The sequence below is a fragment of the Lissotriton vulgaris genome, unplaced genomic scaffold (genome assembly GCF_964263255.1).
Source record: "Lissotriton vulgaris unplaced genomic scaffold, aLisVul1.2 SCAFFOLD_950, whole genome shotgun sequence".
In the NCBI taxonomy this organism is placed as follows: domain Eukaryota; kingdom Metazoa; phylum Chordata; class Amphibia; order Caudata; family Salamandridae; genus Lissotriton; species Lissotriton vulgaris.
The window spans coordinates 1-144,179 of record NW_028253017.1 but is presented as its reverse complement, the minus strand read 5'-3'; the positions used below and the strand labels follow the sequence as shown (position 1 = coordinate 144,179).

At 45.0% G+C, this 144,179-nt stretch overlaps 1 protein-coding gene across 4 annotated transcripts; it reads left to right on the top strand.

Moving 5' to 3' along the window:
* The first annotated feature begins 40,075 nt into the window (after window positions 1-40,075).
* Window positions 40,076-141,679, top strand: LOC147661188 (uncharacterized). Of its 4 annotated transcripts, XR_015306011.1 has the most exons (6): window positions 40,076-40,486; window positions 129,316-129,384; window positions 130,249-130,332; window positions 131,575-131,646; window positions 138,539-138,589; window positions 141,155-141,679. XR_015306011.1 is itself a non-coding variant. In XM_086951253.1 (3 exons), exons 1-3 carry the CDS (start codon window positions 132,529-132,531, stop codon window positions 141,374-141,376), a joined length of 381 nt encoding a protein of 126 aa, XP_086807379.1. In that variant the 5' UTR covers window positions 132,454-132,528; the 3' UTR covers window positions 141,377-141,679. The 4 variants fall into 4 exon arrangements, 1 of the variants encoding a protein (XP_086807379.1); XR_015306013.1 differs by lacking the exon at window positions 138,539-138,589 and having other exon boundaries at window positions 40,160-40,486; XR_015306012.1 differs by lacking the exon at window positions 130,249-130,332 and having other exon boundaries at window positions 40,177-40,486.
* The last annotated feature ends 2,500 nt before the right edge of the window (window positions 141,680-144,179 follow it).

Here is a 144,179-nt window from a genome sequence, read left to right as displayed (position 1 = left end):
GTTCGGGCTGGACTGTTCCCATGAGGCACACGGTCAGACTGATTTGCATATTGCCATGTCTGAACTGGGGTGGCAGAGTGGGCTAAAGAACGGTGATGGATTTAACCCAGATCTTTTGACTGGGTGTGAGTGTTTGATTGATTCAGATGCTCCGTCCATCACACCCCCTTTTGTACTGCTTTTGGCCGCCATAAGTGTGGCAGGGTATGCTCAGACGTGAGTCACTTGCTCACTTTGCCACTGGATTCAAGCAAGCCGGGCTGAAGACGGCTGGAATGCCAGAACCGGTCCTCGGAAGCTTGTTTCCGGTCCAGGGAAGACATGGCTTGGCAGTTCGGGCTGGACTGTTCCCATGAGGCACAGGGTCAGACTGATTTGCATATAGCCATGTCTGAACTGGGGTGGCAGAGTGGGCTGAAGAACGGTGATGGATTTAACCCTGATCTTTTGACTGGGTGTGAGTGTTTGATTGATTCAGATGCCCCGTCCATCACCACCCCCTTTTGTACTGCTTTTGGCCGCCATAAGTGTGGTAGGGTATGCTCAGACGTGAGTCCCTTGCTCACTTTGCCACTGGATTCAAGCAAGCCGGGCTGAAGACGGCTGGAATGCCAGAAACTGGTCCTCGGAAGCTTGTTTCCGGTCCAGGGAAGACATGGCTTGGCAGTTCGGGCTGGACTGTTCCAATGAGGCACAGGGTCAGACTGATTTGCATATAGCCATGTCTGAACTGGGGTGGCAGAGTGGGCTTAAGAACGGTGATGGATTTAACCCAGATCTTTTGACTGGGTGTGATTGTTTGATTGATTCAGATGCTCCGTCCATCACCACCCCCTTTTGTACCGCTTTTAGCCGCCATAAGAGTGGCAGGGTATGCTCAGGCGTGAGTCCCTTGCTCACTTTGCCACTGGATTCAAGCAAGCCGGGCTGAAGACGGCTGGAATGCCAGAAACCGGTACTCGGAAGCTTGTTTCCGGTCCAGGGAAGTGATAGAATTCACTTTTCAAGGCTCTAATTACCCCATGATGACGTGTGAGTTAGCATCATATGACTAACTAAGGCATTTACGTAAACGCACTTATGCTTATATCCAAATGTATGCGTGACCATATTAGTTTCTTAGCTTAGCATGTGTGCCACCATTTTGTGTAACTCTCTCTGTGCCTGCGGGTTCTGCTCGCTCATGCCCCTCCCGCAGGAATACAGAAATATACTAAGACAGCAGTTTTCGTTTCTTGGCTTACTGTGGCCGAAAGTAACAAGTTCCGCTATCTGCAATGTTCTCATGCCCAGAGGCGCTGAAGCCTAGCTCCATGGCCTTGAGCAGAGATAATAATGTATCCCTCGCAGGTGCAGATGCCTGCTGTATGAGAGCATTGTCCACTGGTCTGGGGCTCAGTAGTTTTCCACAAGGGGCGTACCCTATTTACTGTGTTGCATTATAATGTATTGCTGTGATGCAGAGAGTCAGTCCTCTCGTTCGCACTCTTAGGAGTGAGGTCGGACAGGGCCCTCTCATATGAGTGTTATTTGGCCTAATAAAAGACTTTTGTTATACTTCTCCACTGTCCGGCTGACTTCCTATAAGGTAATTATAGGTGAGTGCTGTAAGTCACTCGGGTGGATTTGAGCCACGCTTATCAGATGGCGCCCGAATAGGGACCCCGCGATAAGGATCTTTCTCACCCGTAAGTGGGTAGCAGAAGACCGGGGACCCGCTGGTCGGCACGGTGGGTCCGGGATCCCATTTGATGCCGAGCTTGGTTCTCGCAGCGCTGCCCCACCCTGCTGATCGGGAGAGGTCCCGGTTCGGATCCTACGCCGGGGTCCAGAAGGCGGAACTTGAAGCTGACCGTGTTGGTCCTGGCAGCCGGAGGTGGAGAACGGTAGAGGTCGGTGCCGCCAACGGAAGGTGAGTGGTCCACCTGTGATTGCTGCAGGAACAGGGGTGTTCCGGGAGACTAGAGTGTCTCCGATGGTTTGAGGAGCTGGTGTGCTCCTGGGGCTAGTGTGCTCCGGGGAACTCAGAGTACGAGTTGGTGCTCTGACAGACTTGACGGGGTTGGGGGACGTATTTCGAGGTAATTGGTTGTAGCGATCCGACCGGATGGTACTGTGGTGACGGCGTGGCTCATTGTGGGCAGACTCTGGTGCGCTTACCCTGAACTCCTAGTGTGGTGATTCAGTGGAGGTGTGATCTGGGTTTCCCGCGGTAAAGTGCGCAGTGATCCGCAGTGCCGCACGGGTGGCGGATTCGTTCCCCTTCCTCAGAACAGTTAGTGTACTGTTCGGTCTGCGGTGGAGTCCAGGTTCCCCAGGACTTGGTCGACGGGCCTTGTCCCATTTGGTAACACGTGTTTGGAGATATTGTATATGTGTACGTGGTTCTTTGGTGTACGTCTATATGTTTGTGTGTGAATGAACTCGAGTTGAGATTCAAGATAAAGTAAAGATGCCGTGTTTTAGCAAGTTGCGATGTTTTGGATGTTGTTGTCGACCCTCAGATACTAGACTGGCCGAGAGCCAACCTGCACCCCCTGAAGGGACACCGAGTTTTGATATGTATGTTAAACATGGACTGGTCCCGATTATGTTCGGCACTTTGTGGCATCGATACACAGCTGATAATGTGGATTTACAATGGCCTTTGACGGGTTCTTTTGATGAAGCTAAGTTGGATTATTTGCAAGATAAACTGTTTGCTAGGCGTAGCCGTCAGAGTATGTTTGACTCTTTGCGAATATGGCAGAAAGAGGTCAGGAAACGTAAGATGCGAGAGGAGAAAGAGGAGTATAAAAAGTCCACCCAGACGATGGCGCAGAAAGCGAGGGAACAGGTGGGGAATGAGAATGCATTACGTATGGAGCGCGCTGATAGACTTTGTAGGTTGAAAGAAAATAAAAGCTACGTAGTACGAGAGGACGACCCAGATGAGATGGAGGACATTTTGAATGCCCGACCCCCTCCCCCTTATGCCCCGCAGCCATTGTACCCCTCCTTGCCACTTTCGGCCCCTAGTAGCGCCATTCCAGGTCCTTCAGCGAGTGCCCCCCAACAATCCCTGCCCTCGACACCCCTCGTTTCTCTACTTCAGCCCACTTCACCCGCACCCTCACCATTTTCCTTAGCACTCCCTACCGTCTCAGCTAGTACCACCCCCAGTCAGGAGATGTTAACACCGAGTCGCGGCGCAGGTAGCGGATTGCTTTCACAGGTACGGAAGTTGCTTACACGTTCTACAGTTGGTTTAGATGAAAAAAGTGTGGTGGCTAATCAGGCATGTCAATGGGCCAGGAATAATATTTATTCGTTCGAAGACATTTGGTCCACCATGAAAGATTTTGAGCCCTTGATGCAGCAGCACGCTTTGTGGCACATGGCTGGTGTATTGATACCGCTATGGGAACAGGGATATGGAGGTGTGGCTCCGGCGGTTTTGCGGGATATACAGGCTGGAGCGTACAGAACGAACACAGGGGTGAAGGAAGTGATGAGTAGTCTGCGCGCGCTATTGCAATACCGGAATGAATTGCCCTCTGCCGGTACACCCCATTTTCCAGGTCTCCACCCGATGCGAGAGGTGCACCCTATTTTTCATCCTGAGGTCCCTGAGTTGTTAGACCCACTGACGAGGGCTGTTACAAGGAACAGAATTGATGCGCATTTTCAGGAGCAATGGGTGTATACGCCATGGAAGAGAAGTGAGGTGTTGTCATTGAAAGCTCAGCTGCCGGATTCTAGGAAGAATCCGACCGCCTATTACAAAGAGCTTACGGAAGCGGCGTCTTCTACTGTGATGACGTTGGCTGATGTTGAATTGTTTTTCGGGCTTTTGGTCCCGGTTGATGTGTGGCGACAAGTGAAAGGTACGGATCATACGGAGGAGCTGGGAGGTACATGGCAGGAGTTGCAAGATTGGGACAAGGAGCGTAAGCCAGGGGAGAAGCCGAAGGCTGAGATATTGGCTTTGCCAGGGCGTATTATAAAATATATGCATTCCCTCATCCCCCCGAAAAAGGTAGATTGGGACAAATTGACGGCTTGCAAGCAGAAGAAGGATGAGGCGGTCTCTGATTTCTTTACGAGGTTTGAGGAAACGTATATGGATTTTAGTGGGCAGGATGTGTCACAGGATGGAGGGTTACGGCTCTTCGTCAACAGGTTTGTCACAAACTTATTGCCTGAGATATCGGCCAGACTGCAAGCGTCGGAGAGCACGTGGACAACGTCCTCTCCTTCGGGAATACTAAGTATGGCGCAATATTACGAGCACAGGGAAAATGAAAATAAGGACAAACAGGAAAAGAAGGCTAAAGATTTGAAGACGAGGGTTTTGTTGCAGCAGGTGGCAAGAGGCAGAGGAAGGGGTGCAGGGCCAAGCCGCGGAGGTGGATTTGGAAGAGGTGAGAGCAGGGACAGGCTGGGACCGAATCAGTGCGCGAAGTGCAAGCAGGAGGGGCACTGGTGGAGGGATTGCCCGCTGCTGCAGGCAAGCGCTGGTGTAGGACGCGGACGGGGAAGAGGTGGCGGTGATTTTGGGAGACAGGCTGCGCAATCAGAAGGAGGCGGGAGACCGGGAGGCAATTACTTTGACAACAGGACAGATAGACAACAGTCACAGAGGAGCGGGGGCCAGTATTACAACGATGATTATTCAGTGGACGATTTGACAGGGTTTTCCCACAACTAGGACAGCGTAGGACAGAGCATGGGACCAGTACTTATGGAAGTTGATCAGAGGGGACCTTATGTCGAAGCCGACTTACTAGGGTCTCAACAGAAATTTCTAGTGGATACGGGTGCAATGAAAAGTTCAGTGGCTCGTTCTCGGGTCCCAGGGGCGGCTCTGTCTGGCAAGAATAACATATCCGTGGGTTTCGCAGGAACTCCGGTGATTAGCCCCATTTCTAAACCTCTCACGTTGACGATTGGTCCTTTTACTGTTGATTCACCGTTTTTATTGACATCAAATTGTGGTGAAAATTTGTTGGGTTTAGACTTATTGAAGAGATTGCATGCTACCATCTATTGTTCCCCGGATGGCGTGTACCTTACTCTAGGCCCCAATGTTGCCCGCCCACTACAGTGCTTTTCAAAAGACGACCCGCTGCCACCTGAGTTTCGAGGCATACCAGACAGCTTGTGGGCCGTCAGCGATAATGATGTGGGAAGAATGGACATTGCCCCGGTGTCAATTAGAGTGAAGGTTGGAGCCAAATTGCCTAGAATTCCACAATACAGAATACCTAGAGAGGGTGAGAAGGCCTTGTTACAGATAATTCAAGAATTGATACAGTCTGGAGTTGTAGAAGAGACTGATTCGAATATATGTAACAGTCCTATTTTGCCTGTACTTAAAAGACGATCACCTGATGCAACAGATAATACTCCTGATGTCTATAGATTTGTGATCGATTTGCGGCAGGTGAATAGAGTAGTGGAGCCACAGTATCCGGTGGTCTCGGACATCACTACGATATTAACAATGATTCCAACATCGGCAAAATATTTCTCTGTCCTTGATTTGAAAAACGCTTTCTTCAGTATTCCAGTACATGAAGATAGCAGGTATCTCTTCGGATTCTCATTGGCTGGCCGAAGTTTCCGCTTCAAGAGAATTCCTCAGGGGTACACTGAGAGTCCTAGCATATATAGTCAGGCTCTAAAGGCACAATTGGATGATTTGGAACTTCCACCTGGCAACGTGATGTTGCAGTACGTGGATGATATCCTGATAGCATCGGATGACGAACAGGGTTGTCGGGATGCTACTGTGAAATTGTTACACCATTTGGCTAAAAGGGGGCATAAAGTGTCCCTTCCGAAATTTCAATACTGTCGAACGGAGGTCACCTACCTCGGTCACCTCCTTTCGAAAGCGGGGAGGAGATTGACGCCGGAGCGCATAAAAGCGATCACTAACATGCAAGTACCTAACACGCAGCGAGAGGTGCGCGCGTTCTTAGGCATAACATCGTATTGTCGTCAGTGGATACCTAACTATGCGTTACTAACAAAACCCCTATTGTATCTGACTACCAAAGAAGTGCGCGAACCCCTACCCTGGACCCCCGCATGTCAGGAAGCGTTTGAGTTACTAAAAGAGTCTCTGTGTTCTGCGCCAGTTCTTGGAACACCTGATTACCAGAAGTCTTTTGTCCTTTACGTGCACGAGGCGGAAGGTTGCGCGTTGTCTGTCCTAACCCAGTGTTTTGGGGGAAAGCAGAGACCGTGTGCGTATTTCTCTGCAATGCTCGATAATGTGGCAAGAGCGCTGCCGAGTTGTCTGAGAGCCACGGCGGCTGCTGCAGTCTCTATAAGACAATCGGCAGGGCTCGTGCTGGGAACAGATCTCACAGTAATGGTACCGCATGCTGTGGATATCTTACTAAACAGGACACAGACGCAGCATTTAACAAGCGCTCGTCTGACGGGTTACGAGATGACTCTTTTTGCACCCCATGTGACAATAAAAAGGTGTGCCACATTGAACCCCGCCACCTTGTTACCTATCCCCACAGACACTGACACGAATGGTGACATACATGACTGTTTGTATAGGACTGAGGAGGAGACAAAGGGGAGGGTGGATCTGACAGACAGGCCCATGGAAGAACCAGACGGGGAACTGTATGTTGATGGATCCTGTTTTAAATTACCAGACGGGACATCGACAGCAGCATATGCAATAACAACATTACAGACGGTGGTAGAGACTTCTAGAATACCTTACAATTCTGCTCAGGCTGCTGAGATTATTGCCTTACTGAGGGCATGTGAGTTGAGTGAGGGGTTGGATGTGAACGTTTACACTGATAGCCAATACGCCTTTGGCGTGGTTCATAATTATGGGCGACTTTGGGCAGAACGGGGATTCTTGACCTCCCATGGACAGCGCATCCAACATGGTCCACTGATATTACGACTGTTAACGGCATTGACATTACCCAAACGATTGGCTGTGATAAAATGTAGCGCACACAAGACAATAGTGGACGATGTCGGGCGAGGCAATGCTTTTGCCGACGAGACAGCAAAAGAGACTGCCAGAGAAAAATTACCACGAATGTTTGTGGCAGGGCCAGCACGATGGGTCCCAGATATTCATATGTTCGCAGACACGGTACAGAGTGTCAAGAACATACAAAGTAAGGTGACGGATGAGGAATTGAGAGCATGGAAGGATGGGCAGGGACGACTGGATGCGGATGAATGTTGGACAGATGTAACAGATAAGAGAAGATGGATGTTACCGAATGCGTATGTCCTTCCAGTAGTGACGATGGCACACGGGCCTGCCCATGTGAGTGCGAAGGGTATCTGCAAAATATTAGACCCGGTGTGGAGCAATAAAAATATCTCTAAGATGGCCACCAATCTGGTTCGTCAGTGTATGGTGTGTTTGAGACACAATCCTGGAAAGGGTACCCCTGTCCCAACTGGAAATTTTGCACCCCCCTCTTTCCCTTTTGAGGTGATTCAGATGGATTACATCGAAATGGAAAGAGTCAACAACTTGAAATACGTCCTTGTAGTCGTATGTGCCTTTAGTAGGTGGGTGGAGGCGTTCCCAACGAAAGACTGCACGGCTATGTCTACTGCTAAAATGTTGATAAAGGAGTATTTCTCCCGCTTTGGATTACCTAGGGTGATCTGGAGTGATAATGGCACGTCCTTTAATGCTGAATTAGTGAAAAATATATGCAAAGGTTTACACATCACCCAGAAGTTCCACTCGGCCTTGCATCCTCAGGCAGCAGGACTGGTGGAACGCTTTAACGGGACGCTCAAGTTAAAAATGGCCAAAATATGTGAGAGTACAGGTCTCCGTTGGCCAGACGCACTTCCCTTAGCCTTGCTATCCACAAGAGTCACTGTAAATGCAAAAATGGGCGTCTCCCCGCACGAGGTGGTATTTGGCCGCCCGGCCAACATCTGGGGAGTGCCCCGACCAAAATGTTTTTCCGAAGTTCCTTATCCTCTGTTGACAGACTATTTGTATGCTTTGACTAAAGATCTTCGTTCTATTCATCAGCAGGTAGCAGACACTCTGAAGCCGTTGCCGGAGGGGCCCGGACACACCATCCACCCAGGGGACTGGGTCGTGGTGCGACGATACCAGCGGAAGTCCTGTTTGGAGCCTAGGTGGTCAGAGCCTCGCCAGGTGCTCCTGACAACGCGCACTGCACTACGAATTGACGGCAGAAAGGCGTGGACCCATGCCTCTCATGTGAAGAGGGTCCCGCTCCCGTTGCCCTATGATCGATGGGTTCAAGATGGCATCGCTGACCAGGAGTTTGAACACATTCCGAGGTATGTTCCTTTCTCGGATGCTTCACTGATTGGAGAAGAGCGAAGCGGCATTGAAAATTCTGTGAGCTCGACAACTCCCTTTGTTGCTAGCAAAGAGATACCGGAAAGTTCAGCATCTGCCACGGAGACACCTGCTTTGTTCTCCGACCCCGAAGTGCCAGGGAGCACTCGCTACAATTTGAGGCCCCGAAAGAAATAAGTGCAGTGCTGGAATATGATGGACTAAATACTGGAAGAAGGGCTTAGTGGACATTCTGAAAAAGAAGATTTAGTGGTAGGGATGGACTTGTAAGAGCCCTGGTGTTTAGCCGAAGATTGTGTTCTTTGAGACTATAGAGTGGTGCGGGGCCCAAATAAAGTGCTTCCCTTATTTCTAAGTATTGACCAAGCGACGTGGGAATAGGTATGGACGGTAAAAGCCTGCCTGTGAGGCTTTGAAGGACACAGGGAGAAGATCCCTTTTTTAAGGGTTGAAGAACCCCTCTGGCCGGTGGAGGATTGTCTGGGACTATTTTTTTTTAGTAACAGTGTGATTTTTATTTTTTCCTTTGATTTTTGATATTTTTGAACGATTATTAAAAATGTATCCCTTTGGGCGGCCAATTCCTGATGAGGAGCAGCCTTTTGCAGCTCCCCCGAGACGTGAGCCCGATTCCCCCTGGTTGGCCCTTCCCCGAAAGGGAAAGATTGTCGTAATAATAATTGTTTTAATTGCCTTTCTGGTGACTCTTGGAATACTGTTTTTCGTAGATAAACATTATCCCGTTCATACATTTGCACCCACACCTACTGCTGTTCCAGAACATAAAATGTTAACTGTTGAATATGGTGAGAGAATGATACGTAAGAATTATAGGGATAATGTTTTTATTAAAACTTTGCATCATGCACATGCCACTACCAACATGACAGATTGCTGGGTATGTGGGCTTTTGCCTTCTGCTGCCTATAAAAAAGATAGGTTCCTCGCTCTCCCTTTAACGCCAGTGAATAGCTGTGTGGGGTGGTATACTCTTATAGGTCTTGTTAAATATTTCCAGCAGCCAGATTCCTTGACTCCACTCCTGCAGAATAGGGGGTGGACAATGACAATGCGAGTACGGCCCTTGCCTTCAGCTTCCCTTGGACGAATATACACTGACGGACGTTTTGACCAGACTTTTATACAGACATGTGAGAAAAAGTTGGGTCGCTTCTTGACACCTAATGATACTGATCGACTAAGGGATAGTTTCATGAAATTGAACGCCACTTTGTCTTATAGGCATCCCCCTAGGAGTAATGACAGCTCCAAAAGTTTGATACCCTTGGCTGTGGTGGGTCCTCCTCCATTTTTCTGTATAGAGGGAAGGGGTCCCATCAAGGTTGGAAATAGCTCTTGTAACGTGACTGCTTCAATACGCCTGCCCGTTAGCCCTTCCTTGATTGCCCCACCCAGTGTCTATTTTGTTTGCGGTGAAAATGGGTACTTATGGTTGCCCGAGGGTTGGGGTGGGGTGTGCTACCTGGCCTATCTGATTCCTCCCGTGTATGTGGCTCCCTCTGATTACCACAGAACTCATCGACGATTCCCCAATACTCCAGAGCAGCCGCAGGGGCAGCGTAAAAGGAGGGACCTTCAGGTAGAGGACGTTGATCAGACAGATACCTCGTATCAGCAGTGGACTGATTTTTCTAAGGGTCTGCTTCCTTTCTGGGGTCCTATATTCAACAGTAGAGCTATCAGACGACTCTCTAGGGTAATGGAGAAGGTGGTTCTGGTTGAGGCTGACATTACGACTAACATCTCTGTTGAGGTTCAGGCTATGAGATTATTTACGATCCAGAATAGGATGGTCCTTGACGTCATACTAGCTGATAGGGGCGGGGCCTGCCGCGTCATCGGGACCTCTTGCTGTGTGTATATCCCTGACTCCGCCCCGACTGTTAACTTGGCAGTACAAAAATTGCATAGATTAGCGACTGAACTACACCAAGATAATGGAACATGGTCTCTCCAAGGGTGGCTCTGGGGTGCCTTTTCTTCCTGGGGCTGGAAAATACTGATGGGATTGGTTGGAGTGGTGAGTGTAATTCTGTCATGTTGCCTTTGCATATATTGCCTTCCTCCATGTTGTTCAATGTGTGCTGCAAATATACGTCCGAAAAAAAGGTTACATGGTCAATATGCCACTTCTATGATTACTGAGATTCCTACTGATGCAAGTTTTTTAATGTTTATTGCAGAAGATGTTCTCGACTGAGGTGGTACAGTTCTGCCCCTAGAATGGATGTCGGCACTACCTTTGGCAAATAAATGAGGCTATAGTTAGCCAATGATGCTAAAAGGAGGGTCTGATAGAATTCACTTTTCAAGGCTCTAATTACCCCATGATGACGTGTGAGTTAGCATCATATGACTAACTAAGGCATTTACGTAAACGCACTTATGCTTATATCCAAATGTATGCGTGACCATATTAGTTTCTTAGAAGACGGCTGGAATGCCAGAACCGGTCCTCGGAAGCTTGTTTCCGGTCCAGGGAAGACATGGCTTGGCAGTTCGGGCTGGACTGTTCCCATGAGGCACAGGGTCAGACTGATTTGCATATAGCCATGTCTGAACTGGGGTGGCAGAGTGGGCTGAAGAACGGTGATGGATTTAACCCTGATCTTTTGACTGGGTGTGAGTGTTTGATTGATTCAGATGCCCCGTCCATCACCACCCCCTTTTGTACTGCTTTTGGCCGCCATAAGTGTGGTAGGGTATGCTCAGACGTGAGTCCCTTGCTCACTTTGCCACTGGATTCAAGCAAGCCGGGCTGAAGACGGCTGGAATGCCAGAAACTGGTCCTCGGAAGCTTGTTTCCGGTCCAGGGAAGACATGGCTTGGCAGTTCGGGCTGGACTGTTCCAATGAGGCACAGGGTCAGACTGATTTGCATATAGCCATGTCTGAACTGGGGTGGCAGAGTGGGCTTAAGAACGGTGATGGATTTAACCCAGATCTTTTGACTGGGTGTGATTGTTTGATTGATTCAGATGCTCCGTCCATCACCACCCCCTTTTGTACCGCTTTTAGCCGCCATAAGAGTGGCAGGGTATGCTCAGGCGTGAGTCCCTTGCTCACTTTGCCACTGGATTCAAGCAAGCCGGGCTGAAGACGGCTGGAATGCCAGAAACCGGTACTCGGAAGCTTGTTTCCGGTCCAGGGAAGTGATAGAATTCACTTTTCAAGGCTCTAATTACCCCATGATGACGTGTGAGTTAGCATCATATGACTAACTAAGGCATTTACGTAAACGCACTTATGCTTATATCCAAATGTATGCGTGACCATATTAGTTTCTTAGCTTAGCATGTGTGCCACCATTTTGTGTAACTCTCTCTGTGCCTGCGGGTTCTGCTCGCTCATGCCCCTCCCGCAGGAATACAGAAATATACTAAGACAGCAGTTTTCGTTTCTCGGCTTACTGTGGCCGAAAGTAACAAGTTCCGCTATCTGCAATGTTCTCATGCCTAGAGGCGCTGAAGCCTAGCTCCATGGCCTTGAGCAGAGATAATAATGTATCCCTCGCAGGTGCAGATGCCTGCTGTATGAGAGCATTGTCCACTGGTCTGGGGCTCAGTAGTTTTCCACAAGGGGCGTACCCTATTTACTGTGTTGCATTATAATGTATTGCTGTGATGCAGAGAGTCAGTCCTCTCGTTCGCACTCTTAGGAGTGAGGTCGGACAGGGCCCTCTCATATGAGTGTTATTTGGCCTAATAAAAGACTTTTGTTATACTTCTCCACTGTCCGGCTGACTTCCTATAAGGTAATTATAGGTGAGTGCTGTAAGTCACTCGGGTGGATTTGAGCCACGCTTATCAGAAGACATGGCTTGGCAGTTCGGGCTGGACTGTTCCCATGAGGCACAGGGTCAGACTGATTTGCATATAGCCATGTCTGAACTGGGGTGGCAGAGTGGGCTGAAGAACAGTGATGGATTTAACCCAGATCTTTTGACTGGGTGTGAGTGTTTGATTGATTCAGATGCTCCGTCCATCACCACCCTCTTTTATACCGCTTTTGGCCGCCATAAGTGTGGCAGGGTATGCTCAGACGTGAGTCCCTTGCTCACTTTGCCACTGGATTCAAGCAAGCCGGGCTGAAGACGGCTGGAATGCCAGAAACTGGTCCTCGGAAGCTTGTTTCCAGTACAGGGAAGACATGGCTTGGCAGTTCGGGCTGGACTGTTCCCATGAGGCACAGGGTCAGACTGATTTGCATATAGCAATGTCTGAACTGGGGTGGCAGAGTGGGCTAAAGAACGGTGATGGATTTAACCCAGATCTTTTGACTGGGTGTGAGTGTTTGATTGATTCAGATGCTCCGTCCATCACCACCCCCTTTTGTAAAGCTTTTTGCCGCCATAAGTGTGGCAGGGTATGCTCAGACGTGAGTCCCTTGCTCACTTTGCCACTTGATTCAAGCAAGCCGGGCTGAAGATGGCTGGAATGCCAGAAACCGGTCCTCGGAAGCTTGTTTCCGGTCCAGGGAAGACATGGCTTGGCAGTTCGGGCTGGACTGTTCTCATGAGGCACAGGGTCAGACTGATTTGCATATAGCCATGTCTGAACTGGGGTGGCAGAGTGGGCTAAAGAACGGTGATGGATTTAACCCAGATCTTTTGACTGGGTGTGAGTGTTTGATTGATTCAGATGCTCTGTCCATCACCACCCCCTTTTGTACCATTTCTTTATAAAGAGAACAGGGGATGTTGCAAGCACTTACAGTAGATCCCGGTACTCCTTGTTTATTTAACACTGCAATAACAGGTCGAATTCCAGCTTGGGCAGCTGGAACTAGGGGATACTGTGCGAGGCACATTGTTCATAGAATTAACCTTAACGGGGTCAAAAGAAAATACATTTGTATGTGTAGGCCACAATGAACAAGGCACTTGTTGGGGTAATTCATCTAATAATTTTGTATCACGGTTATGGCAGTTCCTGCCAATGCACTGTAAGTTTAACAGATGACTCCATCAACATGACAGAGCCGTACTCCAAACCTACAATGCTTTTTTTTCAATTGAAAAAGAAGCTCCAAAAGCTGGATTTTATTTTTAAAAATAAAATAAACAAAGCCCTCCTATGGGAACCTCCCATGGCGAGGGAGACATTGAGCACTTTTCAATGCCCATTACCTGCAAGTTTTCCTTGGTTGTGACGAGCATTGAAAATCGGATGTATGGCCACCTTTTTAACTTAGGTGGGTGGATATATAGCCAAACCACCGACCCCTTACTCCATCAGGGTTTAACCACGACAGAGCTGAAGTAGTCTACGTTGTCTTCAAACCTATGCCCGTCTGATTCAAAGTGGGTGGGTGAGCCATAATGTTAAAAAGAAATAAAGTCCCTAAACAGAAGAGGATACTTTCTAAGTTGTGATACCGTCTGCCACAGTAATACTATAGGAGGCAGTAGTCGACTTACAAGTAACCTCAAAACCAATTTGTACTACCCTTACTGTAAATATATAAGGGGTACAAGTAATGTCAGTTTGAAGCTCTGTGTAAATAACAATAAACTAAAAAAACGGTTATAAACAATATACTATATGAAACAGTTAAAACCATCAGTTTATTTTTAAAAATAAGTTTTTAACAAACCAAGACTTTGCCTTGGAGTCAATACATAATCCAATCATTTCATACAAATATATATACAAAATACACATTAAAAACCAAAAGTCGACGCGGCGTTTCGGTGCTTTGTAAAGATGAAAACACCTTCTTCAGGACGGTTTTTATCTCTATAAAGAAATACAACAATTAAAATCTACATTACACAGAATCCTAATATTTCCTGACATTATTGGTTACCTTCTTACTCGTAATACATGATCCTATGTGGACGCATGGGACAGAATGCCTTAGTTTGTATTATTTAAACTAAAAAGACATTGTCTTTGACCAATTATCAACCTCTTTCTAGTGTCTTTGCACATGAATGAGAAAAAGGGGGTAACCATTATAAACATACTTGTACACATGGAACTCCTATGTGTTTTTGGATACCCCACAGCATACCTTACACAACAATTTTACCGTACATTATGTATGCAACCCTTACAATTCCCCCATTGAGAGCATACCTCTAGTTTTGAGAGACAAAGGGGTAGCTATTATGAACATACTTGCACATATGTAACTCTTATGTGTTTTTCGGTACCACACAATATACCTTAAACAACAAATTTACCGTACATTATGTATGTAGTTGTTACAATTCCCCCATAGAGAAACATACCTCTAGTTTTGAGAGATTAGTATGAGTATTACACACGGTGAGGAAACGATACGGCTACTTGATCATTTAGCGTCGTATTTTGCAGTTGGTGAGAGTTTTTTTAACATCCACCTAAGGCATAAAATATGTTGAGTAAGCATGGGCGAATTTTGCGAATCTCGCGTTCGCGAATTTTGCGGATTTGCGAACTCGCAATCCGCAAAATCAGCGAATTCTCGCGAATTTGCGGATTTTTTTTTTTTGTGTTCGCGCGGTTTTCTGCCAGGTTGCGAGGGTTTTTGTACAATTTCGCAAACGCGAACTTACCTGTCGGGTCGCAAGTTTTGCGAACTTGTTGTTTCTACGTGTCCAGCCTGTTTGGGACACTCTTCTTCATCACTGCCACCCTCTGTCACCACATGCCACCCTCTGGCTCACCCATGCCACCCTCTGTTTCATCACAGCACCCTCTGGTTGTCCAGTGTACATTATTGTGGCAAAGCAAAGCACACCTTCCCTGCCTCAAGTGACCTGAATTAATTTGGGGCTGATTAATGTGTCACAGAATATTTTTTTAGCTGGCACCTGCTTCCTTAGTGCTTCCTGATTAGTGATCTTTTGCACTTGCTAAGTGCTTTCATTGTTGCAAAATTAGTTACAACACCTGCCCTGCCCCAACTGACAATAATGAATTAGGGGCCGATTAATGTGTCACTGGATTTGAACTTCCAGCCTGGCTCCTGCTTGTCTGCCTTAGCTGTAATTCAGGACCTTTGTGTAACTATTCTGAGGGTCAGAGCAGGGTCACATAATAGTTGCAAGTAGGCAACTGAACTCTGGAGGGGCCCCTCAGGAAGCACTACAGGAAATGGCTACTAATGATGAGCTTGAACTTTTGAACCTGGTAAGTAGTTTCAGTTTTGCTAAGATCGTATTTCTGCAATTTAGCGCTTATTCGCGGGGCGCGAAGTTGAACTGGGAAGCCGCGAGCAAGCCATAAAATACGCTGCTCGCGGATTTGCGGATTTTGCGGGAAATTTGCGAATCTCGCGGATTGCGAATTTACCGAAAATCCGCAAAATCCGCGAGCGGAACGGATTTTCCGCCCATACTTAATGTTGAGGCACTTATTTGGATACATGTTCATGCCTGTCATAATCACATTATTAACTCCTATATTGAGGGGCCAAGTTAAACTGTACCTGTGGTTAAGAGTTTCATTGGTGTAGATAAATGCTGTACCAAGGGTGACCACCGTATAAATGAATGGAAGTCGGATCAACACGATTGTACTAAATAGACAGAAATACACATTGTTTGTTTTTAGTAAAAAAGTTTTTCAGGCATGTCCTGGAGTCTTTGGATAAAGTTAAAGGACAAATCGTAAATCAATACCTCTTATTGGATTAACAAATACGATCCCATCATGGAGTCACGCAGTTGAGAAATCGTCAAACTGCTAGGAGGTTTAATGGAGGGAACGCCTTGATGCTTGTTACCTCTGATGCTATATGTATCTTCGCGTTAAGGCATTAGTCTAAGAGGAAAAAGTTACCTCATATTAATATTAGTACTGATGTCTCATATACGTACCTAAAGACCCTCTAAGCTCGGATCCTACGATCATATCACTAGGCACTATGTCTCTGTAATTTAGATAAAATAATATTGCAGGGCTAAGTTAATACCCCGCGCTTGTATCCACTTTTTTTGTGTGGAAGTGTCTCTGTTACACCAGGCAATAAAGTGAGCTTAATGCGCACAAAGTCGCGAAACCCGTTATGGCATACCTCGCGGCTCAATGGCGTACAATTTTTATCAAAAAGGCACTCTGATGGAGCCGTTTAAACAGACTCGATAGAGTTTGACCATAATGGCTTACGAGCAAGAAATTAACCGAAAGCCTGCATAGCATACGTTCCACATACCTTATTAACAAGCACTGGCATTGCCAATAGGTCTCGCAGTAGGAAAGTTGGAGCTATTACAATTGCAAATAACAATGCCTTTTGTTTTTGTTTTAAAAACCAAAACATAAATAAAGGCATTGTCATTTACAATGACCATAGCTCAAACTCACTTAAATGCGAGACATATTGCATTGCAAATGATTGTCTTCTATTTCATATGGGAAACAGTTCCACTGGTATTACTGAAGATACTCGACCCTTTCTTCTGCAGGCCCATGTTTCACCTCTTTTATGGCCGTCCTATTTTGTCTATATTATTATACTTAATGCATGCCACTTCTGTTAGTGTGATTTGCTCAGGGAGTGTCTTAGGGGCACTACATATGAATCCTCTTAGCTATTGCAGCTCATGGACGGGGTCCTGACCTTTGTAACTCTGTAGACCCCCTCAACAGTTATGCAAGCTCTTATTTACTTGTCGCCATTACCGGCCTCTCCTATCAGCTTGTACTGTTCAGTCCGACTATATTTCCGGTGACTGCATTCGAAGTTTATACCATTTTTGTGCCCCTTCCAGAGCACCAATTTAATTCTTCAGTATGCGCAATACCAGCAAAATAAACATAAAAAATGTAATGAATTGAACAGTGCATATTTAAATATTCATATTATTACATCTAGTAAACTATAACCTCCTCTTTCAGTGCTATAATATATTTTCGAGCTGCGGGCCCCGTACTGTAATAGAACTGTCATGAGTCTGCAGGAATTTGTGACCGAGATTGCACTGCCAATGCCGGCGCAGAGCGGATGACCGCCGTCCCTCGGAGTGTGTGCGGTGCCCCCTCCCCGGCACTGTCACGCCGTCAGCCAGTTTGTCACTCAGCTGGTGGCTCGCTGAGGCGCTGCGCGAGCGCCTGCACATCACCTCGCGCTCAAGGAAGGCCGGGGACTGTCCTGTCTGCTGCCTCACCACGCGCCGACGCCCGCGCATGACTGCCGCTTTTATGCCAGATAATGTACACCGCGGAATCCTGCCTACTCGCTCGTCTTCGCTGTATAAACTCCTTTCCTGCTAGAATAGGCAGAAACAGCAGTTTTCTTTGCAAGCTCTTATTGGGCTGTGTCATTGCATATTTCACAGTGTTTTCTATTTCCGAACACTTGCGCTGTATTGGCAGGAAGTTATAATTAAAACAAATATTTGGAAGGAGGGAAGGCTGTCAAAGATTAAGAGTTAGGAATGGGGTGGCCACAAACCATCAATAATTCAGGCCCTGTGGTCTTAGGTTCTGTTTCCATGAAATGAGCCGTAACTACAAGCACGTGAAGCGCCGCGCTTGCCAAGTGCTATGTGGAACATGAGGGCTACACTACATCATGCAGCAGTTAACATTGGCCCTCATATTTTTACATTCCTACTGTGGCAACCGATCCGGCTGATGAGAAATGTTTCATTGGTTCGTTCGATGATTCGCTTCTTGGCAATTGGTATATTTAATAAAAACTGTATTGTTGGGCTAATGCAGTTCTCATGACTTAATGTTATTTGGTAATGGTCGCTTTATTTTTCGTTTCCCATATGAATTAAGCTGCAATGTGAACAAGACGGAGGGAAGGCAGAGAAGGGGAGGGGGGAGGAGAAATGCGACGCGGCGGGCATGGGAGGGGGCCGAGCTGCAATGAGGGTGTGAAGCAGCAGGGGCCTGGGGGAAGCTGCTGGGGAGGGAGAGAGATTGAGCGAGGAGATTGAAGAACAGCAGTGGTCTGTGCTGATAATTCACTTGAGATGGTAGTCAGGAGCCAAATACGTTTTCACTCGATAGTTACTGCATTGGGCTGAAGTGTGTTGTTTATGCTGTCATAACAGATGTACTTCTAATGGGAATTCTCGCTAGAAGCTTTAATTTTGTATCAATAATTCAGGCCCTGTGGTCTTAGGTTCTGTTTCCATGAAATGAGCCGTAACTACAAGCACGTGAAGCGCCGCGCTTGCCAAGTGCTATGTGGAACATGAGGGCTACACTACATCATGCAGCAGTTAACATTGGCCCTCATATTTTTACATTCCTACTGTGACAACCGATCCGGCTGATGAGAAATGTTTCACTGGTTCGTTCGATGATTCGCTTCTTGGCAATTGGTGTATTTAATAAAAACTGTATTGTTGGGCTAATGCAGTTCTCATGACTTAATGTTATTTGGTAATGGTCGCTTTATTTTTCGTTTCCCATATGAATTAAGCTGCAATGTGAACAAGACGGAGGGAAGGCAGAGAAGGGGAGGGGGAGGAGAAATGCAACACGGCGGGCATGGGAGGGGGCCGAGCTGCAATGAGGGTGTGAAGCAGCAGGGGCCTGGGGGAAGCTGGCTGGGGAGGGAGAGAGATTGAGCGAGGAGATTGAAGAACAGCAGTGGTCTGTGCTGATAATTCACTTGAGATGGTCGTCAGGAGCCAAATACGTTTTCACTCGATAGTTACTGCATTGGGCTGAAGTGTGTGGTTTATGCTGTCATAACAGATGTACTTCTAATGGGAATTCTCGCTAGAAGCTTTAAGATGTAGAGATCAAGATGTAGAAGATAAATTGTGCGTATATTTGAAGACTAAGAGTTCGGAGTGTGGAAACAGCACTTATGTTGGCTCGGAAACACATTCCGTTTGAATGACTGAGCAGACTAGTTAGGTAACACGGGGGAAACTGAATGTATAAAAAAAAGAAGAACTGAGGAGACATCGCAGACAATGAAAGCCATCATAGTAAAAATGACTGAGCAGACTAGTTAGGTAACACGGGGAAACTGAATGTAAGGCATAGTAAAAATGACTGAGCAGACTAGTTAGGTAACACGGGGAAACTGAATGTAAGGCCGGCCTGCGGCCGGCCATGAATAATCAGGGGAGGAGAGGCCGGAAAAATGAAATTATGGCCGGCCTGCGGCCGGCCATGAATAATTAGGGGAGGAGAAGCTGCAGAGCGCACGCTGGGCGAAGCCCTTTGATGTGCTGTGCGGCCGTGAATGCGCGTGCTTGTTTAATCATGTGATTCACATGAACTTCAAGAAAACCGCGGCTGAAAGCCCTTGGTTTGACTTGTATTTTGCCGACATGAATTTTTGCTCCGCTCAATGCGCTTGCGCGCATTGATAGGTCGCGAGACCTAAAAACCAGCTGCCTCCCTGTCACCGGGTCTTGGTACAGCTTCCTGGTGTGCAAAGGCCTTCTGTTGTCACTGGTTATAAACACCTCGGGGTCAGGGGTCACTAAGTTTAGCCCGATCACGTGATACTCATGTTGTCGGCCATCTTGGAACGGGAAAACTGTAGGTTTTAGCGGTAGGAGTCATACCTACATGTTTTCATCACTATTTGTGTTACGATATTGCTGAACTCATTTATTATTCTTATAAAATTACTGAATCTGCAGTCTAAACGAGAAAATTTGGCAAAATCGTTATATTCACATAATTCTTAATTAGAGTTACTCAAACTATTCGTGTTTAGATAATGTTACTCAAATGAGGGAATGTGGAAACAAAATATTAGTAACTCACAAAATTAGAATTAAATGAGGAGCCGAGTTGCTGCCATGATAACTCTACTCTAAATTCTACAATCTATACCAATACTGTAGGGATGCAGGGTCTCACAGAGGAAAGAAAACATCACAGTGTTCAGAGTGTTTGTAGGAACAAACTAAGTCTACTCATACTATTCTTTCCCAATCTTCTTTATTATTCAGTCCTTTTCGGACTGAATTGAATTTAGACATATAAAATTGTTCTCTTTTCTTTCGTTTTGAGGTGATATCGCCTCTCTCATATTCATTTTCACTGATTCCAAAACGCACCAACTGAGATCTTGTTTGGTGTGTTTTGCTGTTATCCAATGATCCACTAGGGGTGCTGTGCTCTTTAGGGTTCTAATTGCGGACCTATGCTCATTAAGTCTTATTCTTACTTCCCTGGCTGTTTCCCCTACATATATTAAATCACAGGGGCATTTGATCAAAATATATTAAGTTCTTTGACCTGCAATTATGAAAGTCTACAAATCTATGTACCTTGTTATTTACTGTGATTTCTGGGCCTTTGATGATATCTTTACAATTGACGCACCCACTGCAAGGAAAAGTGCCCTTAGGGAGCGGAGCCTTGTCTATAGGGGATTGTGTAATGGAATAATTTTCTCTGTACGTTTTTACCAGACTGTTTCTAATTGTTTTATTACGTCTGTATGAAAACATGGGTTTAGGAAGACTGGTGCCATTTTGATTTGCCACCAAATGCCAATTTCGGTTTATTACATTTTTGATTTTGTTGTTTATACTGCTATGGTTAGTGACGAAAATCAATGGTGTGGTTTTTTCTTTCATCATAGTCTTTTTATCAAAAAAATTGTCCCTATTAAAATATATGGCCCTTTTGTAGGATTGCCTAATCAGTCTTTTAGGAAATCCTCTTTCTAAGAATTTTTCTGTGAGGATTTGCGCTTGTTTATCATAGTCTATATTTCTGGTGCAGTTTCTCCTCAGTCTGAGGAATTGTCCATAGGGTATGTTATTCTTCTGACAGGCAGGATGGTAGCTGTCAAAATGTAACATGGTGTTCCTGTCAGTTGGTTTTGCGAACAATTCCACCATCAAAGTCCCTTCCATATATTTAATTACTATATCTAAAAATTCACATCTGTGGTTGCTTATGCAATGAGTGAATTTTAAGTTTGGGTCACCTAGGTTTAACCAATTGATAAAGTCACTCAGACTCTCCTCTGGGAATGTCCAGATGAAGAAGACATCATCTATATAGCGTGTCCATTGGGAGATATTTTCAAAGAAAGGTGCTATAGGATTAAAAATATGTTGCTCTTCAAATCTGGACACATAAAGGCATGCCAGACTTAGGGCACAAGTGGCCCCCATACTGGTACCCTTGATTTGTTTAAATAAAGTTTTTTCAAATAAAAAAATATTGTTTTTTAGGATAAGGGTCACACATTCCACAATAAAGGTTGCGTGTGGTGACAAGTCTAAATCATCAACTTGTAGTATGTCTTCTATCATACTGATAGTGTTATCCTGGGGAATGTTAGTGTACAAGGCTTCTATGTCTAAAGTCACTAAAAATTGATTGTCAGGGTTAAAATTCAGATTTTCCACTTTTTCAATCATTGACATTGTATCTTTAACATAAGCTTTTAGTTTCGTGACTAGAGGCTGAAGAAACACGTCCGTGTATTTACTCTAAGGTTCAGTTAGGGAGTTTATGCTGGATACAATGGGTCTCATAGGGGGGTCTAGAGTATTTTTGTGGACCTTGGGAAGTCCGTAAAGTGCCGGTATGGTAGGATTTTCATTGTGTAAAAAATAGTATTCATCTTGGCAGATGATACCATCTTCCTTGGCTAATAGCAATAATCTTTTCATTTTTTCAGATAAAGAACTAAGTACATCCTTGTTGGAGAGACAGTAATGGTCAGCATTATTTAGAAGGGAGTACATACGGGCATTATAATCAATGGTGTCCATAATCACGATACTGCCTCCCTTATCTGCTGGCTTTATCGTTATAGCAGTGTCCTCCTCTAGGGATTTCAATGCTTTTTTTTCCACTATGGTAAAGTTGTGATCTATCCAGTTTTTTTATCAAAAATATCTTCTATACCCTTCTCTACACAGCGCTCAAAGATCTCTATGTCCTTTTTAATCATATTGGAATGTGTAGTCCATTTCGGTTTCACTTTAAGGCCAGATTTATTTTCAATAGGGGCTCTAGGTTTGCCTTCAAAGTAGGACTTTAGCCTTACTTTGAAGTAAGGCTAAAGGCCTACCAGAGTTCCGCTGGTTTTTAATAAGGTATGTGGAATGTATGCTACGCGGGCTTTTGGTTAATTTCTTGCTCGGAAGCCATTATGGTCAAACTCTATCGAGTCTGTTTAAACGGCTCCATCAGAGTGTCTTTTTGATAAAAATTGTACGCCATTGAGCCACGGGGTATGCCATAACGGGTTTCGCGACTTTGTGCGCATTAAGCTCACTTTATTGTCCGGTGTAACAGAGACACTTCCACACAAAAAAGTGGATACAAGCGCGGGGTATTACCTTAGCGCTGCAATATTATTTTATCTAAATTACAGAGACATAGTGCCTAGTGATAATGATCGTAGGATCAGAGTTTAGAGGATCTTTAGGTACGTATACGAGACATCAGTACTAATATTAATATGAGGTAACTTTTTCCTCTTAGACTAATGCCTTAACGCGAAGATACATATAGCATCAGAGGTAACAAGCATCAAGGCGTTCCCTCCATTAAACCTTCCAGCAGTTTGACGATTTCTCAACTGCGTGACTCCATGATGGGATCGTATTTGTTAATCCAATAAGAGGTATTGATTTACGATTTGTCCTTTAACTTTATCCAAAGACTCCAGGACATGCCTAAAAACTTTTTTACTAAAAACAAACAACGTGTATTTCTGTCTATTTAGTACAATCGTGTTGATCCGACTTCCATTCATTTATACGGTTGTCACCCTTGGTACAGCATTTATCTACACCAATGAAACTCTTAACCACAGGTATGGTTTAACTTGGCCCCTGTGGTGGAGTGAGTGTAGCGGGCCAGAAAAGCAGGCGAGGAGGCCGTATGTAGTGGGCAATAGTTGGCTTTTATTACGGTTACACAGTACAGATAGTTCCAACAGGCGGAAGGTGTGGCTCCAGGCGATGGACTCTGGGTTGGTGCTTCTCTGCTTCCCGGCGTCCACCGATGGTCCGGGGAAGGTTCCGATGACGGGGAGGCTCCCAGGAGGACCGGAAGAGAGGAAAAACAACGGACCGTTAGTCCTATCCAGCAAGTACAGAGACTCAACTGTTTACCGTCACCCGGGTAGTGCAGGAAGGGGCGGAAAGCGACAGTGCGGGAAGGAAGGTACCGGGAGGACGGAATATAGGTCGGGAAAATAGAGAGGGTGCTGGGGTGGGGCGTGAGAGTAACGGAAGGGGTCTTCGAGTGAAGTGCTATATACGTATAATACAGTGCAGGGGCGGTGAGACTATGGAGAGAGGGAATATGTACAGGGACTTTAACACGGACTCCTAATGAGTAGGGATAAAGGAGGCAAAAGGCACTCACGCGGTCCGCCGTAACTCTCCAGTGAGTTACGGCCGCTCTCCAGCCACCTCCAAGGGACTCCACCACTCCTCTGTCCACACTTCGTCCTCGCACGTCTGTTCTCCTTCTCCGTCTCCAGCCAGAGGGTCCTGCCATGAAACTCCGACGACGTGTTGTGTGGAATCCCTGTTTTTATCCTGTGCTGGCTCTGCCTTTGGGGCGGGACTTCCGGGGTCATCGGGATAAGGTTCCTCTGGCCCTGTTGTTCTGGTTGGCTCCTGGGGGAGAGAGAAGGGCGGGGTTTCGTTGGTGATGGCTGGTGTTCGGCTTCCTGCCTCGGTTGCGGCGTTTTCGCGACATGAAGTCAGTCCCGGGGGTGCCGGACAAGGTACGCGAGGGGGAGGGCGGCCTCCTGGTAGGGGTCTGCGGGTCGTCGCCTCACAGCCCCTCAATATAGGAGTTAATAATGTGATTATGACAGGCATGAACATGTATCCAAATAAGTGCCTCAACATATTTTATGCCTTAGGTGGATGTTAAAAAAACTCTCACCAACTGCAAGATACGACGCTAAATGATCAAGTGGCCGTATCGTTTCCTCACCGTGTGTAATTCTCATACTAATCTCTCAAAACTAGAGGTATGTTTCTCTATGGGGGAATTGTAACAATTACATACATAATGTACGGTAAATTTGTTGTTTAAGGTATATTGTGTGGTACCGAAAAACACATAAGAGTTACATATGTGCAAGTATGTTCATAATAGCTACCCCTTTGTCTCTCAAAACTAGAGGTATGCTCTCAATTGGGGAATTGTAAGGGATGCATACATAATGAACGGTAAAATTGTTGTGTAAGGCATGCTGTGGGGTATCGAAAAAACACATAGGAGTTCCATGTGTACAAGTATGTTTATAATGGTTTTCTCATTCATGTGCAAAGACACTAGAAAGAGGTTGATAATTGGTCAAAGACAATGTCTTTTTAGTTTAAAAATTACAAACTAAGGGATTCTGTCCCATGCGTCCACATAGGATCATGTATTACGAGTAAGAAGGTAATCAATAATGTCAGGAAATATTAGGACTCTGTGTAATGTAGATTTTAATTGTTGTATTTCTTTATAGAGATAAAAACCGTCCTGAAGAAGGTGTTCTCATCTTTACAAAGCACTGAAACGCCGCGTCGACTTTTGGTTTTTAATGTGTATTTTGTATATATATTTGTATGAAATGATTGGATTATGTATTGACTCCAAGGCAAAGCCGTGGTTTGTTAAAAACTTTTTTTTTTAAATAAACTGATGGTTTCAACTGTTTCTAATAGTATATTGTTTTTAACTGTTTTTTTAGTTTATTGTTATTTACACAGAGCTTCAATCTGACGTTACTTGTACCCCTTATATATTTGCAGTAAGGGTAGTACAAATTGGTTTTGAGGTTACTTGTAAGTCGACTACTGCCTCCTATAGTATTACTGTGGCAGACGGTATCACGACTTAGAAAGTATCCTCTTCTGTTTAGGGACTTTATTTCTTTTTAATCTTGTTTACCCTGTCCCTTATTGGTTCAGAGGGTACCTCCTTTCTTGTTTTGAATGGGCCATAATGTTGGCAGGGAGAGAGTTGTGACGGAGTTCCCCCTATACCTACATTTAAATCAGGCCCTAAATCTGCAGGGAATCACAGGACATGAATGGTCATACTTCCCCCTGGACCTGGGTATTCTGTAACAGGAAGGAGGGCTTCTGAAGAGTCAGCTCGGGGTTCATCTATGTCAACATGACTAGAGGATGGTGTGAGTGGTGCCTCACAGGTATTCATCAATTAATGGTTTGGTGCTGTGAATCTGTGATGAAAGGTGAGGAGAAAATCTAGCATGGGGACACTCCGATAGGAGTAACCAGGCATTTTATACATTATTAACCACACTAAACTACCAAGTTCGCTCGGAGTGGGTCTCAGGCCATGCCAGGTTATAGTAAAAAACTGTGAGCCCATCCTATTCGGGTTCAAACAGGGAGCAACTTTGGTCTCGAGTTCTTGATCGGGTGTGTGGGCTTGCCCAATCAGCCTCTCTCTTCCTGTGCGTTGCATGCTGTCCTCTAACATTCAGATGCCAGTCACTGTGCCATTCACTAGTCTTGCCAGGCACACTATCATTTTATTATTCCTGGTACTGGCAGATGAACCGGCGCTGCTCCATTTCCCATCTCTCTGGCAGGAGCTCCCCCAGCTGACCTGGGGAAACTTGAAACATTTAATATACCCCCCACCTTCTTCATGTTCAGAGTTTTTAGTGGTGATCTGGGAAGAAAAAAGTAAGTAAGAGGCAGGGCAGTAGAGGCATTGAAGTTTCTCATACATCTGCATTTGTGACTTATATGTTCACCTATTTGCTTCTTTATGCCAATTCATTAAAACCAGCCATTGTTTGTTAACATTCTTGTTTCTAGGATCCTTCTCTTTAAGTTGTTTAAACAATCTAACTCAAGGGTACATTCTTCCAGAAATGGCTTCTTTCCATCTTCTCTAGTGAGTTTCACCCACTGTTTCAAAAACATGCGTGTGATTTTCCCATACTGATGTTACATAGCATGGGGGGCAGTTCTTTTGGCCAGGGGGTCCTCAGCTTGAGATATTGTAGCCCCCCATCTTTCCTTCCTTTTTACACTCCCACTCTCACGAGTATAGAAAGGTCACCCTGTGCAGAATTATTCGAGATCTTCCGGTCAACTATAGCTTCAAAATAAGTTACTGGGCACTTTCTAAATTTCGTAAAAGATCTATCTACGGAGAATGACTGTTTGCCTTTATACATAGTATATGAACTAGTTCAACTCTGTATACGAAACCTTTATACATAATATATGAACTAGTTCAACTCTGTATACGAGATAGACAGATTGAGGCTTTCGATCACACTTTTGATATCACAGTGTTAGAGACATATTAAATAAATACAAGTAACATAAACATTCCTGTATAGGACTCAAATAACACTACATTTAAAAATGTTAATATTTTTTACATATGCCAAGAATTACTTTGTTATGCTGAGGGTGAAGAATGTAAGTCTAAGCATGTCTCCTTTTTGACAACAGCAATTGTTCCTGTCGCCCTTCACTCTCTCCAAGTCCTTAGAATGAACTCCTCCGAAATGTACGTATCTTGCCTTATAGTGCAGCTCCTACTGTGGTGGGGGATAAGATAGAATGAAAAAAGTTATTGGTAAAACAAAAAACACTCTTCATATGGAAACTAGGTTCTAACTATAACTACCTACTGACGACCGCTAGTAGGTTTTATATATATATATAAATACTATATGACACTGAGCAAGGCATTGTGCTGAAACATGTCTGTCAGTGCTTTGTGGCTTAAAATATATCTTACAAACTTCCTGTGAGTGAGCTTTGTTTATTGGCAATCAGGAGTGGGTTGTCTGGAGAATCATTGATGTGGTGTTTCACCCCTGCGTGCTGCGGCACCCAAGATGTGTGGTGCGGCGGCTGGTGAATCGAGATGAGTAATATATGTATTGCAAAACAATTATGATGGACAGAATGCTGAACAATGTCAAACATTCACCCCCAGTCCAGTCTGGGACTAAATCTATTGTTTTTATACTTGCCTTCCCATTCCAGTTGGAACTAGCCATATGCAAATCAGTCTTGACCCTGCTCCTCATGGGAACAGTCCAGCCTGAACTACAAGGCCAGGTCCTCCATGGACCGGTAAACAAGATTATCAGAAGTTAAGTCAAGGCGCTTCTTATGGTGGTAGATGTTTAGGAGAAGGAAGTAGTGAAATCATTTACTGACAAAGATGTGTCGCTTATGAGTTCAGGTGTGACCAGCCTGAAGAAGCTGCCGGGGGAGCCGCGTGCATTGCTGCTGGGGGACTTCAATTCCCCACCATCATTTGTCTGACAAGTGATGAACTGCGCTTTAAAAAGCACAACACAGCCCCGCTGCTTGGAGGTATTCTACGCTGGTATGATGGCTTGGAGAAGATGCTAGGGGAGCCGCATGCATTGCTGCTGCTGCTGGGTGGACTTCAACAACCCATCATCCCTTGTCTGACAAGCGAAGAATTGCGTTTCAAAAAGCGCGCCTTAGCCCTGTTGCACGGAAGGCGCCCGCAGGCCGTGCCAGGGCAAAGTCTGGGCCAAGGGCAGGTTAGTCTGTGCCCGTCCAAGACCAGATGAGGCTGGGCCCTCACTCAGTTATTGATCTTCCTGGATAACATTTCATTATTATAACCCTCGCACTAAAGGGGGCAGGAGCAATACAATCAACAAAGGGGCTTCTTGAGTTATCCCACTTATTTGTTGCCCACTTTTGAAAACCAAGGAGAATTTTGGGATTCTTACAATTTGCTGAACCCTGCTGGAATATGGTAAATAGAAAGCTGCTGGGAGGGAATCCTGCCTCGAGCCCTCCTGCAAAGCATGCGTCCATTGTCCATATGCTGGAAAGAGCTATAGAGGTGGTAAATGCTGAAATCAACCCCTTAGGAGGAGATTATTATTGAGCCTCGGTACAGCCCCATGGGATTACTCTTAGTACAGGACAGCCCACAAATGACTATCTCCTGCCCACCCCGGGACAAGAATCTATGCCTACTCTTACCCTGAGTGCCTCTGTAAGCGATTCCAATAATATGAATCATGATCCAAAGGGTGGAGTCTCCAGACAAACTGCGCCCAAGCTCTAGCCTTATGTCAAACAAAAAAGCGAAGGCATCAACCAGAGGTAAAACTATAGATAGGACCCAGAGAGAATCAATAAATCAATCAAAACAGTTGTAAAACGCACTACTTACCCATGAGGGTCTCAAGGTGCTGGGGGGGGGGGGCTGCTACTGCTCGAACAGCCAGGTCTTGAAGAGTCTTCTGAAGGTCAGCAGGTCCTGGGTCTGCTGTAGGTGGATGGGGAGGGAATTCCAGGTTTTGGCGGTGAGGTGGGAGAATGATCTGCCACCGGCAGTTGTTCTACAGATGCGTGGGATGGTAGCAAGGATGTGGTCAGCTGAGCGGAGCTGGCAGTTCGAGGGTGTAGAATGTGAGTCGTTTGTGGAGGTATACTGGTCTGGTGTTTGTGGAGTGCCTTGTGAGCTTGGGTGAGGCGCTTGAAGGTGGTCCTCTTGTTGACGGGGAGTCAGTGCAGGTCTCTCAGGTGATCTGTGATGTGGCTGTCGCAAGGGATATCGAGGATGAGGCATGCAGAGGCATTCTGTATGCATTGGAGTCATTTCTGGAGTTTGGCCGTGGTTCCCGCATAGAGGGTGTTGCCGTAGTCCAGTCTGCTGCTGACGAGGGCCTGGGTGACCGTCCTTCTGGTTCCGGTGGGGATCTATCTGTAGATCTTGCGGAGCAATGCGAGGGTGTTTAAGCAGGAGGATGAGATGGCATTGACTTGCTGGGTCATTGATAGCGATGAGTCTAGGATGAATCCCAGGTTGCGTTCGTGGCCGGTGGGTGTCGGAGTGGCTCCCAGGGTGGCGGGCCACCAGGAGTCCTCCCAGGCAGAGGGGGTGGGGACGAGTATGAGGACCTCCATCTTGTCTGAGTTCAGTTTCAGATGGTTTTTCTTCATCCATTCGGGGACGGCCTTCATTCCTTCGTTGAGGGTGGTTTTGGAGGTGGTGGGGTCCTTGGCGATGGAGAGGATCAGCTGGTTGTCATCGGCTTATGAGATGATGTTACGGTTGTGTGATCGGACGATGTTGGCGAGCGGTGCCATTTAGACGTTGAAGAGTGTTGGGCTTAGGGATGATCCTTGGGGTATGCCGCAGATGATCTTGGTGTCTTCCATGCGGAAGGGGGGGAGGTGGACACTCTGTGTACTACCGGTGAGGAAGGAGGTGGTCCAGTCCAGGGCTTTGTCGCTGATCCCTGCGTTGTGGAGGCGTGTGCGTGGGGTGTGGTGGCAGACGGTGTCGAAGGTGGCCAACAGGTCCAGGAGGATGAGGATTGCGGTTTCGCCGTTGTCCAACAGGGTCCTGATGTCGGCAGTGGCGGTGATGAGGGCAGTTTCAGTGCTGTGGTTGCTGCAGAATCCCGATTGGAATTAGTTCAGAGCGTTGTTCTCTTTGAGGAAGCGAGTCATTTACCTGTTGACAATCTTCTCGATGACTTTCGCCGGGAACTGAAGCATGGAGATGGGCCTGAAGTTCTTTAGGTCCTTAGGGTCTGCCTTGGGTTTCTTGAGTAAGGCGTTGATCTCGGCGTGCTTCCAGCTCTCCAGGAAGGTGGCGGTCTCGGAGGAGGTCTTGACGATCTTCCGGAGGTGGGGTGCGATGATGGAGCTTGCTTTGTGTAGTAAATAATAAGGTAATCGGGAAGTAGATAATTAATAGTTTAAATATGCTATTTATTTAAGATATAAATATCCTGAGTAGAAATGCGTGGCTCCTCTCTGGCCAGTCAACCCGGAACGGCCAGAGTCCAGAACCATGAGCAACTTCTTGGAATGTGGAACGCACTGGGCACAGTGCTCCACACTCCATAATGAACATAAACAACATCAGAAGATTATAACACTTTGTTAAAGATGTGGTGCGTGCAGGGGTCGGACGGTGAGCCAGAGTGGATGGTGTTCTTGATTTTGATGGTGTCATCATCGTTGACGTGGGTCCAGGAGAGCAGGAGGTCGGTGTAGCTGGGGGACAGTGAGTCTGAGGTGTTGTGGCTGTCGGGGGAGTCTGGTTGTTGAAGCTGTCGTGGATGTGTGCGATCTTGCTTTGGAAGAAGGTGGCTAGGGAGCTGCAGAGGTCTTGCGACGGCGGATGTCGTCGGAGTTGGAGAGTTCCTTCATGATGTTGAAAAGCTCTTTGCTGTTGGGTACATTGTTGTCGATGCGTTCCTTGAAGGAGGTCCTTTTGGCGGTTCGGATGAGTTGGTGGTGCCTATGGATGGCATTCTTGTGGGCTGTGTTGTTATCTGGTGTCTGTTCGTGGTGCCACTTCTTCTCGAGTCTTCGGCAGGTCTATTTGGATGCCTGGAGGTCGGCAATGAACCAGATGGTTTTTCTGTCAGTTCGTCTGTTTGAGGGTTTCTTGATCGGGGTGAGAGTTTTGGCGCATTTGTTGATCCATTGCCTGAGGTTGCGGGCGGCAGTGTCAGTTTTGGCGGTGTTGGTTAGTGGGTTTCAGGCAAGGGTGGCAATTAGCTGGTCTTTGGTGACCTTGTTCCAGCTGCGGTGGGGGGGGTCCGTTGTGGGTGGTGATGCATGGTGGGTTTCGCGAAGGTGAAGTGGACACAGAGGTGGCAGTGCAGCGGCCCCCATAAGAAGGGGAGGTGGGAGGGAGGAGCAGCTGGTAGGCCAGGAGCGTGAACGAATGGGCCAGCGGGGGCGGGCCGCAGGGGACGCAGCAGCGGAGAAGGAAGGCTGGAACGCTGCAAGGGTTTACAACACAAAAAACGGGCGGAAACCAGAATACAAAAAACAGAATAAAAGAAAAGAATACAAATCACTGTATATAAAAGCAAAATACAAAAAAGAAATGACAATCAACAGTGAAACAGAATACAGCAGCAAGTGTACAACAGGGTGAGATACACTCTCAGACAAGTTAATGTGCAAACTGGGGCAGAGCGAACAACATATACCAATGGAGGGCCTCGAACTCGCGGCAGCAGCAAGGTCCGGAACACGGGCACAGGCAGGTGGAGCTGGGCGGCGTGGGGAGCGACCTGCCTGGAACAGGGTCAAGGGTCACTCTTCACCCTGCAGCGGCCACCATAAGAAGGGGAGGTGGGAGGGAGGAGCAGCTGGGAGGCAGGGAGCGTGAACGAATGGGCGGGCGGGTCGCAGGGGACGCAGCGGCGGGGAAGGAAGGCTGGAATGCTGGAAGGGGTTACAGCGTGAAAACCAGGCAGAAACCAGAATACAAAAAACAGAATAAAAGAACAGAATATAAAAGCAGAATACAAAAAAAAATGACATTCAGCGTTGGAACATAATACAGCAGCAAGATTACAACGGGGTGAGATACACCCTCAGACAAGTTAATGTGCAAAACCTGGCAGAGTGAACAGATACCTACAGAGGGCCTCGAACTTGCGGCAGCAGCGAGGTCCGGGACACCAGCACAGGCAGGTGGAGCTGTGCGGCATGGGGAGCGACCTGCCTGGTCAAATCATCACGGAAGAGAACTCTCCTACGAACAATGGGCCAAAAAAAGATATCACTACCTCATCACAAATGATGGGCGCGGGTGCTCTATCAATCAGTACATTATGGACCCTTTTTTTGAGAAATGCATAGAGCGACTTAGAGCTACAATAAAACAGGAACTCATTCCTTTCTATGCCTGTATACATGCAATGGAATCTCATCTTATGGCCTTAGGGGCAAGAATTCTGACTGTCGCAGGTACTCCTTTGATAAATATGAATCCAGATCACCCGGTGCAGCATATGGAGGAGCTGCCTACAAAGAGTGCCCAAAAGTATGGCAGGGAAAACTAATGCTTCACACGCACCACCGGTAAGTAATGTATCACTAGCCTAAACTAGTAGAAAAGTAAATGATATCCAAAAACCGCAAAGAAAAGACTATGGGAATGTACAAACCCCGAAAGCTGCTACAATGAGCAAGCCACTGAATGTTACCGAATACCCCTTATAAGATTATCCACAATTACCCCCAGAATGTACCCTTATACTATTATGCTAAAAGATGTTTCTGTGCTATCAACCAAAAACCTATGGCACTGAAAAACAAGGATCTAAGGGCCAGATGTACGACCATAGCATTTTGCGACTCGCAAATTGCATCAAATTGCGAGTCGCAAAATGCTATGTACAACAGTGGAATCGGCTGGAGCATCATTGCCGGCTAGTGGTGTTTCACCGGAGCTCCTGCCCCAGGCTCCCTAGGCGACCTAATCCCTTCTGAATCCTGGAATTTCGGATGTCAACTCGTCGGAAAAACAGCGATGGAATCCCCCCCCAGTAAGTAGAGCAATTATCGGGGCAACTGACCCCGAATCACTGAGGAGTTCAGCGATGCCCACCTACAAGATGGCGGCGCCTGACCCTCGTTTCCAGTAATTCCGACGGAGTTTCAGCGGTGTGGGATCTGCAACCGGGGGCCCTGTGACGAGTGGAGCCCTCTTGAGTAAGAAGTTACTCGCTGTGCAGAGGCGGAGTGGCGAATTGCGGAGAAAAATCCGATTGAAGGAGTGCAGTGAGGCGGCCTGCTGACTACAAAATGGCGGTGCCCGACCCTCGTTTCCAGTAATTCTTAGCCCGACGGAACTTCAACAGTGTAGGAATCTGTGACCGGGGGCCCCGTGGCAAGTGGACTTAAACTATAGAAATTCATGCTCCTGCAGTAGGAAAATTTATATCAGGGCCAGAAGAAGAGCGTCCCCGCGACGACAGCAGCCGCCATAGTGGGGGACGGGATGAGTGCGTTTATTATTCACCAACAGGGGTGCAGCCCCCATAAATTCCCAAAGTCAGAGGGGAGCTGCAAAGATAGGGGGGCTACACCATGTGTGACGAGAGGTTTCCCCCCAGTATGACGCCTGACCCTAAGATGGTGGCCTGAGTGCGCCCCTGGTGAATCGCTCCTTCCTAATAGCGAGTCGCTAACCCTATTTTGCGAGTCGCTAATTGATATGCGGCTCGCAAAATAGGGTTTGTACATTGGCCACATGTTTTTTGCAGTCTCAAACAGGCCTAAAAAACTGTTGTACATCGGGCCCTATATTGGTTAAAAATAAACTCTGGTTGGAGGGGAGATTTGACATAGGAAGTGGTGCATGTGAGAAGGACTGCATGGTTGGGAACTCACCCAAAGGAGACACCATGGGATTGTATAATTATAAATTATAGGAGTCTATGAATTGTAGAACTATTGTTGCAGACAATACCATGTATTAATAAAATAAAAGCTCTCCCATTAGGGTATTTCATTAGACCTAATAGGAGCCTTAGCTCAGTGACCCCAGTACCATGTTGTGTGAAGAGTTTATCAGCCATGGGAAAAGCAACATGACATGTTTCAGACACAGAGTCGTAACTATCACTACCCCACTACCACATCAAACAGACTTGCCCAGTTGACCCTTCTTAATTAACAGTATTGACAGGAGGAGACTAAATGGATGGGTATACATGATAAGGATTCAGAGCCACAGGATTCCATGTGCCATTTACGGGGCAGGCTGGGGGATACAAATAATTCAGATGATTTTATTGTAAATAAATATTGAGATGTTGCGAGTGTGAAATTTAAACTGGGGAATCCAGACTGATTAAACCCTATAAATTCTGTCAATCTGATTTGCGTACAGGTAACTTGGCTTAAGGAAGATTTGCATATATGGGTATACTTCGATACTTACCACAGCTATGCCCTCAAGTATTGGGCGAGCCAAAGGAAGCCTGGCGATTCTTATTTCTACTCTGTCCCCATCGTTATTAAGAAAGCCTTGGTTAAATCTCTCTACAATCAACTGGTACACCTGTTAATTGATCAGAAGTAGGAGTTTATTTTAATCAATTTCTATAACAACGTATTTAACAGCACATGTAACATGAATGTCATGGAGCCGGAAAAGGAAATTGAGCTGGTTACAAAGACAACAGGTTCTGACTATATGTGTCTTAGGTTCCACACCTAAACATTAGTAAATGTCCCACTAGTGCAGTATGTGGCTATTCAGATTACTATGGAAAAGAACAATCTATTTTTCCCCATGACTCAAATAGCGACTCTATAAACAATGTCCTATATAAATTAAACTTTGAATTGTTAGAACAGGATGTTGAGGAAAACGGACCTGTGTTGCCCACCTTCCATTGAAATGGCCATCCTTCCATTATTGGTCATATAATGGTCTCAGTAAAAGATCTGAAGTTGATTCAATCTTTTTATATAGAATAGACCAATCGATACTCAAACTCACGCTCAGTGTCACTTGCGATAAAATGAAGATGTTGGCCCGAGTACCTCCCATCGAAACAGTGGGAAGAAAAGGTGTTAGCCTGAAATGGCCAGGTATAAAGGAGTCGAGATTATTAGAAACCATAGTGAAGGAGAACTGGGATGCCTTTTCTATATGCACCGAATGGGGAGTAAATTGTGAAAGGTTGTTGAATGCTTTTCATTCCATAGTATCATCAATTGTTGATAACCTGAAAAGCCCAGCAAATGAATCAGGTAAACGAAGAAAGCATCATGTGTGGTTTAACGCTCACTGTACTAAGGCAAATCAAAATTTAAGAACAGTGTTACAGGCAATCTCAAAAGATAGGGAAATGGTTAAACAGTTAAGAAGTGATTATAAGTTAGCATTCTCCTCTAGGAAATATAAACTCCAGGACCAGGTGTGGGTAAAGCTGGAATGCGCAGCAGATACCGGCGACTGTATCTTGTTCTCGAAAATTGTAATTTCCCCCTTCCTCAAAGATAACCTCATGCCAACCACGGAGGTTTCAGTTGCACTGGGGGCTTGAATTACACATTTTGGGGGGATTTTTAATCCTAAAAACTTAGATATTGGTATAACAAAGGATGCACTTAACAAAGGATGCACTTGAGGTAACTGGCTGTGAAACTCTGAAGCAAAAAAGTATACAAGAAGTCAGTATAGCTTTAGAAAATAGTCCATTTGAAAGGCCCCAGGAACTGATGGGATCCCAGTCGGTCACTCAAAACTCATACATCACTATGGGTACCGATATTAACCCAAATTTTAATGCAGTGGCAAAAGGTCACTACCCCATAACATGGGGTGATAGTATTATTATACCCATTCCAAAAAAGGGGCAAGGGGAGATGCTCAATGTTATCGCCAAATATCCTTATTAAATTCTTCTCTGAAAATGAAGGGAAGGGTGATACTAGGTAAGCTAGAATTCTGGGCTAAAAAAAAACATATACTGACTGACTCACAATATGGGTTCAAAAAAAGAAATGGGCACAGTGGAGCAGGGCCTCAACTTTCACCGAATGAGAAGTAATATAGTAAATATACACTTGCCTGTGAGGGGCATATTCATCTCTGCTTTGCAGACTTGAGTAGGACATTTGGCATAGTGAACCACACCAAACTGTGGCAGACATTAGCCAGTAGATATTATATGCCACCTTTCACAGCTTCACGCATCTTGAAAAGCCTTGGTATGCTGTGGAAAAGATTGCGGAGTGTAAGGACAAATTTCAGGTAACCTGTGGATTCAGGCAGGGATGTGTCCTTGCACCTATTTTATTTTAACTATAAATTAATGGGGTGGATGGCCTCAGGAAGAGAGTAAAAGCAGACATGCCTTTAGTGGGTACCCGTGTTTACCCTATTTTAATATACGCAGATGATGCGGTGCTGTTATCTAGGATGGCTAATAGCCTCCAGCTATTGATAAATATTTTTTTTTATTTTTATGAAAGGTAGAGACCTAAACCTCAATGTAACTGAAACATACACCATGCTCTGTGCCAGAGGAAGAAAAAGGGAAAAAGCCTTTATTTTTGTGGGCCACCATCTAGAACGAGTGATGACCTTCAGTTATCTGAGCCTATTGTTCTCTCAGAGAGGACACTGGGCACTACACCTCAAAAGTACTAATTTAAAATGTATAAGGGCTATAAAGGCAGTTTTTAGATTTGCCAAAAAACTAGGCAGTAAATCCATAATATACTAATCAAATTTATAAAACTATAAAACTAAATGTCTCCTGGTTGCACTATACAGGGCTCTGGTTTGGGGCAAGACAAAAGTAATTTGATCCAGATGCAGGAGACTATCTTCCCACACAGGATTTTGGAAGTCCCTCATTCACCCTCTGCCTACATCATCCATAAAGAACTTGATATCATGTACATAGAAGATTCTATCAAAACTCAGTACCTTGAATTACCTTAAATGGCATAGTATTTGGAGCCAACCAGGCGCCAAGTTTACTAGAGAAACCATAAGGGATTGTCTGGAGCTTTGACCACCATGAATAAATACCATGGCTCCAGTTCATGAATGGCTTACAACAGGAAATAGAGGAAAGTTTCAGTATCGTGGATCCAACCTGTATCTTACAATTCAGCAAAAGAGAATTGAGAACTGTTTTTATGGGGAAAAGGGTGTCACATAGAGAGTCTTGGGAAAGACCTAAGCCATCATTGGAGAGATATTGCTTGAGCCCAATACAAGAGGGGATACAAGGCTATCTGATATATGTGAATGACACCCATGATAGATTCTTGCTAACTAGATTACGCCTAGAGTTGCTCCATCCTCTAGTGAGAGGTGTTAGGGCAACGGAATCTGGGGATCACGGTTCGATCCCCGGCAGATTAGCCCGGCACCATGTGACTCTGGGCAATAGCTTGCTTAATCTTCCCAACAGCGCCTAGAGACCCTTATGGGTGACTGTGCGCTTTACAAATGTGGATTATTATTCTCTAAATCTGAGCTATGGCCAGCAAATCTACGGGGTACACATACGACAGAACGGCTAGACGAAGAAACAATCCATTTCATGTTGTTTTGCAAATTCTATAAAGATATTAGATCATGTACAATGTGTCCCCAATTTTTAACTCCGGGCCTCTTTTACCATCAAGAGGCCTTCACTTTTTTACGTAACTTGTCAGATCCTTATACATGTCACACCCTTTTGATATATATAAAGAAGGCTTACCGAAGGCGTAAAACATTGACCCATTTAGAAATGTTGTGTTATGAAGAAAGCTGAAATAGGGACTGGATGGTTTTAATCAAACTGTCTGAATTGTATTATTTATGGCATCTTTTAGCGTAAATCATGTATCATATGTTCCAATCCTTGAAAAGTATATATATTTATGGCCCTATAACACTGTGCTTTTTTATGCACATTAGAGTTTTTGAACATCTGCAGTTCAATTTTAGCTTGATGTGTCATTTTAATAGAAATGTTTTTCAACAATGTAATAAGGAACATTTTTAACTTATGTATCATTAGTTGTGTGTATACCACAACATCTGCACTATAATAATTAAACAGTAACCCCGTACTAATATTCTGTTTTTAAATTTTCCGGTGTTGGCAAAACATGAGGGGCCTCATTTATGAGAAATAACGCATCGCTGCGTGAAAGCAGAGATGCGTCACTTCTCAGTGCGCACTCCTTGCGACATTTCTGATGCGTTATATTTAATGTGTGACGCATCATGTTGCAAGGAGTTACAGATACGTCAGTATTTCTGATGTATCTGTAAGCGCAAAAGTGACGCATTGCTGGAGTGTGTCACAAAAGTGACGCACCTCCAGCAATGCGTCCTTTCACATGGGGCAAGCCCCATGTGAAAGGGCCTGCGTCAGTCTTACGCCTGCTGTGAGGCAGGCGCAAGATTTTGACGCAACGGCATCCTAAAAGTGATGCAGTGAAATCTCATAGATTTCACTGCGTCACTTCTACGACCCTTCCTTGCGTCAATACGCCCACCTTGCATACATTATACCTGGCACAGGTATAATGTGGCGCAGGGGTTTACAAAGTGACGCATCTACCTAGATGCGTCACTTTGTAAATATGGCGCAACAAGGCGCATTTTTTACGCTGCTGGTGCGTCACAAAAAGTGACGCTCCGGCGGCGTAAAAGTGACGCACTGCCTCATAAATGAGCCTCGAGATTTCTCTTTGTCCTCTCTTGCTGTTATTGATTTCTGTATATATCCTAATAAAGATTTGAAATGTGAAGTTGTAGTGGGGGAGAGTGTTTGCTATTCAATGTGCATGTAAGAACGTTGTAGGTGAGGCTTAAGTGAGGTGATAACGTTTTAATAGTATTACATTTAGAATTGCCAGATCATAGGATAGGATGCTCAATGCATCTTTGTATTCCTCTAGGTTAGAGGTCGTCTTGTTTCTTTGACAATTACTTGATATATATAATACAATGTAATATATATAGATAAAACAAAAAGAACATATTTTTATCATTGGAATGTATAAATTACATTTAAAAATAGTTATAATTAAATAGATTAGAAATAAAACAGTGGTAATGATACTCCTGATGTAGGGACCGCGATATATTGAAATCCCTGATGTTGAGGTTGGCGATGCAGCGATATTCAAGAGCAGGAATACTAGAAGAAAGACATGGATGCTTCCTTTTAAGAAAGAGATTTTCGTTGGGAGCGGGGGCGGTGGTGGAATTTTGACTAAGATGCCTAAAGTCCTTAGGAGATGGAGGTTGAATAATAGAAGGTTTAGAATGGACTATTGTCTTTGATACATGTGAGCATGTTTGAGGTTTCTTTGGCATTGTGTTGGTGAGCGTTAAGTAATGGTCAGTGGCTGCTGGGTCTAGTAGCTTAGTGGACTAACGAACCCACTTCAAGGCCCAGTGTTTGAACTCATTGTCAAAGGTTCAAATCCCGGCAAGTCCACTCCACCTTCCATCCATCTGAAGTTGATAAAATGAGCACCATTGAGATGGGTAAAAATAAACGTCTGTTATTCTGCACAAAATACCCTTGGGTGAGTCTGCACTTTACAAATACATGTTATTTTAGTAAGTAGCTGAAAACCTGTTGAGAAAAAAAAGCTGCATATTGCAGTTGATGGATGTTCACGTCTACAAAAACAATGAAGAAAAATCCAAAATCTAACTCTAAAAAAGAAATGTAATGGGATGTGTAGAAATAGACAACAATAAAGAAGAGGTGGGGAAGGGGGGGAAGAAAAACTTGCTAGGAAATGGTAGAAAGAAAAGTCAAGGGGAAGCGCGATTTAAATTGAGCATGCATTTTGTGTGTGAGGGAAGAATAGAGGAGAGTGGGGAGAAACAAAGAAAGGAGCTAGCAGGATAGAGGAGAAAATGTAGAGATACGGAGGGGACGTTGTAGTTGGTGATATAATTTAAGAGTTGAGTGAACTGGAGGGGGGAAGAGGGATTGGGAGGAGAGGGAAGAAATGAGAAGGTGACGGTGAGAAAGAAACGGTGAGTGAAAAGAGAAAATTTAGGACAAAAGGAAAGGTGGAGAAAATGAGAGGAAGAAAGAAGGACGGGGGAGGTTGGAAATGAGAAGGCAGGTCAGATTACATATAGGAAATTGGACTGGGAGAAAAATGAGATGTGAAGAGAGAATGAAAATGTAAGGGAAATGAGCGAGCATGGGATAATAAAAGGGATACAATGAGAGTGAGATAGAGAGCAAGAAAAAGAAGGGAAGGGAGGGCAGCACAACGAAGAGAGGCGTTATAGAGGGGCACTTACAAGCTACATGACGGTGCAGATGTACGGAGGGTGGACCCAGTAAGCAGGTATGAGACCTAGAGACAAGCAAGGGCAGATTCGGGACAATAATACTGGCTCAGGGGCACGGAGAGCACCTGGACAGGCCAAGGACCTGCCAGGACAAGCAACGCGGGCTCAGGGGGAGCACTGACCGGCTCTGGACCCGGTGCACCGTGCTGACGCACCGACTGACTCCTGCAAGTGGTGAATGGCCTGACGCCCTGTCCCAAAGGAGAGTCACGGCGGGGTGGAGCCGAACCGACGAGGTGCTGGCCCCACCCTGAGTCACTGGGGCTCGCCCCTCACAGGTTGTCTCTAGGCCCGGGGCGGGTCGTAGCTGGGATTAGAGGGCCTTCCCCTCTGCTCTGGCCGTCCCCGGCCCGCCTCACGCCACTCTGAGAATGCCTCGAATAAATCCTCGCCTTTATCCCTAATCCCTGTAAACGGATCATTAAAGTGTGCCGAGAGGGTGGCGAGGACACCGCGCCGCAGCCTGCTCCAGACAGAAGCCGCCTTCCCCGGGGCCCGCAGCGATGAGCCGGCCGCAGCCCGGCGCCTGGTGATGAGGGCTCGGCCATGTGTACCACCATGCTGGTCCTCGGCACCCTGGCCCTCCTGGTGCGGCGGCACTTCTTCAACAAGGTGCAACCGTACGTATCGCGCGCATGGCTGCCCGGCGCCCGCCCCTCCCAGTGCGCCCCACTCTCAAATGAGACTGCAGGGCTTGAAGCGCAATTACAAAACTAGGGGGTCTCTCAAAGGGACGTGGGCGGTGTATTTACGGGCGTGGCTTAAAAACACGCAAGGTAAAAATCTGTGCTTAGCATAGTGTGCCGCCCGCCTGGTAGTTTGCCGTTTCTGTCATTGCAAACAGCTATATAATACAACAAGTAACATTACATCTACAACACGTCAGTGCTATTGGCTTTGCCAACGGTTGTTGTTATGTAAGATGAGCAACACCTATGGCCATTTTGTATAGAATATTGAAAATGCTTCAGTTCTGAAAGGATGAGACTGTGAAAGACTAGAACGCGTCTCTTTGAAGTTACCTCAAAGGCAGTGAAGGCTGGCACTGCTGCAGAGGTAAGATTTTTTCTTCACACTGAGAGTAAAAATTAAGAACCTGATAGAAACCCATCTCCGCACCTGCTTTTTAGAACTGCCGGTGCACCAGCAGGACCCGGCCCACTTAAAGCCCTGGACTTTTGGCTCCAGGACTGACTGAGAAACTGAACCCGACCACCTGGTAGCTTCTGAGTCTTGAACCCTGTCCACCTGGCCGCATCTGAGTCCTGCTTTTCAGCTCCGGAGAGCGTGCCCCTGTGGGCCCTTAGGTTTCGCTGCTCTCCCTCTTCCTATGTTTTCATTCTTTCTGTTTAGTCAATCCCTAATTTCTTACTCTGTGCACTTGTTTCCCCCTCCTCACTCTCCATTCTTTGCCCTCTTTTACCCTATTCCTCACCCTGCCTTCTTAGCCTCTCCTGTCTTGCTGTTTCCCACCAAACCCATATCCCACCTGACCAACGCTATGGGGCATATTTACAAGCCCCTATCACTACAGGAGTGTCACTTTTTGTGAACTCCGGTGTCTTAGCACAATTTCCCATATTTACAAGGTGGTGTTAAGCCACTTAACGTGGCTTACTGCCACCTTGTAAATATGCCCCTTTCCGCCACAGCCCTCTGTGGCAAAGGGGTGTGCAATGGGTGTTGCTGTGGGTGTTCCACCGTAACACTCATTGCTTTTTGGCGCTGCCCCAGATTTACAAGGCTGAGGCAGCACCAAAAACAAACACCATGGTTTACCAGGCATTAGAATTGCAATAAGAGGGTAAATTATTATTTTCTCCTCGTTTTTTGCTCTTTCTATGTGTGCTGCATTCTGCAGCTTACATAGAAAGAGCAAATCACCATTATTGATTATGAGCAGAAAGGCGACCTTTCCTGCACATGAATAACTGCCCCTGCTGTGCAGGCAGCCTTGCAACATTGCTGCAGGGGGCCTGCACTGGCGCTAGGAAGTTTTTTTGCACCAGCACTACGGGAAACACAGAGTGGCACTGGCACAGTATTCTAGTGAATACGACGCATCACTATGTAACTGTTACCACGCATCTTTTAGCACGAAATACTTTTACCACGAAACTATTACCACGCAGGACCCTTTACCACGAATACCTTTACAACGCATTAAACTACAACGCAGATACTATTACAACGCATACCGTTACAACGTAAGTATAGGTAAGTTTATCTTTATTTAAAAACATTTATTAGGGGTATTGGGTTTGGGTATTTTTAGGTTTCAGGGCTGGGTTTGGGTTTTGGGGTACAGGGGTATTTTTAGGCTTCAGGGTTGGGTTTGGGTTTTGGGGTACAGGGGTATTTTTAGGTTTCAGGGTTGGGTTTGGGTTTTGGGGTATAGGGGTATTTTTAGGTTTCAGGGTTGGGTTTGGGGGTACAGGGGTATTTTTAGGTTTCAGGGTTGGGTATGGAGTGTGGGGTACAGGGGTATTTTTATGTTTCAGGGTTGGGTTTGGGTTTTGGGGTACAGGGGTATTTTTAGGGTTGGGTTTGGGTTTTGGGGTACAGGGGTATTTTTAGGTTTCAGGGTTGGGTTTGGGTTTTGGGGTACGGGGTATTTTTAGGTTTCAGGGTTGGGTTTGGGTTTTGGGGTACAGGGGAATTTTTAGGTTTCAGGGCTGGGTTTGGGTTTTGGGGTACAGGGGTATTTTCAGGTTTCAGGTTTGGGTTTTGGGGTACAGGGGTATTTTTAACATATATATTTACAAATTAATAAATTAAAATTAATATAAATACTTAAAATATTTAATAATAAAATAATTATTAATTTATTAAAAAAATTAAATTATTATTAATTACATTATTTTAAAATATATTATATACTTACCTATACTTACGTTGTAATGGTATGCGTTGTAATAGTACCTGCGTTGTAGTGTATTGCGTTGTAAAGGTAATCGTTGTAAAAGGTCCTGCGTTGTAAAAAATGCGTGGGAATGGTATGCGTGCTAAAAGTATGCGTGGTATCAACATATATCCGTGTTTTACAAATGCCAGAGCGAGGCGCTGATGAATTTGGCACAGCACCACGCTCCTAGATTTTTTTTAATATGCCCCTATATTTCTACTACATTTGCTGTATTTTACTTCGTGTGCCCCTGCTGTCCGCTTTCCCACTGCACCCGCCTGTGCTGCCCTGTTTGTGCCATCGTTGTCTTGTCTTACCCTCTCACCCCTGTAGCACCTGCTGTCCGGCCTCTCACCCTTTAGCTCGTTCTGTCGTTCTTTGGTGCTCTCTTATCACGTGCCTCGTCATACCCTTTTTACTGCTCTCCTTTGCTCGATTTTTGCCCATCCGTTACCTCCCTTACTCTAGCCTCACCATGCTCTGTTACTTTCAGATTCACACTTCAAACTCTCCATTACTCAATTTTGGTTTCTGCTGCCCTCTGCTTTCCCCTCCCTGAACCTGCCTCCTACCTCTCTCACCCTACGTCATTCTGTTGTCTACCTATCCTTGTCCTTCTCAAGCTCTCTACCTCACCCCGCTGTTGTCCACCCTGCGCTTTGCTGTTTCTCACTTCTCAGCCTGCGTTGCCCTGCATCTATACATCACTTGCCCTGTCGCATCCTGCCTTTGTCTCATCTTCTGTAGTTTTGTTTCTTTACCCATTTCTATTGTGATTGGAGAGTTTTCTTATGACTCGTTCTCCTCATCTGGATTGTATCCCATGAGCTCACCCAATATACATAGACTGGTGATAGGGAGCTGACACGCTGAGTGAGTGGGTTTCGGTGACGGAGTCCTCCCCTCACCCTTTTGACTGCTTTGTAGCCCTTTGCAAAATGAGCTCGTATTGTCTTCATTCAATATCTCAGAGAATTTTTTTAAATCACTCCGGTCCAGATGTACGACCCTTTTATGCGGCCGCAAACAGGTGATCGGCCCACTGGCGACCGCAATAAAGGGTCCAGACATGTACAAACGCTATTTTGCGAGTCACTGAATCGTAAAATAGTTTTTGCGACTCTCGCTATTAGGAAGGGGCGCCCCTTCCCAATAGCGAGTCTCAATGCCATGTACTATTGTTTTGCGACCGCATTGGTAAATGATGTTTTAAAGTGTCTTCAAACATAGGGCAATATTACCTTCTAGTGTTTCGCAAGCAGAGCATACTCACAAGCTGTTTGTTGGAATATTCGGCAGGTAACCAGTATTGGCAAAGCAAAAGCATGTCGACTTTGGGTGATGTTAGTTTTGCCAGTGGTTCTCTAGCCATGCTGCTCAGCATTCCAGGATGCTGTGCAGCATGGCTTTTAAAAATAATAATAATAAAAAAAAGTCTACAAAGCGACATGACAACATTTTATCAGCATGCACACAAAGCATACATGAGCCTTTAAAATGATACAAGCCCTTTTTTTCGTTTTGTTTATCAATCTGAATTGGATCAGTAAACAAAAAGAAAAAAAAAAAGAATGGCGGGTGGAAGGTAAGCAACACACAGGGGAGTGTAAGCAACATGGAGGGGCGGGTGGCTAAGTAACATGATAGAGGGAGTGCAGGGGGCAAGCAACAAAGAGGGCGATGCAACATGGAGGGTGGACAGGATGGGGGCTTAAGCAACACAGAGGGAGGACAGGAGCAAAGTAACACGGATAGTGGGCTTGTGGTGGGCGAAGTAACACAGAGGGAGAAGCAACACAGAGGGCGGGGTGACGGCCTGAAGCAACAAGAAGAGTACACGAGGGAGACTGTTGGAAAAGACATGCATAACATAAAGTGTATTTGTAAAGTGTGCATTCACCTGTAGGTATCTTTGCACTGAATAACAGATGTTTATTGAACTCTAGCCGAGTAATTCAACATAAAGAAAAAAAAAAGAGGTGCTTAAGGGATCAATGGAAACACACAAGTACTTTGGACATCCTCCAGGGGAGGGCAAAACACATGAAGCGGAAGTGAATGCCGCACTCACCAATGTATGAAAGGCAAGTAAATGAGACAGACATTGAAGCCAACCAATGGTAAACCTCTAAGCAACAAAATGTCTCCCAAGTAACAGCGCATGCACTGTCTCAGGAAGGACCTAAAAAGAATGTCAAGCACCAAATAATCACAAGGTTGGAGAACTTGAAATAACTATACTGTCTAAGACCTGTAAAAGTGAACGGGAGCAAGGACCCAGATGGAGGACATCCTCATTGGGTGCACAACTGCAATCTTTGCTCCCGCACAGCGGGCCTTACAAAAACTGCCCCACAAAGGTCTGCGCCCCTTCAGTAATAACAAAGCGCATAGATAGCGCTATGCCTGTTCTGCTTCTGGATACAGCTGAACTGGCTCCTGGGCTGAATTTAAACTAGTAACCTCCTATGAATGTAAGCCGAGATATATGTGTACTGCGCAAATCTAGCTGGAAGCGTTAAGGCCTACGGGTACAATCGAGCTTTCGTTTCCAGAGAGGCAGGTAACAGGTGAGTTTTTGTCATGTGTGGGGATAGTGTCACTTGAAAAGGAGAATCTTCAAGTGCGCCAAGAACATTTACCCATGCAGCTAAATGTGAAAATGTTCACACAAATTTAAAGAAAATATGCAAATGAAACCTCAACATTGCCTAGGTAGTACCAACCTAGACAACAATGAGGCTAGGGTACAGTTATTATCACAAATAACTTGAGCAACAATGTCCCGACTGTGCAACACATATTTCCTTACTCTTAATACAATCATATCAGTCACCGAAATAAAGGGAAAACAATATGAAGACAGCTTGACTGTGCAGTAAAGGCCTTTATGCATAAACAAGTCAATGAAGCAAGTGGACACAAAGCACATTTCTTAATTGAGTGACGCCATTGGAGCGCCCGGAGGCGCGTTAAAGACCGGAGCGCCTTGAGCTCCCTGGGGGCTAACCTACTGCCGTGAGGTGAACGGCCAGCGCCCTTTGGTCCCTGGAAACCGTCCAGCTATTGCCGTGAGGGGAACGGCCAACGCGTGAGGAACATCGAGGTCGCCGTGTGGGCTGGGACTCCATATCCCAGGTGCCCCGGCGGCTGTGGCGCGGGAGTGACGCCATTGGAGCGCCCGGAGGCGCGTTAAAGACCGGAGCGCCTTGAGCTCCCTGGGGGCTAACCTACTGCCGTGAGGTGAACGGCCAGCGCCCTTTGGTCCCTGGAAACCGTCCAGCTATTGCCGTGAGGGGAACGGCCAACGCGTGAGGAACATCGAGGTCGCCGTGTGGGCTGGGACTCCATATCCCAGGTGCCCCGGCGGCTGTGGCGCGGGAGTGACGCCATTGGAGCGCCCGGAGGCGCGTTAAAGACCGGAGCGCCTTGAGCTCCCTGGGGGCTAACCTACTGCCGTGAGGTGAACGGCCAGCGCCCTTTGGTCCCTGGAAACCGTCCAGCTATTGCCGTGAGGGGAACGGCCAACGCGTGAGGAACATCGAGGTCGCCGTGTGGGCTGGGACTCCATATCCCAGGTGCCCCGGCGGCTGTGGCGCGGGAGTGACGCCATTGGAGCGCCCGGAGGCGCGTTAAAGACCGGAGCGCCTCTCGCAACCGCGAGTCGCGCGCGGGAGTGCGCCGGGCTAAGCCCGGGCAAAGGGCGGGCCCTCTGTGGCCCTCAGAGGCCTGAAGAGACTGGACTGGGCCAGGGACCTTGTAGCGCCCCATTCTGACTGTCATCGTGCTGTGTGCACGTAAGAACTTAACTTTTATAATTTGTTACTATTGTTGTTTTTACTTGACCGTGAGTGAGCACGCTAGTGTGTATTTGTTTGTAAGTTGATAGCCTCACTGCTTATGATGTCCAAACTTAAAACTGACAAGGTTAAGGTAGGCCCAGCGTCACTGGATAATTTCTTGGTTAGGAAAGTAAACCAAATTAACAATAACAGACGTGCATCGTTGGGGAAGGCCAATATGACAGGGGACTCACTAGAAACACCGCCTGATATTACTCCACCCATAGACCCTGTTGCTAATATTACTGATCTCATTTCTATTGACCCCCTTGTGCCCATCTCAGTAAGTGTTGAGGTCTATGCTGACCCACCAGTACAGCTAATTGACGACACCGATGTTTTGAATGAGACCCAAACTGTAATCCAACCTGAAAATAGGCCCCTGAGAACCTGTAGAACAGTCTCTCAAAAAGATAATGGTAAACCTAATAACTCCAAGGCTAAAAAAAAGGATGGTAAGACGATTAGTGGCCCTGCTGCTATAACCCCTTTTGTCTTTACGGGCATTAATGGTAATGGGGTTCATCAAAATTCTGACTTGCTTGCCTCTTTATTAAAAAATCTTGAAGCTTCATTAACATCAAAAATTGAAGAGCTTATCAAGCCTTTAACTAATAAGATTGACAATTTAGCAAAGGAAGTTATAAGGCTGGGTGGTCTGTTATCATCACATAAGACTGCAACATTTGGTGGTTCAGTTCACGGTGGGGGGAAAGGGAAAGAATCTGATAAAGCCAATGTCACACGGATCAAGGATAGGGATAGGGGGAATACTGTTATAGTGGTACCAGCGGAGCCTGATAGATCCAACATATTGGATACCCCAGTGGTATCAGCTCCGCAACCACAACTATCTACTACACCTCAAAACAGTAGAACCCTTAGTCACCCAAGGCACAATCGCTACTTAAACCTACCACCTGATTGTGCCCCATATGTGGCAGTACTAACTAATGTCCCTCCTTGCGGCACACATCCTGCATCTCCTTATGATGAGTCCCATAGTTCCTTGAAAAACAAGACTGTAGCGTGGCTTAACAAAAATTGTGGTTTTCCCATAGCATATTCGGACCAGATTATGGTAGTTAGACGCGTGAATTGGGTGGGACCCTCTAGAAAATCTAGCTCTGGAGACTGTATAGTCATTAATTTTAAACACCCTCAGCATGTGGCGACTGTTCTCTTGAGAGCTTCTTCACTGGTCTATAATGAAAATAGTATCTGTGTACGCCCGCTAGGCTACTTTTATGCGCATCTCTGTAAACCTACACCACAACAGAGCTTATCCAGGCGGGCGTTTGAACCATACACCCCTGTTCAAGATTCTCAATTCTTTTATAACATCATGAATCCTTGTAGGCCAGTTGGACCCATTGATGTTTATAACAGGAGTAATAGTGTTGGCCCCTATCGGTATGGCACGGATCTAACTACACAGAACAGGTATGAAGCATTATCTGGCCTTGAAATGTGCGACTGACGGATGGCACCTGCGGCTCAGGATACTGTGGCTACAGGTGAACTTACAAATATAATCTCAGATATCCCGGAGGTTACTAATCCAGCATGCCAAGCTATTTCTTGGAATATTGCAGGTCTTGCGGCGAAAATGTGTGATGAAAATTGGGTGACCTACATCAAACAGTTTTCGATTATCTGCTTACAAGAAACCTGGGAGGTGGGCTGTAACCTCTTTTTGGAAGGTTACAAGGCATTTTATGTACCCGCTTTGCCATCTTTAAGGGGTAGGCCGAAGGGGGGCCTGGTAATTTTTATTTCAATATTATTACCTTGCGGAGTACGCAGAGTTGAAGCCAAACACACAGGTGTATTGGGCTTGGTCTTATCTGGAGGAAATGTCAGTGTGGGTTTGGTGAATTTCTACAATGCTATCTACGACAGTGAGGTTAGGAATGACATTTTTTTCCTACAGTCTTTTGTTTCTAATAATATGAAAGACCTAGGCCATAACTTGCTGATTATGGGGGATTTTAATTTACATCCCTGTATAGATCCTTTACATAAATGCTTACCTGAAATGTTTTGTGAACGTGCATGTTATCTCCATATGGAACACACTAAGGAGGGGGAATTGTGTAACAATCTGATGGATGATCTTGACCTTTCTTTGGCGTTGTCTTTTAAAGACCCTTTGTATTGTTTTGATACCCCAACTTTTAAGGGACATGGTAGGGGTACCTTTATAGACCATATACTGGCCTCTCGGACGATGCAAAATTTTTTAGACTCTTTTTGCATTGTCTCGAGCGAGTTCAGTGACCATAATCCCTTAACAATCTGCTTGAAATGTCCCTGGGCAAAGAAGGGAAATAAGACCATTACTCAAGGTAGCTTGGGAACAACTGACGGCAGGAGGAGGTTAAAATGGTCATTGGAATCTGCAGATATCCTCTACAAAAATATTGTTGAGAGCTGTACAGAGGAGATCAAAGTTTGCATGATTGAGGGGGATGACCCCAGGCTAGTACTAGAATCCTATCAAAATGTGTCGGAGAAGGTGTCAGCGCTTCTTACTGTCCCTAATAAAAATCAGGCTAAAACAGGCCCGAAATGGTTCAGCCATGACTGCACCAAAGCTGCTCGCAACTTAAGGATTGCTTTGTCAGCCTCACCGAGGAACCGGGAGGAGGTAAAGGCCTGCAGGAAAGAATATAAGGCTATTACCATCGCCCGTAAGGAGCTCCTTAGGAAGGAGGCTTGGCAGGAATTACTTGATCCCTCCATCCTGAAGAGCAGCACCAAGTTCTGGGCACTGATTAAAAAACCTTTTTTAACCGATGACCCCTGTAATGAACTTGCTTGCTGCATAACTAAAGCAGAATGGGAAAGCCACTTTAAAAGCCTGTACTTTCTAGAGGGTGCTGGTACTAGTGCTCCTGCCCCACTTGTGGGGAGCAGTAACATAACATTTGAAATAAGCGAGGTTCGGGTTGCCATCTTGGGCCTTACAGCCAATAAAGCACCAGGTCCTGATGGAATTCCGCCGGACCTTTATAAATATGATCCAGCTTTCTGGGCTCCAATTCTGGCTGCTGTATTTAATGCTGCGGCCAGGGTAGGCTGTCCGGAAACGTGGGGATTATCAACTATAGTCCCTATCTTCAAGAAAGGCGACAGGGGAAGTCCTCTTTGTTATCGACCAATATCCCTTATCGATTCACTGGTTAAAATTATGGGGAGAGTTTTACTTCAACGTCTAGTAAGCTGGGCGACTGATAATAATATTATGTCAACTTGCCAATATGGTTTCTGTGAAGGCCGCTCTACCATAACTCAGTGCCTTAATTTGTTTCTTATTTTGAATAAATACACTGTTGTTCAAAAAGGAGTAATTCACTTAGCCTTCATGGATCTGTCGTCAGCCTTCGACTGTGTCAACAGGGGGAGGCTATGGCAGACCATGAGGGACAAAGGCGTTGACAGGGGGATTGTGGATTTCCTTGCGGACCTACATAATGATACAAGAGCCAATGTGAGGTTCTCAGTGAATGGGGAAACCACAGGCAAGTTTAGTACCAACAAAGGAGTACGGCAGGGGTGTATTCTGGCCCCATTTCTTTTTAACTTTTATATAAACGACCTAGAGTCTGCATTGCAAGAGATAAAATCAGATTGTCCAAGAGCAGGAGAGAGGGGCATTCCCTTGCTTTTATACGCGGATGACGCGGTTTTAATATCACGAACAGAGAAGGGTCTCCAAGCACTGCTGAATGCTTTTAATAACTTTATGTCTGACAGGGATCTCATGGTCAATAACTCGAAATCCTACATTATGCATGTTGGCCGTCAGCCAAAAAAGAAGTTTGTTTTTAAATTAAATGATGTTGTGATCCCTGTTACCAATACATTTTCATATTTGGTTGTTTTATTTGATACTAAGCTCAACTGGGCTCCACATCTGGCCAGAAAGAAGGGTGAAATGACCAGAGTGAATGCCTCGATTTTTAATTTTGCCAGTAAATTGGGGAAAAAGCCGATGGTGGCTATGATGCAACTATATAGTGCTAAATCCATATCCACCGCAGTATACGGCAGTGAGATATGGGGCTATACAAATGGTGAACAAATACAAATAGCCGAAAATAACTTCTTAAAGCGCTTGTTGTGTGTCCCAGGCAGTACACCGAACTTAGCTGTACATGAAGAGCTTGGCTGTCAGTATGTTTCAGACATTGTCGGTTTGAAACCACTGTTATGCTGGATTAAATTATGGTTAAGCCAGGATATACCCTTAACCCACCAGATACTGGAAGATCTTGTTTCAATGGATTATGCCATGTGTGTACCCTGGCTCAAATATTTGAAGTCCCAATTTTTGAAGCTTGGGCGCCCAAATATGTTTGAAAATCCGGGGGATATAGTCACGGGTGATGTTGCAGTAATTAAGAGGGCTTTTTTTATGAATCGCAGTGCCCTAAGAGATGAAGTTGAGCTCTTGAAACCAAATGTTAGAAAGTACATTATGTTGAGAACATGTGACACTATGGAAATGTACCTAACAGGCTCCTTTACCTCCCATGACAAGTTTTTGCTGACCCGATTTAGATTCAACATCTTCCACCACATTTTAATTAGACCAAAGTTGAACATTTTTAAAAAATCGGCAGCACCCTGTGGCTGCGACGGGAAGTCTCCACAGGACATGCTGCATTTTATATTTTTATGTACATTTTATGAATATCCCCGTAGGCGGTATCTTGTTACTCTTTTAAGAAAATTAAATTTTAAACAAATCAGACCCGCTCTTGTATATTTACAGCTATTGCATTCTGACTGTGTTCTCCAGGTGTTAGAATATTTAAAATTATCTGTGAGAATAAGAAAATGCTTAGATGAATAACTGTGATTTTCTGCCTGAAGTACCCTTTTGCACTATTGCATATGGGCTCGACTTGCACTTGCACTTTCTCTGTACCGATCTTGTTTACTCACTCTGTCAAGAAATTCATATGTCTTATGTACTTATTTTATACTGACTTTGTAACTTTGTGATGTTTTTTAAATGAAATGTATAATGTATTGTACTTTTATGGATTGCAATATATCCGAAATAAAGTCATTTTGAATTGAAATTGAATTGAATTGTAATGTTGCCCTCTGTAGGCCCTGACTCAAGTTTTAGTTTCTGCAGGCAAGCAGGCTGGCAGGCAGATATCACTGCATGCTGTTCTGCTGCTGCTGCTACTCTACTAATGCATGTACAAATCGGGCCAGAGGGGAAATGACGTCACATCATCATACCTTGTTTTCTGCTACTAGAGGTAATGTTTTTTCAGCAGATTCTACACAACTTCGTGTTTGTGTTTTGTCGAAAGGGTGTACATAATGACCATGTTTAGTGTTGTTACTCTGTGCCTGCACGTTTTTATGAAATCCCATAAGGGAAACACTTGCCTGAAAAGCGTCTTCAAAACAAGCATTATGCACTCCCACTGTTTCCCAGCGCGCTGACTGCAAATAGCTACAGCACGGCATACAACAAGAGTAAATGTCTGCTGCTGTGAGCTGTAATCGTTTATGGAACGGCCATGGAAAATATCCTACATAATTATCATGGCAATAGGATGAAGGCTTATAGAGGGATGCTCGCCAACCGAGCAATCTGTCAAATTAATATGTGGGCACCAAAACTGTTCTGGGGAAGCAAAAACAGAGGCGAGGCACAGAAACAAGTAGATGTTAACGGTTGCATTAGTGGCATTCCAGAAGGTTCTCTCTGTCTCAGTGTGCCTCACGGGATACGTTGTATTTCTTCCTTTCAGAACACAGAACTGTAGTGTTGCGCTCTAGCGTCCGACGCCCCCGCGTGATGACGCGGTGCGCGGAAGGGAGAGCGGAACACTTGCGCATGCGCAGGCGATTGCGGCAAAGCGTGCAAACAGCGATTGCGAGGCAAAAGCGTCTGGAACCAGCTGTGTTGAGACGCTCGGCGCTCTTTTGCATAGCAAAGTTCTAAGTCAATCAAAGAACCTGACAGAAGTACCTGGCATCCCTGTGTCCTCTTTCAGGGGTGATCATACAACATTACAGTGGCGACGAGGAGTGGGATCTCCCACCAAATTCACCCCAGAAAAAACAACAATTGGAATTGCTGCAACGGCGACGCCAGCCACGCACCAAGGTCAGAAAGCATTGAGGGGACACTAGAAAGAGAGCACGCCACAGGGTGCGAGCACGCTATTCGCAAGAGAGCGCGGCAGCTGCGCACAACCCCAGAAACGACGGCGCCACGAGGCCCAGAGCCTGCCACCGAACGTCTCCAAAGCGCTAAAAGGGAGCTGTGACGACACACAACTGAGACCCTGGCAAAAAAAGGAGATAGTGGCACAGGGGATGAAAAGGAACACCTTCCAGCTGGTCACGAGGCTCAAATACCAGTGCACCCGGCAGCCCCAGAAGCCAAGGAGGAAACTCGGACCGAGCTGATACCAACAGTGCACCAGGCAGCCCCGGGAACCGAGGTGAAGGACCTGAAGTAGTACCCAAGATGAGCAACCAAGCGACATCCCTCACTGCACCCATTCCATTCCTACCAAGACCAGGCGAACCCCTGATGAAATGGGAGGATTGGAGGGAATACTTCAAAAATGTTGTGGAAGCCTTGGAAGACGAAAATGGGCAACCATTCCCGAGTGCCAGGAAGAAACGATTACTGTTACACAACCTAGGCCCAGAAGGCGTAAGAGTGTTTGCCAACATTGTACCCGCGACGAGACCAGCAGCGGACGACGATGTCTTCAAACATGCTCTAGAAGACTTAGATAGTCACTATCGCCCGGCAGTGTGTGTCTCCATTGATCGGTTCAACTTCCAACAACGGAAGCAAGAAGAGGGTGAATCCATAGACGATTATGTCGCAGCGTTGCGACGGTTAGCGATCACGTGCCAATATGGACAACTTCAAGACAAATTCATCAAGGATCAGATTGTAATGCACACCACAAACAGATCAGTCCAAGACAAATTGTGGGCACAAGGAGAGGCAACACTCAAACAAGTGATCGCAATGGTAAAGAAGGCTGAACTCTCCAAACGTTGCGCTGAAGCGGCGAAAAAGAACACACAAAGACAAATGGTCAACAAAATTGATGAAACTCAAACCCCAGACAGGCAGAGAAAAACCACTGGAGAGGGGAGACATGAGCCCAAGTGGGCAGGCAAACCGGGAAAGCCAGGGAAACAGTCCACGGACAGCAGATTCTCGTGCTACAGATGTGGGAGCACAGCACACACGGCCCAGGACAAGCGGTGCCCAGCATTTCGCGCCAGATGCACGTTCTGCGGGCTCGTTGGACATTACGAGAAGGTGTGCCGCAAGAAGGGGAAGAAGTCCATGGTGAAATGCATAGCGCAATCCCAGTCAGAGGACCCAGCGGAAGAAGAGCCGGAGGACGATGACATGGTCCTATGTGTCGAAGAACAAGTATTGGAGGTAACGGGCAAACGTTCAGACAAACCACGAACAGACATGCTGATCGGAAGGGTGAAAATTCGCATAGCGATAGACTCTGGGTCACCGTACTCCATCGTGCAGAGATCAGTATGGGAGGAAGAATTCGGACCCAAGCTTGGCCCGCAGTTAAATCCGCCGGACATACGACCGATTTCGTACACCAACAACATAATCTCCATGGTAGGATACCGCACCCTGAAATTCGAATTCAGAGGGAGATCGGCACTATGCAAGCTATATGTAGCGGAGCGGGGACCCTCGGTGCTGGGTTGGAGAGACCAGGGTGACCTTGGAATAAAATTAGACCCAGGAGGCAAGGAACAAATACTACTAACAGAAGTAAGTGGTTGGCCGGACCTCGAGAAACTGAAACAAGTCTTCCCCCAAGTGTTCGGAGGCATGGTCGGCAAACTTTAGAAATTTGTGCATAAAATACTTCTCAAAGAAAATGTGAGCCCGGTGTCCCACAAAGTCAGAAACATTCCCATTGCAGTTAAGGAAGCCGTCCAGCAGGAACTACAGAGACTGGAAGAGCAAGGTATAATCGAACCAATCGACAGCTCAGAATGGTTGGCCCCCTTGGTAGTGGCCAGAAAACCCAACGGCAAGGTGCGCCTATGCGTGGACCAGCGCGAACTCAACAAATGCCTGATAGTTGAAACATTTCCATTACCAAGGATCGAAGAAATGTTGGCAAAAACGAGAGGGGTAACGTGGTTTTCCACCATCGACCTCACCTCGGCATACCATCAAATAGACTTACACCCTGTGAGCAGGAGGCTCACCTCTTTCATCACACCCTTTGGGTGTTATCAGTTTCGCCGCATGCCGTTCGGATTGGCGTCCGCAGCGGCTGTTTTCCAAAAACTGATGCACCCCCTGTTCAAGGATCTAGATGGCGTCCAATACTTTCAGGACGACATCCTGATAATGGGGACAAACCGAGTAGACCACGATAAGAAACTGACCAAAGTGTTGACGGTACTACAAGAGCAGGGCTTCACCGATGAGTGGAACAAGTGTAAGCTGGGCATGTCGGCGGTAACCTATCTTGGACATGAGATTGGGAGTCAGGGAATCACACCAAAAAGACAAAATGTGAAAGCCATTTGTGACGCCAGGGCCCCAGTCAATAAAGATGAAGTGAGGTCATTCCTGGGAATGGTGGAGTATTATAGTAAATTTGTCAGACATTTCGCTACTAGGACTCACAGGCTCTGACAACTAATAAGAGACAAGACGACGTTCCAATGGGATGGAGAAGCACAAAGTGAATTTGAAGAACTGAAACTCAACATAAGTCAGGCGGTACCTCTGCATGGATATGACCCCGCGGGTCGCACAATCTTGACAACCGACGCCAGTGAAAGGGGCTTAGGAGCGGTGCTAGCTCAGGAGAGAGATGATGACACAGTGGAAACACTCAGTTTTGCCTCCCGGGCGTTGTCTCCCACAGAACAGAAATTCAGTGTCATCGAAAAAGAGATGCTTGCCGTCACATGGGCCATGGGCAAATTCAGGCAGTTCCTGTGGGGCACCCGCTTCAAACTGCAAACGGACCACAAACCACTGGTCAAAGTCCTCACCTCAAGTGGGCATGATACAGCAACGCCTCGCATAGCAAAAATGACTCAAGTTATTGGACTACACCTATGACGTTGAGTACTTACCAGGGACACGCAATAAAGTAGCGGATTATCTTAGCCAGGCCTCAGCCATGGAAGAGGCACCAGAAGTCTCTCCAGGGATGGACGAAATGTTGGCTGCAATGGCAGACTCGGAAAGAACAATCAGCAGGCATGATTGGGCGCAAGCCTATGAAAGTGACGGTGAGATGAAGGACATCAAACACTATCTAATTGCAGGGTGGCCAGAGAAGAAAAAGCTTAAAGAAACCCTGAGGAAATACTACGAAGTGCGAGAGGAATTATCAATGAGTGATTCAGGAATCTTCATGTACCGCGGCGACAAGGTGGTCCCCCCCACGACATTGATCCCACTACTGTTGAACCAGCTACACGAGGGGCACCTCGGCATCGTAAAGACAAAGATGCGAGTGAAACAAATGTATTGGTGGCCTGGCATGGACATTCAAATAGAGAGACAAATGAGAGAGTGTGACCAGTGCCATGGAGCGGACAAGATCTTGAAACCAATGAGGCCCACTTTGGGTACGTTTGAGCAACCCCGCAACCCATGGGAAGACATAGCAGTAGACATCTTGGGACCAGTGCTAGACACCAGAGGAACAGCCAAGTACCTGTGTGTCGTTGTAGATAAACATTCCAAGTGGCCAGAGGTAGACGTGCAGGAAGTCATGGATTCCGATGCCGTGTTGAAATTTCTCACCTCAGTGTTTCTACGTGAAGGAATACCAAGGACAATCCTAAGTGACAATGGGCCACAATTTACTTCGGAAAAATGGACCAGATACATGGAGAGGAACGGGATTAAGTCCAAGCACACTGCCGTGTACCATCCCGCGAGCAACGGACAAGTGGAACGGTTCAACCGTGTCCTGATGGGGTCCATACCGGCTGCAATAATGCAAGGCAAAGATTGGGAAGTGGAGATACAGAGCATGCTGTGGGCCTACAGAATCACTGCGACCTCGATAGGTTACAGTTCCTTCCAGATTTTGAGGGGTAGACTCCCCTTTACGAGAGACAACGTTGTCTGGAGAGAGAAGACAATAACGAGCAAGTGGTCACCAGCGGTGGTACAACACAACCTGGAAAAAGCCCAAAAGGTGTACACCGATCATTACAATAGGAGGCGCAATACGAAAGACACAGATCTAGAGAGAGGGGAATGGGTGAGAGTCAAACTTGCCACTCTCAGAAGAAAAGGAGAAAGCAAATACAGCGAACCCCTGCAAGTGGAGGAAGTGTATGGAAGAGCTGCTCTACTTAGTGATGGTAGAGTGTGGTCCCAAGACCGCATGGCAAAAGTCAACAGGATTGTGCAGTGGCCCGCCAGTCAGGAGAAAGACCTAGGAGACCAGAGACAATCCAGAGGGACAGAAGAGATGATAGCAGGAAGAGAAAGTCAAGAGGAAGGACAATTGCAAGTAGAGAATGAAGAGTGCGAGGAAGTAAGTGTAGGAGAAGGTGTGACGGCAAACAAAACCACCGTCACAGAGAATGAAGCAGGGACACCGAGGAAGGCGGGGAGCCCCGCGTGTGAAGGTACCAGGGAAGAATCCACTCTGGTAAGACGCACCCGAGCTGGGAGGATAGTAGTCCGACCCACTCGATTTAAAGACTTTGAAGTAAAGGACTATTGATCTTGAGGACTCATAATGTTTATTGTGTTGTTGGAAAAGAGGAGATATGTAGTGTTGCGCTCTAGCATCCGATGCCCCTGCGTGATATCGCGGAAGGGAGAGCGAAACACTTGCGCATGCGCAGGAGATCGCGGCAAAGCGCGCGAACAGCGATTGCGAGGCAGAAGCGTCTGGAACCAGCCGTGTTGAGACGCTCGGCGCTCTTTTGCATAGCGAAGTTCTAAGTCAATAAAAGAACCTGACAGAAGTACCTGGCATCCCTGTGTCCTCTTTTAGGGGTGATCATACAACATTACAAGAACATGCTAAAGTCTTAATTTGGAAAACGCAAATAAACTCTAGGTGAGAGTTGAAGGGGGGGGGTTGCAGCTGCACTGTGAAGTTAAACTGGAGGGGGGTCACTACAAGAGCCACATGTCAGCAGAAGAGCGCGTGTTCTCAAGCAATCGCCACAAAACAAAAAGTTGTGCCCTTGTTAGTGTTGACATCTATATAATTGACATCTCTAGATACAAATGTAAGATGGATGGACTGAACAGGTCACTGTCTCCAAGTGTGATCCGATACTTGTGAGTGAGCATCGTGCAACAACCTGTTTCAAACTGCCGGTGACGGCACTCGTATCATAAGAACTCTGGTAAAAATAAGCAATGCTCGACCACCTGTGAGAGGGTCTCTGAACTCTTCATTTTCAAGGGTGCAGTTTATGAAATGACTCCACAGTCACCAAGGCTCCAAATAGATAGCGATGTCTTTCACGAGTTAGGAAGAAGGGACAGATTGTGAGAAAAGGGAGTAGGGTTCTAGAATAGCAATGGTATTTATAAGTTCTTGTTGAAAGATCTCTTTGAAATTTATTTATTACCATTCACTCAGGAATTTTTATTTATTTATTTTTTATTTAATGCAATTTTATATAGCGCAAACTTTACCCGAAGGTGTCAGAGCGCTTTACATAAGAACCAGTTGCAAACATAAGGATTTAGGATTACATGTGTTACATAAAAGATACAAACAGAAAAAATTGCAAATGTACAAGATGTAAAGTCACACAAGAACGAGAAACAAACAGAAAGAAAAATTACAAATGTACAAATAGTAAAGTCACTCAAGGAAGAGATACAAATGGATATACTCTCAGAATCACATAGGAATGGTAGAGTACAAAGGTCTACTGAATATACTAGTGATTAGAGTTATCTCTATATACATAAGGAAGGGATACGAATGTATATACTCTAAGAGTCACCTAGGAATGGTAGAGAGTACAAAGGTCTACTGCATATACTAGTGATTAGAGTTATCTCTATATACATAAGGAAGGGATACGAATGGATGTACTCTAAGAGTCACATAGGAATGGTAGAGAGTACAACGGTCTACTGCATATACTAGTGATTAGAGTTATCTCTATGTACATAAGGAAGGGATACAAATGGATATACTCTAAGAGTCACATAGGAATAGTAGAGTACAAAGGTCTACTGCATATACTAGTGATTAGAGTTGATACAATTGATGGAAGTTCAGGAAAGTCCTAAGGATGTGTAAAATAAGACTTAACAAGGTTAGTGTCTAACTCAGGAATAGCTTTTTCTTAGTTGCACGCCAATCACAATTTAGGAAATTAAAAGGGAAAATAGGTTAGGGCATGTTTTGACTATTCCACTTCTGTTACAAGAGCCTTTTCTTTCACAATAATACATTCCAAGGTAGAACTCTCCACATCAGATGGTTTCGAGCCGTGTTGAAGCAGATTGTAAGGAAGGAGAATACACATGAGGATAAGTATGAGACAGCAAGGTCAGTGTATGTTTGTCGGTGAGGTTACTATAATGGACCTGACTCAGAGCCACTGTAGCAAAGCATCCAGTACAGCACATAGTCTAGTATAGATTAAAATCACACACAAATATGTTGTTAAATTAAGTGTTGCAACTTAGTACCGTCTCTTTCTTCCATGTAATTTCTTGTTTTAAAAACTTTAATTCAGGCCCACTTATAAAAAAAAAAAAATTAAAAAGGGGGGGGCGGAGTTTGGTCCTACTTTGGTCAGTAAGGACCTATTAAAGCATTATAGAAGAGAAAAAACTGACCCGCTATTCCTTGTTGCTGTTCAATAATTAAACAGTCCTAGACCTTTATCTAGTTCAAATGGTCTTACGTAATTTAAATACTTTGTTCAAATAAAACTTTTTATCTCAATACGACAGAGTAAAACCGTGTCTTTTCAAAAGATACACTTCATTAGTGAAACTGTGATCCATGTTTAACATAAAGTATACATTATATATACACAAGACAAACCAAATGACAACAATAACGTTTTGAATCAAAATTGTTCCAGTCATATTAATTCATACCTATTTATTTCAACATTTCTAGAGTGCCTGCTTACACCCACTGGTGTGTCCCCGCGCTATTTGTACTTACTGCAAATTCCGGGAATCAGTACCTCTAATGACCCTGACCCACCCACCCTTTTGTGTAAAAAGCCACATTTTTAATCTTTTTCGGAAGAGACTCTGATGGTTCCTCCCAGAGGGACATGGGTAGAGAGTTCCAGCTTTTTGCTGCCAAATAGCCAAAAGAGCATGCCCCCATTTGTGCTTTTTTTTACCCTCAGGACATTCACCAGATGGGTCCCGGTGGATCTAAGATGCCTTCCTGTATTGTAGGGGGTCCTGAGGGTACGCAGGTACTTAGGGCATCTGCCCTGCAAGATACGATGGCCGAGGCATAGTGCCTTGAATGTATGGGCAGCTAGTGTAATGTTTCCAGTGCATTCTTCGAGGATGCCCGTCTTGGTAGATTTAAAATCAAGCGGGCTGCTGCATTCTGGACAGATTGCAACTTCTGGAGTCCTTTTTTGGTTGCCCTAGGTACATCACATTTCTGTAATCTAATCTTGATGTGACGAGTGCATGGATCAGAGTTTTCCTCACGGCCATAGGTAAAATGTCTAGGTTTTTCCTTACTATTTTAAGTATTCGGAAACACATACCTGCAACTCTCATCATCTGAGTCTCAAAGGAAAGTTTGGAGTCTATCCATACTCCCAAATTCTTTACCTCCTTCTTAGGGGTGGGGACCGGTCCTAAACCTGCTGGCCAGCAGGCAGAGGACCAAATATTCCCTACAATCAGTATTTCTGTATTATTGCCATCTAGCCTCAGGCAGTTATTTGTCATCCACCCGGCTACATCTTTCAATCAGTCTGCAAAGCTACTAGCAGCTGATGCCATGTTCGGAGCCGGGGTGACCACCGCCTGTGTGTCATCTGCGTACGACACTATAGTAACACAATGTTTTTCCACAATTCCAGCTAAGGGGGTGACATATAGATTAAATAAGGTAGGGCTCAAGATTGAGCCCTGCACACCCCCTGTGCTAAATTAATGTGTTTGGAAGTATATGCAGACTGTGACGCTTGAAAGCTGCAGCCCTGCAGATAAGAAACCAGCTCGTTCAGGGCAACCCTTTTCAAACCTCCCTTCTGAGTCGGTGCACTAACAGCTCATGTGACACCGTATCAAAAGCTTTGCTGTGGTCCAGGAGGACCAGCGCAGTCGCCAGGCCTTCATCCACTCTCTTACGTACTGTCTCCATAGAATAAAGCAGTGCTGTCTCAGTTGAGTAGATCGATCAAAAGCCTGATTGAGTGGGATGTAGTAAGTTGTGTTTCTTCATGTGTGCCCCTAGCTGTAGATTAACCACTTTTCCACCAAATTCCCATCAGCTGTAGGTTTTATTTTCACTGGGAGAACAATTGCTCCCTTCCACATATCAGGTACTCGCCCTTCCCGAAAGGAGGTCTCTAACAACTGTTGGATGTAGGGTAGTATAGCCTTTAGTCCTGTGCAGATTACCTTAGGTGTAGATGGATCTTTTGGGGGGCCTAATCTTATGCTTAGTGCTACCTTTTTCAACTCTTCTAGAGAAGGAGGAAAAAAATGTGAAATACTGTTTCCCCCCCACTCTGTGTTTGTTCATTATGGTTTATATAGCCATTTTGTGTATCATCTGGGAAGATGTCATAGATTTTAGATACTTTTTCTGTGGAAAAATCTGCAATTTGATTGCATAACTCCTTCGAACAAGAAGCTGATGCTACTGTTCTTTCTGGTGAGGATAGCTTTTTGAAAATACCAAATAGTTCCCTAGATGAGTTATCTGCTGTCTCAGTTCTCTCTGTGTAATAAGCAGCCCATGTTTTCTTTATGAGCGAGTGATAGTGCCTTAGCTTCAGTTTGTAGACCGCTTTATCTGAGTCTAGGAAGCCACCCTCCATTTACGTTCTAACCATTTGCATGCCTTTCTAGCAATCCATAAAGCCTGGTTAAACCATGGGGCGCACTTAGTGTGTCTGTGCGGGTTACTAGTGGTCCATGGGGCACCACATTCAATGCATCCGTAATCTATTTGTTTACTTCTTGATCCACCTCATTAAGGTCTGTGTTTATGGAGGGGGGATTTGCTAGTCGGGCCTATGTAAAGCTGCTCTCATTGAAATTCACCCATTTCCTATGCCTGCTGTTATGTGGCGGGGCCCTTATGAGGGTGGTCTTGTTAGGGGGATGGAAAAGACAACTAAATAGTGGTCCGACCATGGGACCTCTGTTAAGCGTTCAACTGTCAGCCCCTGGCAGTTTGAAAAAATGGGGTCTAATAAGTGCCCTAGTTGGTGTGTTGCATGTGTAGATTTTAATTGTAGTTGGAATCTCGCAAGCTCGTGGCATAGGGCTTGTGCTTCCCCGCATAATTTGCTGTCGAAATGTAGGTTTAGGTCTCCCAGAACCAGCAGGTTACTATAGTGAAGTGCTCGTTTGATTAGTAGATCCATAAGGCTCTCCCTAAAACCTGAGACTGACCCTGGAGGTCTATAAATCAAAAAGCCATTTATTGTCTGTTTGTCATTAGCCTTTATTATGAAGGAGGGTGCTTCACAGTGATCTATCTCTACCTCTTGCATCGTGCAGCCTAGTTATCGTGCAGCCTAGTTATAATTTATGAATCATTGCTATGTCCCCTCCCTTTTTAGCTCAAGCCTAGCGTAGCGCGCATGCGCTGCTCTATGAAAACGACCTCTTGAAATCAATCCGGATTTTTCACACACTCGTGCGTGTGTTTTTTTGTTGCTTTTTTTCTATTGGGCTTCACGTGTGAAGACAGCACGCAACTGGGCAAAGGCGGGGTATGTCCCACCTTTCTGAGGAAATGTATCCGCCCATGGCCTACAGTTTGTGGTTACGAGCATCGGCACGCAGTGTGTCATTTGTTATTCGCGTGCAGTGGCGGGCACAAGCACGCTCGTGCACCACTCCCTGGCTTGTTTACCTTGCTAGAGCACTGAGCTTGTGCCTATGCTCGTGTGCTGGAGGTGCACGGCACATGTCCACCGGGGGCTCTCTCCTCCTTTCATCTCACATCTCAGATAGAAAACGACCTCTTGGAATCAATCTGAACTTTTCACACGCTTACGCGTGTGGTTTTTTTTGTTACTTTTTTTTCTATTGAACTTTGCGTGTGAAGACCGCACGCGATTGGGCAAAGGCGAGTGCATGTCCCTCCTTTCCCAGGAAATGTATCTGCCCACGGCCTACCACTTGCGGTTAGGAGCAGCGGCGTGCAGTGTGCCATCTGTTATTCACGTGCAGTGGCAGGCACAAGTGCGCGCGCATCACTCCCGGGCTTTTTGACCTCGTTAGAGTAACACTTATCCCACAATGCACTGCACTTGTGCCTTTGCTCGTGCACTGCGCTGGAGAACACTGGGATTTACTGGTAAAGCATGGATCTGTTGTAGCCTCTTAATATGCAGACGGCACTCACGGTCCCGGCCTTTGTTTCAGTTTCCCTTCACTGCCTGGGCTCACAAGCCACCCTTACATGTCTCTTCTCATGTCTCCGCTGCCCCCCCATCCTTCACCCCTCCTATCCTCTTGTCATCTCGCTCCATCCTCGGAAGTAGTCCTCACCGGCTCTCCGTCCTGCCCTCCCCTCCACCCTCCGTATGAGTCATCTCTGCCCCCTCCCCCTCTCATTCCCTTTCCCTGCTTCCTGCTCCATTACTATTCCCTGGCTCCCCCTTCACTAATCCTCACTCACCCCCTCTCGACCGACCCGCTCTCTACCCGTCTATGATTCCCTGGCCTCTCTCCTTCCTGCACACCTGTCCTCGCGCTCCCTTCCCTCTTCTCTACCTCCTAGCCTCTGATCCACTCTCTGTCACTCCTCGTGATTCTCTTTCCTTCCCGTGCTGTCCCCCTCCATTTTCCTCCTCCTCATAGCCTTTTATCCCCTCCTGAGCACCTGCCCTTCTTCCCCCTGAACCCTGATAATTCTCTCCCCCCTCATATCCCCTCCACCTGATCCTCTCTCATCTCTCACAGACCTCTCTGGAGCTCTCCTTCTGATTCCTTCTCCCATGTCCCACCCTTCCTCTGATCTTCTCTTCCGCCCTCCACCTCTCCAAATATCCTCTCTTCCCTTCCTCCTCTCCCACACTTTCCTCCTTCCGATACTCCCCACTTCTCTCCTCTCTACTGAACATCCTCACTCTCCTCCTCCGGATCCGCTCCCATCCTCTCCTCCTGGTTCCATCTTCTTCCCTCCTCCGATCTCCTCTCTTCCCTTTTCCCCATACACCTGGCCCCTGGACTCCTCCTGTCCCCTGTCCTGCTTCTAAAACGCTCTGCCCCCTCTTCTTGAAGACGTGTCCTCCACTCGCCCAAACCCTTACATGTTCCGATTGGTGTACTAACAGAATGATGTGTTGCCACCATTTGCACAAGCCCGCATTTTACCACATGAGTGGAAGATATGTTTTTTTAACAGACATCTCTACCGGTCGAACTGTATAGACTGATAGTCTGCACTGACTTCTGCAACCCAGTGTTACCACGGTACATTACAAAGCATGTTTCTGTCCATGACACACAGGGATCACGTCCTTAAACATCATAGGATGTAAAATTGTGTGGCCGGATTATTAACAGGTTAATGTGCTGCATGGCTAAACACTTATAAGGTCCGAAGGCGAGACCTATTGGCTATGCCAATGCTTGTTCTTAGGGCGATCCACTCAGGTGGGAGTGCCTGTAGGACGTCAGGAGCTGAGAATTCATCTAACCAGATTTCTGTCAGAAACACGACGCCCACATCTTTATCTTTGATACAATCATCTATCTTAGTTTTGTGTTTATTCAGCGATCTACAGTTAATAAGTAGGTAATTCAGCCCCCTAACCACCTGTTTTGTAATGTGAGCCCTGGTTGTTTTTAGCTTGAATGGATAATGTGTGCATAACTCCATTCCCTGTTCCACTGATATCACATGCCTGCAATGTGCTAATCCAGTTGGCTCTAGCTGTCTGAGTTCGCTGCTAGAGTACTACAGACACTGACCTGTGGAGAATTGCCCAGCATTTATGGCCCCTGGCCCCAGTCGGACAAGAAACGGGCGCAGACGGGCTTGCCTTTGGCACGCCTTCGGCGCCAATTGCGTCAACATCATTTTTCAACATGCATTTACAATGCAATGGTTTCGCCTTTTGAAAAGTTTGAGCTATTGGCATTGTAAATGACAACATTTGTATTTATGTGTTGGTTCTGAAAACAGATAAATAAATGGCATTGTCATTTACAATGCCAATAGTTTAATTTCTGGCAAATGTCACACAAAAACACAGAGACCCCCACACACACAAAGACCCACACACACCAACAGAGCCCCACCAACACACACAGAGCCACACACACACAGAGCCACACACACACAGAGCCACACACACACAGCCGCACACACACAGAGCCACACACACACAGAGCCACACACACACAGAGCCACACACACACAGACCCACACACGCACAGACCCCCACACACAGAGAGAGTCACACCCAGAGCCACACCCAGAGCCACACACACACCCCCAGAGCCACACACACCCACCCAGAGCCACACACATCCACCCAGAGCCACATACACCCACCCAGAGCCACACACACCCACCCAAAGCCACACACACACTCAGGAGAGCAAGCACAGCCAGGGGGCAGGGAAGCAAGCACAGCTCCTTAATGAGTTTAGTGTGCAGGTAAATAAAAGATGAACCCCTGGGGTCTTGTTTGTGTGGCTCTCCAGCTGACAGCGAGCAGCACCCAATGTTCTTATAAGTGCAAATATTTTGCGATGCATTGGACGGTGCCAGATCCTGCGGCCACGGAAAGTTTGTCTCCAGACACGGTGGGAAAAAAGGTGGCTTTTATCCAAAGCCAAGGACGTAGCTTCCAATTGTGTACCAGGTGCAATGGCACCTGGACTGGGGGGTGGGTGGGGGGAGAGGGTGAATTTAACCCTGATTAACCCTATCTTTCATCGTTGAAACTGCTGCCAGCGGGGTCCATTCCTTCCTTGCACTAGGGCCCACGACACACTGGGTACTATGCCTTTTTCCAAAACTTTTAAAAAAACTGTGCCCTAAAATTGTCTGTTGTCTTGCACAAGTCACCCTTTGTGCACCCTTGTCCTTATGCATACTTGCCCCGCTGTCTGGTAACTAAGACCTGTGCTTCTAGCCCTTGTGCGCGAGTAGCATTTAAGAATTGTAAATACTAACTCTGTAATTGCCTGCTGTCATATAAACAACTGTTGTCAATGCACATAGCCAGTGGAGAACATCTTGATAAAGCCAGTAGGCAGAAGCTTATTGCTTGTGAAATCCTATATTTCAGAGTCTGAAGGCAGGGAGTGTTTATTGAAAATCCTGTTGTTGAAGCACATAGGCAGAAGTTTAACGATTGTGTCAACCCATTGTGAAAGCCTAAAGTAAGTGGCGTATTGATTATGAAACCTTTAGTCAAACCCAATAGGCCGAGAGTGCTACTGATTTCTATTTATTAATTGCTCTGGTTACCGATTCCTTTCATATAGTCATAGGAGCGGGGGGGTTAGGGGGGAGAGGGGACATCTGGCCTACGCATTAATCAATTATCCGATCAACCCCTCATGCCGAAAGAACACACAACTTCTACTACCCCACTCCATGCACTCACTTCTTATACTTTGCAAACATGAACTGACTTCAAAAGGATTTTAACCTGTGACCTTAAAGGTAGCACGCTCAACTTTGAGACAAGCTAATTTCCTGCTGGGCTATGGAACAACGTTCTTGACATCACTGTGTTTAAATGTCTCAATTCCCTTTTTGTAAGAAAAGACAACAGTGTGGCCATACATTGCACAAACATTAAGTGTTTACGGCCATTAAGTTCTCCCATGACTTCAGTGTTGAAGCTGGAGCCTTAAATATAAATCGCCCACATTAATCCAACCACAGAATTAGAGCTCTAATAGGGAGAGGGAAATGAAGTGTTCATTTTACAGTCGCTGCATGGATACATCCAACTCGCATTATTCATTTATTTTAAATTTAAGTACAGAAGGCTTCATACCCGTCTTATTTCATAATAATTCTTTTCGGCAGCATCTAACTGATGTGAGCCTTTTTCTTGGGAAATACGTCAGTGTCATTTAGTAAACAAAAATAATTACCACCATTTTCCCTGGGGCAGTGGGTGGAGTATTCATGTTTTGAAGGAAGCCTCAAGTGACCCAGTAAAGTGGATAAAGCCCAAGATGTTTGCCGGAAACATTCAAATTATGGCATCCGGAATCATTCCAATACAGAAAAAAAAAATCAAGCATTGACAGACAATAGTTTAAGCGTGGTCCCAGTGAAGGACATGTTACCACCACGATCGAGAATATATGAGGGAGGGGAAGAGAGCAGAGAGGGAGGGGAAGAGAGCAGAGAGGGATGCAGTCTTAAATCGGGAGACGGTCCAGAAGAAGAGGGGCGGAATAGGGAAGGAGGAGTTTGAAATGACAGAGGAGAAGCATGTACGGGGAGGGGGGGCGTGGGGGACTGGGCCCTGAACAGAGAGATGGGTTGCAGGAATAAAGGGCACTCTGTCCACACTGGTGACCTGCTGATTCTGCAGGTGAGGGGCACAGCTCCACCGTCCCGGGGGCTACTGTGACCCCGAGATCGACACAAAAGGAGGAATAGACAGGCCCAAAAATTAAAGTAGGTCTAGTAACAACTAGCTACAGCTTGAATGGTAATTAATCCAGAGTGGGCTGCCAATTGGAGCTTTCATGCATGTCATACGACTTTAATGAACAAGAGCTGTCCTGAGACAGCGGGAGGGGGCGGGAAAGGCACGGACAGCGGGAGGGGGGCAGGAAAGGCACGGACAACGGGAGGGGAGCGGGAAAGGCACGGACAGCTGGAGGGAGGGCACGAAAGGCACGGACAGCGGGAGGGGGCGGGAAAGGCACGGACAGCGGGAGGGGGGCAGGAAAGGCACGGACAGCGGGAGGGGGCGGGAAAGGCACGGACAGCGGGAGGGGGCGGGAAAGGCACGGACAGCAGGAGGGGGGCAGGAAAGGCACGGACAGCGGGAGGGGGGCGGGAAAGGCACGGACAGCTGGAGGGAGGGCAGGAAAGGCACGGACAGCGGGAGGGGGCGGGAAAGGCACGGACAGCGGGAGGGGGGCGGGAAAGGCACGGACAGCGGGAGGAGGGTGCGGGAACGGGCACACAGACAGCGGTAGGGGGGCGGCGGGAACGGCCACAATCAAAAGTACTCATCTGGACCTGGACTACCTCCGGCGGCAGTCGGCCGCAGAATTACCAAAAGAAACATGGACAACCAAAAAAATAAACCCCGCCCACCGCCGCACTGACGTCCTAAAAGGGTCTGGATGAGAAAAAATCTCAGGAACGCCCATGAGTCGCCTCGCAGAATGACGGGCACCTCTGTTTTCCAATGGCTAGCCTCCATTTATGGAGCTAGCCAATGGGAAACAGAGGCGGGACAAACATCCATACTGTAACTCAAAAGATTTCGCCCTGCGCGAAAGTCTGCTGCGCAGCTTTCGGCGAGGCGAAACCTAAAAACCACACTGCGATGGCTGTTAACCTACTGGGAGTTCATTTAAGTGTCTTGCGGGCATAAAACATTTAACACATAATGCTCAGCATAGACAATTATCATTTAAGAAACCCAGTAGAGGGTAGACGCCGACGCGTTTCGAGTCCCTATGTCATTTGAGGGTTCTCTTCCGGGCTTTGGACTGGATAATCTGAATTTGTAAAGTCAAGTCTTCCCGAAGCCCATAGATGTCTTTCAGACATAGGGTTCTGTTTATAAACATTATGTGTTATCCCTATGTTTTTTAATCTTCAATTGAATGTTGATTGATATGTATATTGTAGACATTTTTACATTTATTTTGAAAAAGTGAAATAAACATACAAAACCCTTTTTACAAAAAGGAGACCGTCATAATTGGTGTTCATGATAGAGATTAGTGCATTCTTACTGGGTTATTAACAAATATAAACAATTCACATAGGAGCACAAAAGGGAAATATTTTTTGTTATTGGTTTATCCTCCATTCATCTCAGTTTATCCAGACAAACTGGTGCTTCTCACTAGGGCCTCTTTCCTGCAGAAAGTGGTAACATCATTTCATGTATGCCAATCAGTCACATTGCCCACCTTTTACACTCCTCCACATCCCTATAAGGAAGGGGAGGGACTCCACTGTCTGGACCCAAAAAGAGCGTTGCCATTCTATCTTGACCACACATGAGTTCTGGTTGGATGACCTACTCTTCATGGGGTATGTTGGTGCGAAGAAAGGTCGGGTGGTGCAGAAACGGACCATCTCTCGATGGGTCATTCTCTGCATCTCTGCATCAAGATCACTGGCAAAGAAGCAGCCACCTGAAGGCGTACGAGTTCATTCCACTAGAGTTAAAGCTGCGACCACTGCTTTAGCACATGGCGTCCCAGACCTGGACATCTGCCAGGTAGAATGTTGCCTTCCTATCACACGTTTACCAAGCATTACTGCCTGGTCAGTGAGGTCCACAGGGACTGGCATTTCGCCTGTTCAGTCCTGCATGACATCCTTGTTTGCTAGTGTATCTATTCAGAGGTAAGGAATCTGAGGCTAGTAATCTCTATCAGATTAACAAGTCACTTACCTTAGTTAACAGCTTATCTGGTAGAGACTATATCTTGTCACAGATTCCTTACCAACTCACCCATCCTCCCAGCTCTGTGGACAGATCTCTAGGGTCAGGGCTGATCCCTTTGAGGGCCCTAAATTGGGCACACTAGTGCCAGTGCACTTCATAGCTCCGCGCTTTTGGCGTTGAAAGACGTAAAAAGTAACTGACATCAGCCCGCTGCGGTGGCGCCTATATGGATGATGCGAATTTCAATTCTGTTGCGAACTATGCAGCTGCACTGAGCTGACCGATGCCACCTACCGGCGCACAGGGGTACTGCTCATGAAAAATCCTGCGAATCCAGTATGATGACTGGGGAAATTCAAAGGTAAGGAATCAGTGGCTAGATATAGTCTCTACCAGATAATGTGTTACCGAAGGTAAGTAACTTGTACTTCTCGTTTCTGAGAACCTTACCTCAATTTTCTTCACTCAACATGTTTTCAGTGTTCATGGGATGTCACCACCAAAGACAACAGGTTTTAAACCCTGTAAAGACTGTCGCAAGCATAGATCTGTGACAGAGCCCCACTAGATTTACCTGTGGTTTCTTGGGTCTGTCAACAACTCCAAGACCTACGGAGACTGCGCATCATTCGAACCTGAAGGCCATTGGTGAAAGTTAGGCAAAACTTTATTTCATCAAGCACAAGAAGACACAGTATCGGTACTGCTCCAAGTTCCGCTTGAAGTGTAAGGCTCAATCTCTGTACCGCTCCCTGAGTCGTTGGAGGGGGCCTACTCTAGAGGCCAGTCTTCATTGCACTCCAAGTTCTCTGGTAAGCACAAAAAACACAATATGTCAAATTGGAGTGCTTCTCCTTATCGCCATTCCCACCACCACGGCCAAGTGCGTGGGCACCGCCAACCGCCTTGCTCCTGGTCTCAAAGTTAGTCGACTATGGATCAGTTTCTACAGCTGATTACAGCATAATCTGAGCTTCTTGGTCCTTCTTCCACGCCACGCCAGATGGAAGAGTTCTGCATAGCTGTGCTCCAGCTCTTTGGATGTCTACTGACTCCCTCGGTGTGCCTTCAGGCCCCACGGAGCCCAGAGGCCTGGACTATGGGTCTGCCCTTGGTACCAGCAGGACCCTCTCAGCCACTTCTGCTCCGGTTGTAGTTCCGATGCCTCCCAAACTCATGTCAGGCCGGGGATGTCGGTGCTGATGCTAACTTTGCCTCGCAAGAAGGTGGTTCCGATAGTTCTCTCTGAAGCCGACTCCACAGTGGTCTGAATTCGAACAGCGCCAAGCTGATTGAATGAGGCTCTGGTTCCTGCACTTGAACTTCCACATGGCAGGCAACATTCACTGCATTCACTCTACAGTACTTAATCTGAGAACAACTATGACCAGGGTGATGAATTCGCTCAGGCCTATGTCGATGACAATTGGTATGAAGACTTGCAGGAGTCTAGTGGTCTAGATACCTCCCCAGAGACAGCTCTTTTCTCTCCTCCTTTCCAGCCATGGAAGAACTATCTTCCTACTCTAGCATTATGCGTAGGGCAACTGAAGTCCTTCACCTCCATTTCCCCACCATGGAGGTGAAAACAAACCAGCTGACTGAAGTCATGCAACCACTCTAGACTTCTTCTAAGCCCCTCATCGCTTTCAATGAGGCCCTGGTAAGTGACTTCTTATGGGCTTGTTCCAAGTTTTTTACTGGCTATCCAGTTGACAGACAGTTTGCCAGGTGCCATCTTCGTGCCCTAGCTACGCGTGTTTGCACTGTGCTACGTGCAATTTGCATAGTGCGAAGTAGCGCAAACTAAGCGATCGTAGCGTAGTGCGTTGCCCAGGGTTAGTTATAGCCTAATTGAGGAATTCCTATCTGTTCACTAAATGCTGTGACACATTGGCAACATTATAAAAAAAATTCCCACATGACAAGTCCACCTTGTGCATGGATTTATTCTTTGTTGGAATGATTTTGTTTCGGATTGTGATAGTCAACGGACTATAGAATCTAAGTGAATACAATGGTATCGTATGTGTTTGTACTTATGCAGCCTTGAGAAAGTCGCGCGATTACCTCCCTATGTGCGACAAAACATGTATTGGCTGTTGGGAGCTGTTTGAAGATCTAATCTGATAAACATCCAAGAAGAAAGAGAAAAGAATCGTGTTCATTTTATATGTTTTGTTAACTATGTACACTGCCTAATTGAAAAACTTTACTTTTACTCTACGTGTGCTGTGGTGCATTTTTTGTTCTTGTTGGTTCAGGCCTATCTTGGGGAGGTTGGTGGTTCTCCTCACCTTTCAGCACCGTCACGCATACTTGATATATCCAGATATTTATTGTGTGATTCTTCTTAGTGGCACCATTCACCTATACTTTATACCACTGTCTGGGGTTTCGGTTACCCCTTCTATAGAGAGCCTTGTGGTGTGGGCTTCCACCAGCCCGACCAACCCCAACAATTTTCAAACCATTCTCCCTGACAGTAAATCTAAGTCAGTGGAGAAATGTGGAATATTCCTCTTCTCATTGACCAGTTTGGCCCTATGATCAATCTACAACTCTTGTTTGTTGGACTGTTACACTCATGCCCTTTGGGGTATGGTTGGGCAAATCTTCACTGGTGTACCGGAAGACTTTCGCCCTGTCTTTTCACAGGTGATTCAAGATAGTTGTGATGCCTCCAAGTTCACAATTCATTGTGGCTTGGACACCACCTACCCTGTTGAGTGAGCTAAAGAGACCAGCGTTGCTTTTCGTCGCCATGGGTGGCTACAATTGACTGGGTTCTCTGACGAAATCCAGTCCTCTCAGATGGACATGCAAATTTGATGGGGCTTGCCTATTTGGAGAGAAGGCTTGAACGCTTAAAGGAGAGTAGGGCTACCACTCACTCTCTAGGCCTCTCTGCCCAGTCTCGGCAGCTGCAACAATTCCACTGTTCCTTTGGTAGCTTTGGCCAAGGTATCCCTTACCAGCCTGTCCCATCCCAGCAGAGAACCAAGTTGTTTCGCAGGAGAGGCCAAGGTGCCCCCTGCCCCTATGGCAAAGGTCAGTGTGCCACCCAGTCCCCCACCTCCCTGCAGCCCCACCTGCCAAGCCTCTTTGGTGTAACCTCACAGGGCCACAGCCACCCAGTGGTAGACATAATCCACCTGTTCTATCTAGGTTGGCAAGAGATCAAGTCAGATAGGTGGGTTCTGCAAATTGTTTGCAAAGGATATGCTTTACCCTTCCTTTATTCCCTGCTGCACCTTACACCATCCATCCAACGACTGACGCAGGACCATCTCTCCATTTTGTGGCAGGAAGTGTAAACCCTTTTGGACAAAGAGGCTATCGAGAGGGTTATTATTCACAAATAGAGGGCCTAAGGGCTTTTATACATAAGGTCCAGGACAGTTGCCCGAATGCAATATGAAAATTAAAGTTGTGCTGTTCCTGAATTATCTAGAATTGAGAAATATACAAAGGACAGTAGGCTACAGAGTTGAAGAGATGGGAATCTATTTCTTTGGAATGTAATGGCCTTACACACCCAGTTGTGTGTTATGCTTCATCATCGGGTTGCTCCTCGTCTGGCCGGCGGTGCAATGCCAGACGGGCTCCCGATGAGGGGCACTTTGGCGGAGATTCTTTTCCAAATAGCCGTTTGGTGCCATGGGGATGAGAGATTTAATGAGTGTAGAGGAATAAGTGGTGGGTGATATTTATGTGAGTTAAAACAGGATTGGGAGTACCAGCAAAAATAACTTTAATTGTGGGGTCTCCTAATTTGATTAAAATAAAGAGGTAAGGTGCAATGCTAAGTTAATGTTTTAGGTGTGGCGCTTTTCCGTGTGGTTGGTCAACATGTTCCTTCGCAATTCTACAAGCCTTTTCTCTTTATTTTAATCAGGGTAGGAGATCCCACAATTAAAGTTATTTCTGCTGGTACTCCCAATCCTGTTTTAACTCACATGAACAACACCACCACTTAATAATCTATATATATATAATCAGAACTAAAGAGGCTTCAGTGCTCCTCCCCAGCCTTGACACTGTCTGCCGTCCTGCCCATGGTCATGCTGTGGTGCTGGCTGATTGTCACATACAAAACGACTATGGACCAGTTCGGTGCAGTTATAGCATGTGGTGAGTCTCCTCCTGCCCCTGCCTAGGGCACAGCATTCGAATTTTGTCTAGGGGCTTGTGTCACCGTAACAGGGGCCATGCTCTAGGTGAGTTTGCATTTTGAAATATCTAACATATACTTCAGTGTTCCTTGTGTGCCAGCAAGTTTTATGCGATAACAAAAATGTCAGTTTAACTCCAGTGAGAGATCTGAGTCTTGCCTAGTCCCAGTTTTCACTCATAAAGCAGTATAAAGGGTTAATGTCCCTTCTGCAAACCACAAGGTTTAACAAGCAGATCAAATATTTGTTTGTCTGTTGATAGCTCTGTTGTCACAGAGATCTGTTTGTTACTGCCAGGGTTTTTTACCCCAGTCTTTTATTAGTCTAAGGTTGCTAAATAGTGCTCATTTTGATATTAATAAACACTTATTAGGAAAAACAACCCCAAACACTATGTTATGTTTTAAAACCATGAGTTTGTATTTCTCCAGAACAGGCACTCAATATATAATGTCTACCAGTATGGATGACATGTGGTTCCTAGAACTTGTAGCCCTCCTTATCTAAAGTAACATTTCATATTTATTCACTAACACACATAAATCATTGTGTGTATATTATGTGTGTGATTTAACATTCTTAAACACCTTGCTGTACATACTTGGGATGAGAATGGCTATAAAAGAAAGTCCATACACATGAGAGAGGGTCTATGTAGAGATATGGGCACCTTTGGAAGGTGGTAGTAAGGGAATATGTGGAGAAGTTGGTCTTTTGTGGGGAGGGTGAGGCCAAAAGCAAATATTGTCATGCCGGCTGCCACCAGCAATAAAGCTGGCCCTGTCTGAGGCGTAGCTAGAGGTGGGCGAGCCGATAAAAGCTCGAGCCAGCCTAGACCCTGAAGCCTGGCTCTGGCTCAGCTTGAGAAACCCAGAAAGAGCCGAGCTTTCATATGGCTTCACCCTGCCACCCTCATTCTACCTTCATGCACAAAAAGGTAAAAATTAGGAATTAACATCGGAGGTAAATGGGGAGAGACACATAGTTTCCCATTTAGTGGGTGATTTATACAAAGTTTAACTTCAAAACCTGTTTTAAATCACAGCTCCCCCCTTAACTAAATTGTGTGATCTTAGGCAAATATTTTATTTTACCAATCCTCCTTTGTCTTCACGTTTGCATATGAAGGCAGCTTTAAATAGGTGAGGTCAGAATATTAACTATGCAAAAACGTATTTTGTTTTGTTTAATAAATTATAATGTTGCACTTTATATAACAATCTGGGCCACATACAGGTTTCACATGGCAACTGTTTTGCCTCTTTGTTCACTAATGGCACTGTCCCCAGTGTGGGGGCGGGAGCAGGAATGGTCTAAGTTCCTGTTTTAAAACTATCACTTTTAATAAGTACTACTCAGTGCAGTGATATAATATGAACGTATTTGTGTGAAAGCTTCCAAATGTTAAAGAAATAGACTTTTTTTTAATTATGAAGAGATTTTATCATATTTTTACGTGATGTTTGTTGTATAATTTACATGACAAACATTGTCAGGGCTTGGCTTATGCACGGCCTCTAAGGGCCAAACCAGACCCTTGGCTCACATTGCCCTCTTAATTTGTTGGCTCGGCCACCTATAGGTGTAGCTATCATTCCTGCAGCCTGTGCGGTGCCCCAAGCCTTGATGCAAAAGCACTTCAGGAGCTGATTGTGAGACAGACTAGTAGAAAGGCATAGACTATGAACGGAAGGATTTTATTTTATTGTACTCCCTGAGGAATATTTCCAATGAAATGGTGCCGGGCGGCGCCGCAAGCAAATTTTCTGCGCCGAGCTGCATCATTTAAAAAACTCAGGGATGCGCCGTATTTACAGGAATACGGTATACCCCTATGCTCTCCCCAGCGCCGGTGCTAAACAAGCAGAAGTAAGCCAATGCAGACACCCTGGTGCAAGGGTGCCTGTGTTGAAGGGATGATTGTGTTTGTGCAGGAAGGGACACCTTCCTGCACAATACCAAATATTAATGGTGCAAAACGTAGCACACTTAGAAAGAGCAAAAGAACAAAACAAAAACCAAGTATTTCTCCTCGTTGTGCCACTTTAACACCTCCCCTTGAAAGCCGATTGTTTTTGGCGCTGCCTAAGATTTACCAATCCTTGTAAAGCGGGGGCAGTGTCAAAAAGCAATGGGTGTTGCGTGGGGAACACCCACAGCAACACCCATGACACCCCCTTTAACGCAGAATAGTACATGAAAGAGGACCATATTTTTTAAGGCTGTGTAAAGCCATGCAAAGTGGCTTTGTGTGGCCTTGTAAATATGGGCCAACACACAGCGGCACCGGCGCATTACAATAAATGATGCTCAGTGGCACTAGGAGCTTGTAAATACGCCCCCCTATTTCTGTAAAGTTTTTATTTCAGTTTCCAGTTAATGGAGAAGAAAGAGCACAATTAGAAATGCCTAACATAACATGACTGGTGTGGACTGATTCCAAAATCTTGTAGTCCCACACTGTAAACTGTCAGACAAATGCTCCATGCTGAAACCTTGGATAGATTTCTACCTCCTTCTTTGAAAAATAGCCTTTTCATAACTAACAGTGGTTTTCTCTGTGTATGTATATGTTATTTCACCCTAGCCAAAAGGCAGCAGAGCGCTGTACAAAGTCCAAGGCAATATTTATGTTTGGACACCTCTGCTAAATAACACAACACTGCTCAGTAAGTGAAGTTGCTTGAAAGAGAAGAACAGCCTAATATTTCCAAAGATATGGTCCGCTTCCAGTGGGATTGAAAACTCCGACATGCAAGTTGCAAAGTGCACCTTCACATCGTCTTTCTGTGAACTCCCTATTCAATCTTTCCCTCTATCTGTTTTTCGCTCCATTCTCTGCCCCTTCTTCTTCTTTGATCCTCTTTTCATCATCTGTTTTATTTCCTCTCTCAGCTGACAGATCCTCATTTTCTTTCTTCTCTCACTGTTAACTCTCGTTGTTCCACCCTTCTGTCTCTCCCTCTCTGTATATTTCACCCTCGCCTTCTTTCTCATCCTCCTTTCTCTCTCTGTTTCACACTCTCTAGTAGTGCTACTGCTTGTGAACTCAAAGTCTGTGCTCAGTAACCACTGCTTCTAGGACCATCATTCGTGATACTGGGGTGAGAATCGTGAAAACTGCCCCTTCTGTCGGATGTCAAATTCTGCTTGTGGCAGATATCCTAGCTAGTTTTCATCTTCAGATGTATCCGGCTATGTGTAAATGTCTATTCAATACCCTAGTGTATAATATAAACTAAAGAACATTAACCTATTTTAGATTGTACTTCTGCCAGCTGCAGTGGCGGCTCCTCCGTTAAGGTAGAGGATGGTCACCCCACTGCTCTCTGAGCAGGGCAAAAATAAAAAATACAATTATAATAACACAAATCTTAATATCATTTTATATTTCAGTAGAGCCAATAGGCAGGAGGGCAAAAATTATGATTAAGATAGAGCGCGACAAAATTGAAGTCTGCAGCACTTCTAAGAATAGCGGTGCAACACCAGTGCTTAATTTGTAAAAAAAATAAGTGCCAGGGCTCTCATCAGGAAGCCTCTGCAAATTCAATACATATTGCCTCTGCTATGTCGTGTGATGATACTGACTATTTCAGGCCTCCAAAGCTAAAAGAATGGCTTGGACGGCAGGTAATAGTCATTTCTAATTTATATTAAATAAAAGAATTAACTGTTGCTGTGGTAAACTCTAAATTAGCTAGACAGCGCCACCTTGTGGCAGACTGTCACAAGCACTGGTGTTGTCAATTAAGTGCCGATGCCGAGCACCAGAAACCACCTATTCAAATTAAGCATTGTATACAGTTTGCGATCTTCCATTAAAAAAAGAGACATTTTTTTAAGGAGCTCCTCCTAAGGATAGGCTTTCAAGACGTTGTTGTAACAGAATGCGGTGGTCTCCCAAGAGATGGCTGTCAGCACTAGAGAGTGGGGGGCGTGAAAATGGGTGATGGGTGAGTAACTGCATTAAATTAACTTATACTTATTAAATGAGATTAAATATATACTTAAACATAGCCTTATTAAATAAAGCAAAGAAATGGACACTTACCTTCCTACACCAACGTCCTACTCGCTCCCGTTTTCTCCTCCGTAGCTCAGCCTCCAGCTCGGGAGCCACAACAACTCCACAAACCAATCCTGGCACTGCTTATGAGAGCAGCACCAGGATTGGAGTGAGCAGCCTCTCCCAGCGCTCTGGAGCTCTGGAGGACTGTGCTTTCTCTAACCCAGCTGTCTAAAACAGCTAAGTTAGAAAAGTTTAAAATGCGCATGTCTGGTAGGCCATTGCAAGACAGCTGGCCAAACAGACATGCACACTTTACACTACTAATACAGAGTCTCAGAGAAAAAACATTGCCGTTTGGACACCCTTCCTCGAGCAGTGAGTCCTTTTCAGAAGTTATGTGTATCAATGTGGGATCCTCATGTGGCCATATGTGGTGGTAGAGTAAAAGCAGTATGTAGTGCCCCTGGAGCACCTGTGCTGCAGGGGGCACAGTTGTTACACCTGGCGTTCACTGACAGATGTGCATGGACTTTCCATCATTGTCACTTAGGATCACAGGATGGCCACATAGTAACATCATGGCAACGGCCCCCACCCCTCAAAGCATGCATCCCGCAAATAACACACTCAACACCAGTGTTAACTTAGGAAAAGCTGCTGCAGGTTTATTATTACATACAACGTTATGTAATCATAGTGGGTTATCTTATGGGCGATCCAAGGGCAGGCCGCATTCTCGCCACCAGCCTGCCTGATGAGTCAGGCAGCACTGTGGCGAACCACCTGTGTGCTGCCCCTTCTGGTAATCCATTCCCGGATCACCTGACCATTGGTCCTATGTACTCACGCCCCTTTCGGGGCAGAGCGCAGCTAGGTAAGCCCCCGGTTGCACAGGCCCACAACCGCCCGAAGGACTACTGGGGCGCCGACACAGTTTCCAGGAACCTACCATGAGGCCCCTGGTGTTAGGCTCTGGCACCCCTATGTGCCACGCTGAGGTACACTACGGTACTCCTTTGCTTCCAGATCGCCCTGTAACTCCACCTGCAACGAGAAAAGAAAACATTAAAACTTTCTGTACATACCCCCCCATGCCGACACGCCGGATGAGCAGTTGGGTGGGAGATTGCGTGTCCTTTCACGAGGCATCCACGGCGCGTCCGGTGCAACAAAGAGGCAGGCAAAATGGTGAGGGGAACTTAAGTACCCCTCTGCCCTACCTGTTGCACCAGACGTGACGTAGCGCCCCTCGGCCCCCTAGAAGACTCCTCCTCGCACCCCCCCCCCCCCCTTTTCAGGGACGAAGGGGTGGGAAGCCCGATGTGACTAGAGGGCCGCCCTCTTGAGTGGCCCCCTACGGAGGCCTCGGGCAGCCGCATTTCCAGTGGGGCAGGCCCGGTTTCCACGTTATTCTGAATTACAGTGACTGTCCTGTGTTTTTTCATGTAACAATTTTAAGTAAGATACTTCTCATTATAGCGCGTGTATAATTTATATTTGTTATTGACATGTTCTGCTTTATTGTGAAGCGCTTTTATGCCTATAGGCCTTGTCAGCGCTATATGAAATCACGAAAATAAAATACATTATCTGAACACATCTTTTGTGTTACACTGTGTGCTCCTCTGCTCATTCCGGCAGGAAAAGCCTACATGCGACCAGCATGGGGCGAAAGCAGCTCATGTGTGAACAGTAAACAATATTAAGACCAAAAGGCTTACACAACATAAACAGATTAAAGACACAGTTGAATTGAGGATTAGAGTTAGAGGTGGCTTTCCTGGTGGGATAAAGGATGGGCTCTGTGGGATCCATGGGCTTTCTATTGTGGTCTCACAGCCTTTGCGAGCTTTTTAGGATGAGTCATAACCTTACAGCAGATGCCCTTTCCCCAGTCCTGCTTTTCTGATAAAGCCTGTGGGTGTCTCCTGGTTCCTTTACAGTCAGTAAACCTCTGAGGACGAGTGGGAGAAGTTAAAGCAGCTGGGAAAATCAATGGTATGCAGACAGACAAAGGGAAAGAGAGAGGAACAAGAGGAGGCATTAGAGAAGAGATAAAGAGTAGGCACAAGAATGAAGAAAGTATGAGGAGGAAGAGAAAGTGTAACATAAAGAAACTATAGGAGGAGAATGAATTAGATTAAGTCTTAAAACTAGTTACGAAAGCAAAGAAAGGAATACACGAGAGAAAGAGTGAAAATAGTGAAGATGGGGAGACCACAAAAAGTAGAATTTAATTGCATGAAAGGAAAGAGGAACAATGAGAAAAAAAGACAGAATCTGAGGAAAGAAAGAATACATCGAAAATCGGTTTACACGGACGTAAGCCGGTTTAAATGGGAAAGAAGACACGAGAGGAAAGAGAAATAAGTTTAAAAAGCTCAGAAGAAAGCAAACAGAAATTTAAAAAATAAGAAATAGAAGATGTAGCAAGTACGAGAGGAAGGTCGATCGGTACAAAATTGAAGATGAAGCACGTACGAAAGTGGAAAGAACAGAAGAGAAAGTAAGTAAAGAATAGAAGTTATGGTATGAACAGAAAAGGTAAGACTGGATGAGACAATACATGAAAAAAACAGTCTGGAACATATGAGAGAAAAATTGTTTGCACTGAAAAAGAAGGAATTTAGGGAAGAAAACTTGTAAATGAGGAGAATTGAAGTTGTGGGATGAAAGAGGACAAACTAAAATTAAAAAAGAAACTGGGAGTGGAAATGAATGTTAGGGAAACAGAAAGGAGGAATGAATAGAGAGAATGGGCGGATATGAGGAGTGAAAAAAGAATGGTAATGAAAGTCAAAGTATTAGAGGAGAGAGAAGGCAGGAAAGTGAGAGGAAATAAAAGAAATGAAGATAGTGTAGGAAAAGAAGGAACAAGAGAGATAAAGTAGGAGACGTTTAGAGGAAAGCAATAGGAAAGAGCAAAATGAATGACAATTTGGAAAGAATGAATTAAGTGGGAAGAACGAAGGACAAAACAATTGAATACAAAGAATGCACAAGAGAAGAGGGGGCATAATAGAAGGGAATGAGAGGGTCTGAGCAAGACAGCAAGAAATAGACTGGGGGACAAAAGGAAGGAACACAAATTTAATAGAGATTAATAGAAAACACTGAATGAAGGAAATCACATGAACAGGGAGGAAGAGGGTTAAAATATGAAGTATGTGAAAAAACAGGAATACAAAGAAGGAATGTCTCCTGAGAGTACACGTTAAAGAAAAGGAAAGAGAATGTTTGAGAGGCGGTAACGATTCTAGTGCTCCGTACTGAACCCTAGCGCACTCGTTACTCACTATTGTTGTACTTTCTTGTCAATGCAAATATATATATTTCCCTTTAAAAGCTTTTTAAATAATAAAATGGCTCTAAAATAGATATTTAAATTGTTACACTTGAAAATTTGAATTCATCACATATTTTCCTGAAACAGAAACAACTTCATTAAGCCCCACGAGATACCTGCTTTTATATTCTGTCTTATGTTTGATCACGATTCTGCCCGTCATCCTTCTTCAATATATAAAGTGGCTTCCAATTTGTAGTCCTCCTTTTATTTCAATGGTAGGTCCAACTTTTTGTGTGGAAAGTCTACTCAACCTACCGGTAAATGTGTGTAGGACCTCCAGGGACGGGGTATTAGAGAGAACATTATCCTGTTCTCGTACTTAGCGTAGTCTCTCTCATCTCTCTCATCTCTCTCCAGTTCTGAAAGGAGAAGGGGCACCGTAAAGTTTCTTAAGGAAAAATAAAGCACCGTGACTGAGGTCTGGCAGACGTGAAGAGATGGCGCATTTTTAGGCCCTCGTATATTTGGTTGCTAGCCTTTAAGTCCACGCATGTTCCATTCTTGCACTGTTGTAATTAGGTATAAGGGGAGCTTATTCATTATAAATATGAGCCCTAAATTTACATTTTACTGTATGTTTGAGAAAGGCATGCAGGAAACACCAAAGAAAGTACACATTGGTATCTGGGTGTTTTCTTCCGCTGTTGGGGGTCAGTGGGTGATGTGCAAAGTGTGCTTTTCAAATTGGACTGTTTATTGCGCAATGTGACCCTTCATTTGGCTGCCAATATCTTTTTCTTTTTTTAAATATTTTTATTCACAAAAGTTTCCCCACCCCCTTTTTGTTTATACAGGGCACAAATATTCATTCAGGGTAAAAAAGATTCAACATAGAAAGGTGTAACAAATCATAAATACCACCGGTATTAATTAAACAAATATAATAGCAACATAGATGACAACAAATCAATGACAACAAATCGAGAGAGTGGATTAAATCCTAGAGGCACTAATTTTATTACCTCCTACCCTGGATCTATCTCTTTCCATCTTTGGATGGGTTCCCATATTTCCTTTCCTAATTTCTTACCATTCCTGCCTTTCCTAGCATAAATTGCTTTCTCAAGGTTATACGTGGCTAATAGCTTCGTTAGCCATTGGTGGAATGTGGGTGGTAAGCGGTCGAGCCAGGCTGTGGCAATGCACAATCTCAGAACAGCCATAGCCAAAAATACAAAATATTCTTAATGTGTTTGGGTAGCATTATCAGCTATTCCGAGAAGCACCACTGCTGGCGTGAGAGTAATCTCTATGCTTAACGATATTTTGAGGAATACTTCAATTTCATCACAAGTGACTTTTAAATGGGTACAAGTTGCGAGCATATGAACTAAATCAGCTTCATCACTGTCGCATCTTGGACATGTAATACCAGCTGTGCTAAACTATTGTGCTATCCTGGCGGGCGTATGATATAATAAATACAGGGTCTTATAGTGTTGTGCCTGAAGTGGTGCAGAGCACAGGAGTTTCTTTCCCCAGTTTCTGTATCCATTTATTCTCATATTTTCCCAGATCATCTGCTTGGTTCTCTATTAATTCAGAGTAAAATATTTTAATTGTACACTCTGTACCATTCTGTATAATATCCAAAAATTGGGTTCGGGCTGAATCCCGCCAATCCTCCAGTTTTTGTCAAGATAAAACTCCTTATTTTCAAATACTTAAAAAATGAGTTGAATCCAGACTATATATTGCCTGCAAAGCGCTAAACTGCATCACCCCCTGTGGTCCCATCATGTCACCCGTCTTCCTGATTCCGTGGATTGCCCAATCGTTGAAGACAGGCCCTGAAAATATGTCGCCAGGGAGGTTAGGATTATTGTTTAACCTAGTATAGGTGTTATATCTACCAAGGCCAATCTTTTTCGCAAATGAGGTCCAGATCTTGTGGGCTGCCATAACTGTTTTAAATTTAGTCCTCTTAAAATAACTATAATCAGTAATCTTCAAGAAGAGGTTCTCAGCATGATCTCCTAGAACCAATGCATAGATCGCAAGGGTCCCTAACTCATCTTACCCTTCCCTTTCTACCCCTCCAAATAGTCCTGCCATGTAATGAAGGGACGCCGCCCAATAATATAACTTTAAATCTGGTAGGGCCCACCCGCCACGCTCCCTAGGGAGTGCCATAAATCTCAGCGCCCTTCGCGTCTTTCCATGCGCCCAGACAAAGCGATTTGTCATATGCTCCAGGGTCTTGAATCATTTTGCCTCAAATAGTAAAGGTATAGCCCTGAATAGATACAAACATTTTGGGAGGAAGATCATTTTGATTACATTAGTTCGTCCTACTATTGATAAATGGATGTTGTGTAGCCTGTCTAAGTCCTTCTTAGCTTTATTTATTACAGGTGTTATGTTTTCCTCCACCAGTTTGTCTAAGTCCGCTGTGATTGTTACCCCTAAATATACTCCACTTTGCACCACCCGACTATCTGAACAATGTGTTTTACTATTTTTAATAATCTGTGTTTTAGTAGTATTCAGAGCATAGCCAGACACCTCTCCAAACTGTTGGGCTTCCATCTCCACCAGCGCTATGGCTACCGTGGGCTTAGGAGTAACAATCACTACATCGTCGGCATAAGCCAGAATTTTGCATTGGCCCCTATAGGTATCCACTGGGCAAATGTTATCATTTAGATCTATGCGTCGTATATATGGGTCCATATAAAGAGCAAACAGAAGCGGAGAGCAGGGGCGCCCCTGCCGCGTTCCCCTCTTAATCTTAAATGGGAACGTATACCCTGCATTTACTCGAATACGAGCAGTTGGGGCTTAATATAATACCTGCAGAGCTCTCACCAATCCCTCTCCAAACCCCAGCCTCCTCAAGATAAACCATAGCAAGTCCCAGGAGACCCGATCAAAGGCTTTTTCTGCATCTAATGTGGAACACTTTACCTCTTGAACTGAGGCAAAACAAGGATCTTCTTGTGTTCAGAAAGAACCTTAAAACCTGGCTATTCCCTAAGAACTAGGCCTGTGCATTAACCCCCTCCTGTGTTGATATGGTCTCTGAGTTACTAGCGCCAAGATGCCTGTTAGGTGGTAGCGCGCTTTATAAATTGAATAAATAAATTAATTAATTAATCGCCATCGGGTCTCCTGCAACCTCTGCAGCATCTAAAAGGGTAATAACTTTTCGTGTGTGGTGGGTGGTGCCTCTCCCTGGTATAAACCCGTGTTGGTTAATACTCACTAGGGTATTGATTACTTTGGCAACTCTAAGCGCCAATATCTTGGAGTATATTTTTGTGTCCGCATTCATCAGGTTTATTGGTCTATATGATCCAGGTTGGTTAGGGGGTTTACCCTTTTTTAAAACTATGACAATGTCTGCCCCTGCCCAGCTATTTGGGATCGATGCTCCTTCCTGCGCCTGCTGCCTTGTGAGGGTCAGGTCCTGTAATTACGTCCCAAAAAATTAAAGAAATTCCACTGGAATTTGGTCAGGTCCTGCAGCCTTCCCAGAGGGGAGACTAGTTAAGGCAACCAAGATCTCTTCAGGGCTAAATGGATTTTCTAATTGCTTTGCCTCCTCCTTCGCTAAGATAGTTACTGGGATATCCCGCAGATAATCACTTACCTTAGAGACATCACTTGGGTTCTGTGATCGTATAGTGAGATATAAAATTTTCTAAATACTTCTCGTATCCCCCCTGGGTCTGAAACTGTTACTCCTACGCCATCCTGGATCTCCCACACTTGTCCTGTGGAGGCATTCTGCCTTGTGCGTATAGCAAGCGTACGCCCTACAGATTCATTAAATTCATAACATCTTTCTCTATTTACTAGGTATGTTTTGGCTGCCTTATTGGCTATGCTCTCCTGTGCCTCCATTTTTGATTTCGCTATTTTAACTAACACCTGGTCTAGAGGTGCGCCCCTTATCACAGTGTTAGTTAATTCATCCTCTGCGTCAGCCACTGCTTTGTTAAGGTCTGCATCCCTTTGTCTTTCCCTCCTCCGACTAGCTACGCTAAAACTTATTGTCTCCCCTCTAACAGCCGCTTTAAACGAGTCCCAGATATTCCCACCCGCCGTACTTCCTCTATTGATATCTAAGAAACTAGTAATCCATTCTTTCATATGGATAACATAGGCCTCGTCTTTTAACAATCCTCTCTCGAATGTCCATATACGGTCCGGGCTTTTACTTCCAAGGTTTACTGTTAGAATCAAGGGGTTATGGTCAGAGATTATACGTGGGAGCTTCTCAATTTTTATTTTTGATTGGAGCGAGTTTGAGACAAAAAAGTAATCTAATCTAGCACATACCCTATGTGGTGCTGAATAATAAGTAAACCCCTGCTTATCAGGATTTAGTGTCCCCCAAACATCCATTAGGGCATTATTCCTTGCAAGGTTACATAATGAGCGCCAAACTCTCCTTTTTCTACCCTGATACCCCCCATTGAAGGTCAATCCGAGTCCACCTGCCCCATTAATATTAAAATCCCCAGTTAAGATAACAGTTGGAGACCAGGTGGACAACTCCAGATCCAAAAAGTCGAAGGTATCAGGGTCATTTTCCGTTGAGCCATATACACACCCTAAAGTAACCCATTCCTCATTAACTTTATACTGTACGAGGACCCATCTCCCCCATCGATCCTCAAGCTTTCTCCTTATTATAAGATCCCTTTGTCTTGATAAAATTGCCACTTCTCTATTTTTGGCCCCCTGCTTAGAATAGGCTAGTACACGAAATCCCAACTGATCTAGCAAATGGCCCTGCTCTCCCTCTATATGAGTTTCCTGCAGGCACACTAGGTCCACATTTAAAGATCTTAACCACGTTGCCACCCGCTGTCTCTTAGCGCGATCATTTTATCCACAAACATTTACAGTAATTATACGGGTACCCATTCATGCACATCAATTAATTAGCCCAGCAAGGTAACATCAGTAACAAAGTTTTTTATCATTTCCCCCTCGTTGTGGTCTGTCCACCCTCTCAAATATGCAAACTTCATCAAAACTCCCCTGTGTATAAATATACAACCAAAAAATATCAACGTGCCCTGTACCCTCACCCCTCCCAGGCCCCCCCTGATGGGCAAATAGGTAAGTCCTGACCTATGCATGACAGCTGTAGCCCCAGGTGCCACCCGCCCCTCCCTCCCCTGCTCTAGTTACCATCTTATGTTTATGCCAAGTCAGATCTACTTACTGCCGCTGCTATTGTGTTTAAGACACACAGTTAGCCATGTCCTTTCAAATTATTCAGATTATCGTAAGGTCTTTTGTTTTGTCTGGGGTAGTGCAACCAGCATATTTTTGAGCCCCCTTTCCTTTGTTTAATCTCATCAAGATACGCCTGAGCTTTAATCTCTGAGAAAAAGATCTTAGTCTGCCCCTTATTGATTTCCTTAAGGCGAGCTGGAAACATCAAATAGGCTTCACAGCCAATATTTTGGAAAGGGGTTATCATTTGCCTCATCCGTCACCTCCTTTCAACAGTAGCGTGGCAGAAATCAGGGTGGGCAAAGAAGGTCGTCCCATTATAGGGCCGTCTAGCTTCAGGTATGGTTTTGTCCATAATTTCTTGCCTTAGAAGGAAGTTCCCTACAAATATCAGGATTGCCCTGGGTTTATCAGTAGGTGAACCTTTTTTTTGGAACATAGGGAACGGATCACTGAAATAATATCGACCTCACAAATATCGAGTTGACAAAATATCGTTGACAAAAGATCGATGTACAAAATATCGACTGGCTATCTTTAAACAGGTAAGTACAAAAATATCGACTCTAAAATATCGAGTTACTAAAATATAGACTGTAAAAAATATCGTTTTTTTTAAATGCCTTTAAATTAAGTTAATACTAATGTAGTAATAAATATGTTTAGTCTAAACTTACTTTAAATTATTAAAATAATGTTATTAATAATTATTTATTTTAAAATAAAAATAAATCTAAAAAAATAATACATATATATTTATATAATTTATTTTATATTAAATAAACATATATAATAATTTTTCCGTAGCATAGCAAAATAGTTAACCATTATTGTAACAACTGTAGTGAATTCTACAATAGCTAAAGCGTTGGATAGCGTAGGGGTAAAATTTACTATTCCCACTCCAGTGGGTGCAACAGTAGAGAAAGCGTTGGATAGCGTGGGGGTAAAATTTACTATTCCCACTCCAGTGGGTGCAACAGTAGGGAAAGCGCTGGGTAGCGTAGGGGTAAAAATTACTATTCCCACTCCAGTGGGTGCAAAAGTAGGGAAAGCGTTGGATAGCGTAGGGGTTAAAATTACTATTCCCACTCCAGTGGGTGCAACAGTAGGGAAAGCGTTGGATAGCGTAGGGGTTAAAATTACTATTCCCACTCCAAAGAGTGCAACAGTAGGGAAAGCGTTGGAGTTACAATTACTATTCCCACTCCAGTGGGTGCAACAGTAGGGAAAGCGTTGGATAGCGTAGGGGTTAAAATTACTATTCCCACTCCAGTGGGTGCAAAAGTAGGGAAAGCGTTGGATAGCATAGGGGTTAAAATTACTATTCCCACTGCAGTGGGTGCAACAGTAGGGAAAGCGTTGGATAGCGTAGGGGTTAAAATTACTATTCCCACTCCAAAGAGTGCAACAGTAGGGAAAGTGTTGGATAGCGTAGGGGTTAAAATTACTATTCCCACTCCAGTGGGTGCAACATTAGGGAAAGCGTTGGATAGCGTAGGGGTTAAAATTACTATTCCCACTCCAGTGGGTGCAACAGTAGGGAAAGCGTTGGATAGCGTAGGGGTTAAAATTACTATTCAAACTCCAGTGGGGGCAACAGTAAGGAAAGCGTTGGAAAGCGTAGTTGTAAAAATTACAATTCACACTCCAGAGAATACAACATTAGGGAAAGTAAATCTTTCATATATAAATCAAAAATCTAACAAGAAATATCTAATAATAATTATTACAAATCAAATAAAATTTTTATGTAATAGAATAAATAACAATTGACATTTACTAATTAACAATAATTCTTTTAATTATTCGCCTATTAATACAAATTAATTAAACATAAACAATTAATTTTTTAATAATTAAAAATTATTTCACTATTATTTCCAAATAAATAACGTGTATTTTATTTTATTATTTAATTAATTAATATATTACTTTCCACCCTATGCCCCTATAAACTCACAACCCGCTACAGAAATTAAATTAGTAAAAATCACATAATAACCAATTAATCAATTAATATAAAATAATTAACAATTATTATTAAATTAATTAACACATATAAATTAATTAACAATTAATTACTAATTACTATCAATAAATATATTTACATATTTAATTATTTTAATTAAATTACTTCCCACCCTATTCCCCTATAATCCCACAACCCGCTACTGCATTAAATTAGTAAAATTTACATATTTACCAATTAATCAATTATTAATAATTATTTTGCAATTACTATTAAATTAATTGACACATGTAAATTAATTAACAATTAATTACAAATTAATATCAATTAATAAATTTACATATTTAATTAATTATAATTAAATTACTTCCCACCCTATTCTCCTATAAACCCACAAGCCGCTACAGATTTACATTACGCAATAATTATAAAAACAAAAATCATTTAATAAAATTATTTATAACAAATACACACTTTTCACACATTATTACATAAAAATACACTATAAAATATGATATATTATTTAAAAAAATCGATATTTTTGCTATCTATATTTTATACAGTCGATATTACTTCACTTACCTTAAAAAGGATATTTTTGTAGTCGATATTCTGTCCAGTCGATATTTTGTCCAGTCTATATTATTTACTCGATATTATGTCCAAACAATATTTTGGACTCGATATTATGTCTGTGCACCATAGGGAACCTATGCGCTCTTTGTATCTCACTTTCCCATGTCCAACCCGTTAACTCTGGAAAGGCCCCCTTAAGCAAATCAATAACAAATGTCCGCACATCCTGCCCTTCCCTTCCTTCTGCCACACCCAGTAATCTGACATGGTTACGTCGTTGGCGGTTCTCATAGTCCTCAAGTTTCCAATGTACATTGGTTGCCATCTTTTCCTGTTCTTATTATTTGTATTTTTTACCCATTTCAGTCAGAAATATGTCATACAATTATTAACAATTCTTAAATTTCTGATCCTTGATGCTATTGCCCATGCTCGTTTAAATTCTAGCCGTAATGAGACGAGCCACACAGAGTACTTGTTGCACACATGTTTTGATATATACCAATTGTGATATTGTGACTATCTAATGATTGCCTATTGGAAGGAAATGTCATTAGACTAGTGGTGGCTGGTGACACTTGAAAGTGGTAGGGGTGTAAAAGTTTGTAAATAGTGCCCCATACTGTCAAAATAGATTTTGGGGGAGTTGTCCCCCTGAGAAAATTTTGAACAAAGAATGGGCAAATGTTACATTTTCAAGAATATTTGAGAAAGCAAGAAGGTTAATACATCAAGAAAGAGTCTTCATATGATAATGCCATAGGTAGCTGCTTATTCCGTATAACCACAGAGCTTCATAATGAGATAACAATGCTAAGTACCTCACAGAAGTTAATTCATAGTATGCTGGGAAAATCACATAAGAGAGAAAGGATTGAAGAGGCTCCTTGGTGTTTGAGTGTCGGCAAATACATGTTAGGCAAAAAATAACCATGCTGGAGTTCAGGTGAATCTGTAATAAGGAGGCCTTTAAATTCTTTCTTTATCTTGTCACATGCACATGATTTGCTGGGGGTTCAAAGACAGAGGGGAAATGTCAGGCAGTGTCTTGTGACAAATTGCTGCTTTTCTCTTCTGATTGACATTGATGGTTGCTCTGACTGCAAAGTGAGAGGATTTTGTTATGGGAAACAAATGTGTGACAATCTTGCTGTGTGCGCTTAAGGAGGTGTGAAACTGAGGAAAAGGCTCCATTATCAAAACACATTTGTAACACAGTAAAATGTAATAAATGCTTTCAAATGAACTGTACACATATTTCAAAATATATCAACAGTTAGGAAAAAAATAATTTCCCACACATTGTAAGCTTTATAATTTTATCAGTAGACACACTGCGCAACTTAGATCTGCTAATAACTATCCTGTTCACAACATTAAAGGCAAGGCTGGGATTTCCTTTCCCAAAGTTTACACCACAACACAGACTACAGCCTGAGGCCAAGAATGTCGTGCCATCTGTTACACGGCCCATGTCCCTTGTCCGGACAAATGTTTTGTGTTTATTGCTTCACCTCCATTTGGAAGGAGCATAAGTGTCTGCTATTGGCAGTTTCATTTGGCTGAATCCATTTCTCAGGACATAAACACAGGGCTGTAAACTTGCTGAAGGAAACAATCTATGACAATGTTGCTGTGGGCATTAGGGGAATGCTTGGCATTTACCCTGGTGTTTTTAGAAATTGCATATGTATTTTCAGGACAGTACCAAGACACCTGACTATGTGCAGAAAAGAAACAAAACACATGCTTCATTTTACAATACTAGTGTTACTGCTGATGCATTGCTACTGCACAAGTGCATGTTCAAATGTATGTATGTAATATACGGTGTCGTTGAAAAGCTTCAAATCAATGAATGTTGTCACATCATGATCACACAGGCGCAATTATCTACCATGGCTAAACACATACAGAATGGGATGCATTTGGCCACATCAGACTCCAGCTTAGCTGAGCACCTAGGCTTAAACCTGGAGGTCCACAGAAAAACATGTCCTGGGCTTTGCAAATGGACTGATAAATCTGCCAAATTGTAAGTTTGGCTGAAAGCCAGCATGCCTGACAATATCTACTCATTTCGTTGAGCTATGCAAGAGGGCATTCATGAAATTTGTTAAATGTTCAGCTGATTAAACCCCTTATTCAGCCTGCCATATTTACTTGTTTCAGCTTTTCTTTCGCATTTGCCTTTTCATGAGGATTAATTTGTGTGTGTACTGGTCATAAATGCTCGGCGCGATAAAAAGAAAGCACTTTGTTTTCATTAGGGAGCCCAGTCAGAGCAAATTCCATACATTCTAAAATGCCACAAAAGATACACACAACCACTGCCAAGTTAGGGTTATGTACCGACCAACACCCACACTACAATGGCAACCTTAACCTTAAGTCCTGAGTGACGCCATTTTGTCACCACTTGTGTTATGCAATAAGAGCTGAGGATGGTGTATATAAGACAACAAAGGCTATTGAGGCCATAACCTGCCGAATCCGCAATCCCCTACCTGGCTGTGCTCTCTTGGCCGGGCGGGACGCCGCGACTCTGCTGCTCTCTTCGCTGGTTCCCCACCGCCACCGCCACCACAGAGGACCTCAGCGCGGTCGCGGTGCGGCGGAACCACAAGCCCCAAGCTGCTTTGCGGCAGGAAGCCGCGGCAGGGATTTTCGTGCCAGGAGGCGCTTGAAATTGGCAGCACCCCCGGCGGAGCGGGTGTCTGGAGCCATAACCTGCCGAACCCGCAATCCCCTACCTGGCTGTGCTCTCTTGGCCGGGCGGGACGCCGCGACTCTGCCGCTCTCTTCGCTGGTTCGCCACCGGTACCACAGAGGCCCGCAGCGCGGTCGCGGTTTGGCGGAACCACAAGCCCCAAGCTGCTTTGCGGCAGGAAGCCGCGTCAGGGATTTTCGCGCCAGGAGGCGCTTGAAATTGTCAACACCCCCCGCATCGAGGGACGCAGGGCGAAGCCCAGGCAAAGGGCGGGCCCTCTTAGGCCCTGAAGAGACTGGACTGGGCCACAGACTTTGACTCTGCCGGGAAGGACCATATGTAATGAAGTGAGATTCCTTTCTTCATTTGGTGTGCGTGCAAAGTGCATTTGCAGGTTCTGGGACTGTATGGATATACAAGTAGATTGATTGAGTGTAGTTCTAAGGCATTTAGATGTCTCGAGTTAAAAATGATAAAACTGTTTCTGGTCTAGGTACTATGGATAATTACCTAATTAAAAAGGTAAATCAGATCAATCATGATAGAAGGGCATCGCTAGGCCCGGGGAGTCCCAACATGTTACAGGAAGAGATGTCCCTCTTAGTGGCGGATACTGTTGCGCCTAATAATCCCGATATTGGTGTTCGGAAAGTTATGACGATTGTAGCCCAGGTGCATGCTGAGAGGCATGAAGATCGGCCAGATAAGAGCATACACCGCTAGCCCCAAAACCGGTGAGAAAATACAGAAAAGCCCATGTGAGACGTGGGGGGAAGCATTGCAAGAAAAGAGTAGATACAGTTGAATTAAACAGGGGACCTGCGCTGAATTTAATGACTGAAAAACGATCATCCTTGGGGCAAAAAGGGACTGCGTTATCACCAAACTCCACAAACCACATAGTAGAACATTCTGGGTTGGCGAATACTGGAGATACGAAGGATAAAGGGGAAATGCTGGCTAATTTTACCACTGATGTTCCTCTGTTGAGCTCGCCTATCATTCCCGACTTGTCCATGCTTGGTTTATATAATAGCACTGATGATGAAGGACTATCAAACTCCCCTAGATTCTCTACTCCATCCCCATCCCCTCCTAACATCAGTCACATCTCACCATTTAAGGTCAAAACTAAAAAAAGAGGGGGTGGTCCTTTAAAGACACAGGAAGCCAAAATACAAAAGAAGGGATCGACTTCAACATTGTTGAATGTGGTCGGTTCGTTGATTCCAACCACGATCCCCTTAATGACAACTAATCGCCATACTGGAGAGGATGGCTTGCTGGAAAAAAATGAAATTCTGATAAAATCATTTATGCACCCTCTTTTAGAAAGGACTAGGCTGATTAACACGCACCTAGACTGGATTGACAAAAAAGTAGAACGAAACACACTCCTATTATCAGACTTGACGAAGGAGCTGATTAATACAACCCCTATAATAAAACCTGGAAAAACGACGTCTGAAACAATGTATTGTTAATAATTATACAGAATCTGTCATAGCCCATGTTTGTCCCCGTCACTATAGTGCGGAACTGATGCATATTTAATTACACTTTATTGTACCTTTGCCTTTTCCGACGATATCTCGGCATGCCTATCTAACTACTACACCCATGTCACCAGCACTAAAATAGGACAAATCCCCTTTGTCCCCCTGAATGGGACTCTGTTATCTTTTCAATACATGCTTGCATGTGGGCTCAAATCTAAAACAGCAAAGGACAAGTGAATACCAAAGATTCAGTCCTACCAATTTGTTTTTTCCTGGTCCATGTGTGATGTGGTGCTCAAGTCTTATTATTTTCTTTAAATTCTGGGACTTGTAGTCTTTATCACTCCATTATAAAACAGGAATAAAAGCGTCAGAATTCAAAGAAAACCCTAGATTGAAATAGATGGAAGTGGGAAAATTGGACGCTATGAATATTCTTTCACATTGTTTTAAATCACTTTTATTGCTGGTATTTTGTGCAGCACTTTCAACCATTGTCATGGCACCATGGCGCTATTTTCTTCTGTGCAGAACTAAAGAGACCATTCTTTAATAATGTGTGTTGCGATTTGGTTCTTTGCTGTTATTAGGTATTTCATTCACTCTTTAGTTACAATTGGAATTTGTGTAGTAGAAATGTGCAGTGGTCTTCACAGGCACATACCATGGTCACATGAACTCTGGTGCCACACAGTGAATGATTCATAGTAATTACCCATATTTTGATCCTGAGCACATATATCATGTGGTTATCTCTATCACGATAAATTCGAAATGTCACAAATTTGGCTACAAAATGTCACTCGTGTGTACACACTGAAACTATGGAAATGCCACACATAAGCAAAGTGAAAACTTGGCAGCTATATAATCTTATTAACCATGGCTTCCTAATTTATTTTACATTTAGGAGCATGTCATTCAGCCTAACATTACAGTCTGAGACCTCTCCATTGCACAGTGAGTCACTGTCTGTAGTACAATCAGGTTACAAGGGGATCTGGAGCTTTGCAGCCCTTTTTAGATCCTAGAGATTCTCATTGCTGGAACGGGTGTTATTTCTGATTTTAAAAAATCCCTTGTCTTCGGTGCTTGATTTTGCTAGTGAGAAAGTGTCACTCATAGTCGTTGAATTTGTCACTCATAATTCCGCTGAAAATATGAAAATGTCACACATAGCAATCTGAAACCTTGGCAGCTATGAAGAGGCAGAGCCTGGGACTGCAGGCGTTTAGCAGAGATTACTGCCTCAAGAAGACCACGGAAGCAGCGCGCCGGCGCAGGCAGACCACAGACAGTGCCTGCAGCCAGCTGCAACACGCGTTTGCAGTGCACCTGAGACTGCCACTATGCGTGACAATGCATTTCAGTGCGGTGATGCGGAGCACCGCACTGAAATGCGTTAGTGTCACGTTTGATGCGTGATACTTGACAGGACTGGTTTGAACGTCTGTCTGTCTCTCTCTCCTGTATTGAGAGTGAAACAAATACTACTGGTATATACTGAGGTGCACTTCACTAGTTGCAGACCAAAACACGGTATCAGCGGAATCTTTAAACCGGTATGCTTTGCTTAAAGTTTGTTTGATTCCGATTCAAACGTTAAAAAAAAGGGAGTTTGAATGTGATTTATAAATTCTTGATTAATTCATGTGTTAATAAAGATATATTCTCAGTCCATGCTCACTTTGTCATCCAATCATAAACTGGTCTCTTGGGAGTCAGTAAATTTTATAAAATTTCAAATTGTATTCAATCCACGAGATATCGACAGAAGAAGTCAAAACAATCCAATCAATAATCAAATTGATCCAGCCAACATGTTTCATCCATTTTGGACATCATCAGTGCTGCAAATTCAAAAAACGCATATCAGTAATCATGGTCATTTAAAAAAAACTTCTCTGTATCTACATACTATATCATATCAAATAACTGGAATTTTGTGCTATCCCCACTGAAAAACCCCCAGACTCTCTGCCGCTATACAATCTACCTATGAGCATTCAGTACATGTTTCATATATTATAATAACATTTCTACTAAGAATGATCTGTTCCCACTTATGACTTGTCATTCAACTGATGTATCACAAACATCCTATATATACTGGGGCTTGATTGAAACTTATATCCCTGCATTCATGGTTCATAGGTTTACTGCCCTGAACGTACACAACAATGCCTAAAAGGAGACGTTTTGCCCACTGGGGCGTGATTGATACCCTTTTCTCTGCAGCTTTATCCTGCAGTTCTCAGTGGTTAGTACATTGAATATAAACAATAAGGCTGAAAAGATGTACCCCACCGGGTGACAGGTGGACAACAATTAACCTTGCCCACTTTGGCTAGCTATATATGGAGAATCAACACTGTGCAGAAAGTGTTTTCTTCAGCCGGTAATGTTGTGTTTATTTTACACGCAAATAAGCGCGTTTTTCATTTATATGCCAGTATTCCGCTACAAGGTTGTTTCCAACGTGCATGCCAATGTTTATTTCATTTTATCATTGATTGTATTGTGATTGACTGGTGCATTGTAGCTCGTAGTGGTTAAGTCCTGCAAGTCTGTTTACCATTTTCAAATGTCATATGACTGTATTTAAATCATTGATTCACTCACACTCACGCTCGTGAACAAGAGGAAACTTCCTTGAAACGCGTCGAGTGGAGCTATCATTAACAGCTCGTTAAATTGCACAAGCTGGCCCGGACATTCCTTCTTTATCAAGTTTTGGAACAGCTTTGATTTATTTGGGACTCGCTATCCCGTCTGGGCCCTCCGCTGCAAGGGGCAGGGGTTCAGAGCGAAACTGGAACTTTGGATATATATATATATATGTATATCGCACCACTCCACTCACACGAGCAGTCGCCTGCGCTTTTCTCCTTGAAAAGAACGTGGAGCACAGACCCAAATAAGTGCTCAGAATCTTCTTTATTTAGCTGTGCAGATGTCGGCCATTACGCGTTTCGGTACACAAAGTACCTTGATCACATGATATATATCAACTACGCCTCCTCTTCAGGAATGAAAACGCACTCGCAGGGTCTCTTCTGTTCAAATTATTTATTTCTCCATAGTTTCCAATATAACAATACCGACGCGTTTCGCCGCCAACAGACGGCTTGCTCACCATGAGCAAGGAGGAGGCGTAGTTGATTTAATTCGGCGGGGCTCTGCCGAGGAATTCGCACCAGTTGGAGAAGCGCCAGGGGTCAACCAAGAGGAGCCAAGTTTTGGAAATATATTATATATATATATATATATATGATCCCTCTTCGTGGATGCATTTCTCATGTCAACTCCCCATGCTGCAAGTAATATATCCCATTCACCCTTCTTCATACAAAATAGTATTACCTCCTGATTCCACGATGTTCACCAGTTATAGAGGCCTCAACCCATTCTACAAAACCGGATGCTTCGCCTGACATGCAACGGACACGCGCAGGTAAAGCGGACGCTTCTGTAACTAGAGCTCAATTTGAATGGTTTTAATATTGCGCTTGTTTGCACAGTTTATATATTTTATTCCCTGAATTCCGAGCATTTTAAAAATACCTCAACCTTCCTGCTGCACAATAACTCTGTCTTACTGGGACTTCATACCCTACCTCTGAGGTCACCTCTCCCCGGTCAACTGCGAGATTCTCTCGTTTGTGTGGAGGGAGACTTGACTCACTTCCGGTTCGAGGGAGGTTGGCATTTTAGAGGCCTCAACCCCCTCTACAAAACCAGATGCGCATCGGACATGCTGGTGGCCGCCAAAGGCAAGCCCGTCCGTGCCCTGACGTCGCCAGGAGCCAGGGACCCTGTCAGTTCCGCTCCCGACTCTGGTCTGATCCCCCTTCTGTCCTTTTCCAGCAAGGAGCTATTAGATCTGAGAACAGACCCAATGGCTCTCTGCTGGCCTGGGACCTGGCCAACCTTAGAGGGCCCTTTCTCCTGTCTGGCCTGCCGGTATCAAGGTTCTCCCATAGAGGCGGCTCCCATCTATGAGAAAGCCCGTTGCCCTCTCCATAGCAAATGTCCCCCCCCTTTCTAAACAAGCCATCTCTCCCATTAATGATTCAGTGAAACCTCCCGACAATTCCAAACCGGGGTGGAAAAGTGTGTTATGCAATGTTAGGTCCCTACCAAAACACTCAATCATGGTATGGGATTTCCTTTCCACCGTGAAGCCAGATTTTGGTTTCTTGACAGAAACGTGGCTTAAGCCACATTCTACTCCTGCACATTCTACTCCTGCACATTCTACTCCTGCACGTTAGCCTTGCCTGATGGCTATAGGATCATAAAAATGGACAGACAGCCAAAGGGGAGGGGCAGGATAGCTATAATACATAAGGACATCTTCCAAGTTGCCTCACTGGAGCAGCGATGCACTGCTAATATTGAATTTCTGGTCTTTCGGATAGACCTTTCGCAACTCAGTTGGAAGGGGGTTTTAGTCAATCGGCCCCATTGCGAATTCTCACTCCAACTTACTGAACTAATAGCTCCCCATGTGATCTCTACCAGCTATTTTCTATTGTTGGGATATTTTAATGTTCACAGTGAATGTACTACTTATACCGGTACTTTGATGCTCTTGGCGAGCCTCGCCCTTTTGGGGCTAGCTAAGCTCAACAAAGGTCCAACGCACACAGCAGGTCACACACCAGACATCATTTTTTCTAATTCTTCCAGTATTCTGTGCGAACCTCCCCAGCCGCTGATATGATCAGATCATGCATCCATCAAATTCCTTATCAAGGTTCCCAGGGAGGCGAACAGCCCCGGCCCTGTCACTCACTGTATTAGCAGACAATGGAAGAAAATCTCTCTGGAGCATTTTCAAGCCTCCTACTTGGCACCATGAGGCATTGAACCAGAGAATATAGAGGATGCTCTAGCTAAATACAATTCTGCTGTCACCTGCGCTATCGACCAGCTTGCACCACTGAAATCATTCTCCAACCCTTCTAAGCGTCCCCAGACAGCTTGGTTTTTCCCTTGAGCTCCGGGCTCAAAAACGGCAATGCAAAAAACAAGAAAGGCGATGGTGAAGTACCCATGTTGAGAGGGAAAAAGTCAGATGTAAGGTCACTCTCTCTGGCTACCAAAGAAACATAAAGGCCGCCCGGAAGGCCCACATTGCATCTCAGCTAGCCCAGGCTGGAAATGTTCCCAACACCCTCTACCGAATCCTTCAGTCCTTCACCAAGGCCTGTGATAATCTAGAGGCTCCCTCACAATTTCTCTGCAATGACATCACACAACATTTTTTGCAGAAAATAGAGTTTATCTACGATAAGATTGTCTCGTCAGGGAGCCAGCTTCCAGTTGCATGCAAACCCCCAGCTGCTAGAGAGATTCCCCCCTCTAGCCTCAATAGATGTAGAAGCATTACTTCGTACAGTAAAATCTGGCTCTCCCCTAGATATTACCCCGGCCAAAACCGCAGCCTCCTTGTCCTGTCAATTGTCTTCATCCATAGAGTTTCTTCTCAATCTCTCCATGAGAGAGGGTTATCTTCCTTTGGAATGGAAGGCAGCACAGGTTGTGCCTGTCCGCAAGAACACCAAAGTTCCCCTGGCTGATCTCTCCAATCTCCGTCCCATCTCGTTACTCTCTTTCTGAGCAAGTTATTAGAAAAGCACATCAACAAGCATCTGTCTGTCCATGTCGAACTTACTGGCAGCCTAGATACCTCCCAGTCAGGTTTTAAGCCCGTATACAGCCTAGAATCGGCCCTGCAAGCGGTCACGGATATCATCAGGATGACCTTAGACGGGGACAATCTACAATTCTGGTGCTGTTGGACCTTTCTGCTGCATTCAACACGGTATCTCATCAGATATTGCTCAGGAGACTGGAGGAGATTGGACTCAGAAACACTGCCCTTCAGTGGATTAAGAGCTTTCTATCCTCCCGTTCCCAGACCATCAATCTTGGCCCCTACCGTTCGGCATCTATGAAACTGACCAAGGGAGTACCTCAGGGCTTCTGTTTGAGCCCCACCCTGTTTAATATCATGTTGCTCCCTTGGCTAATCTCCTCCATTTCATACACCGACGATATGCAGCTACTCTTTCCTTTCAGCAAATTCACCCCATCTGTTCAGTCGACCTTCTCATCTGGTTTAAGGGCTATCTCCAATTGGATGAGATGTAATTTTCTCCAATTCATTGTCGGGAAGAATGAGATCATGCTCTTCGGAGAGGCCCCCTTGCTGTGGACTCCTAAATGGTGGCCAGTGGATCTTTGTGCTCCCCTCGCCCCAAGAACCTTGTAAGGAACCTAGGCATCCGCCTGGACCAGACTCTCACCTTGAAGGAGCACGCTGCCCAGACAGCTGGATCCTGCTTTCATATGCTCTGCCTATCACGCTGAGTTTTTCCCCAGCTTCCTGATTCAACTCGAAAAACCCTGACGCAGGCACTTATACTGAGCTGTCTGGACTACTGCAATGGCCTCTTGGTCTCTGCCAACGAGTTCTCGCTTTGTAGATTGCAGATGGTCTAGAATACCGCGGCACGACTGGTCCTGAACGCCCCCCCCACCCCAAGACCGCTTCCCACTCTCTCATCCGTCAGCTCCATTGGCTCCCAGTACGCGAGCAGGTAAAGTTTAAAGTCTGCTGTACTGTTCACAAAACCTTATACAACCTCGGCCCGCTTATCTTGCTGAGAAATTCACGCTGTATACGCCCTCCAGGACCGTCCGCTCAGGAACCAAATCCATTCTTGTGGTCCCCCGAGTCAGGAAAGCCTGGCTGGGTGGGAAGGCATTCTCCCACCTTGGAACTCTCTACTAGAATCAGCTCCTTATTCGTTTGAGACTATGCCCTGACTATCTCCAATTTAGAAAGTACCTTAAGACCATCCTATTCTGATTCTGATCCCGATCATCAGTTATTTTTTGCAGCCTCTCCGAAGCGCAGAGATACCCCTTTGGGGGTCGATTCAGTCGCTATATAAATCAATAAATATAAATAAATATCTTTCTATATAATGTGCCTATCCTGACACCTTAATACATCATTTAAGTACTGCTTCCCATCAACAAAGAAAAAACGCATATCATCCCCAATGATCTTCCATAGCTCTTCATGAATTCACCTGTGTATTATAATGCCCACCTATCTTGCCATTAACACTGTTACTTATTCTCATGTGCATTTCCATCCCCTAGTTTGTTGCCGGTCTTCATTTCCATGCCCCTCTATGCCCTAGAGGCAAAATCTTACCTTCTCCTCTTTCGGTCGATCCTGACAGTTCACCCGTTAATATTAGCCAGACCTCAGATAATATTACAAAATGTCAGTCACCTTCATTTCACTCGCCACCCGCCCAAGATACTAACAAAACCTACAACTTCAATTTAATTTGGCACTTAGCCTTTCAGCCATGGCGTGCCCTGTCTATCACATCTGGACCTCTCTATTCCAGATTACTCACCTCCTGTGTGTCGCATTGCCTTCTTCCGTTACCACTACTGTGTCAACGCACAGATTCCCGCCATAAACTTGGTCATTTAAATCCTGTTATTTATATCGTCATGCCAGCCAATCAGGATTCGAATGGTGTAATTTAGACCTGAAATAGGGGTTGAGCTTGCGCTAGATATATTCATTACGGTCCGCACATGTTCGGACCAATCAAAAGCTCTCCTTTAGATCCGCAACCAATCCCAGGCCGGGATGTTGACTTTTGCCTCCTATTCCCACCCGTCCTGTCTAAGCGCCAGGATTGGTCAAAAGGAAAATAACGTCTCGAAATACGGAGACGAGTGAGCAGATATTGTGTAATTAGCAATTATGATCATTGGGCTTTTACGGTTACGGGTGGGAATAGGAGCAGGAAGTCAACATCCCAGCCTGGTTTTGGTTGCGGATCTAAAGGGGGGCTTTTGATTGGTCCGAACATATGCAGACCGTAAAGGAACATATCTAGCACGAGCTCAACCACTATTTCAGGTCTGAATCACACCATTTGAGTCCTGATTGGCTGGCTTGAAGATATAAATAACAGGATAAATGACCCAGTTTATGGCAGGAATCTGTGCGTCGACACAGCAGTGGTTATGGAAGAAGGCAAAGTGAATCTGGAATAGAGAGGTCCAGATGTGATGGACAGGGCTCGCCAAGGCTGAGAGGCTAAGTGGCAAATGAAATTGAAGTTGTGGGTTTTGTTAGTATGTTAGTGGTGCTGCGCGTGAAAGTGAGGAAGCCAGACGAGCTGGAAAGAGCTGAGGGACAGAATGGCCAATCACAGCAAGCTTGATAATAAAGTCATGCGGTGATTGGCCATATGGCCATGGACGTGAACCACCCTCCAGCGCTCCTTGTGTGTAGGGCCACTCAATCAGAGATGTGTCTTGCCCAATCCTGACGCTGCTCTGTTGCTGAGCACAGTGCTATGTTTGGACAGGGTAGGTGGTTAGAGTGCTTCTTTTAAGCACAGATGACTGCGGCTGTGATCCTGCTCCAATTCACAATTTCACCAGCAGCAAGACTAGGAGGCCTGTAGAGCGCATGTTGGGTTGGCCACATACAGTCAGTCAGCCGACCCGACATGCACACTTCTTTCAGGCATGAGAGTCAGTGTTGACAACCAGGTACGTGCCATGACAATTACTTTGAAGACCCGCTCCCCATGCGGAACTATCTGGCTCCAGCTAATTTAAAAAAAAACAATTCAGCGGGCCCACGCAGCTGTGGGAAAAAATACATTATTTATTTCGGGGGCTGGGTTTAAAATGTCAGTAGGGCAACGCCCTTGGCCCTCAATGAGGAACCACCCCTGCATGGGTCCTGGCTTCACTGTGCCACTGGATTCAAGCTAGCGTGGCTGATGAGTGGTGATAGCCCGAAACCGGTCCCAGGTTGCTTGTTTCCGGTCGAGGGAGGACCTGGTTTGGCAGTTCAGGCTGGACTGTTCCCATGAGGCACAGGGTCAAGACTGATTTGCATACGTGGGTCTAAACTAGGGTGGCATTGTGAGCAAAAGAACAATGGATTTAACCCAGCTCTCATGACTTGGGTGAATGTTTGATTTGCTTTGCATTCCGTCCATCATCTGTGTGTCTTTTACTTTTGGAAAGATAGCATCTTCCTGCTCTTGGCCCCGCGTGCCTAAAGCCCGTCTCCAGTACATGTCTGGAGGTGGATGGCAGCTGGACTTTGTGCATTCTCTCTAGTCAGCCACAAACAAAGAGAGCTTAGGTGTGATTGAGAGGTGGCCGTCTACATCCTGATGGCTCATCCTGGGCAGCTTGGGAGAGAGGAGATGACACTTACACCTGAAAAGGGCTGCATATCCCCCCCTGGAGTGAGTCTGGAGCCAGAGCTGGGAGGGAGAACCTCTGTGCACTTCAAAGCCCCAAGTCACCTCCACTTCAAAGGCACAACAGGGTATAAGTACTGGATCTCTGACTCCACCAAATCAGATACTATTTGGCCTGTGAACAACCTTGCCAAGAGGAAGAACTGCTATGCTGCTACAAGGACTGACACTCTGCTCAACTGATGCTCTGAAAGAACTGCTTTTCGGTTGTGCTGCCCTGCTGTCTGCTACCCTCTGCCATGCTGAGGAAGGACTGGACCCATCTCACTTGAACCCATAGGGACTCACGGCCAAGTGGTATTAATCCAGTCCATGGCCTTTGGATGTGGGTATAAAGTGCTACAATCGCCAAAATCCATGCATCGATGATGTAGCGCCAATTGGAACCGGTGCACCTCCCTTGACACTGATGCATGAGCAATGCTGCATGGACCGCGGACCTTGCATCACCAAATGTATGTCGCAATGACTCTAGGTTCTGACGCATTCCTGCCTTTGCGTGGCTCAGAGCCGATGCATCACTTCAATCTGTTTGCATGGCCTACAACACAGCGGTTTGACAATTGCACATTTCTTTGGGGCTCCTCCCTTCTTGACTCTCAACTCATATTCGCCGCTGTGCAGCTCGGAACGACACATAGCCTTCATTGAAAGATCAACGGCGAGGCATCGCCTTCCCTGTTCCTCGCATCATCTTTGACATGAACACATCCAAAGTAATGTTTCAGTGGGCCAAGGTTGGTCCTTGTATCCAACCCTTGCTCCATCGTGGTCGGCCTGAACTTTTGGATTTACCCCAGTCAAGCGCAATCAGATGTCCTCCGCTGGCGCTTTAAGCTTTTAAACACCATTTTTTCACGTATTGTTTAAAAATGTACAGCTCCAGGTATAGTTATTGGACTTTTGTTGTCTTGGCCTTGCATTGATCAATAAATATAAGCTATTTTTCTAAACTAGTGTGGAGTCTTTTTGTGGTGTTCTCACTGTGTTACTGTTTGAATTGTTGCCCAAATACTGTACATATTGCCTCTTACATTAAGCCTTCCTGCTCTGTGCCAATCTATCAGAGGGTGAGCACAAGTTAATTTATGGTGCTTGGACAGGTGTCATACCTCTGACACCCAGAAACCCAATTTCTAAAATTTGCTATAAAACATTTTAAAATGAATAGAAAAATAATACATTTTTGCCTTGATGTATGCACAATTTTGCACTAATTCTGCTGCCCCATTATACTTTATCAGATCAGATTCAGTTTCAGAAAGTGCTTAATTTGAGCTGGTGGTTTCTTGTGCTCGGTGCTGGCACTTCATTCTCAGCATCATCGCTAATAACAGTCTGCCACATGGTGGCACTCTTTGTCCAATTTTAAGATGAGAATAATCTAAATTGTCACACTTGTAGGAAATTGAAATGCAGCAGTTAATAGTTGTGTTGGTGCTGTCATTGGCAGAATTAGCAGGGCCGGTGGGGGGAGCAAGTTGCAGTGGACTCTTGACAAGGGCCCTAGCACTTATTTATTTGTGCAAATTAAGCACTGGGCTCAGCACATTGCTTGACAAAAGGCTGTCTAATTTAGGTGTAGGTTGAATGATACCACTTCTCAGATCACTTGGGTGTTCTGTGTTTGAAGCCTGTATTTTTAATCATTAGTGCTGATGATGGTGTGTAAACATTTTAATCAAGATACACATATGTTTAATTTGCTAATTGGATGCAATTCATAACTACATTTCTACAAACTATTTAAGATTGATAATTTGATGCACCATATAAGCTTGCTTTAAATATGTATAAAGCTGTACTCGCAGTTGCATTTACCATTAGTAGCAATCAATGTAAAAGAAAATAGTAGAAAGCAAACTAAAAAAGCTAATGTGATTTGATGTGCAGTAGTGGCAAGTGTTTTTTGCCCTTCATCAGGCTTTCAAAGAGAACCAGGTTATCTTGGCTCTGGTGACGTTTTTCAACCCATCGTAAGATAATGTTTACCTTGTAGGAAAATAATTGTCATTTTAATCCAGCACAACCAAACTGGACAATGTATGCAGACCTTTTCTCTCGAAGTTGACCTTTTGTGAGTTTTTTATATACAGTGACATTGCACGGAAGAAGAGTGGCTTTTTACTTGTGATGAGCACGGTAACTGGAGTACAGTCCTGTCAGAATTTTTTTTTCAATATATATTTTCATATATATTTTTATAAACAGATCGAAATAGTTAGGATTACCAGAAATCTGAATTCCTTGGATTTTTGTTCACTAATACCTTTGAACCCGTTTGACGAATCTCCACAAATCTTTGCAGAGCTGTTGCTTTTTCTACATCGGAGAATGATGCAAAGTTTTGTGGTGATTAGCTAAGGGCCCTAAAGAAAAAAGGAGGGTTTCCAAAACACGTTTTTTCACCGTAGTAATTTCCATAGACTTTTCACTGCAATTTAGCGGTAAAAACAGACAGTCAAATTGTAGTGTAATGTATTTGCATATCTCGTGCTTAGAATGTATTGTTTAGAATGTATTGGTATCGCATGCACTTTCGCATGCAGAGAATGTATTCTTTTGTTTGTATGGAGCCTTCGGAAGTCAGGAGTCCGTTGTGCATCTTCAGTTGCTGGTCGGACTCCTGGCTGATGAGGCGCTCCTCTTGTGGTTGGATACCTTGGAATAAACTTCCTATTAATCATCTACTGATTCCTATATTTGTTAAGACATTCGGTCTTCTACATATTGGCGACGATTGGGATTTTGTTTCCAACCACGACCCACGCAATGGGTTTGAATCATTTATTGGCCATTTTCTGATTTCTACGTGTTCAACAATTGACACTTTTACCGGCGTCAATTTGATTTTTCGGGCACTACTGGAAGTTACGTGGAAGAAAATTACAGAGATTGGTTTCTTGTGACTGAAATTGGTTCCCTGCAAGTTATTCACTTTACGGACAATTGAGGATCGTTTGGGGAAGGAATCTACTTATCATTAGTGCAGAGGTGTTTGGTTTCGTCGCAGAATGGAGCTTGTGGTAATTTAGCAGTGATTTGTGACTCTTTTGTAAACGACAAAGGGTAATTACCGTTCTACTGTTGTTACCTTGATCACCGCTACCGGCTCATTCTTGCTTTTTACAAATAAACATCTTCGGCCATTCTCTTCCCGAACCTTGTTGTCGGAACCTGGAATTTTCACGAAGGAGTTCTGCTGAACCTGGAACCTTCACGACAGAGCTCCTACTCGATTGTTTCCCGGAAGGTCGCGTTGGGCATGATGGGAATTCGTGACGTTTGACGTTTCACGTTACGTTCGGCGGCCATTTTAGTGAAGGTTTGAAGTGTTCGTGTTTGCGTGTGATCTGTTTAACGGCGATTCACACGCCTTCTCCCTCATAAACTTTTCTGTTTGGAAATTGGAGACTTATCGATTATAAAGACTCTTCTTCTTTTGGCACTGTGGGAACGATATTTCAGCAGGATTTCTTCACGTTTGGTACTGTTGGTGCGATCATTTTACTGGTGATTCGCACACCGTTTTCTTTATTTAGTGTTTATTTAATACTGTTTTTCTTTTGTTTAAAATGTCTGCTGTTAGAGAAGTCACTCAACCTCCTCCTTTTCTGGAAAAACCTGGAAAACCTTCATTGTTATGGTCTGAGTGGTTTGGTTTGTTTGAAAACCACATTTTGGCTATTGATGCTGCTGACTATTCTCCTCCTAGGAAGTTTGCTCTATTATTTGGTAGTTTAGGTTTAGCAGCACAACGTATTTTTAAGAGTTTAGTACCTATTCCTCCTCCGTCTGGCCATTCTGGTGATAGTCAATGGAATGTATATGTGGAAGCTATCGCAAGGCTAAAAAAACAGTTTGAGGAATCTCCCAATATTATGTTAGAGAGACATAAATTTTATAAAAGAAAACAAAAGGAAGACGAAAAAATTGATGAGTATATTTCTGCTTTAAGAGTGTTGGCAATTACTTGTGACTTTGGTCCCCTGCTTGATAACTATATACGTGACCAATTTGTTTTTAATTGTGCTTCTCCTAAGGTTAAAGAAAGGATTCTCAGTTGTAAGAACCCGTCTTTGTCAGAAGTTATTGATCTGAGTCTTAGTATTGAAAGATCTATAATTTCTACAAAGGCAATGATGGTTGATTCCTCTTCTAAAATAAATTTTGTTTCTGAGGAAATGTCGGAGGAAAGTCTATATGCTATTGCTGGCAAAGAAAATAAAGAAAAATGGCAGGGTAAACAAAGTTTTAATCAAACCAAACAAAACTTTTGTTTTAGATGTGGATCTAAATTCCACATTGGGAATTTTAAAGGGTTTCCAGCTATTAATAAACGCTGTGTTGTGTGTAAGAAAATTGGCCATTTTCAAAAAGTATGTAGGTTTCAAAAGAAACCAGTTAAAGTTAACTAAGTTGACATGGATGAATGTTGTGAAAATTTGGACAACCTTATGTTAATGGTGGATGCTGATGAGGGAACTGTTTTTATTAAGGGGCCTGTATGTGAAGCTTCGATTGATGACATTAATGTACATATAATGGCGGATTCTGGCTCGCCCATTACAATTCTTCGGGATACTACCTTTTATGACAAGTGGGGGAGAGATATGAAATGAACACAATCTGATGTTAACCCAAAAGCTTTCGGAGAGAAAGATATAGATATGTTGGGTTTTTTCTTGGGAAATCTACAAGTTCTTGGGAGATCTATTGTTACTAAGATTTATGTAGCGATAAAAGGCAAAGATATTGTGGGTTGGAAGGACCTAGCTAAGATGGGTTTGTATCTGGTCCCAGGTGATGAAAATCCTATTAAGGTGCGAGAGTTTCCCGTTTGTTTTGTAGAAGAAGCGAAAATTGACCGAGTGGATCTTTTGAATGAATTCAAGAATGTGTTTAGCAATAGAATTGTTCTGGTGAAAGGGGCTGAACACAAAATTAGGTTAATTCCGGGAGCAACTCCAGTTTGCCATAAGGTACGCCCAGTTCCATTGAGTGTCAGGGCAGAACTTAAGAAAATGCTTGAGGATTTATGCAATGATAAAATTATTGAGCCCTCTGACTCCTCCCAATGGGTTGCCCCCATCGTCGTAGCCCGAAAAAAGAATAATGAGATCAGGTTATGTGCGGACCTCAGGGGTCTCAACAAAAATATTAAGGTTGATTGTCACCCTCTCCCAAAGATTCAGGAACTATTGGCAAACCTAGGTGGGGCCAAATGGTTTTCACTTTTGGACCTAAAATCCGCTTATCATCAGATCCCCTTGTCAAAGGATTCGCAAGAACTGACTACCTTTGTTACCCCATTCGGCGCTTTTAAATTTTTGAGGCTGCCGTTTGGGTTAGCATCGGCAGCCAGTGTCTTTCAAAGATTGATGGATTCCTTATTTAAAGATCTGGTGGGGGTGCAAGCGTATTTGGACGATATTTTAATTTTTGCCAAAACAATGGATAGACATAACATTTTATTGAGGAAGGTGTTGTCCATTCTGGGTGGAAGAGGGATGACTGTGAGAGAGAACAAGTGTAAGTTTGGGGTGTCTGAGTTGGAATACTTGTATCATATGATTTCTGAGTCTGGTATCAAACCAAAGTTTTCTGTAGTTAGAGCTCTTATGGAAGCCAGACCTCCAGGGGATAAAGATTCTCTGCGCTCTTTTTTAGGGTTAGCGGAATACCATGCCAGGTTTGTGGAAAATTACGCTCAGGTGGTGGAACATCTTCGTCTGCTTCTCAAGAAAGGTCAGAAATTCATTTGGTCTAAGGACTTGGATGAATCCTTTGTTAAGGTCAAGGAGTTGATTGTGTCGGCTCGGGCACTTCATGCATTTAGGGATGATTGTCTTTGTGTTATCTCAGTGGATGCTAGTATGAAAGGTTTGGGCACGGCGTTGAGTCAGCAGGTGGATGGTAATGAGCAAACCGTAGCTTTTGCTTCAAGGTCTTAGAAAGATTTTGAGAGGTACTATAGCACAATTGAGAGAGAGGCGTTAGCCTGCGTGTGGGCTGCTCAGAAATTTAAAATGTACATCTGGGGTCGTAGATTTATAATGTTGTCAGACCATAAACCCCTTTCTTTCATTTTTAGTAAAGTGACTGGTTCTAATAGTCTTTCTCCGAGGTTAACCAGACTGGTCTCCAAGCTTCAAGAGATTAATTTTGAATTGAAACATATTGCCGGGGGTAAAAATTTCAGGGCAGATTGTTTATCCAAGATGTTGATGGATAAGGACGATGAAGACGATTTGGTGGAGGAGGATGTGGAATGTGTGTCTGTGGTGGATGCCATTGAGGAATGTAATTCTGCTATTACAGAGAAGGACTCGAAGGAAGCTTGTTTGAAGGATGTCATTTTGTCTCAAGCTTTGGAATTTTCTTCTAAAATTTGGCCTGATATGAGGAATCTATCGGGGAATTTGAAGAATTTTGCTCAGGTTGCTGAGGAACTTTCTGTAAAAGATGGCGTGTTGTTGAGAGGTGACAAATTTGTTCTACCTAGCGGTTTGAGAAATCCAATTGTGAAGTTAGCTCACAATGGTCACTTGGGTGTGACAAAAACATGCATGAGAATTAAATTCCATTACTGGTGGCCTGGCATTGACACTCAGGTGAGGTCTTTAGTAAACCGCTGTGAGGAGTGTTTGTTGTCGGATAAGCATTGGAAAACACATGTTTCTCCATTACAACCTACTCAGTTTCCTGGGTTTGCTTGGGAGAAGATAGGTCTGGATTTTTCAGGTCCGTATAATGTTCTACCTGAGGGGAAAAGATTTCTGATTTTAGCTGTAGACTACTTTTCGAAGTGGATGTATTATAGGTTTGTGGAGGCTCCGAATTCAGATAATACTGTTTCTTTTTTGGAAAGGGTGTTTTTACTGGAAGGGGCACCTCAAGTTTTGGTAACAGATAATGGGACTCACTTTGTTTCAGACAAAATGCGTACATTTTTGAAGGTTCATGATGTGAAACAGCTTAAAGTAGCTTTTTATTCTCCTTCTTCCAGTGGTTTGGTTGAACGGGGGAATAAGATTTTGAAAGAAGGTATTCAAACTGCATTGGCCTCAGGGTTAGATGTTTTTAAATTTCTTGAGAAGAAAATTTGGAATTATAACATTTCTCCACATTGCACTACTCGGGTATCTCCTTTTGAATTGTTGAGGGGGAGAAAATTACATTCTTCTTTATTTCCTTCTTGGCTTGGTAAGATGGATTCCAACCTGAGTATGTTGAATCAGGCTGACCGTAATGCTACAGTTAGGCAAAGGCAGTCGGTGATGAAAGAAAATTTAGATAGAGTCAAAAATGTGAAAGATGTTCAAATAGCTGTGGGAGACTGGGTTATGATTAAAAAACCCTTTAAGGTTGCCATAGGGATTTCAGTTTTTTCGAGTCCTGTCCAGGTCGTTAAAATTAGCAAAAATGCTGTTTTCTTGGGTGACAAGGGTTGATGGAATGTCAGACAATTGGTGAAATTGACTGGGGATCAAGCTGCCCTTATCAGTAAGAAAAATAGTTTGTTAACTCAAGAGGGGTGTGATTGGATGCATTGGTTACAACAAGATGTTAGAATGGATTCCCATCCTCTCACTTCCACAGATGAAAATTCTCATCCTCTCACTTCCACAGATGAAATTTCTTCTTCTTCCTCACGCAATGCTGATAAGTCTGCTATCCCTTCTTGTAGTCGCAGTGGGCGTATCAGAAAAGTCCCAGCAAGATATAATTAATTTATTTCTTATTGATCATTTCTTTTCTTCATTGTGTTTCTGTATAAAGGGGAAGGTGATGTAGTGTAATGTATTTGCATATCTCGTGCTTAGAATGTATTGTTTAGAATGTATTGGTATCGCATGCACTTTCGCATGCAGAGAATGTATTCTTTTGTTTGTATGGAGCCTTCAGAAGTCAGGAGTCCGTTGTGCATCTTCAGTTGCTGGTCGGACTCCGGGCTGATGAGGCGCTTCTCTTGTGGTTGGATACCTTGGAATAAACTTCCTTTTAATCATCTACTGATTCCTGTATTTGTTAAGACATTCGGTCTTCTACACAAATTTCAATTAAATTTGGCAGGTATATACTTTATGGTGTGCGGATAATCTTTTTTGGCAATAGAGTCAAGTAGGGTAAGAATTTTTATGCTTATAAGGCACTAAAACTTAGTGATCTATCAGGCCACAGTATACTACAGTATTTTCTATGGATTTGCAGATGACAAGTCACTAGATCATTGGCTAATAGTTGTCTTTATAAAAGTAAAAGGCAGTCATGCTTTTTTGACCACACTGTAGCTGTGTTCAGGGTTAGGGCCCTAGATAAAGGTAAGCAGTAAGTTTTATATTTTTTCCTCACTTATTATCACTTTATTAAAGCAGTAATAGATAGGGAATATTATTTATATGTTCAATATTTGCTTTTTAAAGTTTACGGAGTATCGCGGTACCACCAAGGGAGTACTGCAGGACTTAAAATATTTTTAAAAAATCAAATATGTAGAAAATTGAAAAATGCTGTACTACACTGTATTTCACAAATATAATGTACTACTGTGTATTTTCAAATTTTTGCGTATTTTTGCAAAACAAATACACTGTACTACACTATATTTCACAAATATAGTGTACTACAGTACATTTTTTGTTTTTTACGTATTTCTTTATTTTTCCTGTAACTAGAGTGGTACTTTGTAGATACTAGTGCAGTACTCCCTAATTTTTAACAAAAATATATTAAACATTATATATACATTTCCCTACCTGTTACCACTTTAGAAACTTTTGTAAAGGTCCCTATTAGTCAATTATATAATGCCTTGTACCATGATCAGCATGTACCACGGTATACCTTGAAGGTACCGCAGTGTACCGCAGCCCAATAAATAACTAAGCGTTTTGGGGCTTATAACTTTAACAGTACTTTACAGCTACCACCAAAAATTACCCTGCCCATCCAATAATATATAGTCCTGCTAAAAATCATCTTCTTCCGTATAGCTACTTTCACAATACTTGTTTAAACTACACCACATGCCACTCTATTCTCGGCCACTCTCCTCTTTGCCACTCCACGCTAGTGGATTCTACGCCACTCTACTCAACACTCCACTCTATGCTACTCAACTGTATGCCACTCTGTGCCGGTCCACTCTATGCTATTCCACTCTACGCAACTCCACTCTCAGGGACTCCACTCTACAACACTTCACTCTATGCCACTCGACTGTACACCACTCTACTCTATGCTATTCCAGTATACACCACTCTGATCTACAGCACTCCACTCTACGCCACTTAACTAAATGCCATGCCACTGTATGGCAGTTTACTTTACGGCACTCTACTTTGCGATACTCCAGTTTATGTCACTCCACTCAATGCCCCTCCACTTCACTACACTCCAGGCTGCGCTATTCCATTCTATGGCAGTCCATTCTACATCACAACACTGTACTCTATTTCACTCTTAACTGTATACTATTTCAGTGTATGCCACTCCACTCAACACTAGTACACTCTACGCCACTTCTCTGTATGCCACTCCAAGCTACACCACTCCACTCTATGCCTCTCCACTGTACGCCACTCCACACAATGCCAATCGACTGTGCACCCCTCCACTCTAAGCCTCTCCACTCTACAACACTCCATACTACGCTATTGAACTCTGTCACCCAGTGTATGCCACTGCATCTCTATGCTATCCCACTCTATGCCGTTACTCCCTAAACCACTTAACTCTATGCTACATAGCCGCACAACGCCACCTATCAGCACTTAAAAGTGCTGAAAATTTCCGGATCCAGTTTGACCCAGGCAATATTCAAAAGATAAGGAGTCATCTGTTAGCTCTACCCAAAAGTGCATTACCAAAGATAAATAACTTCTTCATTCCATTTTCATTCTTTAAACAGATGTTTTAATTATGCTCCGTGACCTGCCTTTCCCCTTGGCTGCTGGCAGCACGTATTGTGAAGTCAGAACTCAACTGTAATAAGTTATTACAGTTGAGTGACTATATCATTTCTTTAGAATATGCATTGGGCTGTGTCATAAGTCTCCTATTAAAAGGAAATTATCCACAATCCTCTTCATCCTCCTTCTTCCTGTCTCAGCAGCAGAATGCACTCTGGCTCCCCTAAGCCAATCACAATGCTGCAATGCAGGGTTGTGATTAGTCTGAGCGCCGTGGTTCGAACCTCAGGCGGGTACAAGGAGCCTGTGTATGTTCCCCACCAGGCTGTGCATTACAGCCTCTGGGGAACATGCAAAGTGCTCATGAACTGTTTGCCTGGCCCAAGAGGGCTGGCCAAACAGTCATGCGCCGTTAGGGAGTGCAAACCACTCCTCCACTGCTCTGGTCAGCCTCACCCTGCCCGCATTAAACAGAGCCACAGACTGCAATAGGTAAAATAAAATGATAATAACAATACGTTATTGACATGTTATTTTTCCTTTTAAGCAGTGGGGCGATGCTCCTACGCCTTAGCTGAGGAGCCGCCACTGGCAGAATCCCATGTACTATAGAAGAATAATCTGCCATTAAGTAAGGTATATGCAAGCTCAAATCAAATGCGAACTACAAGGAACATGGACATTTACTCGAGCGGACTACTTAAAAGGGCTGAATTAGTTAAGAAAACTATTTGTGAGGTTCACCTACAAGCCATTTATCAGCAAAAAAGAATGCTAAATACTTCCTGTGAAGATATTTATAGGGTACACCCTGCAGTGATTTACCAGCTATATAGAGTTATTCAGATCTTGAGAACAGTGATTTGACTACTCCGTTTCCTGGATTCTCTATCAAGGATATACTACAGGCAAACACACAGAACGTATAGGCTGGTTACATTTACACAGGTGGTCCAGCCTTGGGCATCGGCGAGCTGGGCCCAGGCCTGGGGCGCCACTATTCCGAGGGGCACAGCAGGGAGCTTCCTGACTTAATATCATGCAAACAGCAGCTGTCCATCCTAGTTGATCTAAATGGGTCCAGGTAAAGACATTGTAATCAGCCCTCTGTGTACCTCAACGTAAGCACCCCATTAACCCCTGCACCTCCCCCATCTTCCTCACACCTCCTGCCGTCACACCGCAATGATCCCCTGCTCCAACAACAAGCACCACATTTTTGGTTTATGCCCAGGGCACTGCCCCAGTCAATCTGATTTAGGGCTAGCCCTGTTTATGCAATTACATGTATAATAATCTATAACCAAATAAAGCACTAATACATAGTTGGGTCATTTTAGCACATGACCCGGCTTGTCAGGACACGCGTACGGTCCGACCTCCGTCCGTTTGGATAACAGAGGGCAGGGCGTTCATCGATATTACCGCATTGTGAAGACTTCATATCGTAAAATCATCCTTTGGACTTCAACTTTATTAACTTCTCCTAAGGAGTTATTTAAACCTGACCAATACCCATACTTTTCATCAGACTAAGTTAACTTACGTATAAGCTTATTCTCATTAACAAGACTTCCATTTGAGGTATACACATCCGTATTCCTCATCGAGGACTCCGGCACGCATCCAGGGTGTTTTGGGTGCCCCTTTGACCACTTTCCATACGGATCCTGCTGCATGACCATTGCTGCAAAATTCTGTGGCTTTCCTGATGAAGGCTAAATGTCCGCCGAAACGTGCATAGTAGATCCACTTTACAGCCACTTTTTGTCAATAAATGTATTGTTTGTCTTTTGAGATCTGTATTAATTACAAAATACTTGTTGTTTGTAAGTCCTATGTATGAGAAAATGTATCTATTTTGTTTAACTGTATTCCAGTTTTCGGTGTTTGTTTGTCTCATGATGAGAATATGTCTAAAACTAATTTTCTTTATGAATTATACCTAGATACATGTTTAACTATTTTGAATTAAAGAATTGGATTCTTTTAAATTACCTCTCTCTACATTGAGTTCACTATTTCATCCTGTTAGTTAAAATGGTCTGTTGATTGTCATAGACTTTTACTGACTAGGGGTTTTTCTTCATTTGGGTCATTTTAGCACATTGCCAGCCCTTTACTATTAGGCAGAGGGCAAACATAGGTGGGGCTTTAAGTGTGTTGAAAAAACTGGAGGGTCTCTCAGAGGGGCGTGGCCGATGTAATTAAGGGAGTAGTTTAAAACACCTAAGCTAAAAACCTGTGCTTAGCATAGTGTGCCACCCGTCTGGTATTTTGCAGTTTCTGTTATTGCATTCAGATATATAATACAGCAAATAGCATTATACATCAAGCCAGTACTATTGGCTTTGCCAATGGTTGTAAGTTGCATAAGATAAATAAGCAACAACGGTGGCTTCATTGTATATAATAATGAAAGGCTTCAGTTCTGAAATGGATGAGACTGTGAAAGAAATATAACATATCTCTTTAAAGGTACATCAAAGGCAGTGAGGGGTGGTACTGCTGCAGAAGTAAGATTCACCCTGAGAGTGACAGGGAGCCCTGTACAATAGTGACCGGTCTCAGCATCTGCTTTTTTAGGGCTCGCAAAGCGAAGAGCCCTTTTGAGGGGGGTTTCAAAAATGGACCTGGAAATTCCACACAGCTCGTGCGTGGTATTTCCAAGGTCCATTTTGATTGGGCTTTGCGTGTGTGCTGTTTTTTAACAGAACACGCAATAGGCCATAGGCGGTAGCGTAGCTCCGCCTATGGCCTATTGGTGTCTGTTACGCGCATCAAAGCCCATATGTCTTCAATTATCGTGGCCAGACGGCCGCGAAAATTGAAGACATATGCTCGCAGTGGAGCGCGCACCACTCTCGAGCTTCTTTTTTTTAAATTTCATTTCACGGGGGCGAAGCAACTAAACGCTGACGTCTTGTTTTATGAGGGCACAGAATTGCAGGGTATTTTAGAAAATCGTTTCACACCGAATTTTACGTAATTTGGTCCTACTGGCTCGTTTTTGTTTTTGCTGCCTCATTCAATAATTGAGGTGGGCACTTTTAATTTGGCGTCCGGTTCATTTTGTATCCCAGGAAGACCCGGGTTGCACTTCTGGTACCTTCTTCCAATTACTGCACCTTCCTGCGCATTGCCTGCTGCTCTGGTGTCTGTACAGTGCTGCCTCGGTGCCCGCTTTTCTCTATGCCTATCTTTCCAAACTATTATTAGCTGAGCATTTTTGCTTGAGCAGGCAGGGATCTCGGCAGTAAATCTCCAGTGATCCACAGGCCTTGCACTGCCATGTGACCCGCTGACCTAATTATGACACCGAGCTGGGGGCCTGGTCGGTGCCGGTCACCAAATGGAAGTGTTGCGGAGAGACGCATGAAGAGCCCTCGGGGCCAAATCCTTCTGGAAGGTTTGTGAGTAATGATGGGGGCGCACGTTCCATTCCGAGAATCTCTTGGGATCTGGATTGGGGAAGGGGGGCACACATCTAAGTAAGGGGGCAGGGGGGACTGTCGGAGCACAGGTACATTCCTGGTAACTGCTGAGGCGCTGGAAAGGACGACGGATATAGTGCTGTGCCAGGAGTTATGCGAGCGTGAATGTTTTAATGAAAGCGCCAGCGGTAGACCAGTACACCCTTCCAAAGGCACCACGAAGCATCGGGGTGATTTGTATGGCCGCTTGAGAGCACGGGACGATGCAGAAGGCCTATAAAGGCCCCCAGGATACCGAAAAATGTTAGAGGGGCACAAGGCCAACCAGTGGCGGGAATCTTTTGCGGTACTGGTGAGTAACTGCGATAACCCTTGGCTTTTTTGATGGCGTAACTTGAGCACTAAAGCCAGGTGAGTTTTCTCTTGTGGCCCTAATGAGTATTAATATTCTAGAGAGGCTCTATGAGGTGCTTCGATGTCAATGGAGTGTGCCAAAAGGGCATGGTGGAGCTGATGAGGGTTAAGAGCTCCAAGCGAGTGATTGTGAAGGCACGGGGACATGTTGAAAGAGCTGAGAGAACCCCAAGAACCTCACAGTGTAGAAGCAACGTTCTGTGGGATCCAGGAAGACCTCTCAGTATGAGGACTTGGGGTAGCAGCTACACTAAGCAAACAACAAATGTCCATGGGTCTGGAATAGAGAAAACTTTGTACTGAGATATGACATGAGCCTACCGAAAAGAGTGTTGTAATCTATCGAGTGAGATTACTTCCGCCAGATACCCGTTAGTATTAAAGGATACTAATCGGCTCGGATGTCAGCTGGGAGAACCGATGGAGAGAGTGGTGCCCCATTCGCCTGAGCCGCAGCCAGGTGAGGTGAGGCAAAACCCTCCTGCACAATAGAAGTGATTCAATAACAGGAGGCGGAAACAACCACACCTAGGAGTTCCGGTGATATGGTTTTTGATTTATAATTTTGATTCATTCACCTATTGCAGTAGCATAAAACATCTCTTAAGGTCCTGATGAAGGCAGAGGACACCCATGTCCATTAGTCTTCTGAAACATCTTGACCACATACCTTTTATAGCAGATATTTGTTTGTACTGCTATTTTTGCACTGTTTTTAAATTTTGGACAAATGAGGAACACCATTAAAATTGTTTATCTCTCTCATTTTCTCCAATTTTAACTACACATTTACATATTCTTTTCACTTTTTTCTGCACTGCAACTCAGTAGCTACAGATTTATTCATATCCCGGTCTCGTTCCATCCAGTTCACGCTAAGACACCGGACACGTGCATCTGGTACCCGTAGGTGAACGCTTGAGTCACACGGTATGAGGAAGCCCAAATGATGAATGGGGCGGTACAGGATAGCTACTGATGGGCTACGTTCCCTCTAAGGCGCGCGCACCGCTCCTGACCTCACCGCGCACCACCTAGCGTGGAGCGCGCACACAGTCAGGAAGTCGCGCCGCCGGCCGCTTTGAAAGAAGCGAGCGGCGTGAATGCGGCAGAGCGGTCGTTAGGTGTGCAGGTAAGGAGGTGGGGGAGGGCTTGTGGCGCTTGAGGCTATGAGGGAGGGCGGGGTAGACTCTGGCCTTTTGTTTAAGTAATGCTGTTAATCAGAGCCCCTTCACGGGCTCCGATTAACAGTAATACTTAAACAAAAGGCCAGAGTCTTCCCCGCGCTTTCCTAACAAAAGAGTAGACAGTTTCCAAACACACGCTGTGTTTGGAAACTGCCTACGCTTTTGTTAGGAAATTGCGGGGAAGACTCTGGCACGTTCTGTCTGTTCCTAAATATCTGACTTCTGTTACGTGTGACCTGGTACTTGCTCATGCAGGTGATCAAATATTTTCTGACGTTCAACACAAAACCAGTAATAAAAGTGTGGCAAATATAAGATCTGCTGGAACCTCCCTTCCCTCAATCACCTTAAGATAATTATCCAAGCTTCTATATCAACTTTTCCTCTTTTGTTTAGACTTCCCAGGGGCTAGGTAAAATGGGGCTGGGATAAAACATAGCATTCTTCTCTCTCTCTCTTTTATTAAAATATATTTTTGTTGGTATTTTGTTTTATGGTACGGCATTTAAGCCCAAAGACGATGACATAACACATATATACGAACACACACACACACACACACCCACACACATCCCCACACACACACCCATTCAGTCTATTGAATGCCTTCTCTGCGTCTGGCGACAGAAGGGGCATTTGTGTATTAGAACTTGTGGCTACCAGACAAAGATCCATCACCAAAAGGATATTGCTCGCCTTTATATTATGAATTCAGATTGTGTGAGTTGAATAATGCTAGGCCACACGTTCTCAATTTGCCGGACCAGGACCTTGGTATACATTTTTACATTGATATTCAAAAAAGCTATCGGCCTATAAGTTCTACATTGCTCAGGATCATTTTAGGCTTGAAGATCAGGGCAGTTTTTGCATCCATCATGGCTTCCTTATCTCTTCTGTCACCAAGAATGAATTAGTACGAGAAAGAGGTAGCACCAATTTCTCCTTAAAAGCTTTAGAAAAAGAGGTAGTGTATCCATCTGGTATCTTATTGCTGGGGACATCTTTATTAGCTTATAGAAATTCACGGTGAGCAGTAGGTACTTGTAAAGTGTTCAAGCAGGGCTGAGGAAATGTTTTTAGAAATTTCTGTCTTTCAAATACGCTAATTGTACCAGTTTTGGGGCATTTTTCCTAAAAATAAGGTGTGAATTGAAGTCAATATAAAATATCTGGATAATGTCTGTGGACAGAAGGGCACCAAAGCGAGTGGGGCAGAGGGCAGAAGGGCACCAAAAGCGAGTGGGGCAGAGGGCAGGAGGGCACCAAAAGTGAGTGGGACAGAGGGCAGAAGGGCACCAAAAGCGAGTGGGGCAGAGGGCAGGAGGGCACCAAAAGCGAGTGGGACAGAGGGCAGGAGGGCACCAAAAACGAGTGGGGGAGAGGGCAGGAGGGCACCAAAAGCGAGTGGGGCAGAGGGCAGTAGGGCACAAAAAGTGAGTGGGGCAGAGGACAGGAGGGCACCAAAAGCGAGTGGGTCAGAGGGCAGGAGGGCACCAAAAGCGAGTGGGACAGAGGGCAGAAGGGCACCAAAAGTGAGTGGGGCAGAGGACAGGAGGGCACCAAAAGCGAGTGGGGCAGAGGGCAGGAGGGCACCAAAAGCGAGTGGGGCAGAGGGCCGGAGGGCACCAAAAGCGAGTGGGGCAGAGGGCAGAAGGGCACCAAAAGTGAGTGGGGCAGAGGACAGGAGGGCACCAAAAGCGAGTGGGACAGAGGGCAGGAGGGCACCAAAAACGAGTGGGGGAGAGGGCAGGAGGGCACCAAAAGCGAGTGGGGCAGAGGGCAGAAGGGCACCAAAAGTGAGTGGGGCAGAGGACAGGAGGGCACCAAAAGCGAGTGGGTCAGAGGGCCGGAGGGCACCAAAAGCGAGTGGGGCAGAGGGCAGAAGGGCACCAAAAGTGAGTGGGGCAGAGGACAGGAGGGCACCAAAAGCGAGTGGGTCAGAGGGCCGGAGGGCTCCAAAAGCGAGTGGGGCAGAGGGCCGGAGGGCACCAAAAGCGAGTGGGGCAGAGGGCAGAAGGGCACCAAAAGTGAGTGGGGCAGAGGACAGGAGGGCACCAAAAGCGAGTGGGTCAGAGGGCCGGAGGGCACCAAAAGCTAGTGGGGCAGAGGACAGAAGGGCACCAAAAGCGAGTGGGGCAGAGAGCAGGAGGGCACCAAAAACGAGTGGCATTTGGCGCCGCAGACACGCGAGGTTCGGTTCCTGGCGCACATAGCCATGGTTGCAGCGCACAGAGACCCTCCACTGCCGCACACAGAGGAAAAAAATTAGAGGGAACATTGCTGATGGGTATTCTATAATACTAACGGGTATCTGGCGGTAGTACTCTCAATCGATATATTACTACACTCTTTTCGGTAGGATCATGTCATATCTCAGTACAATTTTCTCTATTCCAGACCCATGGACATTTGTTGTTTGCGTAGGATTCTGTGTGGGGGGCTGTGTCCATGTGGTCGTTAAATATGCCCTCGGACCCTCAATAAGTGGTTTGTGTTGATGTAGCAGCTACACCCCATGCTTAACCTCCTGAGCAGCAACTATTGGCAATTTAGGACTCCTCTAAGCTGTAGCAAAACACTGTGTCTTCCTAGAGTTGTCGTTACTTACTCAGGGCCAGATAGTGTTACTGGTACATGTGCTCCCTCTTTTTATTGCTGTGGTTGGACGGTAGGGAGGTGAGAATCTCCACTGCATGGGTAGATGGGAACCTGCCAACTGGTCAGGTAAGTGTGTGCTCCACATATGTTACCAACCCCTTAAGCACGGTGCCTTAATTTTGAACCTGCCAGACAAAAATTGTTTATTGCAGATTCTGAAACTCCTAAAGCAATTATTTGCATGTAAAAAAATATTTAATTAAGAGATTGCATTTGATAGGAGAAAAAAACGGGTAGGAGAAACCTGCTCTAGTGTTTTCCAAAGAGTAATTTGTAGACATCAGCAGGTTATCATAAGAATTCAGCAGCCAGCAATGCATATTTAAAGTACAACCGAGCTAATGCAACAACCCCCACCCCAAACCCCTTGCTCGCTGCACAATAAGCAGCATATTGCTTCGTTCTCTTTCAGGGTTTATTATGGTCCTGGCAATTCGTGTGACACTTGTAGGGAACTCACAATAAAAAAAAAATAGAAATCGTTTTTAGTTTATTTTAAAGATCATTTACAACACAACTGTGACTTTAAAACCCAAACTGTATTAAACAAAGGGTTTCTGGAGTCCCCCAAGTCATCATGGACACCATGCTCCCATTACAGGGCTTCAGTTACTAACTGAAATGATTCTGGGAATTGTTGTGTTGTTTTGCTTTATTAGGTTACATTGGATTATAAATTGAGGTACAAGACTGGAGCATTACGCCCCTCTTTGTATGAAAACACCTCATAACTATAACTCAACAGGTACCTAAAAATAAAACAAGTTTTGGTTAATGCAGAGTCAAAATGTTTTGTAACATTAATAGTAATGATGGGGGTGCACGTTCCATATAGTGAGGCTTCTGAAAAGTCTCCCCAAACTGCGGATTCGATACAGTTCATGTGAGCCAGGCGCGTGCACATCACCAGCCACATCCCACACCATGCCTCGGCATCAGACTTCATGGAAGCCTTCCCCCCCCAATCAGACTTCAAAGGAAGCCGCTCCCCCGCACCCCCTCCGCGCAATGCCAGAGCTTGTTTTTCTCGTGTTTTTTCTCGTTCCTTTCCCCTCTATTCTTTCCACCCTGCATGCCTGCCTCTACTACTTCCTTCGTTTTCTCTCGCTTTCGCACTTTATTTCCTTAGTCTTTATTCTGTCTATCCACTTCTGTTCTCCTCCCTCATAGCCCCCTCCTCCTTCTATCTCTCTTCTCTCTCGTCGCCCCTCCTCCTTTTTTCTCGTTCCTTTCCCCTCTATTCCTTCCACCCTGCATGCCTGCCTCTACTGCTTCCTTCGTTTTCTCTCGCTTTTGCACTTTATTTCCTTAGTCTTTATTCTATCAATCCACTTCTGTTCTCCTCCCTCATAACCCCCTCCTCCTTTGATCCCTCTCTTCTCTTGTTGCCCCTCCTCCTTTCTTCTCATCTTATTTTCTTTCTCCTCTCCTTTCCTCCCTCGTCTTCCCCTCTCTTTCTTGCTTCCTCGGTTCCTCGGTTCCTGTCCGTGTCCAGCTCCCTCTCCTTCGCACCTCCTACCTTTCCCGCTGCCTCCCGACCGCCCTGACAGCCGGGAGTTGGTGCCTGCGGGTGCAGATTCGGGTTCGCCGTGATTTATGCCGTCGGTATAACAGCAGACACACTTCAGTCCATAAGTGCAGTCTCCCCCTGATTAAAATTCAGCTCCAGCCCCGACTGCAGCACTCCACAAATGGAATTTCCGAAAATCTCTTTTTGATCTTTGCATTAGATGTTTGCATTATTTACTCAGTATATTCTCTAAAGAGGCTTTCATAATGGGTTTCTGCATCGGTGGAGTGCCGCCTCGAACCCTTGATACTGCCCTACACATGCCACCAGCATTACTGTCGGCTTCTGACCTGAGTTTACCCTGATGTTGTGGTGGTCCTCATTAACCCCCCAGCTGGCAGACCGTTTGCCTGTTTCTAGCACCTTTCAAAAGTAGGTAATATAGCACTCTCTCACAAGCAAATAATGTTAATTTTTACCGTTTGGCATCCTTAGAGAAAGAATTTCGAGATATCATGCACTCTAGCACCCTAAAATCATGCTTATAAATTCTGACCTAGCCTAAAATTTCTGATTGTTTCTTCTCCTGTTTTTCTCTGAATGACCCTCTCCTTACCTTCCATCCACCGCCCTCCTCTGTCTGAGTACAGCCAATTTTAAACTGTGTTTATATAGTGCTTACTACCCCTGACAAGGCGTCAAAGCGCTTTTCGTCGAGTGGCATGCTTGCATTAATCTCTATTTTTGTACAACTAGGAAGCTGCCCACACCACACCTCAAAGATGGCAGTCTGTCCTTCTTTGAAAGTCACGCCCTGCAGGAAGCAGAACCTACTATCCTGGAGCACAGCTACAAATAGCACCTGCCAGCGGCATTAGCGCACATACCCACCCCGCAAATAATCTCACCAGGCCCGCTAATAATCACACCCAGCCCCTGCTGATTTATACCACTCAAAGACACTCTGATTTGAAATGTTATCAATGATAGCACAAGATTAACCCTAATAACCAGCAATAACCCTTGAATTAACCACTAACCTTGAGCTCCAGGCAGCAGTAAAGCTCCTGAACGCCTCCTCAGGGTTAGTAAGCGCTATATCAATACAATTATAACACAATACACAATACACAAGGCCTTCCTCTGGTGGTGGGTGCTATTGTGTGTTTTTGTCAAATGTTTCGTCATGGTGAGGCTGGTGTTGGGGGACACCATTTGTCTGAGCCTCGGCATCAAACTTCAAAGGAAGACGCTCCCCCGCCCCCCTCCGCGCATGCAAGCAGTACACGATTTCCCTTGATGCTTTAAAAAAAATGTACTTAACCAGCAGGGCGCTCCTCAGCTGGGTTAATGAGAGCTGCGCTTTTCTTTTTTTCGGTATGATCAAATCTACCAGTGGGTTAAGTGCCTGCTGCTGAGATGTCTATGTCACCTCCTGTCCGGGTCCTGACTACTCTTACTTTGCCTTTCATTCTTCCAAGGTCGATAGTGTGTTCTATACTGTTTTACTATGTAAAAGCTCAACCATTTCACACACGATGCTCGGGTAATGTAGGCAGTACACTTCCTCTGTCTGTGAAGACATTGACAACTACCTCCCCCCACAGTCCTGCACCAGGCCTCGGGCAATCGAAAGGATCCCACCTTCCTCTGGTAACTAATCCAGCGAGGCAATCTTTGAGTGCAACAATCAGCTCCAGCGTTTACAGAATCTCTTTTTGATCTTTGCATTAGATGTTTGCATTATTTACTCAGTATATTCTCTAAAGTCGCTTTCATGATGGGTTACTGGGTCGGTGGATTGCCGCCTTGAACTCTTGATACTGCTCTACACATACCACCAGCATTACTGTAGGCTTCTGACCTGAGTTGACCCTGATGACGCGGTGGTCCTCATTAACCCCTCAGCAGGCAGACCGTTTGCCTGTTTCTAGCGCCTTTCAAAAGTAGGTTATATAGCACTCTCTCACATGCAAATAATGTTTATTTTTACCGTTTGGCGTCCTTAGAGAAAGAATTTCGAGATATCATGCACTCTAGCATCCTAAAATCCTGCTTAAAAATGCTGACCTAGCCTAAAACTTCTGATTGTGTCTTCTCCTGTTTTTTTTCTGAATTACCCTCTCCTTACCTTCCATCCTCCGGCCTCCTATGTCTGAGTACAGCCAATTGTAAACTGTGTTTATATAGTGCTTACTACCCCTGACAAGGCATCACAGTGCTTTTCATCGAGTAGCATGCTTGCCTTAATCCAGGGCCGTTTCTAGGTATTTTGCCACCCTAGGCAAGCATTGAAAAATGCCGCCCCCTCCCTTTTACTACCATCACTTTCTCCCCCTTTCATCCAGGCTTTTCAATATAAAAGTAAATATTTAAACAGCATATTTCTGGGGTGAAAATAAATTGAAGCAGAGCTGAAGATTGCCTAGGAGCTCGGGACTGCAGCTCTGTAAGGACTGAGGCTGCTAGGGGATGGGGGCTCCAAGAGGGCTGGGACTGCTAGAGGACGAGAGTTGAAGGTGCCGAGGCTGCAAGTGGATGGGAGGTCTGAGGGACCAGAAGCTCTGGGACAGGAGCTAAGAATGCCTTGGGTTCCGGGGAAGGCCCGGGCTGCCATGGGGTAGAGAGTTCTGATAGGACTGGAGCTGCTAGAGTGTGGGACCTTTAACACCAAGGACAGGAGCTGTACAGACAAAAAGGGTTTCGAGAAGACCAGGACTGCTTGAGGATCAATCAATCAAAAAATGTATATAGCGCGCTACTCACCCGGAGGGTCTCAAGGCGCTTGGGGGAGGGGAGTCTGCTACTGCTCGAACAACCAGGTCTTGAGTTGCTTCCTGAAGAAGAGGTGGTCTTGGGTCTGACGGAGGTGGATGGGGAGGGAGTTCCATGTCTTGGCTGCCAGGTAGGAGAAGGATCTTCCTCCCATGGTGGCTCTTCGGATGCGTGGAACGGCGGCGAGGGCGTGGTTGGCCGAACGAAGCTGGCGGGTGGGATTGTAGAAGGTCAGGCGGTTGTTGAGGTACCTGGGGCCCAGGTCATGGAGGGCCTTGTGTGCGTGGGTGAGGAGACGGAACTTGATTCTCTTGTTGACGGGGAGCCAGTGCTGGTCTCTCAGGTGTCCGGAGATGTGGCTGTGGCAGGGGATGTCCAGGATGAGTTGTGCGGAGGCGTTCTGGATGCGTTGAAGTCTCTTCTGTAGTTTGGCTGTCGTTCCGGTGTATAGGGTGTTTCCGTAGTCCAGTCGACTGGTGACGAGTGCCTGTGTGACCGTCTTCCTGGTTTCGGTGGGGATCCATCAGAAGATCTTCCGGAGCATGCGTAGGATGTTGAAGCATGAGGACGAGACGGCGTTGACTTGTCTGGCCATCGAGAGGGAGGAGTCCAGGATGAAGCCCAGGTTGTGTCCGTTGGTTTGGGTGCACTGCCCAGGGCAGGGGGCCACCAGGAGTCGTCCCAGGTGGAGGAAGATGGTCCCAGGATGAGGACTTCCGTCTTGTCTGAGTTGAGTTTCAAGCGGCTGTTCTTCATCCACTCGGCTACTTCTTACATCCCTTCGTGTAGGTTGGTTCTGGCGGTGGCTGGGTCGTTGCTGAGGGAGAGGATCAGATGAGTGTCGTCGGCATAGGAGATGATATTGAGGTTGTGTTGGCGTGGGATGGCCGCGAGGGGGCTCATGTAGATGTTGAAGAGGGTGGGGCTGAGTGATGATCCTTGTGGTACGCCGCAGATGACTTTGGTGGCCTCCGATCTGAACGGGGGGAGGCGGACTCTCTGGGTTCTTCCGGATGGGAACTAAGAGGACTGAGGGACATAGCAGCTTGAGGAAGGGGTCCGTGAGAAGGCTGGCGGTCGCTCCAAGAGACTCCCCCGTGGCACTGTATGGTCCAAAGGGCAGGGGGATGCTAGAAGAAGCGAGCTCCAAGAAGGCCAGAGCCACTAGGCGATGGAAGGTCTGAGAACACAGGCTGGGTGTTAAGGAGAGTCTCCGAACGTACTGTGTCTCTGCCTCCCATGGGCTGAAATTTGAACTCTCAGTGCGGCCTAAGCCCTGTTACAGTTTTGAAAGTGCCTGTTCTCCAAGGAACCTGTCCCTGCCTTCAAGGCCCTGCTGCCGAGATCATGGACAGAATGCAGAATACATTAAAACATTCACCCCAGTCAAGAGATCTGGGTTAAATTTGGTGTTCCTTTGCTCACCGTGCCACCCCAGTTTAGACCCACCCATATGCAAATCTGTCTTGCCCCTGTTGGGAACAGTCCAGCCCAAATTGCCAGGCCAGTTCCTCCCTGGACCAGAAACGTGAACCCTGGGACCGGTTTTGGGGTTTCACCCCTCATCAGCCAGGCTAGCTTGAATCTTGAATGCTTGCATTGTCCAGCATTCCATCCATCATCTGTTTTTTTTTCAATTGTCACCCTAAGTGAGGATATGCCCAGACGTGGGCCACATGCTCGCTGCACCACCAGATTCAAGCTAGTCTGGCTAATGAGGGGTGATGCCCCGAAAGAGGTCCTAGGATGCTTGTTTCTGGTCCAGGGAGGACCTGGCCGGACAGTTCGGGATGGACTGTTCCCATGATGCACAGGGTCAAAACTGATTTGCATGTGGCTGTCTAAAGTGGAATGGCGTGGCATGCAAAAAAACGATAGATTTTACCCAGATCTGTGACTGACTGGGGTAATGTTTGTTTGGCTCAGCATTCCATCCATCTTCTGTTCTTTTTGCAGTCGTCAGCTTAGGTGGCAAAGAGTGTGTGTACCTACAACATCCGAAGCCACATTCCACTGTCGTGCTTTCACACGCCCATCTCCCTCCCTCCTCCTCTGCCCACCGACTGGGCCCAGATCACACAGAGCGCACTCCACGCGACGGGCGCTGTGCTTTTTGACAACTCTACCCTATCTGAAACAACAGTAGGAAGAAAAACCTGTCTCTGTCTGAAACATACACAAGGCTCCTACATAAAAGTGTACAGTTAAAGTTCACTGACTCGAAAGGATTGGTGGTAGTTTACAAATGATAAAGAATGTAATAATTTTATTACACAACTTCATGGATTAATGTTGGAGGTAACTCAGGTTTTAATGGAACAGGAGACCTGTACAGAACTGGAATTCTATTACTAAAGAGAGTTAAAGAACAAAGGGCCCAATATTCCTTCTGTAAGAATGTGCAAAGGTTTCCTCAGCGACCAAAGTAAGCATTTCTGCTTCGTAATGTGACAAAAGTAAACATTCTTGTCTGGGGTGTTGATAAAACATGTCACTTTAAGCATGTTTTGTGGTATCTGATAACTATGGATGTGTGTATGAGTGCTCGGAGTTATGCTGCGGACACTGTGGGTGTCTGTGTGTGTGGAAAAGGTGGGCAGTAGGAAAACAAAAAGAAACAGGTAAATAAGTAAGAGGCGAACTGATGGGGTAACAGTCAGGGGCACTCAGGAAAGGTATGGGGTAGAAATGAAGCCCAAAGCACAGGCCAAGGAGGTAGGACACGGGGACAGGTGGCAGTAGTGGACTGTGGTGAGGGGACGGGAGGTGTGCGTGCACACCTCTTCTGTAGCATACATTCATGGCAAATGCAACTAGAGGGCGACAAATGTTATTTGATGAGAGATAGGATCAGACTTTTAAAATCCGACCACTAACTTTGGAGAAAATAGGACGGCGACAATAAAATAATGACCAGGGGGTCCGTGTTTAGTTCTGACTTGTCGACACAGCTGTCTCTAAAACCATTGATAGCATGAGTTGAACGAAAGACTTCTCTGACTGAAGCTTACTATATGGGTATTTTAAAGAATGACTATCAATTGTCTCCTACGCCGACGATACGCAGCTCTTACTCACCCTCACCCAAATTCCTGCTGCTGGAGCCAATAACTTCCGAGCCTGTATGCAAGCATTGGCCACTTGGATGGATAATCACTACCTAAAATTGAACGGCTCCAAGACAGAAGTCTTGGTGGTTGGTGGTGATCAACGGCTCTGGACATGTGACTGGTGGCCAAGTTGTTTAGGCGCTATGCCTACACCATGTCCTGAAGTTAAGAACTTAGGGATATGGATGAATCCCACTCTCTCTTACGAGACACACATCAACCGTTTAGTAGGCAAGTGCTTTGGAGTCCTAAGGACTCTTAATAAAAACCCTGGACCTCCTTCCTTTTGAGGCTCGGCGCACTATGACCCAGGCACTGATTACGTCACGCCTCGACTATGGGAATGTCCTCTTCCTGGGAGCTTCTAGTAAAAGCATAGGACGACTCCAGATACTGCAAAATGCTGCAGCCCGCCTAGTGCTTAGACTCCCAAGAAGAGCCAACTCCAGAACCGCCCTCGAGGCCCTCCACTGGCTCCCAGTGAAAAAAAGAATAATGTACAAAGCCCTCCTAATATGTCATCGGATCCTTTGGCATAAAGCTCCCGGCTATCTGACAAGTCTGGTTACCTGGTATGAACCACGCAGATCGCTTAGATCGGGCGGCATGGGCACGCTTGTGACCCACCGCTATAGGAGAGAAAAAATGGGAGGTCGGTCCTTTAGAGTGGCGGCTGCCATAGGATGGAACAAACTTCCCATCAGTCTCTGCCTGGAGCCTTCGGAAACTATTTTCCGACGTCAACTGAAAACTCATCTGTTCTCCTCATAGTCTACTTTAATGTCCTCTGCCTCGCACTGTCCTCTCTCTGGCGAGTTTTTCTTCTCTCTTTTAGCGCGGGGACACGCCGGGATGGCGTAACCATGCGCTCTATAAATGTCTTTATTGTTATTATTATTATTATTATGATTAGAAAGGAGCAAGTTGGAGAGGAGAATGTCAAACGAGCAGAGGGTAAGAGCATGCAAGTGAGAAGGTGAAGGGAGCAGAAGCCCAAAACACGTTTTCCACCTAAAATACCCAGTGACCCCAGAAAAACATATTTACATAGATCCAGTTAAATACATGGCACGTGTTCAGCTTGGGCACCTGTACAGCTTGAACACAAATGGGCACTTATGCTGGGTCTAATATGCACGCTTTACAGCTACTGCAAGGTGAAACTTAGGTTACAGATTGAATAAAGTTAAAGTATAAGACACACCGCAGAATTCTAGAGACTCGACCTTGGCTTTGCCCTGAACACGCAATTTATCATTTCTTCTAACTAGAAGCCAATCAAAAAGTCAGTGACAAGCTGCATTTTTAATTATGCCTTGTGGAGAAAACGAGTGTCCTGATAAGAAGAGGCCGTGTAAGTTAACCTGGAAATCGTGGCGTATGGGATCTGACCCAGTTCAATACAGTTAACAAAGCAGCATTGGTGGGCAACATGCTCCCACCCAAACGCATCCGCCACAGGCATCTTGTAGCCATCTCTTCTAGAAGCACTGCTTGAGCAGTTCCTGATTCTAGTCATGGTTCATTCCAAATATTGCAGATTACATCTTTTTCACTTCCGGGTGCTGGGGCAAGGAGATTGACATGGGCCTGAATGCAAGGAGAATGGGCCCCAGCCTCCTGGTTTAGATGTGAAAGGCAGCCGTAATGAGGCACCCTGGCAGCTATGACTGAACCAGGGGGGGCCTCAAACCATCTGTAATCTGTACATAAGGCCCTTTATCTTCCTAGCCCTGCGGGGATTAAAGGGGTGTTTCATTGGTACACTCCGGCAAGAAAACGACAGCGCCTAGATGCTTTCGGGTAATTGTGTGCGCTATAAAAATGAATTCAAATCAAAACCCCTGCGCCTTGGAGCCAATGTACTTGCTGCAGCTAGGTGGTCAGTGAAGGTGTGTGGATGTTTTGAAGTGTGTCTGTGGGGAAGGCTCGAAGGCCTGTCTGAGAGAGATATGGATTTGTGGGGTTCCTCTGATATCCATCTATAAGGGGGTTCGAAGCGCATGCGAAGAAGGAAAGTACATCACATGCTTATCTATTAATATGTCTCTTTGTCACCTGCAGACTCCAGGATTGCGTGGAGGAGAAGAGAAGCTACAGCGTGGAGACAGACCAGCTGCTGTCACCCAAAAGGTACCAATGCTGGGCAGAGGGCGGGAGGGGAAGGTAGCACTGTCAGGGCAGAATGGAGGCGAGGTGGAAGTGAAACTAAAAACTCCCAACTGGACTCAGCAAGGGAAGGTAGAAGACAGGGAAGGAAGGGATGAGAGGGTCCGAAGGGATGGGAAGAGGGAGAGGCTGTCAAGGAGAAGCAATTCTTTACTTATCGTTACTCATTCATCTACTTATGCAAGCTGGCAGAAACCTTCACTGGATTAGTTTTAGTCCATCTTTTTCCATTCTCGTTCACATTTACAGATGTATACTTTCTAAAGAGTATGAAACACCCTTCCACAGTGATATCACTAGGGAATAAATACAGGGCTGTCTGAATGGTGTGCATTGGTGTATAGGTCTCTCAGCCAAGAACGTCAGTGTGGTGCCGGGGAGACGGGAGGGGCAGAGGGTACTGATTGGGCATGTATTAAATTACACATATTCACCTTTTGTTAAGACACGGGTGGGTGGTTTACATGATTTGGACAGAACTACAAGATTTTCAGTCAGGTCCGAATTTGTGGTCAGTTACCAAGTTTCAGCCTAATCAATCTTCAGTATATTGGTATTTTTTTCAGTCCATTTACAGAATCTGGACTAGTCTATGTATGTCAATCTATGATACAATCAATTTTAATGTTTACACCTGAATGCAGATATTTCTATTATTTATCATTGCGATCTCCCCGCATTTAGGGCCCTTTATATGGTATTTAGGTCATTTTCAAGCACATTCCTTCTATAAGTACTCAAGAAGTGTTGCAAGTGTTACGTGTATTTATTTATTTTATCTTGGAGTTTGGTATAGCGCCACTATGTTGCCTTTCGACCTCTTTATAGCTGTTGCAGGTTCTGGAAACAGAGGGAGACAAAATGAGAAGAAAATCGACGGTGGAAGTAACCGTGGGGGGCAAGGGACAAAGGGTACGTGAAGTGATGTGTCAGGGCTGAAGGGATAAATTAAATGCTGGGACTTCTGGAAGAGTTAGTGTGGGTCAGACTAGAATCAGAGGCGTTGTCTAGGGTTAAATTCACAGGATCATGGGTAGCAGGAAGCTGGATCAGAGGCTCAGAAATATAAGACTGAGGACTGCTGTTTAGACAATTGGTCTGATGGTAAAGAGAAGCACACAGGCCAAGGAGGAAAGCCAAGATGTGTGGTCTGTGCCTGTGGTGGATTGAACCTCAGGGGTGCAAAGTAGGTCAAATTCTGTAGGCAGGTTCAGTTTCAGAGTCAGGAGATGAAGGAAGTCACCCGATTATCGTCACCCGGGTCACTCGCGACCACCTCCCAGCCTTCTACACAAATGAAGAGTCGGTCAGACAGTAGAGAATGCAAACCAAAGATATTTATTGAAAGTACACTCGAGTGGAGTCCTGTCTGACCAGCCTCCGTAGAGTGCTGCAGAAGGACTGACTTCTACCAACAGGACAGCATATACGGTATATTTTCAAGATCACTAGACAAGCCCAGACTGGAAATTTCCAGTTGGTAGCTAGTGAACAATGGGGATACAGAAGGATGAGTTGCAATCCCAGGACCAGGTACATGTTATCTCAGAGCCAAGGTTACTTGGACTGCACCCACTGCTGTAAGGTTGGGAGCATGCCTATCTAGCAAGAAAGGTATGCGATGACAATAACAGTCTATTCATTAGCACAGCAAAGCTCAAGCTTGGAGGAATACAGGGAGATAAAATATCGCAGCTGCTTTTTTCTGAGGCAGACAAAGTGAGACAGAAATTAGTTTTGATCATGGCTCAAACTAGCGGTTCAACTTAAAATGGTGCAGCAAATGTTAACTTTACACAGAGCAATGTACTAGCAGAATGAATGCATGACATTTACATTTCAACAGAGATAAAGTGAAGTATTAGGGTTGGGCTGATGTAAAGGCGCAAGTAGTGTGATGTAGGGTCAGAAGGGAAGTTTGGGAGAGGGGTAACCTTGGTCATTTGTGTCTGAGTCATGGAGTTTAATCATGGCTGAACTGCGGACACTTGGAGGGTGGGGTTGGAATGATGGCCAGAGGGCAGGATCAGAGTCTGCCCAGAAGGTCACAGCTGGGGGACTGACCAGTTTTCAGGTGATCTCTGTAGGGTGTCTCGGGTCTGAGTGTGCAGAATACATGGTTAACTGATATTTGTATTACTTTCTTGTACTCAGAGAATCCAGCCAGTAACTCACCCAAGTGCAGATGGCCACCCCGATGCAGATGGAGCTAGAAGCTAAAAGCAGGTATGAAGATGGTAAAGTGTTTTCATATTGCACTGCCCCGAAAGACAGGTCTGCAAGGCTGTCAGGATGAGCCAGTACAATTGCTGGAATTAACGGTGTTGGTGCATTAAGTAATTCGAACACAAAATGATGGAAGAAGCGCTGAAAATTTTCAGACACTCACCGCCAGTCACAAATCTGGGTTGAATCTATCATTCTTTAACTCACTTCGCCACCCCAGTTCAGACACAGCTATTTGCAAACCAATCTTGACCCTGTGCCTCATGGGAGCAGTCCAGCCCGAACTGCTATGACATGTCTTCCCTGGACTGGAAAGAAGCATCCTGGGACCGGTTTCTGGGTAACACCCTTCATCAGCCAGGCTAGCTTGAATCCAGTGGCAAAGTGAGCAAGGGACCCACGTCTGGGCATGCCCTGCCAACTAAGGGCGAAGAAAGCGAACACAAGAACTGATTTGCATATGGCTGGGTCCAATCTGGAATGGCATGTTGCGCAAAAAAAGCGATGCATTTAGGCCCAAATTTCTGTACTGGGGTGAATGTATGACATTGTTCTGCATTCTGTCCATCAATTGTTCCTTTTGCATTAAATAATTCTGCACACTGTGCTTCCGCAGCACCACGCCCTTGAAGATACATTTGCCTCACCAGTGCAACCTGAGTACACAACTTGATAGCTTCAATCATCGTGGAAACACGTCGGTGTGGATCTGGTTTCACTGCAGATCCTCTTCTCTGTGGACAGTCTGGTTTCCCAGGACACAGGGTTGTTTGTTACAGTGGGGTTGAGTCCAGAGGTTGAGCAGAACGGATCCCAGCTGCCACTTATCCGACTGCGCCCCAACGAAATTACATGCAGGGTTGAGACGGTTCAACACAGAAAATGGCTGAAAAAGGAAGAGCTGGCCAGAAGACAGCCTCTTGTGCACCCCTGCCAAGTGCATGGACCCTTCCAGAGGAGCATTTTATGGAAAAGAGAGACCGATATGATGTAAGACCGTCTAGTGTTTTCAAGGGTGGCTCGAATAGGTGGTAGAGCATGGCTCTGTGTGTTTCTTTTTGGCCAGAATGTACATTAATGCCTTCTAATACTAAAGCGTCTGTCTTAAGAATGATTGGGGGCCGAGGGGAGAGGCTGAAGAGTGAGCAGTAGTCAGCCGATGTGGCCTCTTGTGATACACAACATGGTCTATTATGAGTGAATGCACTAGCATGGGAGGATCGATAAAGCAAGTGTAAAAGGGAGGACGGTGTTTTTCCACCAGCCATGACTAAAGGTGATGCTAGCTCAGAGATGCCCCGTGGGAGTGATAGACCGTTGGAAGAGGTGCAATGTATCATGTTTATTCATTTGCATGCATGCTTTCAAACGAGGGACAGGAGCTATTGAGATTAAGCTTCAAAGAAGCAGTTGGGAGCACTCACGGGGTTTTTAAATTCCTTTAATCAACAGCGGAAGCTTTCGGGCAAATGTGCCTTTCTCAACGCTGCTGACGAAAAGGAGTCAGCCTCAGCATGCGGATTTCAAGTCGAGTAATTCAATCCCATTGGAGGTTTATAAAACATAACAAGTGAAGAAGGACTGCTGCCATATCAATGTCAATTCTTTGTTTTTCCGGCGGCCATCAGAGCATTGTATTTTACAGTTCGTCGTCATACATCAATTAGATATTTCACCATCAGATCAGCAGAAAAGGAGGCGGGCACGGACTCATCTTACCATCTCTTTACAAGATTGCCACGGGCAGGGTAAAATGAGATTGTGTGCCCGCCGTTTCTGCTCATCTGATGGTGAAATATCTAATTGATGTAGGACGACCTGCATTGTTTTCTATTTATGGAAGAGTGCGGGTGTTTTCCTTTGGAAGTGAACTGTAAAATACAATGCTCTGATTGATGGCCGCCGGCAAAACAAAGTATTGACATTAATATGGCCGCAGTACATCTTCACTTGTTATGTTTTATAAACTTTCATTCAATGGGATAGAAATAGTTGACTTTAAAATCAGCATGTTGAGGCTGGCTCCCTTTCGTGTTTTTTTAATTGGAAAAGTATACAACAGCCATGGTGGGGTACCATAAGAGGCACCCCACCCGCAGGGCCGGCTTTAACGCTGGCGGCGCCCAGTAAGAAAATCATTTTTGGTGCCGACACCCCATCGCTGCCTCGTCGGATTCTCTTACTACCAACGGGCAAAGGTGCCCCCTCATCTCTCCAATCAAAAGTTGTTGCTAAAAACAGCACCCCTCCCCGTAGGTCAGCGCACCCTCCACAGGTCAGCACCCAGTGCGGCTGCACCTGTCGCATTGCCCCAAAGCCAGCCATGCACACCCGAAGGAAGTATTAGGGGGCTCAGAGAGGCATGGATAAATGTACCAAACCCCCCCAAAATGGGTTATGGTGTGCAACAATCGCAACATTACTGAAATTAGCGATTCAGCAACCGCCATTTTGTGAGAGCAAAAAAGTAACATTTTGTGCTGAAACTCACTTTTATTCAACTCACAAGTTTTCACCAACCAACCTGCAGCAGATGGGGTGCAGCCCTGGCTACAGTAAGGGCTGGCTGTCCTGCTGCAAACAGCTGCAGCATACAGCTGTACTGCAGGGTTGATTACCAGCAGCAGGGTGGGCACCGGATAGGGGTTTTCCACACACAGCAGGTTGGACGCAGGGCCTGGCTGCTGTCGAGGCTACCTGCCCTAAGGGCTACATGTGCAGTACATAGCCGAACGCCATGCATATGGGATGTTGGCTGGCCGTAGCTGGTTGGGCGCAGTGCCTGGCCAAAAGCCATGCACACTTGGGATGGCTGTACAGGGCAGGGAGGGGGGCAAGGTGGGGTGAGTCCTGCTGGTAACACCCCGAAGGATGTGCATAATGGATGTCGGCTTGCTGCATTGGGTTGAGCTCACTGCCTGACTACTGAATGCCATGTGCAGCAAGCGGGGCATTTGTGGGGGAACAAGTGCAAGGTGGGTGGGGTACAGGGCGATGTCATAGGCTAGGACTTTCAGACAACCCCTTCTGCACCTAGCCAACGGTGGAGCAAAGGCTGTGCATAGTGTTGGTGGTAATTAAGAACATATTAAAAAATTGTGAAATTAATGAGAAAAAAACTGTTAAAAAGTGAGTTATGGTTCAGCTTCAAACACCTAAAACTCTGAAATTCATCAATCATGGTTAGTAACGTGCACAAAGCGATACAAAAGGGGATGATGGACGGAGCGCTTGAGCAAATCACTCACTCACCCCCAGTCAACAGATCTGGGTTTAATCCATCACCATTCTTTAGCTCACTCAGCCACCCCAGTTCAGACATGGCCATATGCAAATCAGTCTGACCCTGTGCCTCATGGGAACAGTCCAGGCCGAACTGCCAAGCCATGTCTTCCCTGGACCGGAAACAAGCATCCTAGGACCGGTTTCGGATTCATAATCCTCATCACCCAGGCTATCTTGAATCCAGTGGCCAAGTGAGCAAGGGACTCACGTCTGAGCATACCCTGCCAACTTGGGGCGAACAAAGCGATACAAAAGGGGATGATGGACGGAGCGCTTGAGCAAATCAAACACTCACCCCCAGTCAACTGATCTGGGTTTAATCCATCACCATTCTTTAGCTCACTCAGCCACCCCAGTTCAGACATGGCCATATGCAAATCAGTCTGGCCCTGTGCCTCATGGGAACAGTCCAGCCCGAACTGCCAAGCCATTTCTTCCCTGGACTGGAAACAAGCATCCTGGGACAGGTTTCGGATTCATAATCCTCATCAGCCAGGCTATCTTGAATCCAGTGGCCAAGTGAGCAAGGGACTCACGTCTGAGCATACCCTGCCAACTTGGGGCGAACAAAGCGATACAAAAGGGGATGCTGGACGGAGCGCTTGAGCAAATCAAACACTCACCCCCAGTCAACTGATCTGGGTTTAATCCATCACCATTCTTTATCTCACTCAGCCACCCCAGTTCAGACATGGCCATATGCAAATCAGTCTGACCCTGTGCCTCATGGGAACAGTCCAGCTCGAACTGCCAAGCCATGTCTTCCCTGGACCGGAAACAAGCATCCTGGGACCGGTTTCGGATTCATAATCCTCATCAGCCAGGCTATCTTGAATCCAGTGGCCAAGCGAGCAAGGGACTCACGTCTACGTCTACCGAGCACAAGATGACTGCCAACACTTCCTGGTTTTAAGTGTTGACAGCCAATGAGCATGCAGCTTTCTCGGGAAGGTACGCGTAACGTACGCGTACCGTACGCGTACCGTGCGCGTACGGTACGCGCACCCCGTGATTTTTCTGCTTTCTTGTGCCTCAGTCTACCGAGGTACAAGATGGCTGCCAGCAGTTTCTGGTTTGGGGTGTTGACAGACAGTTGACAGCCAATCTGCATGCAGCTCATGCAAGAGAAGGTACGCGTACCATACGCGTACGATACGCGTATGGTACGCCTACGGTACGCGCTTATAGATATATATTTTTTTTCTTTTGATTTTTTCAGGAACTACTGGAGAGATTTACACTATTTAAGCAAAAGTGTGATCTGCGAATCAGACTCTACCATTTTGCCAAATTTCTTGTAATTCCGTTCAGCCGTTCGGGCTGTAGCCTTGTCTAATCGTCCTATGGAAAATAACATGGGGAAAACACGTTTTGGGACCCCCCTTTTTTCTCAGCCCCCACTTGACGAATCCCCCCAAAACTTTCCATCTTCTTTGAGAAATTTGCGAGGATTCATCAACCGGCGCCAAAGTTATTCCCAATAGAATGTTGCGGATTTCCTATGGAAACTAGGTAACAACTATAACTACCTACTGGCGATGCCCAGTAGGATATATATATATATATATATATATATATATATATATACACATTTATATATATATATATTATTTATACACCTACATGTGAATCTGCAATCCCTGTATAAAAACCAGTCTCTAATTCCTTTATAATAGGCGACTTGTGATGCACCCAGTCGCCTATTATAAAGAAATGACACCAGAACTCAACTCTGATCATTTGTTACAGTTGAGATCTGACATCACAATTCAGGTCAGGTCACAGATCATAATTAAAGCAGCTGCTTAAAGAAAAATTAAACATAGCTTTTCTTTCTCCTGCTCCATTTGTCTTGCTTAGTGCAGTAGCAACTGGAATGTAAGGAGGGTGGTGGGGCGGGAGGAACAAAAATAAAAGCAAAAAAACAAGCAAACAAAAAATAACTCCACTTACCTTTCTGGCGCTACATCCTCCTCCTTGCTCAGGTCTTCGGCAGGCTGGGTCTGGGACCCAGGAAACTGCAGTAACCAATCATGGCGCTGCTCTCATGCAGCATGAAAGAAGCACCAAAATTGGAGTAGGTGGCATCCTTTGGTGCTCCCGGGAACACTGGAGCCCTATGCTGTCTCTCCCAGCTGTCTAAGACAACTGGCTTAGAGAGGTTAAAAATGCGCATGCCTGGCTGGCCGTTGCAAGACGGCCAGCCAAAAAGACATGCGCACTTTAAACTTAAAGTGCCCTACCCATCACTGCTTTCTGCTGCTGCCTGACTGGCAGCAGCACAAATCAGAAAGCCCCACCCCCGTCCTGGTGCTCATCTCAGGAAGAGGTTTTAAAAAATAAAATGGTAATAAAGTAACTTTATTACCATTTTATTTTTGTATCTCTAAGGGTACTTTTTTAGTGGAGCAACGCTCCTCCGCCTTAATGGTGGAGCTGCCCCCGGCTTAGTGACAAGTAGAAAGGAGATGTTGAAGGCAACGTGTTAATTTTTTACACTCCTTAGATAATTGTAGAAAAGTTAGAAAGTTTCTGTATGTTTCTTCACATTCCAAACTACTGCAACATTTTTTTACTGACTTGTATTAAACTGATTCTAGCATCGTTTTGCAACAGACATCTAACAGTTTTTTTGATTATTTAAATTTGCACTAGAGATTGAATGAATAAGAAGGATTTGTAAAGTGCAGCAACTGCTCTAACCGGAACTTCCCGGCGCTAATTGCAGGACTAAAAGTAGGCGACCATCAGTTCTTTTCTAACAAAAGAGGCAAGGGAAAAATATCCTATTTCTTTAAAAGATTAGAAATTAAAAATTGCTTTGAACATAGATTCCAAAGACATATTCCGAATATGGTCAGGAAGAGAGTTCCAAAGTTTGGGAGCCAGAAAGGAGAGGGCCCTGCCTCCAGCTCTAGATTTATATATTCTTGGGATACGCAGAAAGCTTGGGTGGGTAAAATGTAAGTTTCTGCAAGGTTGGTACTTTTTAATCAATGTTTTGAACGTAACTTGGGCCTGTCGTTTTCAGTGCCCTAAAGATGACTACAAGAGCTTTGAATTTTCTTCTTTGGCTGATCGAAAGCCTGTAGAGTGTTTTTAACCTCTTTCGGATTGTGTTGCGCTGTGGAATGTTCAGCACCTGGTGAGCCTCCGCATTCTTGATTATTACCCTTTAGTCTACTTACAAGCTTTTGAGGGGCCCCAAGTAACAGGACATTTGCATAATCTAGCCTAGATGTGATTAAGGAATGATTGATGGAGATTGTATTTTATTTTTCATATCTGCAAACATGCCTTCACTTTCATATGAAAGAGGTATACTACCAACCATTTTTAAAGTTTTTGGGGAAGGTGATGATGTGACCATGTATTATATGGGATAATGTGCCCCCTTCCATACATGATAAAGATATTGCAAGTCATGCAATTTGTATGCCAGCAACATGTTACCAATATATATGTGAGGTACCCTGGGGAAGCACAACCTAACATTCTAGAAGTGGACGCCTGGCTTCTGGTTGCAGGTGCTCTTATGTTGTAAGGCATAAAGGGGAAGAGCAGTGGAGGGGCATTAATAAAGATATGAAACTTTTTTCTTCTCTAGGTTTGGGCCCTAGGAATGCAGAGCACTTTATTGACCATGGCTAGAAAACTGGTGAGTAAATTGCTTCTTTCCACAAGATGCCAGAACCCAGCAGGAAATTCTATAGCAATAGAAACTGATACTGGCTGGTAGGTTGTTACTTAACTATTATCCATATGCGAGGGTGACCTCTGGTAGTCGTTGACCAGACCACGCTGGGTCAGAGGGTGTAATGCGTATCCGAAGGCCCTGCTTCACGCCAGTCCATAGATACCTGTAAGTGCTCTTACCCTTGCATTATAGAGCGATAGTGAATGAGACCCTTAAAATATTGGATATAATGCTCTACATTTTCTTATTTAGTGTGTGCCTGTGGGACTATTTAGGTGGAAAGTTACAAGCATCACAGCTGCATTTTTCTTTGGTGGTAAAGTTCAATCTTTTTCCTTTTGAAATGCATTGTAGTGTCTGGCTGCTTTTGAGGATCACAAAAAGTGTCATGTTGAAAGGGTGGTAATAGATTTTAGTCACAATAGACATAATTTATTGGTGGCGTTGTGGTGAATTCTAAGGATAAAATACTGATGCTCTCCTGGCCTTCCATGAACAATCTTTCTTGGTTAGGGTAAAAGGAGGACAGACACCTTTTCTATAAATTCACAAATATATTCCTCATCTATGTGAGAAACAAAATGTCTGAAATACAGTGTAAAACATGTACTGACAGCAGCAGCAGCAGCAGTAGTCTGTCTGTTGATTTCCCAGTGTTCTACTCCAGCTTCATGACAAAGTTCTAATGAACCTCTAGAATGCTAACTTTCTATATAATTGTCAAAAAGGCACATTATGGGAAATCAGCTGTTTAAAGAAATTTGAAGTTAAGTATGCATTGTAATATTTTATGGCTTTATGAATTTCTAAAGGGTTAAAATTAGTTAGTGAGAGAGATTCCTACCTAAGTCCAGCATGTCCTTCCCATATCTATTCCCTTAGTCTATCTTTCCTCTCTGTCATTAATACCTCCTTACATTTTAAATAGTACAAATTTGATAAACATAGAAGATCTTGTCAGTCTTCCATTTAAATGCATGGAAGTGGATATTTTTAGAGGTGCAGAAAGCTATTTGCAGACAGATCGTGTATTTAAAATGAAAACATGTGTGCTCTTGTTGGTAGCGACATGAAATGAGTTGCTGTTTAGACATTCAATATTTCTTTTTACTTCTCCCTTTTCCTTCTGTTATTAGCTGCATATCCCTTCATGATTTTCAATCAGTTGTAAAACAATTAAATACAAGGAAATAATAAAACAAATTATAAAATATATATTTAATGGCTATACAAAATCTCTCTCTATACCTTACGAACGACCAGAAAGAAAAGTTAATTCTTGAAAAATATTTTAAAATAAGTGATATTGTAACTGAGATAGAACAGTTGAGCAACTATTTTAAAACACAGTGAAAACCGTTATTGGCTGCACAGTTTTCACAAACTGGGAACTCTTTAAATATATTAAAAAAACACAAGAAAAGGAACGTTTTTGGACTCCTTTCTGAAACTTGCAACATCACAGACTGAGACCCATTTTCATGTGCCAATAGTGCCCCTGCGTCCTCATCTACAGAGCAAGGGTTCCTTCCCAGGAGCCCGGCAGTATATTCCCTGCCCCATGACAAGCTCTGAACCTGCACGTGTGGCGATCACCAAGGAAGCCAGGCAGCTTTTTGGTCACTGAATATTCCAACAACTTCACCAGATGGGGAGGTTCATGATAGGGCGAGAATTGGAGGACCCTGTGTTTGAAAGGTTACATTTCTTCCAAATTGGAGTAAATTATCCTTTGTGGGCTCAGGATGAGTGACTTTTTGAGGAAGAAGTTAATCCAGTGTTTGACAATTTTGGTAAAAGAAGCAGCATGTTGTCTGCAGCTCGTAGCCAGCCACAATAATACTTCTGCATGATGGTCCCTACTAACACACACAGAAAATACTGAAATACAATCAATCCAGACGTCTCTGCAGTCTCCAACCAAACTGCCACGGGATCCATCATCTTTTACGTAACATGATATTGATGGCCTGCTGCTGGTTTGTCTCAAAGTCTTTTTTCAGAACAGGTGCCAATCCACCAAAGCCCACTCATAGACCACTTTGTGGTATTGTTCAGCCAATACTGTTCCACACATTATTTGTATCAAACATGGACACGCTCCAAAATCTTACAACCCAGCATTCCACTTCTGTACCCCGGCAGATGGGAGATATATTTATGAGTCTTATTAAAATGGTCAAACTCAAATTTAAATAAATAAACTTCAAGCTATACTTTGATTCACACATAGAATCATTGGGACTAACATTTATTTTATAATGTAGCACGAAATTGAGGCCAGAACAAACACCTTGCTTCTTGGAGTCTCTATACTGCCAATCTGAGGCTCTGCATCTGCATCAGCTGAAGATAATGTATCTGCCACCCACTCAGTTCTTATTGTCATCCTAACACCAGGGATCTTCTGTGGAAATTGGTCCACACGTTGAGTAGCAAATATTTTGTCAGACATTCATTAACTGCTCAAATTGTATTTAAAAGCTTCAGTTCTAATCACATTTTCGGCCTTTTTTTGTATCCTAGCGAGAGTCCCGGGATCGCTACCCTGACCCAAATGAGGATCTTTACTCCACGCCATCGCAAGCAGACCTGGCCATCCAGCATCAAGCCTGTCGGCGACAGCTCTTACACCTCCTGGGGCATGGAGACTGGGAGCCAGAAGACCTTGATGGTGGTCCAAATGAGTCTGTCACACTCATGGTGAGGGGCGGGCGCTCGGCACCTTCAACACAAAGGGAAGGATGAAGAAATCTTGAGTACACCAATTCAGCACCTCCTGATACTTCAAGTTTCACTCATTGTGAGTGAGTCTCACACTTGGAAACTACCATTATGCTGTTCAAAAGACCCCCTTCTCTTACACTGACTGGCATTTGAACTCTCCAATTTAAGGGATTTATTTCCAAAGCAGCACGAGGAACTCCACACGCACACAACGCACTAGACCCCAGGACGTTTACCTTAGGGTATTGTAGAGCTCATTCCAAATCAAAGGCGATTGCAGCCTTCTCCAGTCAGATATTAAATGCTTTTCACCTCCCCTTGGAATGCTGGTCTGGAGTGTTTCTCTGGTGGCCCATGTTGAGAATGCAGAGACCACATTGTTTGTGGTGGTGGCTTAACCTGTGGATGTGCCATTCTTTCACAACTGCGATGCAGCATCCACAATGCGTGGCTCAATGGTTAGAGCGGCAGACCCTGATGCAGAGGTATGGCCGGGGACCAGGGTTCAATTCCCGCCTCAGCGGCTCTTGGACTCAATCTCCCGGACTGATCATTCTCGCCTCGGTGCCTAGTCTAATCATGGGTCCCACTCTATGACTCTGGGCAATAGCTTGCTTAATCTCCACAACGGCCCCAGCAGCGCTTGGATGCCTGGCTTCACCTTGGTTGTGCCCAGGAGTGGACATCTCACAGGAAAGCCAGGAAGGGTTCCACAGTGGTATGAAAACAGCTCTACGAGACCTCTGGGTAGAAGACGCCATATAAATACAAACATGTATACACAATGAGAGGCAAAAGGGTGGAAGGTGCTATGGACTCAATGGACTCAAAGGCAAAGAACACACATTAGCCTTCCTCTCTCCCTCTTAGTAGTGTCATGGTTAGATGGCAACCTCTATGCCAGAAATACATACACTCACACCCAATGTGTGGAGAGGTGTGGTGCAGCGGCAAGGGCAGCTGACTTCGGAGCACAGGGTTCACGGTTCGATCCCTGGCTCCGGCGGCAGCTCAACTCAGCACCATGTGACTCTGGGCAATAGCTCACTTAATTTCCACAACAGCCCCCAGCGCCTTGAGACCCGTAAGGGTGAGTAGTTCGTCCTTTACAAATACGGATTTACAATGTACCACAGTCATTGGTCTACATCCTCTAATTACAAAGAAAACAGGAATTCAACCAGAAATACCAGTGCAAGATTTCCTCAGATACAGAGCACTTGAACAAGAGAGTCAGCGGCCTGCTTGTTTACTTCACACACAGGTAGAGCACAGGCATTTACAGTGCACGCATCTCTCACAAACATGCTGTTACAGCATGGGTAGCTTCCCTCACATGAAGAAAAAGTACAGTGCAGGCTGCTATAGTGCAAGTATGCAAGTTCCCCCATAAAGAAGAGGTGACGGACAACAGCAGTGCAAGCTTCCCTCATACATAGAACAGGTACAACACTGACCGCTGTAGTGCAAGCAACCCTGAAGCACAGGCAGTTGGAGTGAAATCACCCCTTATGCGCATATCAACTACAGCACAGGCATCAATAGTGTAAGCGACCCTCTGCACAAATCAAACAGCCGTGCACAACTTATTTATGCAAAAAACAGTAATATCACAGACAGCAGCAATGCGATCGTTTCCCACACACAGAATAGCCAGAGGACTAAAAGCAGCAGTGCATGCATTCCTCTGCCACAGATAACCATGGGTCTGTGTTAATCACTGTGACTGGACGAAGGGATAGGATTCTGAGATTTCCCAACATCACTACTGCAATGAGCAAGGTGGAGCTCTGAGGTGAACTGGGAGGGAAGAGGTCTGGGGACCTTGTGGGTGGCAGGGAGAATCAGAACATTACCTTTTAGGTAAACATATTTTTTGACATTCATTTGTAGAACCACAAGCCACTCCATAAGTAAATATAGGACTCGGATTATATTAAATCCTGTCAATGCCACGGAATCGCAGACTTGGCCACAGGCAAGTGTGTCTGTGGGTCCACCTAATGCCAATGAACAGTTGAATGCTTCAAGCATCATTTTTATGTCAGCAGGAGCATTTTAGTCATGAACAAAGGATGTGTGGGCGCGTTAGTCGTTCAGAGCAAACCAGATTAAAAAAAATATACTGTGTGCTGAAGATATGGTGGACAGCAATATGCGTTTAGGCCATTACTGGACTGCTCACGTATATTATTTTCTTTTTTCTGTTTATATGTACATTACACATATTTACATTTTTAAATGCCACATGCCTACAGTAGGATTAGAACTCCGGTCTTCAAGTTCCAGTGTCATGATGAGTCCCTTTGACTTTGCTGATAATAAAAGCTGTTGCTCGGATTGGGAGGTAGGACGTAGGAGCCTGGAGACAGTTAACATGCAACCTGTTCAACCCTGTCACTCTCTACCAATAGAAAAAGGTTATTTACGACATACGTCAGAATATAATTTTAAGAAGTAAAATATACTCACATTTCTCAAATACTGATCTGAAGGTATGCAGTATGTAAATTGTATTTTGATAGCGCAAACCAAGCCAAAAGGCAGCAGAGCTCTGTGCATGGCCATAGACGAGCATAAAGTCGAGGAGAAACAAAGAGGGAGCTGGGTCGTGAATAATGAATGCACTGTGATGCAGTGTTCTGTAAAAAGGTGAGTCTTCAACTTGTCCTAAATTAGAGCAGCATTGGGGTGATTCTGATGGATACGGAGATGTTGTTCCAGAACCTGGATGCATTGTTGGAAAACGCCTGTCATCCTGTTTTTTCTTTTTTACACTTGGTAGTCTGCATTTTAATTTTATCTTGGCTGCGGGTGTGCTGAG

Excerpts from the sequence above, each read along its gene's own strand:
- LOC147661188 (XM_086951253.1), top strand. The coding sequence starts at position 132,529 with ATGGCTGAAAAAGGAAGAGCTGGCCAGAAGACAGCCTCTTGTGCACCC. Across the intron at positions 132,637-138,538 it reads AAAAGAGAGACCGATATGAT|GTTTGGGCCCTAGGAATGCA; the intron begins GTAAGACCGTCT and ends TTTCTTCTCTAG. Across the intron at positions 138,590-141,154 it reads TGACCATGGCTAGAAAACTG|CGAGAGTCCCGGGATCGCTA; the intron begins GTGAGTAAATTG and ends TTTGTATCCTAG.